The sequence below is a fragment of the Carcharhinus amblyrhynchos genome, chromosome 1, assembly GCF_965287045.1.
Source record: "Carcharhinus amblyrhynchos chromosome 1, sCarAmb.v2.hapA, whole genome shotgun sequence".
In the NCBI taxonomy this organism is placed as follows: domain Eukaryota; kingdom Metazoa; phylum Chordata; class Chondrichthyes; order Carcharhiniformes; family Carcharhinidae; genus Carcharhinus; species Carcharhinus amblyrhynchos.
The window spans coordinates 70,832,243-70,976,421 of NC_137324.1; positions in this window are offsets into that span (position 1 = coordinate 70,832,243).

Sequence of the window (144,179 nt, forward strand, 5' to 3'; positions counted from 1 at the left end):
GTTAAAGGGAAGTCGTGTCTGACAAATTTACTGGAGTTCTATGAGGATGTGTCTAGGGTGGTGGATAGAGGAGAGCCGGTGGATGTGGTCTTTCTGGATTTTCAGAAGGCGTTTGACAAGGTACCTCACAGGAGGTTATTGCAGAAGGTCAGGGGACATGGAGTTGGGGGTAGGGTGTTAGCGTGGTTAGAGGATTGGTTGTCAAATAGGAGGCAGAGAGTGGGGGTCAATGGGTGCTATTCGGATTGGCGGATGGTGACTAGTGGAGTGCCTTGGGGGTCGGTGCTGGGGCCTCAGCTATTTACCATTTATATAGATGATCTGGAGGAGGGAACCGAGTGTAGGGTGTCGAAATTTGCTGATGACACCAAGATTGGAGGAAAGGCAAATTGTGCAGAGGGTGTGGAGAGTCTACAGAAGGATCTAGATAGGCTGGGCGAATGGGCCAGGAAATGGCAAATGGAATTTAATGTTGGCAAGTGCGAGGTGGTCCACTTTGGTAGGAATAATGGTAGGAAGGATTATCACTTACGTGGCGAAAAACTGCAGCAGGCGACGGTGCAGAGGGACCTCAGGGTCCTTGTGCATGAGTCGCAAAAACCCAGCTTGCAGGTGCAGCAGGTGATCAGGAAGGTGAATGGGATGCTGGCCTTCATAGCGAGGGGGATTGAATATAAAAGTAGGGAGGTCTTGCTGCGGCTGTATAGGGCATTGGTGAGGCCGCAGCTGGAGTACTGTGTGCAGTTTTGGCCGCCGTACTTACGCAAGGATATTTTGGCCTTGGAGGGAGTGCAGAGGAGGTTTACTAGGCTGATGCCGGAGTTGAGGGGGTTGAGCTATGAGGAGAGGCTGAATAAACTAGGCTTGTACTCGTTAGAGTTTAGAAGAATGAGGGGAGATCTCATTGAGACGTATAAGATGATGAATGGGATGGATAGGATAGAGGTGGAGAGACTCTTCCCGCTCAGAAAGGACAGTAGGACTAGGGGGCACAGCCTCAAGATAAAGGGGGGGCGGTTTAGAATGGAGTTGAGGAGGAACTTCTTCACTCAAAGGTTGGTGAATCTCTGGAATTCTCTGCCCGTTGAAGTGGTGGAGGCTGCCTCGCTAAATATTTTTAAGACGCGGGTTGATGGGTTTTTGATAAGAGAAGGGATTAAGGGTTATGGGGAGAGGGCGGGAATGTGGAACTGAGCCACGACAGATCAGCCATGATCTTATTGAATGGCGGGGCAGGCTCGAAGGGCTGGATGGCCTACTCCTGCTCCTATTTCTTATGTTCTTATGTTCTAAGTCATTGGAGGAAACATAATGTTCGCTGTTATTGCTTGGTTTGTCCTGATATGTATTACTCATCATTCAATCCTGCTCACTCTATCACTTTTACCATGCATCCCGGAACAATTTCAGTTATTGTGGGTCTATTAAGCCTGCTCCTGTATTACTTTTTCCCCATTTAACTTCTTGCAGTAAAATTGAGTTTAAAGACTGTTTGATTCCCAAAGCTGTTTAAGTCCATTCCCATTGCGCTGAGGTAACACATCGCCTTACCACCTCGTGTCATACTGAATATTCCATCATTTTACTCTAGCTTCTTTGCATGAGGGTGATTAGTTCCCCAAATGTGGAACTTGTGCAAATGACCCCACAACTAATGGAAACTGCAATGGCTTCATTAATACCAGTGTTCAGGAAGTCCTATTGAAAAATAAACTTTCTAGGGGTTAATTTTATTGAGCAAAGAGCTTTTTACAATTGGTTTTGCAGGCTGATAGGCAGGACATGTATTTGAGGAACTGGCAGCATTATTTAACCTTATAGCTTTAATCCCGTTCCAAATCAGATATTTATTGAGGTTCTTTAAATTGGAGTTAATTAACATTGTATCAACTGCTTTTTCACAGTTCACACTTCCATTAATATGATAAAAGGAATAAAATCTTCTTATCATCACATCCAATTGAGATGCTAATTTGAAATCTGTGTCTTTCAGTTCTGGTTTCATGCACCAAGAAAATTGTTTACATCTGTATTCCTGACACTTCTCAGCATTTCAAAAACCAAAGTAATATTTTCTCTGTGTTTTTGTCCAAGGCAAACAAACTTAGCTCCTTAAATTCCCGGCCAAGTTTTAAACCTAGTAAGAAGTCTCACAACACCAGGTTAAAGTTCAACAGATTGATTTGGTAGCAAATGTGTAATGCAAATATAATGTTGACAACTCACTCCCTCGCAACATAATTGGAATTTCAGGCAGAGTGTGAACAGAGCAATTTCTGAGTCAAACCTGAGTTATAAACCCATAGCTATGATCGGCCAAATTACATGTGATATTAAAGACATTAACCAGCAGCCTAAATAAAAAGAAACGTACACAAAATTTTGCTAATATATTGAAGGGCCAGAATTTGAGTTTACTAATATCCCAGGGACGCAAAGAATCTGAGAAGGAAATATACCTTCAAAGGAAGTTCCAATTAAAGGAGATTGGAGACATCAATTATTTTCTAGGTTGGAAATTAAGATTGCAGCATTATATTGAGGAGGCATTAAATTAAGAAAGACACAGAGTTACTGCCTTGTTCAATTACTTATATTCTAAAAACAAACCAGCTTCTGGAATTCACGTTGACCTTGTCCCACTAGATCATCAGTTCCATCTACTGAACAAATTTGGGATATATGGACACAAGTGGGCAGCGATTTTCAGGCGTGTCAAACCTTCTGCAGAGTACATTAGAGCGGAATGGTTCCGAAGAATCATGGGTGAGTGGTTTCGCATGTTCTGCGCTGGCACCAAACCTCGTCAAAATTTTCCCGCCCACCTTAGTATTTGAATGTACCAGGCATGATTTTACTGCCTTTTACACACCCGGCAAACAACACAGACAACTGCTTTTGTCAGATCTTTTCTCTGAGCTTTTCTGTGAGGTGTCGATGGGTGTTGCAGTCAGGAGCTCCGACTCCTGATGGCATAGCCACATTGGGTTCATCTCCTGCAAAATAAAACCATCGTCCCGGTATGAAAGCAGCATGCCTTAATGACTATTGTCTGGTGGTTCCATCATTATGAAGTGCTTTGAAAGGTTAGTCAATGCAGAAATCAATTCCGGCCTCCCAGATTGCTTGGATCCATGACAGTTTGCCCTCCGCCGCAGCAAGTCCACTGCAGATGCCATTTTTCTGGCCCTGCACTCAACCCTGGAACACCTAGATAATAAAGACGCTACATCAGACTCCTATTTACTGGTTATTGCTCAGCCTTCAATTATTCGTATCAAACTCATCTCCAAACTCCATGTCCTGGGCTCGGCTCCTCCCTCTGTTACTGGATCCTGAACTTCCTAACTCACAGACCACAATCAGTAAGGATAGGCAACAACATTTCCTCCATGATCATCCTCAACATCGGTGCTCCACAAGACTGTATCCTCAGCTGCTTACTATATTCCTTAAACACCGATGACTCTATGGCAAAATTCCTCTCCGACTCAATTTTCAAGTTTGCTGATGGCACCAGCATAGTGGGTCAGTTCGCAAACAATGAAGAGATCGAGTACAGGAAAAAGATAGACAATCTGGGGAACTGGTGCAATGACAATAATCTCTCTTTCCGTGTCAACAAAATGAAAGAGATTGGCATCGGCTTTGTTTGTCGAAACAGAATGAAGAAAATAATATGGAAGGGAGACCTGATAGAAATCTATAAAACTATGAGAGGCATAGATAGGATTGACAGTGAAAATCTTCTTTCCCAGAGCTGAAATGTCTAATACGAGGGGACATGCAGTTAAGGTGAGAGGAGAAAAGTTCAAAGGAGATGTGAGGGGTAAGTATTTTACCCAGAGTGGTGGTGCGGACAGATCCAATAGGGGCATTTCAGGGGCTTTTAAATAAGAACATGAATATGTAAGGAATGGAGGGGTATGGACCAAGGGCAGGCAGAAGGGATTAGATTAATTTGGTATCATTTTTGGCACAAATTTTCATTAGAGAGAAGGTTAAGAGGTGACTTAATAGAGGCATATAAAATGGTCAGAGGATTAGATAGCATGGACAGTGAGAGCCTTTTTCCTCAGATGGAGATGGCTAGCACAAGGGAACATAGCTTTAAATTGAGGAGTGATAGATATAGGACAGATGTCAGAGGTAGGTTCTTTACTCAGAGAGTAACAAGGGCATGGAATGCCCTGCCTGCAACAGTAGTGGACACGCCAACATTAAGGGCATTTAAATGGTCATTGGATAAACACGTAGGTGATATTGGAATAGTATAGGTTACTTGGGCTTTAGATTGTTTTCACAGGTTGGTGCAACTTTGAGGGCTGAAAGGCCTATACTGCGCTGTAATGTTCTACGTTCTATGTTCACCCTGTGTTGTACTGTTCTATGCTCGATGTAAATATCTACCGAATAAAATGGTTATTGGGAGAATGCAGAATTAGGTAAGTATCACCAGTGGACAGAAACAAGGTATGGTCTTTTTTGTGTTGTAATAATTTTAGAATTAAATGTACAACGTTAAAACAAGAGAATAAAAATAGATTTGAACAATCTTTCAACAATGTTCTACATTTCTTCAACAGAGTGAAAAGTTACACTTCCATTGGTTTTGCTATTCCATATTTTCTTTCAGAGCACATACACATTCCTTATAGTGCATAATCAGAAATGAATTACAACTGAAATGATCAAAGTATAACCCAGAGACATACTGTGCAGCTCTCGCCAAATGGGCCGTTACTTGGTATGAACTCCAGCAAAGTATGCTTAAGGCATTCCAACCTGCCTAATGTAATGTTGCATCTATACATAAACTTTAATATAAAAGCACAGTTAGTTCACACAATACTTGTTAAGTATTCTTCTTTTGGATCATACATTAAAAGAATGCACTCCACACATTAAAAGATCTTCTCAAAATTATTTAGATTTTTGTTTCCGTATTCTATTAAAAGGATAAAACTAGTTTGCAGTGGAATTAATGCAAGGTTCCTGTTGCCCTATATTGAAAATTCATCAAACAGAAACTTTAAATTTACTGGAAGAGAGTCAAACACCTGTGCAGCTTTTTACTCATGAAGTTATTTGACATTTTGGTGCCAAATAGTTACCTGCCACAAGAGGGGGATACAAAACCTGAAAATATACATATTTATAATACTTCTACATTGCACATCATGTTTCCTTCATGTCTGAAGGTATTAACTCTTAGCTGGATAAAAGTACCACTGGGTCCTTCTTGCTCTGGTGTGCTTCACTTAGTGGCGATTATTCAAGCACATTGTTAAAAGTGATTCTGTTACTTGGTTTTGGGGTGGCATGGTGGCACAATGGTTAGCACTGCTGCCTCATAGCACTGAGACCCCGGTTCGATTCCCGGCTTGAGTCACTGTTCGTGTGGATTTTGCGCATTCTTCCCTGTGTCTGCGTGGGTTTCCTCCCACAGTCCAAAGATGTGCGGTTTAGGTAGATTGGCCTGCTAAATTGCCCCTGAGTTCAGGGGACCAGCTAGGGTAAATGCATGGGCTTATGGAGATAGGGCCTGAGTGAGATTGTGGTTGGTGCAGACTCGATGAGCCGAATGGCCTCCTTCTACACAGTAGGATTCTATGACTATGACCCATTTACTGTGATACAGCGAAAGTGTAAAAAAAATCACAATCTGCTACATGTGTTATAACGTTACATGAGTATACAGCAGAATGTTCCAAACTCTGCTCAATAACTGGACTAATCTCCATGGCTACCTCCAAACACTCACCAAGATCCAACAGCTTTCCAGTTGTGAGTCAATATTCTTCCACCAGAGGCAGAAGAGTGTAGAATTTCAATCCCTGGACAATGGCAGTGCTAGCCAGGTTTCCACACCCAGAATTCTTTGTGTAAATGGCCTAGTGGTGTTAGCCAGGGTAGCAGTCTTGATTCGGATTCATGGGTTCTCATGGCACTAATTTGGAGAGAAGCAGGAGGGTTATCACTGGTGTTCTCAGTAATGTTTATCCCTCAGCAACACCCAACATCACAAAAACAGATTATTATCACATTGCTGTTTGTGGGAGTTTGCTGTGTGCATCCCTGCTGTCAAGTTTTCTAGCTTACAATACTGACTACACTTCAAAAGTATCCTGCAATTGTGAAAGGTGATATATAAATGCAACACTTTATTTGAATTGAATTGAGGAGGTGGGTTGGCCCTGACAAATCTTGAAGAAGTTATAGTCCTTGTTACCACCCACACCATGGACTGATTGTTTTGCATTATCTGGTGTAAGGTTTATTTTTCTAAAGCATGTGTAATCCAGGGCAGATAAATATCTCCTTGTGATGTGAACAAGATAGTATGTTTTCTTCTTTCATCCAGTCCAATCTTTTTAAAGTGTCTTACTTCAGATATTTTAGAGAGATGAGGTCAAGTGGAAATCTTAAAGCTAATTTACTCTCCAGACAGTATAGAGCAACAGTTACAATGAAAACAGGAAATGTTGGGAAAACTCAGCATCTATAGAGAGACAGAGTCAACATTTTGAGTCCGTAATTCTCTTCTTCTCGGTTCACATTCTCCTTGTGAATAAGAATAATAAACTGCACAACGTTGTCCTGAGTTAATACCCTCTAATACTCATCTAGAATTAAAACTGACCAAGGATAACATAGGTCTTATTTTTATTCTTGATGTCTGGACCAGCAGGCTAGGATTTATTGCCCATCCCTAATTGTCCTTGAACATGAACACTGCACTAACAGTCAACCACATTGCTGAGGGTCTGAAGTCAAATGTAGACCAGACCAGACAAGGATGGCAGATTTCCTTCCCTAATGGGCATTAGTGAACCAAATGGGTTTTATGACAATCGACAATGGTTTCATTCTTCGATTTTTATTGAATTCAAATTTCACCACCTGCCCTGGTAGGATTTGAACCCGGGCCCCTAGAGCATTACCCTGGGTCTCTGGATTACTATAATAAAAGCAAATTACTGCTGGAATCTGAAACCAAAGAGAAAATACTAGAAAATCTCAGCATCGAGTTCTGATGACACTTTGTCAAAGCTGGTCAAAATTGAACAAAGTGTCATCTGGACTTGAAACGTCAGCTCTTTTCCCTCCTTACAGGTGCTGCTAGACTTGCTGAGATTTTCCAGCATTTTCTCTTTTGTCTCTGGATTACTAGTCTAGTGATAGCGCCACACTATTACGTTGTTTTAAACTAAACACCTCCCTTATTTTTCTTATTCTGACTGACCTTGTGGATATTTTGCACCTGCTTGTTACTTCTGACCACAGGAAATGGGAGGGGAAGTTGATGTCTGTCCAATCTCCCCCTTTTCGAGAAATTGAAGAGGAAACATCTATGTTAAGGAGGAAAAGACTGTTACCAGTGGTGAGGGGTTATCAATTGAAAATGTTGACCAAGAGGGTGAGGGGAGAGGTGAATGTGAGATCGGCTGAGCATGGAACGGGAGATTATTTTTAAGACGCGGGTTGATGGGTTTTTGATAAGAGAGGGGATTAAGGGTTATGGGGAGAGGGCGGGAAAGTGGAACTGAGCAGCGACAGATCAGCCATGATCTTATTGAATGGCGGGGCAGGCTCGAAGGGCTAGATGGCCTACTCCTGCTCCTATTTCTTATGTTCTTATGTTCTTATGTAGTTATGAGCTACTCCAGTAAAGAGCAGGACGAGGAGTAAAAATGACACATCAGGCTTCCAGCTAATTTCTCAGTGAGACACTGGAAGCTTTCGTGCAGGAGGTGAACAGGAAGAGAAGTGTCTTTTAGCCCAAGGGGGCCAGAAGATTCTCCTGTCAGACATTACAAAGCTCATGGAGACAGATGGTCAGTGTCCAAGGTTTAACTCCGAGGACCCGGATGTAGTGTTGCACAAAGCTTAGTGACCTCACAGGAATGGCCCAGATTAGTGGTTGCATCATCAAATTCCTTAAAGATGAACTACAACGCTCACACACTGCCCCCTTCCCCAGCACCTCTTCACTCACCAGCCAACATTCGAGCATGACTCATCCCTAGAATAAAGGCAGAAAATACTGGAATTACTGAATCAGTCAGACAGCATGTGGGGAGATAAAGGAGTTATCATGTCATGTCAATGACCTTACACCTGCTGCTGTCTGACTTCCTGCATATTTCCAGTATTTTCTATGTATATTTTATATTTCTAACATTTGCAGTATTTTGCTTTTGTATGACTCAAACCTTGCAATGCTTTACCCTCACATGTTTAGCCTTGCAGGAAGTGTCAGATTAAACCTCGTTGTTAGCAAACTTGCCAGCTATTCAACTGTTCATGGCAAATAGCATCACGCTCACTGACACTTTTCCCTCACTCTTGCAGAACAAGATTGGACGCAGCAAGCCCTCATCCCTTTGGGAGGGAGTGTGCTGGAAATCAATGTTGTGGGCATGATTGATGATGTAACTACTGGCAGGGTGGAAACCTCAGGGCGGGCAGTATATTCCAACCTAATTCACCTTCTCACATCTCACTTCACTCATCCAGCATTCTTTCATGATTTACAAGCTCCAGACATGATAAACTTTCCTTCCTTCCTTCACCATAATCCAATCATTGTGCTTTTACTATTTCGGATTTTCAAGAACTGCCGCTTCTGAGCAAAATATGATGCCCTTTCTTGTGTTGTGTTTGGAGGTGGGGAGGGCATTTAATCAGGTGGAAGGGTAGTGTAGGAGCATCCTGCTGCCTTCATGCCTCTGCTAAAATGAAACACAGGGCAGGAAGGCCTGTGGTCGGATCTGCCATTAAGTGAGGCTCTTAAGTCCCTACTTAAACCCCCATTTCACCACCGCTAGTATTAGCCCAGTGGTGGGTGGGCCAGCTGCCCATCACGGTGCACAGCAAGTGAACTTGTACGGGCTGTTTGGAGGAAGGAAGGGAGCCTTGCTCAAAGGCACTCAGTCATCATTGAGAAGGATGGGACCTGTTGAGGGTCACACCCCTGCTGATCTTACTTCATCCTTCCTTGTGAACCTTACACTATAAAACCCCTCCCATCATTACATTTCCAAGCTTGGTTTGTTTCATAAGCTTAGGTCTGTGGTGAGTGTTGTTCGAGAATTTGTCACAGCCTCCCTAGTAATGCTACTGAGCAGAAGGGTTGCCAGTCTCTCGATTGGCTGGCAGCTCTCAGTGAGTGGGATTTCCACACCTGTCATCCTTGATCCTGAGAGGCAACATGGGTCTCCAGCCAGCAAGACTCCTGATATCTCCTTAACATCTGCCTTTGATCAAGATCTGGGGCAAAAGTCTATAGTACAAGAGGAACAAAACACAAGCAGGCAGGAGATAGTAGCAGCAGTATACTATTCATAGAAGATATCAGTTCTGATATTCATGTAGGTTGTAAATAGCTAAGAGCCTAGCACTGATTCTTGCAGCACTCCACTAGTAACATGCCATTGCCATTTCTTCATTCCCCATAATCATTTCTCTTTTCTCTGCGTTGAAGGGACCAGCATTTACTTTAGTGATTCTCTTCCTTTTTAGAAACTTGTCCTGATGTGGGGGATCCTCCATATCAAATTGTTTAATTCATGACTAGATGTGGTCAGCTGCAATTTGTGCCCTTTCAACCCTCAGTGTTTCCTCCAAGTGCTATTCAACATCATGGAGTGCTGAATCATTAGCCAAGGGAGGCCAATGGATGATAACAAGCAGGAGGCTCTTTATCCATATTTGATCTGATGCCAAAAGACTTCATGAGGTCTGGGGTCAATGTTGAGAGCTCTCAGGCCTACTCCCTCCCAACTCTATATGGCTGTCCTGCCATATCTGATCGCTCTATCCTGTCAATTTGACGGACATACCCAAGGATGGTGATGGAAAGTGTCTGGAACATTCAATGTAAGGATTCAATGAAAATGACAATGTCAAGTTGTTGCAGCTCTCCCTTTTGGCACAACCCCCAGATATTAGTAAGGAGGGCTTTGCAGGATTGACAGGGCAAGGTTTACCATTGTCGTTTCCAGCGTCTAGGTTGGTGCGAGATGATCCATCTGGTTTCAATCCTTTAAAAACTGTGTTATTGTCTTTTGGCAGCTTGCCATATGCAAATTTGCTTCTGTGTTTTATTTATTATAGTGGTGTCTGCCATTGAATGATACTAAAGGGGGACGGGGTGGTGTCGTGGAATACTGAATAGTCAATATAACTGAAACAATAATCCAGAGATGAAGGCTAATGATCTGGAGTATGGGTTCAAACCCCATTATGATAGCTGGTGGAATTTAAATCCTATTAATCAATCATCTCCGTAATGGTGACCATGAAACTATCAACTGTTGTAAAAATCATCAGGTTCAATGATATGCTTTATGGAAAGAAATATGCCTTAACTGGGTTGTCTTGTCATGTGACTCCAGATCCACAGCAATGTCATTGACTCTTAACTAAACCTTTGAAATGACCTAGCAAGCCACTCAATTCAAAGGCAATCAGGGATAAGCAATGAATGCTGACCTTGCCAGCGCTACTCCCATCCCATGAAAGAATGTAGAGCAAAAATGGTTGTACAGTGCTTTCGGACATCCGGTGACTATGAAAGATGCTGTATAACTACAAGATTTTTCTTTTGCTTTTCGTCCTCCTGCCCCTCAGCTGCTCGCTGTATTCCTGGTAGCAAAAGATGATGACCATGCTACACAGTAGTCAGCACAAATCAGATTACCCACCTCCGCAAGCATTGGAGACCTACTCCAGAGCTGTTGAATCAGCAGAACCAATATTTCAACATCCTGGCACTCTGCTCAATGTGATTCTGTGTGGTAGCTCAGCTCTTATAGGACGCATACTAACCATGTGCGGTTGGGTTTTGAAAGGGAGTCATGTAGAAATATATAGAGGAGATAGCCCTCGTCTCCTGGTTGAAACTTTGATGGTATAACAGAATGACTGCTACCAGGAGAGCAAGCATTCACCAGTATAACATGCTGGCCATAGTTACACACTAACTGTACATTCAGCAAATTTTTGTGCTTTTGGTTTTCAGCATAAATATGCAATATCTGCAAAGCTCTGTTTCCAGTCAATAGAACCCTGCGCCATGGTGAAAGCTATTATTCTAACCAAACTATACACACAGTCTGCCTGCTCCACTCTGCTTTGAGAGAATGCAATAAAGTTCCCCTCTAGGTTTAAAGAGTACTATCTTTGACTGCTCTGATGCTGCCATGGAGAGAAAACTGGGAAATGTTACATAGCCACAAGGTGGTGGAGGAGTGGTATTGTCACAGGACTAGTGACCCAGCTGGGGTCAATGTTGAGAGCTCTCAGGCCTACTTCCTTCCAACTCTATATTACTCACCAGTAGGTCTCCAGTGCTCGCTGGGGTGGGTAATCTGAGTAATGTGTGGTGTGTGTCACACCCAGGTTGGTGTGTGACTATGGCCATTCAAAATTTGAATTAAAAGTCCAATGATCTGGTATCGGCTGTTGTGAGAACTCACTTGGTTCAGTAATGCCCATTAAGGAAGGAAATCTGATGTTTTCTAGCTGACATATAACTCCAGACCTACAGCAATATGATTGGCTCTGCAAAGGCCACTCAGTTGTATCAAAGCACCTGGAACACCCTCCCTTACAGAACTGCGGTGTCCCTCCACCACAGAAACCGCAGCAGTTCAAGAGGGCAGCTCAGCTTCCACAGGGCAATTAGGGATGGGCAATAAACGTAGACCTGGCCAGTGATGCCAACACCTTGCAAATGAATAAAAAAGATACTGCCTGCTCCAGTCTGGAAGGATTCTGACATGAAGAAATTGAGAGGCACAGTCATATTCAGAGCAATTTTTGCCCTGGTCTGCAGCTTCAGATCTGATTGCCAGAGAAGGCAGAGTGCTGTGAGCACATCCTTTATAAAACAGAGACACCTTGCTCCTGGCTTAGTTGGAAGTAAGAGAAATATTCCCAGGAGACCTTAGCCTCCCACTGAGAGCTTTACTCCCTCCCTTGTGAACAGCTTGTTCCCTTCTTCTCTGCCTTGGCTCCATCTCCCTAGGACGAATTGCATCTCCAATAATGACTGCAATTCTGTGCTGTGTCCAGAGCACTTGCAGTCCCCACCAAGGCCTTTTGATTAAGAAGTAACATTCATGGTTAACTTCACCAACTTTAACCAACTCTTCAAACTGCCCAGCACTGCGACAAACACAGTCAGAAGCGTAGCGATTAATCACCAACTCACTCACACATTGATGATGATTCCTTTAAATAATACTGGAGGGTTTGGATGGTGTGTTTTCATTCCTCTAGTGACTCACGTTCAGCTGTGTGCATTTAAGAGAGGTCATTAACTGAAACAGTGACATTAGAAATGGCAGCACTGGTGTCAAATTAGCACCACACTCTGTCTGCTGCCACAATGTGCCTACTTCACAGGCTTCTGGTGCACCTTTTAATGCCCTCACCAAGATGGTGTTGACCACACCAAAACCACAAGTGTTACGGAGTCAACTTTTGCTGTCTGGTTAATTTAGTGCTTATTTTCTGTGGTTCTGCAATCACCATTTAAATCATGTGAATGCTCAGATCTGTATTATGCATGGTTGTCAGATTGTATGTATTTCTGAGATTATAGGGTAGCTCACAGAATCAGTGAATCGTTATAGTGCAAAAGGAGGCCATTTGGGCCATCATTCCTGTGCCTGATCTCCAAATCAAGAATTCACCTAGTACCCTTCCTCCGCCTTCTCCGTGTCACCTTGCACATTCTTTCTTTTCAATATTTGGTTCAGTATTAATAAAGACTAGTATCAGTAGATAATTGTTCAATTCCCTTTTGATTAATTTGCCTCCACCATGATCTCATGCAGCTCATTTTAGGCCTTAATTATGTGTCTATGAGAGCAAGTGAGAGGCTGAATATTGCTCTGTGAGTAATTCACCACCACAAACAAGAAATAGGGTATGTAATGGAACACTTTTCACTCCCAGATATAACAGCATTGAAGAAGCTTGACACAATCCTGGACATATCAGTCTTCTTGACCAGTTCAAATATCCAATCTCTCCACCAATGGCAGTGGGTGAACTGGAGCAAATCCCAAAGATCTATTTGGCAGCACCTCCTAAACCCACAAATGACCATCATCAAAGGATAAAGGAACAGACGAAAGTGGACAGCATCATTTCCAAGTTCTCCTTCAAGTCATACATCAGTCTCATATGGATATAATTTGCAGATCCATTATTATGACTGGGTCAACATCTTGGAATCTCCCAACCCGACACCCTTGTGAGACCACCTTTGCCACACAGATTGCCAAGATTCAAGAAGGCTCACAAACGCTTCCTCCATGGCAAATAAGAATGCGCAAGCAATGTTGGTCTTGCCAACAATGTTCACACCTCATACACGAACATAAAAAAAAGTCCCAAGACTCCCACTTGAGCTTTTAAAATCAGAATCAAAACTGAGTATCAACCAAACAGAAATGGATCAAGGCCAAGAATGCCTAAAATTTCACTGTGCCCTCAGTACATCTCTAACAAAGGACCAGACAAATTTCCGAGTCATTGTGAGTTGAACATCAAATTGTTATATTGCATCTATTACGAAGCTGAAAGGAAAGTTTTCTTCCTTCTCATAATTTCTGTTGTTTTCCCTATTGTGTGGAGTTGGGGGTAGGGTGTTAGCGTGGATAGGGGATTGGCTGTCAAATAGGAGGCAGAGAGTGGGGGTCAATGGGTGCTATTCGGATTGGTGGTTGGTGACTAGTGGAGCACCCCAGGGGTCGGTGCTGGGGCCTCAGCTATTTACCATTTATATAGATGATCTGGAGGAGGGAACCGAGTGTAGGGTGTCGAAATTTGCTGATGACACCAAGATTGGTGGAACGGCAAATTGCGCGGAGGGTGTGGAGAGTCTGCAGAAGGATCTAGATAGGCTGGACGAATGGGCCAGGAACTGGCAAATGGAATTTAATGTTGGCAAATGTGAAGTTGTCCACTTTGGTAGGAATAATGGTAGGAAGGACTATTACTTACATGGTGAAAAACTGCAGCATGTGACGGTGCAGAGGGACCTCGGGGTCCTTGAGCATGAGTCGCAAAAACCCAGCCTGCAGGTGCAGCAGGTGATCAGGAAGGCGAATGGGATGCTGGCCTTCATAGCGAGGGGGATTGAATATAAAAGTAGGGAGGTCTTGCTGCAGCTGTATAGGGCACTGGTGAGGCCGCAGCTGGAGTACTGTGTGCAGTTTTGGTCGCCGTACTTACGCAAGGATATTTTGGCCTTGGAGGGAGTGCAGAGGAGGCTTACTAGGCTGATACCGGAGTTGAGGGGGTTGAACTATGAGGAGAGGCTGAATAAACTAGGCTTGTACTCGTTAGAGTTTAGAAGAATGAGGGGAGATCTCATTGAGACATATAAGATGATTAAAGGGATGGATAGGATAGAGGTGGAGAGGCTCTTCCCGCTCAGAAAGGACAGTAGGACTAGAGGGCACAGCCTCAAGATAAAGGGGGGGCGGTTTAGAATGGAGTTGAGGAGGAACTTCTTCACTCAAAGGGTGGTGAATCTCTGGAATTCTCTGCCCGTTGAAGTGGTGGAGGCTGCCTCGCTAAATATATTTAAGACGCAGGTTGATAGGTTTTTGATAGGCAAGGGGATTAACGGTTATGGGGAGAGGGCGGGAATGTGGAACTGAGACACGACAGATCAGCCATGATCTTATTAAATGGCGGGGCAGGCTCGAGGGGCTAGATGGCCTACTCCTTCTCCTATTTCTTATGTTCTTATGTAGTTAACTCTAAAACTATTATTATTGAGGTGAGAGTTGAAGATAATTTGGACAAGTCAGATGAAGGGGTGCTAATAAAATTAGAGAGGAAAAGAACTCTGCTGACCAGGATCTGGAAGAGACAGTTGGAATTTCCTGGGTGCATATTACGATTGAGAAAGTTTGATCCTGATGGGAAAGATCAATGGTATAAGAGATGGAAAGTGGACAAAGAACGATCTTTCTAAAGAGCTTTACAGACTAGTTGAATGTGCACCAACATTCCTCTGGAGTAAGGTTAACATGGAAGTCTGTAGTCACCAATGCCCTTATAGGACATGGTACCTAAAGAGTGACTGAGAGAGAATTAACTATCCTTGACAAGATCTGCCTAAAGTTTTGTGTTGCTGTTAACATGTAGCATAGTGGAATAACTTTCTGATTTCAAGAATGACTGAGCATCTCAAATTCCAAGCAATGAACTGTAAAGGACAATTGCACAATTGCTGTAAAGTTGAAGTTGCCCAAAGTATGTAATTCCCATGCTTGGCAGCTACAATAATCAAATGTTTCTGCATCAGGCTTGCACATCACTTGTTTCTAGCTGTGTGGCATCAGTATGAAAGTAAAGATTTTTGGCTGCTGAATAGTTGTTACAAATTATTTGTATCATAAAAGGAGCATAGTTTTAATTTTCTGTTGAATCATTTCATTGCTCGCTTCAACTCAGTGGCAGATAGTCTACACTTGACTGATTCTATTCAGTTTAACTTCTCTATTTTCCTTTTATAATGCTGGGACCCAAGCATTCTTGGGTTTGAGGGAGGATTTAAGTTGGCAATAAAGCCTTTGAGGAGCCAGAAATTTCTGATGGGATCAATACATATTGGAGTTCTCCAGAAAAAAATGTTCCAGCACTAATTTCATTCATTACCATGGAATGCTGAAGTAATAGCCAACCTCTGCAACTGCAGAATTTGGACAAGGTGGCGTAATTTAATTTACCTTTTCATCTTTCCCTTGAAAATGTATGGCATTGCTTAGAAAAGGCGGTTGATGATTGTAGTTGCCTCTGCCCAGCATTAGATGAGGGCAGTAATCTTTCACCCTATTTAGGTGGACTCTCAGCACTGCCAATGTGCATAAGGTTCTGAGAAGGATGGCCAAAGTGCCTTTCTCTTTATTATGCAAGATACAACGTAAGGTCTTTATAACTAATAAATCACTTTCTGGACCTGAGTTTGTGACTGGACACAGATCCAATTTAGGTGCCGGTGTTTGTTCAGTTATCATGTAAACTTATTAAGCATTAAACACACAGGCACCACAATACTTCTACTTAACAGAGGTAATAATATACTTAATGTAGGATGGCACGTTGACACAGTTGTTAGCACTACTGCCTCACAGTGCCAGGGACCTGGAGTTCTATTACCAGCTTGGGTCACTGTGCGGAGTTTGCACATTCTCCCTGTGTCCATGTTGGTTTCCTTCCACAGTCTGAAAGAAGTGTTGGTTAGGTGCGTTGGCCATGCTAAAGTCTCCCTCCGTGTGCTCAAACAGGTGCTGGAGTGAGGCGACTGGGGGATTTTTCTGAGTAACTTCATTGCAGCATTTCTGTAAGCCTACTTGTGACACTAAATAAATAATAAACTTAATAGGAAGCGATTGTTTTGATCTTGAATCAGACTACAGAAGCCCAGTTGCCTTAGCCTGTTTTTTGATCCAACTCTAGTTTTTTCAAAATGCATCTCGACGGATTTTATTCCTTGTTTGGGTCTAGCCTTATACCATATTAGGGAACATTTAGTTTAATTCACTTAATTGATTGCCCATTCAAGGCAGTAAAACTTTGGTTTGGTCAACCTGATTGGATTTCCATTAAGCAGGAGATCAAAAGTTTACCTCTTGAGCTCACGTGGTTAACAAAGTGAGTTCCAAAGAAGTCATACGGATATGAAACACTAACTCTGTTTCTTTTTTCCACAGATGCTGCTGACTTGCTGAGTTTACCCAACTTTTTCTGTTCTTATTTCAGATTCCAGCATCTGCAGGATTTTGCCTTTATTAGCACAGCGTATCCCTTTATATTGTCTCTACTTGTACAGGTCAGCAAATAAAAATACTTTTCCAGGCTCCCAACAGGCAACATTTTCCTTGACACACGTTCTTCCAACAGCTTGACAATTTCTAGCCATTATCCTCAAAAATCGGAATCTGATATTAATTAAAGATTGTGACTTGCTTCTTGGTATTCCCTTAAATCCATAATTCTAAATTAACCTACAACAAAGTACTAAGCAGCAGTACCTACACTCTGTAAAAGAATTAAAAAATAGTGCCCTTTCCCCACCTCCTTCCTGCACATTCTATTAGTCAGGCCCACCTGCCCTACATCCAGAATATCTGGCAGATATCTGGTCAGATCCTACCCTTGACTCACTGCTATTATTTAAATAAATTAACTCTCAAAATTTCCTGCATCAGCCCTCTGCACTTAGGTTGCCATATCAGGAACCCGTGATTTTCCAGGCACTTCCCTTTCCCCTGCTAGTTGTGATTCCATAGAGGCAGTAACCTGTCAAATTGATTGTCTGAATAGCCATTCTTCATGTATATGCCTAGAATTTAAGAAACTATGAATTAATTATTTTGATCTCTTAAAGATTACGTGAATATTTGCAGAGGATACAAAATGCTCAGTTTAGACAGTGCATTTGGTTTGTGTAGTAAGAACTTGCCATGGAACCGCAATCCTGCGATGTTATAGGTCACAAAGTATGGCATTTCTGCCATCATTTATCAGCATTGAAAGCCAAAGAAGAAAAGAAATTTAACATATGAAAGTATCCCCAAAGGTTCACAAAAAAACTAAAATTCACTTTTAAAAATCTGCAAAAGCTTGCATTTATTTAGAAAGTGCTACGAATGCAAAATATGGTCCCAAGGCATTTCATAGAATGATAGAATGCTGAGCTAAGGAGGAATTATCAGGCAATTTGAAAGCTTGGCCAGTGAATCAACTGAACAGCATGGAGCAAGGATGATAGGGGAAGATATGGGAACAAGTTAGAACAAAGGCACTATCACTTGAGTTGATTTGAGCGAGGAGTGGGCCTGGGGTGGGAAATGCTTTTCTTCAGCACTTTAACATTTGAGACAAGTGTTAGAGGCTCAGCTCATCATATGTATTAATAACTTCAATAAAGAAATAGAGAGGAAAAGATTTGGTCGTGTAGCACCTGTTGTGCTGCCTGGCCCCAGGGAATTGACCATTAGGTTTTCTCAGGGCTTAGATGTTTGCGTAGCATCAAAGCATGAATGAATATATGCCTCAGTGAATTGTATTTGTACGTACATAAGAGCATAAGAACATAAGAAATAGGAGCAGGAGTAGGCCATCTAGCCCTTCGAGCCTGCCCCGCCATTCAATAAGATCAAGGCTGATCTGAAGTGGATCAGTTCCACTTTCCCGCTCTCTCCCCATAACCCTTAATTCCCCTGTCTATCAGAAACCTATCTACCCATGACTTAAATATATTTAGTGAGGTAGCCTCCAACACTTCAACGGGCAGAGAATTCCAGAGATTCACCACCCTTTGAGCGATGAAGTTCCTCCTCAACTCTGTTCTAAACTGCAGCCCCCCACCCCCCCGCTTTATTATCTACTTATGTAGATGTTCTGTTAACTGGATGGTGAAATTGAATTTCTATTGTGAAAGGATCAGTTTAATTTTTCTACACTCTATATGGACTTACCAGTTTTATAAGTTTGTGTTTCGTATTCATAATAATAGTAAAACAAAATAACTCGATTAGGTAGTTTTTATGTATTCATGCCCATATGGATTCATCTGGAAGGTACATGTCCTACTGATTAGAAGATACGTCCCTCAGTATATAATCTAGAAATCCTTTGGTTAGTACTGTTACCCTCTGGGATTATTTGAGAAATGATCAGAGTAGAACCCCTACTGTGCAGGGGAGGCCATTCAGCCCCGTTGAATCAATACTGACTCTCTGACAGTATATTTTACCCACACCCTCTCCTCTACCCCATCTTTGTAACCACACACATTTACCATCTAATGCACCTAACATATTATAGATAGTCATTGACTTCAGGAAGCGTGATGGAAGAAATGCCCCTGTCTACATCAATGGGGACGAAGTGGAAATGGTTGAGAGCTTCAAGTTTGTAGGTATCCAGATCACCAACAACCTGTCCTGGTCCCTGCACGCTGACATTATAATTAAGAAAGCCCTCTACTTTCTCAGGAGGCTAAGGAAATTTGGCATGTCCACTACAACTCTCACCAACTTTTACAGATGCACCATAGAAAGCATTTTACCTGGTTGTACAGCAGCTTGGTATGGCTCCTGCTTTGTCGAAGACCTAAAGAAACTACAAATATTTGTGAATGAAGGCCAGTCCATTGCTCAAACTAGCCTCCTATCCTTTGACTCCATCTACATTTCCCACTACCTTGGCAAAGCAGCCAACACAATCAATGAACCCATGCACCCCGGACATTCTCTCTTCTACCTTTTTCCATCAAGATAAAAATAAAAAGTCTGAGGCCATTTACCAGCTGACTCATGAACAACTTCTTTCTGCTGCCATCTGACTTTTGAATGGACCTGCCTTGTTTTAAGTTGATCTTTCTCAACATCCTAGCTATGACTGTAACATTACATTCTGCACCCTTTCCTTTCCTTCTCTATGTCCAGGGTATGATTTGTCTGCATAGCGCACAATAAACAATATTTTTTACTATATATTAATACATGTGATAATAATAAATCATATTAAATCAAATCTACACATCTTTGGACACTAAGGGGCAATTTAGCATGGTCAATTCACCTAATCTGTACATCTTCCGACTGTGGGAGGAAACTGGAGCACCTAGAAGAAACCTCTGTAGAAATGGGGAAAATGTGCAAATTCCACACAGTCACCCAAAGCTGGAAGGGTTCCTGTGCTGTGAAACAGCAGTGGCAACCTGAAAGATTGAACAGGACAAAGATAAATAACTAATGTGTTATCTGTTTGCCTTCTTTGCTTCCACTCTCTCGTCAGCTTCTTTGGATCCTTGACACAGCACAGTCCTGTAATGTGGTTTTTGTGAGCTGTATTTCTGAGTTTGTATACCAATTTAAAACCTTATTTGAACCTTTGAACTTTAGGCCTAGGTCAGCCCAGAGGCTTTTCTGCATAAGAGATCTTCTGGACTGTGTTCATCTTCATCCAGCATGATTACCAATTAGTCTGATGATCAGATTGTCAACTTGGTTCCTGAGTTCACCAGTACACATTCATAGTAATGAAAGACAGAGCAGAATGTCACCATTAGTGAGCATCCTTAGAAAGAGGCTTTTACAGATTTGAAATGCAGTGGTGAACAAGAAAGAGAGGAATGTGAATGAGAAATGGGAAAAAAAGGCTGTAAAATGAAAATAAAAATTATAATTAATGAAAGGAATAAACAGAGACATTACTAAAATTTGAGGGAATGTACCAACAACATCTTGTATTTATATAGCGAAAGAAATATAGAATAGGATGCATAAGAGTGCTTGGACTGACCTGAAATGAATAATGCCTGCCTGCTTTGTGCACGATTTGAGACTAAATAATTCTTATTACTGATGATGCAGTGGGCTGTCGGGGCCATTTGTCTTTTTTCAGTCAGATTGCTGCCACTCTAATGGTTCTTCATTACAAAATATTAGAATTAGACTGGTCTTCTTAGAGGAGCAGGAGGGCAGTTTGAAGGATTGCTTGCTGTACTGTGACCCACTTTAATGATGATATCATGGTTGGTCTAGATTTTTCAAGGTTGAACAATTTATAATGCCAGTCACAATGATGATAAGGAGTTTGTGAATAATCTTGCCCAGGGGCATCTTAAAGCAGAATCAATTGGAATTGGAATTGCTGCTCACAAAGTGGAAAGGATATTAAATTATATAAGCAGTGCAAGTGTGTACATAACAGTGACAGCCTCCCACTCAAAGTGAACGTTCTGATGTGTATGTTCACCAAAATGTCTTTTTTCTCCACTGATAGATTTATGAGTGCTAAAATTCTCACTTCATATTTGATTGGTAGAATGTGATATGAAGTTGGAAAGCCAGATTTACGTCAATCGTGATTAACGATTTTCTTAAAGGGGAAACATATTTAGCCTTAAGCATCACTCCACCCCCATCCCACGCTGAAATGTTATTCTGTATTTTCCAAATAGATTCTGCTTGAAAGGCATGAAGGAATTACAGGTAGAAAATGAAACTGCTTCCAGGCAATTTATTGTATTTCATTCATGTGCAACTTTAACTTTGCCCACTTGCCTGTAATCAGTCAGGTAGCCAATTGAAACCACCTGAGACACTTATTTGTCAATGTTGAAAACCATTCCTGCAGTCTGGAATTTTAACCTGCTCTCTTGAGCATCCTGAAATCAGCTGGGTCTTTATTTAAATATGTTAATCAAGTTCCGGCGACAGCACCAGGAACTTGTGTTTTAATTAAGGTCCTGAGTGAGCAAGCCAGGTAGCATTCTGCCAGGCAATGATAGTAGAATACATGTGTGGCACCATCACTGTGCTAAAGGGGATAGACTTTGACCAGTTATGGCAATTAAAGGCTGGGTCATCATGGGGCACCATGGGCAATCAACAGCAGCAGAATTGTACCCAACCACAATCTGTAGCCTCATGGCCCAGTATATCCCCCACTCAACCATTACCACCAAGCCAGGGGATCAACCTGAGGAAGCAGGGGGGCTGCAAAAGGGCTTGGACAGGTTAGGAGAGTGGGCAAAGAAGTAGCAGATAGAATACAATGTGGAAAAGTGTGAGGTTATGCACTTTGGAAGGAGGAATGGAGGCATAGACTATTTTCTAAATGAGGGAATGCTTAAGAAATCAGAAACACAAAGGACTTGGGAGTCATCGTTAAAGATTCTCTTAAGGTTAACATGCAGGTTCAGTTGGCAGTTAAGAAGGCAAGTGCAAAGTTAGCATTCATGTTGAGAGGGCTAGAATACAAGAGAACCGATATACTCCTGAGGCTGTATAAGGCTCTGGTCAGATCCCATTTGTAGTGTTGTGAGCAGCTTTGAGCCCCAGGAAGGATGTGCTGGCCTTGGAAAGGGTCCAGAGGAGGTTGACAAGAATGATTCCTGGAATGAAGAGCTTGTCTGATGAGGAATGCTTGAGGACTCTGGGTGTGTACTTGTTCGAGTTTAGAAGGATGAGAGGGTATCTTATTGAAAGTTACAGGATACTGTGAGGCCTGGATAAAGTGGATGTGGAGAGAATGTCTCCATTAGTAGGAAAAACTAGAACCAGAGGGCACAACCGCAGGCTAAAACAGAGCTGAGGAGGAATTTCTTCAGCCGGAGAGTGGTGAATCCATGGAACTCTTTGTTGCAGAAGGCTGTGGAGGCCAGGTCATTGAGTGTCTTTAAGATAGAGATGGATAGGTTCTTGATTAATAAGGGGATCGGGGTTATGGGGAAAAGGCAGGAGAATTGGGCTGAGAAAAAAATCAGCCATGATTGAATGGCAGAACAGGCTCGATGAGCCTAATTCTGCTCCTATGTCTTCTGGTCTTATGGTCTAGCGCTTGTTCAATGAAGAGTGCAAGAACAACATCAGGCATAACTAAAAATGAGGGGTCAAACTGGTGAAGCTACATTACAGGACTATCAAACTGCAGAGATTGGACCCCCAAAATGGACTCAACTTCAAATTTTGACAGGGAAGGGGCAGCCCTGATCAAGAAGCAACAAAGTATCTGACAAATTTAATCTAAACTCACAAGAGAGGTCATCTTCTGAGCCCAATATACTCAATAGAAGCAGTCAATTCTTGAGAGTAGGAAGATGGGATATATAATCAGGGAAAAGTTTGACAATTGCATACAGTTAATTGGTAGACTTGTATTCACTTATGAGGACTTGCAAATGTAAGATGGTTAGAATCAAGACAGATGGACATGAAAGATCATGTGTTTTGCTTCTCAGGATTTGATGAGCAGTGGAATGGAGTAGGAATCCCAGTGAACAAAAGATACAAGATGTACTGACATCTTTGTGTTGTCTATATTAACATGAATGAGGGATATTATTGGAGGGATTGAATGAACAGTCTCTGAGGTTGTATAGGGCTTCAACAAAAACGGTTTAATTAACGTGCATGAGATAGAACAATCGAAGCTGTAATTCCAGCTTGTTGCTGAATTACTCTGCTAATTATAGGTTTTTACAAATTCTTATTCTTTTTTGCGTTACAATGTGTGACATGTGAGATTTCGATTAGGCCATCATCTTGTTACTTTAAACTTGTTAAAGTTCTGTTTTTATCACATTGTGTTGCTCGATTATCCTGTGTGCTTTTATCCTTAATTATTGTTTGTGCATATATCCTGCCAACCTTGTTATAATATCAAAGCACTGCAGGTACATTCTAGCATGCAAATTTCAACGGTGTAATTCAATGGTCACCATCTCCCCAATGTATGATTAGCTTTCCAGAAGCATAACGGGTCCTATGCATCCTCTCTAGATGTTGTGGGGTCATGATAAAGGGTATTAGTTCTTTATTGTTGCTGTAATATCCAAAGGATATCAAAGAACAAAGAACAAAGAAAATTACAGGCCTTTCAGTCCTCCAAGCCTGCACTGACAAAACTGCTTGGCTGAACTAAAACTCCCTTCCCTTCCCCAGAACTATATCCCTCCATTCCCATCCTATTCATGTATTTGTCAAGACACCCCTTAAAAGTCACAATCATATCTGCTTCTACTACCTTCCCTGGCAGCGAGTTCCAGGCACCCACCAACTTCTATGTAAAAAACTTTGCCTTGCACATCTCTTTAAATCTTTCCCCTTGCACCTTAAACTTATGGTCCCAAGTAATTGACTCTTCCATCCTGGGAAAAAGCTTCTGACTATTGACTCTGTCCATGCCACTCATAATCTTGTAAACTTCTATCGGGCCGCCCCTCAACCCTCCGTTGTTCTAGTGAGAACAAACCAAGTTTCTCCAACCTCTCCTCATAGTTAATGCTCTCCATGCCAAACAACATCCTGGTAAATCTTTTCTGTACCCTCTCCAAAGCCTCCACATCTTTCTGGTGGTGTGGCTATCAGAATTGAACACTATATTCCAAGAGTGGAAAAACTAAGGTTCTATGAAGCTGCAACATGACTTGCCAATTCTTAAACTCAGTGCCCCGGCCGATGAATGCAAGCATGCCGTATGCCTTCTTGGCTACATTCGCCAACAGCGTTGCCATTTTCAGTGATCTGTGTACCTGTACACCCAGATCCCTCTGCCTATCAATACTCTTAAGGATTCTGCCATTTGCTGCATATTTCCCATTTGTATTCGACCTTCCAAAATGCATTACCTCACATTTGTCTGGATTAAACTCCATCTGCTATCCCTCCGCCCAAGTTTTCAACAGATCTATATCTTGCTGTATCCTCTGATGGTCCTCATTGTTCGGTATCCGCAATTCCATCCACAAACTTACTTACCAAACCAGTTACATTTTCCTCCAAATCATTTACATGTATTACAAACAGCAAATGTCCTATCCCTGATCCCTGAGAAATGCCACTTGTTACAGCCCTCTATTCAATAATGCACCCTTCCACTGCTACCCTCTGTCTTCCATGACTGAGTCATTTCAGTATCCATCTTGCCAGCTCACCTCTGATCCCATGCGACTTCACCTTCTGAATCAATCTGGCATGAGGGACCTTGTCAAAGGCCTACTAAAGTCCATGTAGACAATATCAACTGCCCTACCTTCATCAATCATTTTCATCTCTTCCTCGAAAAATTTGATCAAGTTGCTGAGACACAATCTCTCCTTCACAAAACCATGTTGCCGCTCGCTAATACATCCACTTATTTCCAAGTGGGAGTAAATACTCTCTAATCCTCTCTAATAATTTCCCTACCACTGACGTAAAGCTCACTGGCCTGTAATTACCTGGATTATCCTTGCTACCCTTCTTAAACAAAGGAACAACATTGGCTATTCTCCAATCCTCTGGGATCTCCTGGTGTTGTCAGACTTTTTACTGTGCATCTCCTCCATAACCAGCGAGGATACAAAGATTTCTCTCAAGGCCCAAGCAATTTCCTCCCTTGTCTTTCTCAGTATTCTGAGGTATATCTCATCAGACCCTGGGGACTTGTCTTAATGTTTCTCAAGAATCGCAGTACCTCCTCCTTTTTAATCTCAACGTGACTCAAACTATTTACGCACCCTTTCCCAGGCTCATCGTCCCCCAAGTCCTTCTCTTTGGTGAATACTGACACAAAATACTCATTTAATACCTTGCCCACTCCCTTTGGCTGCAGCATAGGTTCCCTCCCCTGTCCTTGAGTGGGCCAACCCTCTCCCCGGCTACTTGCTTTCCCTTTATATAGGTATATATGTATAAAAAGCTTTGGGGTGTGACTGTCTAGTGCTGTGTTGGAGCTAATTATTTGTAATTTGTCATGTGTCTACCTGCAGTGAGTTTGGATACAACAACCAGGCTGCCTGTTAACCCTTTCCATTCTTTACTACCGTGCTGCAGCCCAAGCTACCTGGGAGCCTACTACAGAGGTGGATTCCCATTGCTTGGAGGTTTCCGTTAAAGTTAGGTGCTTGACCCGAACAGGCACCAGACCGCAGCGATTAGGGGATTTTCACAGTAACTTAATTGCAGTGTTAATGTAAGTTTTACTTGTGACTAATAAATAAACTGTAAGTTTAACTTGAAGGTCTCTGCTGGGATTACTTACAGCTAAATCAATACATGCAGTAGGACAATTTTACACACATCCCTGTTGTCGAGGGTAATACAGCACAGAGAAATAGACCATGGCTCCTGATCACAAGAAAACATCCAGGTACCTGGTTCATCTGCATGTATGGTTCTTAAAGGGACATCACTCTGACAGCATTATTACAACTTAAGGGATACGTTCAAGGTCACTGGTCAATCTCAGGGAGAATGAACGTAACTAAGCTCAGAGGAAAGTCTTTTGATCTGGTTGTTATATTTGGTTAATCCTGACACATGTTAAATCAACGTTATAGTAATTGTAATGGACAACATAAATGCTAAAGTCAGTACTGGAACAGCAGGCAGACATGTCAATCAATATGGCCTTGGATTGAGAAATAAAAGAGGAGAAAGGCTGATATAATTTTGTCAAGAAAATGATCTGATAATGGAAAAACGCCATTTCAGCAACCCAAATAAAATGCAGACTTGTAGAGGCCCAAACGAAGTACATAGAAATCAAATAGATTATCTGATGGTAAAACAATGTTGCAGAAACAGTATAATAAATTCTCATACATATTCCAGCACAGGTATATATTTAGATAATTTTCTCCTTATGGCAAAAGTTAAGATGAAACTGAAGATACCAAAAAAGAAAAATATATTCTGTTGTTATTTCATCTATGCCTGGAGCTCTTCCCGTACTAATCAATTTCAAAGCATTCCTTTCAACCTGATGTAGGTTAGACATTGACATGGTGATGGATGAGTACATGAGAAAACAAGTATGAATGCCTCAGGATTGAAGAAACAACAAACAGAAGTCTTAGAATAAGAAATAGAAAGCAAATGGAAAAATATGAAAGAGAGTATATAACATGTTGCAAAGGAAATATTACTAAAATAGAAAAGAAAAAAAGTCACAGCATGGGTGATAGATGACACACTGGCAATAATGATCAAAAACGAAAAGAACAGAAAGATACCTGAGTATGATACAACTGAAAAGAAAATCAGAAATGTATTGGCAAATTAAAGAGAAATGGTAAAACAAAATGTGGGTTGTAGTACTGGAATTGGGAAGAAATCAGGAAATAAGAATTATGCAGCAGATGGTGAAATCATTACATGTCTGCACAAAATATATATACTGAAGTCAAAGATGGTAAAATATTACTTGAAAAGACTGAAATGCTGGGCAGATTGTGTAAGTGAATTGTATAATGATTCAAATCGAAGTGAATTCTCAAGATATAGAGGAAAGCAATGGATCAAATATTTGAAATCAGAGGTAAAAGAATGCTTTGAAATTAATAAGTACAGGAAAAGCTCCAGACATAGATAAAATAACAACAGAACATCTAAAAATCCATGGAGAAAACAAGAGTTAGAAGTGATAATAGAAATTTGTGATCAGATATATACCAAAGGGTACATTCTGACAGACTTGAAACATTCACTATTCATTAAGATTCCTAAGAATCCTAAAGAAATGGAATGCAATAATTTCAACATCATTCTAGATTAAGGACAATCAGATATGTTTCAAGTGAATAGCTGCAGAAATCTCTTGTAGAGGCCAAAATGGAGATAGTAGAAAAAGGGGTCAACCTAAGCACATTATCTTTGCTTGTCCGTGATGATTATCACGGGCAAGCAAAGATGTATGAGGGAGGTGCCAGATAGACAAGTCTGATGTACCTTGAGTGTAGTTCTCCAAGTAAGGAGTAGCTACAAGCTGGAAGTGGAACTGAGGCTAAAAGGGGATCAAATAGTCTATTTTCTTTTACACAACAAAAATAGAAAGCGCTGGTAAATCTCAGCAACTCTGACAGCACCTATAGGGAGAGAATAGAGCCAACATTTCAAGTCAGGATGACCTTTCAAGAGATTTTCCAGCATTTTCTCTTTTTGTGTCAGATTCCAGCATCCACAGTATTTTCCTTTTTTTTTATTTTCCTTGTGGGGCCTGGAGGAACAGGGCTGCTCCTCCATGTTCCACAAGAATAAGCCTTCCCTGCTCTAGACTTGTCCACTTTCCCAATCAATGTCCAACAGCAACTGCCTGCTGGTTTTGGACAAGCAATTGATGACAGGTCCAGGGAGTAAAATCATGCAGGTCTCACATAACCGAGCTCAGACGCATTCATCCCCACATTGCCTGCTTCCCACTTCAGATTAGAACTTGTTCCTGCATCTGTGGGTCAATTCTATAAAGATAACTGCAGGATGGGTCTGAGAAAAGTTCCTGAGGTGAAGGGATTGGATTGGGTCACCCTCATGTCTGTGTGCTTTGGAGTGGGGGATCCCATTATTTGAGTGGTGGGGCAGGGGAAATGCCCCTCTTTGTTGAGAAGTTGGTCATTTTCCCCCTGGTCAGCAGGAGGGATGGGGGAGGGAGTGAGTGTGAGGGAGTGGGGGTGCTTAGGAACGCAGGGGACGGGGCAGTCACCATTTTGAGTTTTGTGGCGAGGGATCCTGTTTCCGACCAGAGATCAGAGAGCCTTTTAAAATGACACTCCAATTTCGGAAAAGCCAGGTTGGCTGGCAGGTTTCTCAAGATGTTTTCATTTGCACTTTTCTATGTATCTATCACCTTGCCCTTCTTGGTGGTCATGAGTTTGGAAGGTTTTGCCAGATGTCTGAGTGAAGCAGTGAAAGTTCAGACTGAAGTCACAAATAGTCACCTTGCTGCCATGCAAGCTCATATTGCAGCTCTGCTATCATGGTTATGTAGAGAGACTTACAAGGCAACTAGAATTGCTGATGCACAGTCCCATGGGAGTGGCAGTGACCCAAGGAGCACAAATCTGCATTTGTTCTCAGGATGGCAGTATTTGTAACCTTTTGCCAGTGCCAGTGTCTTCCTGTTGCCTGTCAGCCAGCCAGCACAGCCTGTGCTACTGCCCATACTGAGTTGCTGTAGTCTGCCGCCAGGTATTATAGACCAGAGATGCTTGGGAATGTTCACCACAACCATCTGCTGTCTTTCCTCAGGCATGCTGCAAGCACTGGTGTGTGGAAATGCATACAAAAACAGGCAGAGGCACAAAGCGAATGTCCAAAGGTGATTAGTGAATTTTGTATGCAATTTGGAATGATTTCATTTGTGAATTTCATCTGTAATGTTTGTTTGGCATGGGCTTCTTGACTTGCATTTTGGCTAAGCAGATAGTCTGATGGCCAATAACAGAGGAAAGGTGAAGTGTGGAACTATTGGCAAATGGGGACTGAGTGTTTTGGATACTGGTATCATATGTGGATGAGTTTCCAGGTTATCTTCTTTCCTCCTCTTCTGGCTCTCTGGCTCACTGCACAGCTGGTGGCAAGGGCTATACCCTCATGATGTGCAGCATGAAGCAGACCATCACAAATCAACGCATCCATTCTGAGTGCTGAAACTTGGCCATTTATTTTCATAGTTTTTAACTGATGCTTCTTCATGAATGAAACATTGAAACCTGTCTAACTCCTTAAGTTCCTATGGACACCTCCCATAGCTACTGGCATTCCCATTATTTGCGAATGATTTTTTCTTCTGAACATGTACCAGACTGCATCTGGTACATGTTCAGAAGAAAATATTTTCCGAATCTAATCTAATAGCCATTTATTTTTAATGTTGACTCTTTTATTTTTCAAAAGTTTGCACTTATATAGTGTCTTTCATCATCTCAGGGATCTGTAGAGCACCAAACAGGTCTTTTTGAACTGTAGTCACTGTTGTAATGTAAGAAAGGCAGCAGCCAACTTGCTCAAAGCCAACTCCCATAAACTGAGCTCAGTTGGCTGGATGGTTGGGTAGTGATGTAGAGCAATGCCAACATTGTGGATTCAGTTCCTATACAGGCTGAGTTTTTCATGAAGACTTGCATTCTCTACCTTGCCCCTTGCCTGAGGTGTGATGGTCCACAGATTAAATCACCATCAGTCAGCTCTCCTCCTTAGAGGGGAGAGCAGCCTATGGTCACCTGAGACTATGGAAACTTTACTTTCTCTGTCAATTATTAAATGCTGGACATCAGACCTAAAAGGCAGCCCTTATATTCTGTTCTCAGAACCAATATTGTGAAACATTATGTCCTTCATTTTAGTTTCATTAGCAAGCACCCACCAACTTATGACCTAACCTCAAAAACAGGAGGCCCTGAGGTGATGGAATATGTTAGCAAACACAATCGAATTCTTGTTCAATCTAGATCTATTGGAAACCACTGGGACAATGGTAGAAATCCCAGGCCATTGTCTCGAATCAAAAACAATTATAACAAGCAAAAATAACCTAGCCTGAAGGAACAACATCATAATCAGTCATTTAAGTTGCCAACAGGGGCCTCTTGGAACTCCATTCTCCGTGATGCTTCTTAGCCGTCGGTCTGTTCAATCAAACTTTTACCTACATCTTGGAAGTACTTTCCTCATGAAGACCATTTTTTTCCTTCTTCTTTGTCATTCCCCGAGTATGGCTGTCATCATTGGTCCTTTAAATCCAAGTGTTCAGACCTGGCCATAGCCATTGTACAGCTGGATTAGCCATGCATTGTCAGTACTTCACCAACACCCTCAAACCTCTTCTCTTCTGCCCTATTCACCATCACTCTAACAGCCAATACAAGGAGCTCATGGCTCTCTTTGTCACTGAGACCCAAGCCATCTCTTCAGCTGTTGCTGCTGCACTCCTTTCTTCACCAAATTGTCTGCCTGGCTTCCCCATTCTAAACTCTGAATCAATGGACGGAATTTTTTCAACTAGATCCCTGCTGAATCAGCAGGACAGTTGTGGAACCATTATAATCTCCAGCAAACTTTGTCAAAGTTGGTTAACTGAGACATGACAATCGCGTCAGGCCCGCTGGTTCCCAGAACAATCAGAGAGTTTGAATGGCATCAAGCGTCCATTCTGCCAAAGGAAGGATTTGTAATGAAAGTGACTCAGCATGAGTTACAATGGCCAGAATTTTCACCTTATCTCTGTAATTGAGCCCTGATTTTTATCGGATGTACATCTTTGTTCCAAATCATATTGTCACTGAACTCTGCTGAGGCTTTATAAAAATGCACTGCTCGAAGACATAGGTTAGTTCTGGAACTCCCTCAGAAATGTCATGTAGATATTGCAGCGATGATGGGAGGTTAATTTTCTTCCATCAACGCCCCCAGTGGAAAATGGTAAACCTGAGAAAAATGGGATGGAATTTTGGTGGAAGTGAATTCCACTCCTTTTCCTGGCTTCCATTCTGCAGATTTGCCAGGATTTTACTTTGGTTCAGATTGGAATCTGGGACTCCTGTGTAAAAACAGTATAGAAAGATATAAGGATTTTTTTTCTTTTAGGTTTTGTCCTGAGGAAGATTTAGAATTGGGATTGTGTGAATGATCAGAGAGTAGAATAGTTTATGCTCTATTTAATTATCAGCTTAATTTCCATTTGATATCCACAGCCCCAGTCATTCCAATTACAAGACACATTAGGACATGTGACTGCAAGATTCATCACCAGGAGGTGTGCATGAGGGCAAAGTCAGGAAGAAAATAAATGGAGCAATACAAAGTGTGAAATGCTGTCATAACACTGCACAGCCCCACATATTTTCTATAAAATGAAACAGATTGACAGAAGAAGCTGAGTTTGGATACCTCCCTTTGGAAGTTAGGAATACTTGCTTGGAGCACAGCATTACTTGATGCCAAACAGCAAAAGCAGCATGTGATAGACAGAGCTAAGCAATTCCACAACCAACAAATCAGATCTAAGCTCTGGAGTTCTGCCATATCCAGCTGTGAATGGTGGTGGGCAATCAAGGGGACCTGGGTTCAAATCCTGCCACGGCAGATGGTGGAATTTGAGTTCAGAAAAAATGACTGGAATTAAAAGTCTACTGATGACCATGAAACCATTGTTGTCGGAAAAATCCATCTGATTCATTAATGTCCTTTCGAGAAAGAAATCTTCTGTCCTTACCCGGTCTGGCCTATGTGTGACTCCGGAGCCACATCAATGTGGTTGACTCTCAACTGCCATTGGGCAACAAGGGATGGGCAATAAATTTTGGCCAGCCAGAATATACAAATATCTCTATTCTCAATGATGGGGAGCACAGCACATCAATGCAAAAGATAAGGCTGAACCATTTGCAATAATTGCCAGCTAAAAGTGCTGACTGAATGTTCTATCTTGGCTCATCCAGAAATCCAAAGTGCTATAGAGGTCAGTCTTCAGTTAATTCGCTTCACTCCACATGATATCTAGAAATGCCAGAAGGTATTGGGTACTGCAAAGGGTATAGGCTCTGACAGTATTCCAGCAATACTGGGAAGTTGTTCTCCAGAATTTGCTGCACTCCTAGCCAAGCTGTTCCAGGACAGCTAGAATACAATAGAATACCTTCCATTTGCTTGGATGAGTGCAGCTCCAACAATATTCAAAAAGCATGACACCACCTCAGACAAAGCAGCCTGCACGATTGTCACCCCTTTCACAAATATTCATTCCCTCCGTCACTGATGCACAGTGGTAGCAGTGTGTACTATCTACAAGGCGCACTGCTGGAATTCACCAAGGCTCCTTAGACAGCACCTTCCAAATCTGCAACTTCTCCCACCTAGAAGGACAAGGTCAGTAAATGCTTGTGAACACCACCATCTCCAAATTTTCCTCCAAGCCACCCACCATCCTGACTTGGAAACACATTGCTGTTCCTTCACTGTCACTGTCAAAATCCTGTAACTCCCTCCCTATTGGTCTTTTGGTTAAGATCAAGCGTGTCGGATCAAGTTCCAGATGGGGTGCAATCCTTTTTCTTGTCAGCTTGGATCTTGTTGGTCTCCCTTGTGGGGACCATGAATAGGATTTGATTTGAATTTGAATTTGGTTTTTGGAGCAAACAAGGAGATGAATTTCATTCTGCTCAGTCCACTTTAAGAATGAAGTAAAAAAGAACAGCAATGGTTCAAGAAAGCAGCTCACCATCACCCTCCTGAGGACAATTAGGGATGGACAATAAATGCTGGACTAGACAGTGATGCCCCATATTCCATGAAATTTTTTTTTAAACAGTTGAACCGTTTTGAAACATAATCTTGTTTTGGTTACACCAAGTCCACAATAATCAAAGGAAACAAATGGCAGAGCAAATAAAAACATGATAGATTAATGTGTGGTCCTGTCAACTAGTACATAAACTTGTATTTATCTTGCAGCTTCAGCAAGGGAAAGTGCCCAGGGCACTTCACAAGGGCATTTCAGACAAGATGTATCAACCACCCACATAGGGAATTATTAGAACCAACGACCAAAGGTTTGATCAAAGTTATAGATTTTTAGGGATGCCTTAAAGGAGGAAAGATCGAGAGATGGTGATATCTAGAGGGAAATTTGAGGGCTGAGGACCCACACAACTCAAGGAACAGCCTTCAATGGTGGAGCAATTAAAATGGGAGATGCTCAAGATGCCTGAATTGGATGACCATATATACCTCAGGGGGTTGGGGGAGGGTATGGGCACAGGTTGGACCAAGGTCAGGGAGAGATTTACAAACAAAGACAGTGAACCAATTTAGTACAGTGTACACAGGGGTGATGGGTGAATTGGATTTGATGCACGCTTGAACATGTTGAATGACCTCAGGCTCATGGAGGGTAGAATGTGGGAGGCCAGCAAGGATCATGTTGGAATAACTAAGTTTAGAGGTAACAAAGACAATTATGACAAGTTTTGCAGCAGTTGCGTTGAGGACAGGGGCAATATTGCAGAGGGATAAATAAGTGGGCTTAGTCCTGCCGCAGATATGTGGCTGGAAGTTCATCTCGGATCAAATATGACCCAAAGATGGTGAACAACTTGGTTTAGCCAATTGACAAGAAAAAGGATGGAGTCCGTGACTGAGGAACAGAGTTTGTGGTGGGGACCGTAGACAATTGGCTCTGGACTCACACTATTTAGCTGGTTTAGCTCAGTTGACAGGATGGCTGGTTCATGATACAGAGTTGATAATCATGCAGCAAAGGTTCAATTCCCTTCTCAACCTTGCCTCTCTCCTGAGGTGTGATGATTGTCAGGTTACAGTAAGAAGTCTCACAGCATCAGGTTAAAGTCCAACAGGCTAATTTAGAACCACGAGATTTTGGAGCACTACTCCTTCATCAGGCAACTCACCTGATGATGGAGTAGTGCTCACCTGAGCTCTGAAAGGTAATGATTCCAAATAAGCCTGTTGGACTTTAACCTGGTACTGTGAGACTTCTTACTGTGCCTACCCCAGTCCAACGCCGGCATCTCCACATCATCCTCAGGTTAAGTCATCACTAGTCACAGCTTATGGTCATTTGGGACTGTGGCGACTTTACTTTTATTTAGTTGGAGAGAATTTCTGCCTATTCAACACTGGGTGTTGTCCAGAAGCAGTCTGATAATTAGAGAAAGTCAAGGCGTTAAGTGAGGTAGTGCTGAGGTAGAGCTGGGTGTCATCGGCACGCATGTTAAAACTGATGCTGTGTTTTCACATGATGTCACTGAGTGGCTGTGTGTAGATGAGAAATAGGACAGGTTGGAGGATACAACCTTGGGGGAACCCAGAGATTATTGTGCAGGAGCCTGTAGAGAAACAATTGCAAATAATTCTCTGGCTATGACTGGATCGATCAAAATGGAACCAGTACAGCCTCACCAGCTGAAGACAGTGGAGATGAATCAAGGGTGGTGAATCATGTAAAAGGCTGCAGAAATATCTAGAAGAATAAAGAGTGATAGCTATCCCTGTCACAGGATATACTTGGAGAAGCCAGGGAGAAGTGTACACGATAGTGGGTAGGATTGGAGGGTAGAGGGGCATGTGGTGGGGATGGGGATGGGGGTGTGTGCAGGGTGGGGGCAGGCACGGGGTAAGCAATTGGTTCACTGTGGGTACAAGCCAGGAGAATTTGTTGATCAGAGGGGTGATGAGAGTCAGGTGGGCGGGAGATGATAGTTGGCTGGTCAGTGAGAGATGTTAGGAGATGGACTTTCAGTGAGGGTTGGATGTTGGCTGGTCAGTGGGAGATGAATGTAGGAATAGGGTCATCTGGTGGTCAGGGAGGTTGAATGATCAATGGAGGGGGTAGGTTTCAGTTGTTTAGGGTGGTCGGGTTATTGGGGTAGTGTCTCTAGGGGATGGCAGGTGGTCAGTGGTGGTTTTGGGTTGGGTAGTCAATGGTGGGGTGGTCAGTGGCATTTCAGGTGATCAGTGTGGGATGGTGAGAGTCTGCTGTGTTTAAAGGGGTAGTCGGGAGTTTGGGGGTTAGTGTTGGGGCTACGAGGTAGTCAGGGGTCCCTTGGGATGGTTTGGAGGAATGGGGTTAGTCCTGTGGGGTGGGGAGTGTCGAAGGTTACTTGGAGGTGTTGGAACGAATCATGTGGGGAATCAAGTATGAGGGGAGTCCTGTGATCGGGTTGGGTGGGTCAGAACTTTTCCAGGGTAACTATTATTATAAGACAGTTGGAGCCATCTGAATTTAATTCATAGTTTGAGATTGTTCCTAGTGACGGACAATTTACCAATGGAAGTTTGGAACCTGGGAACATTCCGTGAGGGGAGGGGGGATGGGGTCCTCTGTACATCTTTTGGGTACACCCCCAGATCCATTGTCTCAGAGCTCAGAAATTATTGTTTTACAATGCAGGTGATTGTGGCTGTTTAAACTGGGATTAGAAATCATTCTTTTTTTTATTGCATAGGTATGTGTTGTCGTTATTTTTGTGAAATAGAGTAAAGTGAAACAAGTTGTAATTTCATCACTTGGTGCTTCTTGCCCTGCAGCGCTGTTAGATTGTCATTCCAGTATAGTCTGAATTATGAACAAGATCCTGCAGTTGCTGCAACTATTTTTTCTGCTTGACACTAACAATAATTTAATCGGACAGTTTCTTAAATCTATGTTGTGATCTTCAGAATGATTGATCAGAAGAATATTTATTTTGTTGCAGAGTACTGAACATGAATGTGCGAGGCAGATTCCAGGACATGAATGTTTGGCTTTGTCTGACTGCTTTTGCAGAGTAAAGGTGGGCGCTACCTGTGCAAGTACATCACAAGTGTCACTGAATGTTTCTGCATGGTTATTACCCAATAGTACGTCTGAATGAAAGAAACGTTGCCTCTTCATTTGTTCTCTATCTAATGTGACAGCTCAAAGCATAGCCTAAAGCTGACCCTGTAAGGCTATGGGTTCTCCTGAGGCAGCTGCACATGATTTTGATAGGCCAGTGGAAACCTTCAACCTTGTTAAACTGGCAGGAGCCTAAAGCAAAGGCCTGTGAGTCTTCTGTGAACACGATGCTTAAAAACTGTGGTAACATTTTGAACTGTGAATATTAAAAGAAAGTACCATGTGATAGAAGTGATAACATAGTGAGCGCCAAGCCATTTCCACCAAATTCAACTGAAGCAAACTGAACCTCTCCATCCCCACTCCAATAACATTAGCTAGGAATATAACTACAGGGCAAGGCCATTCAGCCCCTCAAGTCTGTTTGGCCATAAAATCGGATCATGACAAAATCAATGACAATGCACACATGTGATACAAGCCTATCTTGTTCACTTGACTTCAGCAGTGAATGAACTACAATCATCTTCATAATGACAAAGTTGTAAAATTCTTACCTTGTCAGTATTAATTCATACCTTTATCTCCAGCAGTGCCTTCAAGCATACAGCAGGAGATAATAAGTCTCACAGGTAGTGATTTCTTAGGGAGTTGATTTATTCTGGGTGTACACTGTCAGAGGGTACTGTGGGTTCAGTTAGAAATATAGGCTGTGATTCTCCCATCCCACTGGACTAATTTTTTAATCTGTGGAGAATCTGTATCAGAGGGGTCCACCCTCTCCAAACTCTGCCCAGCTGGACAAGTTGTACACCAGGAGCCATCAGTGAAAAGGATAGACATTGTGAGAATGTGCAATATAATACTGGCTATCCAAGTACACTGACCAGGGTGCAGAGAAAATTTTACCTCAAGCATGAATGAGATGATACCTGAGGGATATCTTGCTACATGGTAGATTGGCCAGCCCCATGAACATTAAATACAGCAATCACATAAGTCCATGTAGGTCTTGCCCATGCCCACATACTGTCTGAATACTGACATAAATAGGATGACAGACATGCTAGCTTGGATCTTACTGATTTGCGCCAAAGTGTCATCCACGAGAGTGATACCCATGAAATCCCTATGTTCCTATGTCCTTAAACGTGGCTAGCCAATGGGACATATGATAGCAACATGGGAATGGAATGTAAGGCAAGGATAACATTTTTATTCATTATAAGATGTAGTATAGTATTTATTGCCCATCCCTAATTGCCTTTGAGAAGGTAGTGGTGAACCACCTTCTTGAAATGCTGCAGACTGTATGATGAAGATACTAGGGAAGTAGAAAAGGCTTTAACTGAAATAGAGAGGGGATTGGTAGTCAAAAGGGGATATGTAGGCTTACAAAGCAAAAGGATATGACAGCATTACAAGGAAACTATTGAGGTAATGATACCCTGAGTGTGACGGGAAGGAACAGTGTGTACAAACATTTAAAAAAAACAAATAGGGTCAAAAGGGGAAAAAACAAGAAAAATAGTGTGGAAATTTTATGGCACGTCGGCCCAAGGTTCATACGATCCTGCCCGGGGCCTACGGAGAATGCCGTTCTCCAAGCCTCGCCTGCCCCCAGTATTAGGCCGTGTGTGCTGGTAAAATTCCAGCCGCTGTCTCTTTACTTAAAGATGGATTCTTCTACAAGTTCATCTAAATTGTAGGCTTTAATGGACTATGATGAAGTGGTAAGTCATTGGACTAATAACCTCAGAAGGCCCAGGCTAATGTTCTAGATCATGGGTTCAAATCCATTCAAATCCACAGTAGCTGGTGGGATTTAAATTCAATTATTAAATCTGGAATTAAAAGCTAATTTCAGTAATGAAATTTTCATGAAACTATCACTGATTGCCATAAAAACTGATCTCATTCACTAATGTCTTTTAGGGAAGGAAATTTGCTATCCTTACCTGCTCAGGTCTGGATCTGACCAGGCCCACCAAATAGCATCGCAAGCCACTCAGTTCAAACATAATTAGAGATGAATAATAAATGCTGGTCTTTTCAGCAACACACATATTACATGAAAGAATAACAAAAAAAAACTCTACCATATCTAGCAACTCACCACAAAAACACTCCTACATGTTCCACAGTCTTCACAATCACCTTACAATGGGTGGCAGTCTGGGGATCTCTCTTATAGCTACACACATGCTCAGCTATAACTGTATAGCATGGGTTCAGTTTATCTGTACAGTATACGTTTCAAAAACATCCATCAAAGCAGCCAGACAGCTCCCTGAAATACAAACTTACCTATCTGGATACTTTTAGTGCCACACAAACACTCTTCCCAGAATTGGGTATCACACATGCCACTCTGCAAGTACTGAGTGCTATTCTGAAGGGCTTCAAATTGCTAGGCTAGAATATTCTTGAGTAGAGCCTATTCATACAAAGCAACATGCCAGTATGCTTTGCCTTCCCTGAAGACCACTTTGCAGTATTTCTCAGCATCATATTAAGATGAGGGAGCTTCTGTGGTGCAGTGGATGGTGCCTGTGCCTCTGAACCAAAAGCTCTGCGTTTGAGTTCCATTCCAGGACTTGATGACTACCTGAAGGTTTGTACATCATCTGGCCAAGCTGGTAAATCCTTCCAATTTGCCTTTAGCAGACTGTAGGAGCGTGGGGGACTCTTGGTCAGCCATGCTTGATGTGGAGTGGTGCACCTCAAGCTATAGCCTGTGGTAACAGCCTAGAGACTTGTCCCAGGGAAAGAAACAGCAAGGGAAATGGATATAAGCAAGTTTTTTGTTTGCCTCATGTGTTCATGGCTCTAAGTTTTAATCATATTATTCTTTCCTCACCAGTGAACCACTTATTCCCAAACTCTACTCTGCTTCCTGGCTACAGTGCCCTAATCCTCCTTTACTCAGTGAACTGCACAATCATCCTAGCTTTCCAAGTATGTTGCTTAAAACTCCACAACTTGCTGCAGTACTGCATATGTTTTTACTCCAAACGTCAATTGCATGTAATACCATTTCTAAATTATGTTCTTCTAATTATTCCTAGCCATTTAGAAAATATTGATTAAATTTGTTCAGTGGCATAGGTGCATTCACTATTTTTTTATTGATACAGTATCATCACCACTGGAAATTAGGCCATAAAATTGGCCTCTGTAGTGCTTCTGGTGCCAACACAATTGAAGCCCCAAGTGAAATGACACCTCCCAGACTGTTGTGAGACTACTTACTGTGCCTCTCCCAGACCAACGCTGGCATCTCCACATCATGGTAGCATCATGAGGAAAGTACTGTCAGTGGCTGCTAAGGTTACAGTCACCCCAGATTTCTACACCAGTGAATGCTTCTAGGTGGAAGTAGACACCATCAGAAACATCTCACAAATTTTCATCCATCCTTGTATCAGAGAAGTCACAGAGGTCCTGTTTTGAAGTAGAGGGAATTTCATTGTCTTTTCATTGATGAAGGGGAGGAATGGCTTCATCAGGTTGGTGGGATTTGCAATGATGCAAGGTACAATTAATGGAATGCATGTGATTCTATGAGTCCCATATTAATGGGGGATGTACTGTAACTGCAAGGACTAACACTCTAACAACATTCAATTGGTGCCTGACAGAAGCTCCTTTTGGTCAATGCTAGCTATTCTGTCAGCAGTAACGATGCCTTCATCCTGCAGCTCTCAGTCTTAATAGTCATGCAAATACATGCTCTGACCTTAGCTAACCATGTGAGGTCATCGAATTTTTTGTGGCATTGCTGCCAGATCCTTGGGCTAGACTTCTATATTGACCTTTACTGGTCAAAAGCTCCCATTTCCTTTTGAGAATGTGTCTCCAGCACTGCATCAGAAAAACTCTCTCTTGCTTGTTGCACAACAAGGATCAAGAGCCGAACTCAGGAGGGAATGGGAATTCATCTTAGGACGGAGTGAGAATAGTGAGACTTCAATTCTTCCAGTCAGAAACAGCTTTCTAAAAGAAGAAAATCAAGGTGTAAGATCACAGGGAAGCAGGCTGAGAAGAATTTGGCGGGGTGGGGGTGATCTTCTTGAAACATGAGATCCTGAGGGGACAACAGAGTGGATGCTGTGAGGATGTTTCTCTTTAAGGGACAGAACAGGTCTAATGGATACAGGTTAAAAACAAGGGGGTCTCCTTTTAAGGTGGAAATGAACAGAATTTTTTTTCTCAGCGGGTTGAATCTTTGAAACTCTCTTCCCCAAAGAGTGGGGGAGATAGGGTCAATGAGCACTTGTAAGGCAGAGGTAAATCGATTTTCGGCTAACAAGGAAGTCAAATGTTATAGGGGGTATAAAGGAAGGTAGATTTGAGGATCAAAATGGCCATAGAACCATAGAAAAGTTATGGTGCAGAAAGAGGCCATTCAGCCCAGCGCATCTGTGCCAACCAAAAAAGGGAAAAGAAACTAGCTGCTCATTTTACTCCTGTTTTCCAGCACCTGGTCCATAGCCTCGCAGGTTACACGATCTTGTTGAATGGTGGAACAGATTCAGGGGTCTAAATGGCCACTCTTGCTCCTAATTCATATGTATATTCATATGCTCCATTTTCAGATCATTGCTTCTCTCCAAGTGTTCCACAAGCATTCTGCAGCAACTTCCTGTTTTAAGAGGGGCAGGCTCGGTAAGCATATACTAACCATTCACACCACTGGACCCGCCTTTTAAACATGCAGCCAGTTAGCTGCATGAATCTTGGTTAGTTGCACTCTTGGTATCATCAAAATGAGGAAGTATCACAAAGCTTGCACGCTGCTACTTTGATGGGACTGGACACTGAATGATTGCACATTGTAATCCCATGCCTAAAAATGGACTTAACAGATATTTTCCCTCTACTTTCAGAGTCAAACCTGCTTAGAGTCTCAGCATTTGTGTTCAAAGTGCTAGATTTTGGCATTTCCTTAGCTGATAGCTGACAAAGCAGATGAGATTGAATTTGAAAGGATTGCAGATGAAATTGTGAGATAATGGCTCATTAATTTTCTAATTCAGAACTGCTATTTATTTTTTGTTCAGTGACATATTGAGATACTTGGTTATTTCATTTGCATTTCTTGGCATGTTTATTTACTTCAGCGTGATAGATCCAATGTCAAATTTAATTTTATTAATTAGTGAAATTTTCCAATACAGCTTAACGCCATCGACATGAAAGTCTACTCAGCCTCTTTCAGTACACACACCATTATTGAAATTATAGTGGTAATGATGGTTATACAGTTTCAAACATTTTTCTGACTGATATTTGTGATCACTCAAATCACAGACTTGTGAAAGGAAAAATATAAAACTATTTGCCTAAAAACACAATTAAATTTAATTTAACATATTGAAGGGTTGAATAAAGATGGTGTAAACTTGCTGCAGTTGACTCAGATAAATAAACAAATTAAATGTGTTAATGTAGATTTCAGTTGGCTTAATGTTTCTCTGTGCACAAGTAAACATGGCAGCATGAGGGTGAGATTTTAGACTTGCAGTTCGACTGCTGTAAGTGAAGGCAAGCCTTATTTTTGGTTCCTTTATTACAGGCAGGAAATGAAAATTGCAAATCTGTTTGGGGATTACATATTGCGTTTGGATTTTGGCCCATGTTGAGATTTCTTTGATGCTAACATGCTAGAGATTTAACAAATCTCTCTCCTTTCAGCATGTGGAGTAGAATTTTATATACCCTGCCAGCTGGCCTGTAGGTGAGGGGTAGCTGTAAAAGTCTTGGGATGGCATTCCCACTGGGTTTTTGCCCTTCCTGCCCTCTTCCCAATTTTATGTTGGGATAGGTGAGTCTTGGGCCGACGCTTCTTGCCCTTGCGTCAGTTGAGGCTCTTGAGTGGTCAATTATTGAGCACTTAAGAGCTGTTTCGAAAACATAGAATCATAGAAGGTGTAGATGGAGGCCATTTGGCCCATCGGGTCTGCATGGACAACAATCCCACCCAGGCCCTATCCCCGAAACCCCACATATTTACCCTGCTAATCCCTCTAATATACATATCCTGGCACACTTAGGGGCAATTTACCATGAACAATCAACCTGATCTGCACATCTTTGGACTGTGGGAGGAAACCGGAGCACCCAGTGGAAACTCATACAGACATGAGGAGAAGCTTGTCAGACATCTGCCCATTTATGCCAACCAGAATCTCGGATGTCCACTTACCGTTTGTGACATGGTGGTGCTACCCGAGCTCAACTCCTTAACCGCAGAATGGGTATTATGAAAACCTGGGGATTGATTTGCAACTATTTTCTGCACTAAGAATTTTAAAATTTGACTTGGATCTCACCAGTAGTGCCTAATGGAGGGCTGAGTATATTTCACAGAAAACAGAAGCAGGAATAGGCCATTTAGCCCTTTGAGCCTGCCCCGCCATTCATCTTGATCATGGTTGATTATCGAATTCTATATCCTGATCCCCCTTAGCCCCATATACCTTGATCCCTTTAGCCCCAAAAGTTTCTTCTTGAAATCTAGGCATTTTGGCCTCAACTACATTCTGTGGTAATGAATTCCACACATTCACCAACCACTTGGTGAAGAAATTTTTCCTTATCTCATTTCTGAAAGATTTACCCCTTATCCTCAAACTATGACCTCTAGTTCTGGACTCCCTCACCATTGGGAACATTCTTTCCGAATCTACCCTGCCTAACTCTGTTAGACTTTTATACAATTCTATGAGATCTCCTCTCACTCTTCTAAACTCCAGTGAATATAATTCTAACAACTTAGTCTCTCCTCATATGACAGATCTGTCATCCCAGGAATCAGCCTGGTAAACCTTTGCTGTACTCTATCTATATCCTTTCTCAGATAAGGACATCAAAACTGCACACAATACTCCAGGTGTGGCCTCACCAATGCCCTATACAACTGCAGCAAAACATCCCTATTCCTATACTCAAATCTCGCTATGAAGGCCAACATACTGTTTGTCTTCTTTACTGCCTGATGTACCTCTGTGCTTACTTTCAGTGACTGATGCATGAGGACACTAAGATCTTGCTGAATATCCACATCTCTCAAATTACACCCATTCAAGTAATAATCTGCCTTCCTACTATTGCTACCAAAGTGGATAACCTCGCATTTATCCACATTATACTCCATTTGCCATGCTTATACCCACACACTCAGCTTGTCCAAATCATGCTGAAGTATTCCTTCATCCTCCTTACCACTCACCCTCCCACCCAACTTTGTATCATCCGCAAATTTGGAGATAATACATTCAGTTCCCTCTTCTAAGTCTTGATCCCTGCAGAACTGACTAGTTACTGACTGCCAATCAGAAAAAGACCCATTTTTGCCAATTCTTTGCTTCCTATCTGCTAACCAGCTTTCTATCCATCTCAAGACATTACCTATTTCAACTCACATGGTACACTATCTATCTTTAAGAACCTCTTTCAGTTCCAGAGGCAGGAACTTCTGGATTTGGCACTTTCTGCCTCTGCCTGTTATTTCCTTTGATATGGAGATGCCGGCGTTTGACTGGAGTAGGCACAGTAAGAAGTCTGACCTCACCTGATGAAGGAGCAGCACTCTGAAAACTCGTGATTCCAAACAAACCTGTTGGATTTCACTGGTATTGTGAGACTTCTTACTGTGTCACTTCCTTTGTAAAGGAGATGGACATTTTGTCCCTTTGGAGGTAAGGAGATATGCACTGGACTTGCAAGCTGACATTTAATGTCCATCCCCCCCTGTCCTTGTAAAGGTGGTACTGAGTCACCTTCTTAATTACTTTATGCTATGTGGTGTATGTACACCCACATGATGGCAGGTGGTAAATTCCAGAATTTTGACCTGGTAATGATGAAGGAATGATGATATTTTTCTGATTTGATTTGAATTGATTTGTTATTGTCACGTATTAGTATACAATGAAAAGTACTGTTTCTTGCGCGCTATACAGACAAAGCATACTATCAATAGAGAAGGAGACAAGAGAGAGCAGAATGTAGTGTTACAGTCATCGCTAGGATGTAGAGAAAGATCAACTTGATGCAAGGTAGGTCCATTCAAAAATCTGATGGCAGTAGGGACGAAGCTGTTCTTGAGTCGGTTGGTACGTGACCTTGGACTTTTGTATCTTTTTCCCTTTCTGTGTCAGACTGGTGTGCTACCTGCAGGGGAACTTGCAAATATTCATATCCCCCTGCACTTATTACTCTTGTTGTAGATTGTAGGTTTGAAAAATACAGTTGAACAAATTTTGAAGAGTTGTTACAGAGCATCTTGTAGATGTCACATACTGTAGTCAATGTGTGTCGATGGGTTGAGGGAGTGAATACTTAAGATGGTGGATGGGATGTTTGTCATGTTGAATTATTTGACCTGAATGTTGGTGAACTTCTTGAATGTTACTGGATCATCCAGGCAATGGGCTGCGTTCCATCACATTAGCACTTCTGCTTCAAACCACCAGGGATCCAGGTTCAATTCCAACCTTGGGTGACTGTGTGGAGTACGCACGTTCTCCCTGTGTCTGCATGGATTTCCGCCAGGTGTTCCGGTTTCCTTCTACAGACTAAAGATTAATAGGTTATGAGGATGAGAGGAGTAAATATATGGGTTTATGGGGATAAGCTTGGGTAAGATTCCCTGTTGGGGAACCCATGCAGGCTTGATGGGCTGAATGGTCTCCTTCTGCACCACAGGGATTCTATGGAGTGTTTTGACTGTGTCTTGTAGGTGGTGGTCAGGCCCTGGGGAGTCAGGGAGTGATTTACTTGTTGCAATGGGTGTTAAAGATAACGTTAATTGTAAATTAATTGGATTAAATTTGTATGTAGATGGGCATTAATGGAGCATTTGCTTGTGTCCTTACGAAAGGAAACAGACTGACTGAAATTCTTCAGTCTCACCCACCACCAGTGGGTGGGACAGGAAATTCGGTGGACCATTTAAAGGTCTGCTGAGTTCGGTGAGGGTTTCCAGTCTTGCGGAGTACGTGGCCGGATAATCCCACCTACCAAAACTGTGGCTGTTGGGTGAGGAAGTTCATTCATCCAGTGGAGCAGGCAGAGAGGGGAGTGATTCTTGTGAGGAAAGCTGGAAGGTAAGAGTGTTTGATTTTTAACTTACTTTTTTCTGAGTTCTTTCCAGAGCAGCAGGAAACCGGAAGAAGGCTGTGGAAAGACCTGGGAAGGTTTTTGTTTTGCTCAATAAATTTGAATAGTGAGGAAACGCAAGACACTACACAAGCAGTGTTTCCCCCCCTCCCTCCTCTTCTAACCTTGAAAAAAAAGACTCGGTGTGAGAGCAGGTAAGCTTTTTTCTTTCTTTTCTTCTTTTCTCTTTTGTTTCTTAGTAAGGGAAGTTAGAAGGGATGGCAGTACAATGTTCCTCCTGTGGGATGTTTGAGGTGAGGGTCACCATTAGTGTCCCAGCTGAGTACACCAGCAGGAAGAGCACCCAATTCCAGCTCCTTGAAGTCCATGTTAGGGACCTAGAGCTGGAACTGGATGAGCTCAGGGTCATTTAGGAGGCACAGACAGTTGTAGAGAAAAGCTACAGGGAGGTAGTTACTCCTAGAAATGAGGATACTTGGGTGACAGTTAGAAGGGGTAAGAAGCAGATGGTGCAGCGATCCCCTGTGGCCATTTCTCTGTATAACAAGCATACTGTTTTGGATACTATTGGGGTGGGGGGTGACTCACATGGGTAAGCCATGGGGTACGGGTCTCTAGCATAGAGTCTGCCCCGGTTGCTCAGAAGGGAAGGGGAGAGAGGAGTAGAGCATTAGTCAATGAGGACTCCATAGTTAGGGGGGCTGATATAAGATGATGAATGGGATGGATAGGATAGAGGTGGAGAGACTCTTCCCACTCACAAAGGACAGTAGGACTAGGGGGCACAGCCTCAAGATGAAGGGGGGGCGGTTTAGAACGGAGTTGAGGAGGAACTTCTTCACTCAAAGGGTGGTGAATCTCTGGAATTCTCTGCCCGTTGAAGTGGTGAAGGCTGCCTCGCTAAATATTTTTAGGACGCAGGTTGATGGGTTTTTGATAAGTGAGGGGATTAAGGGTTATGGGGAGAGGGCGGGAATGTGGAACTGAGACACGACAGATCAGCCATGATCTTATTGAATGGCGGGGCAGGCTCGAAGGGCTAGATGGCCTACTCCTGCTCCTATTTCTTATGTTTTTATGTTATGTTCTTAAGATTGTGTGGGAATGAGAGAGACTCGTGGTTAGTGTGTTGCCTCCCTGGTGCCAGGGTCCGTGATGTCTTGGATCATGTTTTCGGGATCCTTAACGGAAAGGGGGACCAGCCCCAAGTTGTGGTCCACATAGGCACCAAAGACATAGGTAGGAAAAGGGATGGAGATGTAAGGCAGAAATTCAGAGAATTAGAGTGGGAGGTTAGAGCTAGAACAAACAGAGTTGTTATCTCTGGTTTGTTACCCGTGTCACGTGCTAGTGAGGAGAGGAATAGGGAGAGACAGCAGTTGAACACGTGGCTATAGAGATGGTGCAGGAGGGAGGGATTCAGATATCTGGATAATTGGGGCTCACTCTGGGTTAGGTGGGACCTCTACAAACGGGATGGTCTACACCTGAACCAGAGGGGTACCAATATTCGGGGAGGGGAAGGGGGTGTGCGGGGTGGCGACATTTGCTAATGCTCTTCGGGAGGGTTAAACTAATTCAGCAGGGGAATGGGAAACTGAATTGTAGCTCCAGTGTACAGGAGGTTGAGAGTAGAGAGATCATGAATAAATTTTCAAGGTGGCAGGAGTGTACCGGCAGACAGGAAGGTGGTTTGAAATGTGTCTACTTCAACGCTAGGAGCATCTGGAATAAGGTGGGTGAACTTGCAGCATGGGTTTGTACCTGGGACTTTGATGTTGTGGCCATTTTGGAAACATGGATAAATCAGGGACAGGAATGGTTGTTGCAGGTTCCAGAGTTCAAACGTTTCAGTAAGGTCAGGGAAGGTGCTAAAAGAGGGGGAGGTGTGGCATTGTTAATCAGGGACAGTATTATGGTGGCAGAAAGGATGTTTGATGAGGACTCGTCTACTGAGGTACTTTGGGCTGAGGTTAGAAACAAGAAAGGAAAGGTCGCCCTGTTGGGAGTTTTCTATAGGCCTCCGCAAAGTTCCAGAGATATAGAGGAAAGGATTGCAAAGATGATTCTGGATAGGAGCGAAAGTAACAGGGTAGTTGTTATGGGGGAATTTAGCTTTACAAATATTGATTGGAAATGCTGTAGTTTGAGTACTTTAGATGGGCCAGTTTTTGTCTGATATGTGCAGGAGGGTTTCCTGACACAGTATGTAGATAGGCCAAGAATGGGCAAGGCCACATTGGATTTGGTACTGGGTAATGAACCAGGCCAGGTGTTAGATTTGGAGGTAGGTGACCACTTTTGTGATAGTGACCACAACTCGGTTAAGTTTACTTTTGTGATGGGAAGGGATAGGTATATACCGCAGGGCAAGAGTTATAGCTGGGGGAAAGGAAATTATGGTGTGATTAGGCGAGATTTAGGATGCATAGGATGTAGAAGGAAACTGCAGGGGATGGACACAATTGAAATGTGGAGCTTGTTCAAGGAACAGCTACTGCGTGTCCTTGACAAGTATGTACCTGTCAGGCAGGGAGGAAGTGGTCGAGCAAGGGAACTGTGGTTTACTAAAGAAGTTGAGTCTCTTGTGAAGGGGAAGAAAGAAACTTATGTAAAGATGAGATGTGAAGGCTCAGTTAGGGTGCTTGAGAGTTACAAGTTAGCCAAAAAGGACCTAAAGAGAGAGCTAAGAAGAGCCAGGAGGGGACATGAGAAGTCTTTGGATCAAGGAAAACCCTAAATCTTTCTATAGAATAAAAGAATGACTAGGGTAAGATTATGGCCAGTCAAGGACAGTAGGGGTGTTGTGTGTGGAGTCTGAAGAGATAGGAGAGGTGCTAAATGAATATTTTTCATCAGTATTCACACAGGAAAAAGACAATGTTGTCAAGGAGAATACTGAGATACAGGCTATTAGAGTAGACAGGATTGAGGCTCATAAGGAGGAGCTGTGAGCAATTCTGGAAAGTGTGAAAATAGATAAGTTACCTGGATGGGATTTATCCTAGGATTTTCTAGGAAGCTAGGGAGGAGATTGCAAAGCCATTGGCTTTGATCTTTATGTCGTCATTGTCTACAGGAATAGTGCCAGAAGACTGGAGGATAGCAAATGTTGTCCCCTTGCTCAAGAAAGGGAGTAGAGACAACCCTGGTAATTATAGACCAGTGATCCTTACTTCTGTTGTGGGCAAAGTTTTGGAAAGGATTATAAGAGATAGGATTTATAATCGCCTAGAAAGGAATAATTTGATTAGGGATCGTCAACACGGTCAACTCAAGGGTAGATCGTGTCTCACAAACCTTATTGAGTCCTTTGAAAAGGTGACTAAAGAGGTGGATGAGGGTAAAACAGTTGATGTGGTATATGTAGAATCATAGAATCATAGAAAAACTACAGCACAAACAGGCCCTTAGGCCCACAAGTTGTGCCGATCTTATCTCTACCTACTCGGCTTACCTATAACACTCAATCCTATTAAGTTCCATGTACTCATCCAGAAGTCTCTTAAAAGACCCGAATGAATTTGCCTCCACCACCACCGATGGCAGCCAATTCCACTCACCCACCACCCTCTGAGTGAAAAATTTACCCCTGACATCTCTGTACCTGCTCCCCAGCACCTTAAATCTGTGTCCTCTTGTGGCAGCCATTTCAGCCCTGGGAAAAAACCTCTGAGAATCCACCCGATCAATACCTCTCAACATCTTATACACCTCTATCAGGTCACCCCTCATCCTTCGTCTCTCTAAGGAGAAAAGATCGAGCTCTCTCAACCTATCCTCATAAGGCATGCCACCCAATCCAGGCCACATCCTTGTAAATCTCCTCTGCACTCTTTCAATGGCTTCCATATCCTTCCTGTAATGAGGCGACCAGGACTGAGCACAGTACTCCAAGTGGGATCTGACCAGAGTCTTACACAGCTGCAGCATTATCTCCCGACTCCTAAACTGAATTCCTCGATTGATGAAGGCCAGTACACCATTTGCCTTCTCGACCACATCCTCTATCTGCGAAGCCAATTTGGGACTCCTGTGAACCTGGACCTCAAGATCCTTCTGATCTTCCACACTGCTAAGGTGGATTTCAGTAAAGTATTTGATAAGGTTCCCCGTGGTAGGCTATTGCAGAAAATGACTAGTGGACTTTGACTTTGGTGGACAAATGTATTTGGTGACTAGTGGGGTGCCACAGGGATCGGTGCTGGGGCCTCAACTGTTTACCATTTACATAGACGATCTGGAGGAGGGGGCTGAGTGTAGGGTAACAAAATTTGCTGATGACACGAAGATGAGTGGAAAAGCAAATTGCGTGGAGGGTGTGGAAAGTCTGCAGAGAGATCTGGATAGGCTGAGTGAGTAGGCGAGGACCTGGTAGATGGAGTATAACATTAGCAAATGTGAGGTTATCCACTTCGGTAGAAATAATAGTAGGAGGGATTATTAATTAAAGGGTGAAAAGCTGCAGCATGCTAAAGTGCAGAGGGACCTGGGGGTCCTTGTGCACGAATCGCAAAAACCCAGTCTGCAGGTGCAGCAGGCGATCAAGAAGGCGAATGGAATGCTGGCCTTTATAGCGAGGGGGGTAGAATATAAAAGCAGGGAGGTCTTGCTGCAACTGTACAGGGTACTGGTGAGGCCGCAACTGGAGTACTGTATGCAGTTTTGGTCACCGCATTTGCGAAAGGATATATTGGCCTTGGAGGGAGTACAGAGAAGGTTCACCAGGCTGATACCAGAGATGAGGGGGTTAGCTTATGAGGAGAGATTGAATAGACTGGGTCTGTACTCATTAGAGTTTAGAAGGCTGAGGGGGGATCTTATAGAGACTTACAAGATAATGAAGGGGCTAGATAGGATAGAGGTAGAGAGATTCTTCCTGCTTAGAAAGAATAACAGAACTAGATAGCACAGCCTCAAAATAAGGGAAGGGCAGTTTAGATGAGAGTTGAGGAGGAACTTCTTCACTCAAAGGGTGGTGAGTCTCTGGAGTTCTCTGCCCATTGAAGTGGTGGAGGCTACCTCGCTGAATATATTTAAGTCATGGGTAGATAGATTTCTGATAGACAAGGGAATTAAGGGTTACGGGGAGAAAGTGGGAAAGTGGAACTGATCCACTTCAGATCAACCATAATCTTGTTGAATGGCAGGGCAGGCTCGAAGGGCTACATGGCCTAACCCTGTTCCTATTTCTTATGTTCTCATGTAAAATACGGAGGAATGGAATTGAGGGTGATTTAGTGGTTTGAATCAGAAATTGGCTAGTGGTAAGAAGACAGAGGGTAATGGTTGATGGGAAATGTTCATCCTAGAGTTCAGTTACTAGTGGTGTATCACAAGGATCTGTTTTGGGGCCACTGCTGTTTTTTATTTTTATAAATGACCTGGATGAGGGCATAGAAGGATGGGTTAGTAAATTTGAGGATGACACTGAAGTTGTTGGAGTTGTGGACAGTGCGGAAGGATGTTGCAGGTTACAGAGGGACATAGATAAGCTGCAGAGCTGGGCTGAGAAGTGGCAAATGGAGATTAATGCAAAAAAGTGTGAGGTGATTCACTTTGGAAGGAATAACAAGAATACAGAGTACTGGGCTAATGGTAAGATACTTGGTAGTGTGGATAAGCAGAGAGATCTCGGTGTCCACGTGCATAGATCCCTTAAAGTTGGCACCCAGGTTGATAGGGTTGTTAAGAAGGCATATGGTGTGTTAGCTTTTATTGGTAGAGGGATTGAGTTTCAGAGCCGTGAGGTCATGTTGCAACTGTACAAAATTCTGGTGGGGCCGCACTTGGAGTATTGCATACAGTTCTGGTCGCCGCATTATAGGAAAGATGTGGAAGCATTGGAAAGGGTGCAGAGGTGATTTACCAGGAATTTGCCTGGTATGGTGGGAAGGTCTTATGAGGAAAGGCTGAGGGGCTTGAGGCTGTTTTCATTAGAGAGAAGGTTAAGAGATGACTTAATAGAGACATACAAGATGATCAAAGGATTAGATAGGGTGGACAGTGAGAGCCTTTTTCCTTGGATGGTAATGGCGAGCATGAGGGGACATAGCTTTAAATTGAGGGGTGATAGATATAGGACAGATGTCAGAGGTAGGTTCTTTACTCAGCCAGTAGTAGGGGTGTGGAATGCCCTGCCTGCAACAGTAGTGGACTTGCCAACATTAAGGGTATATAAATGATCATTGGATAAACATATAGATGATATTAGAATAGTATAGGTTAGATGGACTTTCGATTGGTTTCACAGGTCAGTGTAACATTGAGGACCGGAGGGCCTGTACTGCGCTGTACTGTTCTATATTCTGTGTTCTAAGTGTATATTTGTAATGCATTGAGGGGAAGTCAAATGAGAGGGAAAACTGAGAACAACTGGGCTAGTAACCTGTTCTTGTGCTCTAACTTATAAAAAAATGAGTTTAAAACAATCAAGATATTGAAGAGAATATATTAACTGACCCATGTTTCGGATAAATCTACAACAAAGGTATACAAAGGCAGCATGTGCATTGTTTAGATTAAAGCACTTTAAGTGCAGGGTGATGAATGTGTAGGTTGGATTGACCAAAGATCATGGTGCAGAAAAATATATAGGAGAATAGGATAGAAATTTAAATGTATGATTGAATGGTTAATTTGGCATTCTTACCTTGGAAGATGTGTTTTTTTTTAGAATTGCCCAGAAAGCTTGCAGGATCATCCTGTACTTTCTTGATCTTTATTAATTCATTTTCATATACATACTTCTGATTTTAATTCTGTTAAATCTCCCATTATTTAAGTCAACTTAACAAGTCTGTATTCGGAGCAAAGTTCTATTGTTTTCTTCGTACTTGGGAATTATCATAGAACCATAGAACTATACAGCACCTTTTGCCTATCGAGTTCACACTGACACATTAGAAACACCTGAACTCCCACCTAATCCCACCTGCCAGCACTTGGGCCACAGCTGTGAATGTTATGATGCACCAAGTGCTCATCTAGATACTTTTTAAAGGGTGTGAGGCAACCTGCCTCCACCAGCCTCCCAGGCAGTGCATTCCAGACCATCACCACCCGTAAAAATGTTTTTCCTCACAAACCCCTAAACCATCTGCCCCTCAGCTTGATCTTATGTCCCTGGTGTGACTGACCCTTCAACTAAAGGCAACAGCTGCTCCTTATCCATTCTGTCTCTCATAATCTTGTACACCTCGATCAGGTCGCCCCTCTGTCTTCTCTGCTCCAACAAAAACCACACAATCCTACACAGCCTCTCTTCATAACTTAAATTTTCCATCCCAGGCAGCATCCTGGTGAATCTCCTCTGCATCCCCTCCAGTGCAATCACATCCTTCCAATAACTGGACACAAAAACTGCACACAGAACTCTAGCTGTGGCCTCACCAAAGTTCCATACAACTCCAGTATGTCTTCCCTGCTTTTGTAACCTATGCCTCAATTGACAAAGGCAATTGTCCCATATGCCTTTTTCACCACCATACTAAAATGCCCTTCTGCCTTCAGAAATCTATGAATCACATACCAATGTTCCTTTGTTCCACAGAAGCTGGTGTCCTACCATTCATTGGATACTTTCTCTCAGGTTTTGTTACCGCAGATTATTTATTTCAGTGCAAAGTCATGCCATTTGGTTTCAAATATCACCCCATCCACCTTTTAAATATTAATGTAACAAATAGTTGTTGTCTTGACATTATTTGTTGTTTTTTGTTTGACTAATTCATGGATGATCAGTTTGGAAAATGATTGTCCTTGTAGCTCTGTTCATGACATGGCACAGACTAATAACCACCTCCTGAGAGTTTTGGTGCAGCAATTCCATTAGTCACGCTTTTTTGACTGCGTACAAGGCCCTAGAGTAGTTTAAGTAGGTGGCCGCAAGCTTTCTATGAAGGATGTGATCCTGATCCACTCTGTGTACAGTTCCATAGGACAAGTGTCACTGCAGATGGAGGACACTGCATCAAGACATTTACCCATGCTGCACAGAAAAGGTTTTGTGTTCTCACACACAACTCTAGCAGAAATATTGTGATTTTCTTTTTGCAAGGAGTTGTTCTGATTTCAAAAATGAGTAAAAAATTATCTTACAAGATCATAATAATTTCTAAATGACAGTTCAACAAAATACATTTTTGTTCCTTTTAAAAATCTTGCTATTTATTTCAGTGGTTTTCTTGAAGTTATCAAATTTAGGTGAACTGCTATCTCCAGATTTGAGCAGCCCAGGTGTAATTTAATACTCTTTCTTTGATTCCCCTTTGAATTGATCGCCATATTTAAAATGTCATGCTTTGAATTTTTAAAAAATAAAAATTTATCAGAGTTGATCCCACATTAACATTAGTTGCCTATCTTCAAAAGCAATAAACTTAATCGTGCAGCATGCGAGCCAGAATTAGTACAATTGGTTGAAACTGAAATTGCAATTTCTGTTTTTCTCTAATCCTTGCCTTTTCTAAACAATCAGAAAACAATTTAAAAAAAAGGTTAAAAACAAAGGACCGTTTGAGGACAAACTACAGGAAGTATTTATTTACATAGAGAGTGATTAAGTGCTGGATCAGATGGCCCAGAAAAAATGTTGAGACCAGAAACAACTAGATGCTATGATGTGCAGACAGTATCCACCCCCTCTAGACTGTCTAAATCTAAGGGTCAGGAACAAAAGGGGGCTGCTGGGAGGAGGAAGGGGGGTGAGGAGCGGAGGCCTCAGCCTCTTAATCTGCATAACAGGTTTGAGGTTCTTGCTTCCACTCTGGAAGAGGACGAGACAGGTGAGGTTGGTGAGCAAACTGCACACGGTACAGTGATGCAGCAGGACATAGGCAAAGAGAAGGGGAAAAGGAACGTAGTAGTGATTGGGGATAGTGGGGTGAAGGGTATTGACACTGTCCTTTGTCACAATGACAAAGTGCACAGAAGGGTGTGTTGTCTGCCTGGTGCTCGGGTACAGGATGTCGCAGCTGGGCTGCAGAGGAATCTGGAGTGGGAGGGTGAGAACCCAGTTGTGGTGGTACATGTGGGTGCCAGCGACGTAGGCAAAGTGCGGACTGAGGATCTGGGGAGGGAGTATGAGAAGCTGGGAATGGAATTAAAAAGTAGAACCGACAAGGTGGTCTTCTCTGGGCTACTGCCTGAACCGAGTGCAGACGGGCGTAGGGTTGACAGGATAAAGGAAGTGAATGGGTGGCTCAGGGATTGGTGTGGGAGGAATGGGTTCGAATTTATGGGGCATTGGCACCAGTATTGGGGTAGGTGGGACTTGTTCGGGCGGGATGGGGTTGGTCTGAATCGTGCTGGGACCAGAGTGCTGGCGAATCGAGTAAAGAGGACTGTAGACAGGGCTTTAAACTAATTAGGGGGGGGGAGGGTGCGAGGGTAGGTGATGTTAGGAGGTCTACAGTTAAGGATAGGGTACAGGTAAGGGAAGAGGCTGAGGATGTCCCAAGTGGTGGCGTTACGGCAAATAGGGTCCAGAAGAAGGCTGGGATGAAAGCGCTTTATCTGAATGCACGAAGCATTCGGAATAAAGTGGATGAGCTGGTGGCGCAGATCGACACAAATGGATACGATCTGGTGGCCATTACAGAGACGTGGCTGCAAGGTGACAGGGACTGGGAGATGAATGTACAGGGCTATCAAGTGTTTAGGAAGGATAGGCAGGAGGAAAGAGGGGGTGGCGTAGCTCTGCTGATTAAGGACAGCATCAAGGTGGTAGCAAGGGATGATATCGGAGCCAAAGAGCAGAAAGTGGAATCGTTGTGGGTGGAGATTAGGAACAGCAAAGGGAGGAAGACGCTGGTGGGTGTCGTCTATAGGCCCCCGAATAATGATCTGGAGGTGGGGCGGGCTGTTAACGCGCAAATAAGTGCGGCGTGCAGGAATGGGACGGCAGTAGTTATGGGGGATTTCAATCTGCATATTGATTGGTCGACCCATGTTGGACGAGGTGGGCTCGAGGAGGAGTTCTTGGAATGCTGCCGGGATAGTTTCCTGGAACAGTGTGTGTTGGAGCCGACGAGGGAGCGAGCTATCTTGGATCTGGTGCTATGTAATGAGGCGGGTAGAATTAGGGACCTTGAGGTGAAGGATCCTCTTGGAGAGAGTGATCATTGTATGGTGGAGTTTCTGTTGCAGATGGAGGAGGAGAAAGTGGGTTCCCGGACACGTGTCCTTTGTTTGAATAGAGGGGAGTATGGTAGGATGAGAGAAGAATTGGCGAATGTGGACTGGGGGAGCGCGTTGGAAGGTAGGTCTGCTGAGGAGCAGTGGAGGATCTTTAAGGAGATCTTTCTTGGTGCTCAGCAGAAATTTATTCCGATGGTTAAAAAGGACAGTAGGAAGAGAGGTAATAAGCCGTGGATAACGAAGGAGGTGAAGGAAAGTGTTAAATTAAAAGCGGAGGAATTTAGAGTAGCTAAGAGCAGTGGGCGAGAAGAGGATTGGGAGAGGTTTAAATGTCAACAAAGATTGACAAAAAAGTTGATAAAGGAGGGTAGAAGAAGCTATGAAGCTGGGCTAGCGCTTAATATAAAAAAGGATAGCAAGAGTTTTTATAAATATATAAAAAGGAAGAGGCTGGCTAGGGTGAACGTTGGTCCCTTAGCGGATGAGAAAGGGGACCTAGTGGTAGGGGATGGGGATATGGCTAAGGTATTGAATAACTTTTTTGTTTCTGTCTTCACGGAGGAGGACGTGAATAATTTGCCGGGTGTTAGCGATGGAAAGGTGGTAGGACTGGAGGGTCTTAATGACATTACTGTTACTAGAGAGGTGGTGCGCAACAGACTGGAGGGGCTGATTGTGGACAAGTCCCCAGGACCGGATGGAATGCATCCGAGGGTTCTGAAAGAAATGGCGGAGGTTATAGTGGATGCCTTGGTGGTTATTTTCCAGACGTCGCTGGATTCCGGGGAAGTGCCGGAGGATTGGAAAACGGCTAATGTTACGCCGTTGTTTAAGAAGGGTGCCAGGCAAAAGGCGGGGAATTACAGGCCGGTTAGTTTAACGTCTGTGGTAGGTAAAATGTTAGAATCCGTCATTAAGGAGGAAATTGCGAGGCATCTTGAAGGGAATTGCTTGATAGGGCAGACGCAACACGGTTTCATTAAAGGGAAGTCGTGTCTGACAAATTTACTGGAGTTCTATGAGGATGTGTCTAGGGCGGTGGATAGAGGAGAGCCGGTGGATGTGGTCTTTCTGGATTTTCAGAAGGCGTTTGATAAGGTACCTCACAAGAGGTTACTGCAGAAGGTCAGAGGACATGGAGTTGGGGGTAGGGTGTTAGCATGGATAGAGGATTGGTTGTCAAATAGGAGGCAGAGAGTGGGGGTCAATGGGTGCTATTCGGATTGGCGGTTGGTGACTAGTGGGGTGCCCCAGGGGTCGGTGCTGGGGCCTCAGCTATTTACCATTTATATAGATGATCTGGAGGAGGGAACCGAGTGTAGGGTGTCGAAATTTGCTGATGACACCAAGATTGGGGGAAAGGCAAATTGTGCGGAGGGTGTGGAGAGTCTTCAGAAGGATCTAGATAGGCTGGGCGAATGGGCCAGGAAATGGCAAATGGAATTTAATGTTGGCAAGTGTGAGGTGGTCCACTTTGGTAGGAAGAATGGTAGGAAGGACTATTACTTACGTGGCGAAAAACTGCAGCAGGCGACGGTGCAGAGGGACCTCGGGGTCCTTGTGCATGAGTCGCAAAAACCCAGCCTGCAGGTGCAGCAGGTGGTCAGGAAGGCGAATGGGATGCTGGCCTTCATAGCGAGGGGGATTGAATATAAAAGTAGGGAGGTCTTGCTGCAGCTGTATAGGGCATTGGTGAGGCCGCAGCTGGAGTACTGTGTGCAGTTTTGGGTGCCGCACCTGCGCAAGGATATTTTGGCCTTGGAGGGAGTGCAGAGGAGGTTTACTAGGCTGATACCGGAGTTGAGGGGGTTGAGCTATGAGGAGAGGCTGAATAAACTAGGCTTGTACTCGTTAGAGTTTAGAAGAATGAGGGGAAATCTCATTGAGACGTATAAGATGATGAATGGAATGGATAGGATAGAGGTGGAAAGACTCTTCCCGCTCAAAAAAGACAGTAGGACTAGGGGGCACAGCCTCAAGATAAAGGGGGGGCGGTTCAGAACGGAGTTGAGGAGGAACTTCTTCACTCAAAGGGTGGTGAATCTCTGGAATTCTCTGCCCGTTGAAGTGGTGGAGGCTGCCTCGCTAAATATTTTTAAGAAGCGGGTTGATGGGTTTTTGATAAGAGAGGGGATTAAGGGTTATGGGGAGAGGGCGGGAAAGTGGAACTGAGCCACGACAGATCAGCCATGATCTTATTGAATGGCGGGGCAGGCTCGAAGGGCCAGATGGCCTACTCCTGCTCCTATTTCTTATGTTCTTATGTTCTTATGTTCTTATTCTGTGCCAAAGGACCACTTTCATCCAAAACTGTTTTGTGATTTTGTAATCAGCAGTCGAGGAACTCATTAGTACTGATTTAGGTTCAGTGTCATTTACCAGCAGCAAAAAAAAGGTCTGTTTAGCACTCCAGCTTTGATAAAATTGCATGAATTTAACAGTAATTGGTCAGTCTATATCTACCCTGTGGGCAACCATCACTCCTCAGCATAGGAACCTCTCCATGTGAGTACTTTCAGTCTTAATTAAGTTCAGTCTTTCTAAATCATTCTGTCATCAATTTAAATTCCACAATCACAATCAGCAAAACCAAGCAAGTAGAAGCACTTGTATTCTTAGCCAAGGCAAAATAAGGCCTGTGATTGATTTAGACTGAAAATTCAGAAGGGCTTCTGCATTGAAAATAAGTATAAAGCTGCTCTGAGATTGTCCAGATTATTCAACGCCTCTTGATTCCAGTTTGATTATCTATGGACACAATTTTATAATTTCCCTGTGTTCTATTTTGGGATGAAGTCAATGAATGATGGCAGGTTTAAGCCTCTGACATTCTTGGTGAGCAGCACTAACTATATCCCCAGGATATTCCAGCTTGTGCAACAAAAACGTGATCAAGAACCGGAGGCCCTGATCGTATATGAAAGCTTTGAAAGACTAAAATTGCTCTCTTGCTTTCACCTGTGGATCACATGAAGATAGTTCATTTTACTGTTTCTGTTTGTTCACTTGTGGGATATGGAGGTCACTGGCAAGGTACTGCAGTGCATCTTGTAGGTGGTCCATACAGGCTGGAGCCTCTGAGTGCTGGCAGTGAGGAATGAATGTTTTAGGATGGTTGATTGGGTTCCAAGAAAGAGGCTGCTTTGTCTTGCATGGTTCTGAGCTTCTTGATTGTTGTTGAAGAGTATTCACCCCGCCGAGTGCAACATATTCCATTGTAGATTCTGAACAAATTTTGGGGAGTCAGGCCATTAGTTATTCACTGCAAAATTCCCAGCCTCTGATCTGCTTTTGTAGCCAAGGTATTTATATATTAAGTTTCTGGTGAATGGTAATATTAATAATGCCAAGGATAGGGTGGGTGTCATTCAAGTAGCACTAATTTTTACTCTCACCATTCATCCATAAATAGAAAGGTGTTTTGATTTGTTTCCTTTAGAATAAATGATGGTGTATTTCCCCACCCTTAGGTTTTTGTGTGATCCAATTTCTACTAATGACCCAACTGCAAATTCGAGATAGGATAAACTCAAAAGGCTAGCGTTCAAAAGCTGTGAAAAAGAGGATTTGCAATGTCTGCCTCCATGTACATGCAGTATAGACAGGGGTAGAGAAAAGAAAGTTTTACAATACAGAGATCAAGGGGAAAGTAATATTAGTTCACATGGTGTCCGGAGTCCAGAATCAAAGTCCCATGAGGAATTCCTTTACAAAGATTGGCAGGTTGAAAATCAATAGTGTAAGATTCATTTTTTAACTTTGCAAGATGAAATAAACAGACTGATATGAGTCAATTCCTAGGCAATGGCACAGAACTTCCAGCAGAGGCAACATGAATGGGACCAGTTGTCCAGTCTGGTCGACCTCCTTCAGTGTAGCCTGTTGCTCAGATGTTAAAGCAACAGACTGGCTTGCAGCTCATGACATCAATATTAACTTGTTTGGTCTTAGGTGATGTGACCTTACCTCTCCATAATATTCTCAACAAAGGACATTTATTCAGTGCCTAGAAATTGGCTTTGTGTTCCAGGCTGATAACATCTCAGCCATTATGGGTTAAAAGAGGAATTTTTGAGACATCATTGTTTTGGTAGATCCTCTGACTCCATTCCAACCTGCTCTATCAAATGCAAATGGATTTTGAGTAGCTCCATTTGAAGTTGAGCTGGGCAGTCCCCAAGTGTTCAGTTAGTAGCACTTCAAAAGTAACGAGGTGTGACATTTCTGAACCGTGACCTGGTATCTTCTGTTCCGGTGAGTCATGAATAACTCAGACAGAGGGTCGGTCCTGGTTCAGCCAGAAGGTCCAGATTAAAATTAAAAAATGCAATGAGGATATATTTTTTATAAAAAAATGCAGTGTAGGTGCTGTTTTATTCACAGGATGTTATGTTGATGTTAATGTTGGTGATTGAATGATAATACTGTTTAACATCAGGGGGAGATTGTTGGATTCTATCTTGTTGGAGATTGTCATTGCCTAGCATTTGTATGTGTGAATGTTACCTGCCACTTATCATCCAAGCCTAAATGCTGCCTAGCCCTTGCTGCACTTTTTAACGATAAACACAATACTGCTCTACCAAAACAGAGAAAACCTTCTCAAATCCTGGAGTGGGAATTTTGATGTCAGATGTCCTGAAATCGCTGCCAGCAAGAGTGGAGAATTTGATGTTCAACCAAATCTCCATTCACAACAGTGGGACTGGAGAATCCCAGCCACAGAGATCGGACAATCCCGACTTTTGATTTACAATTATTAAATCTATGTATGTAGTGTGTAATTAGACTTCAGGGCTGAATTCAAATGCAATTGTTTCTCATATTTTGTTAATGTTTTCTATTCACCTTGATAAAGTAAACTGAATGAGATAGAGAATCTGGTGAACTGGTGCGGCAACAGTAATCTCTCCCTCAATGTCAGTAAAACAAAGGAGATTGTCATTGACTTCAGGAAGCATAAAGGAGAACATGCCCTGTCTACATCAATGGGGACGAAGTAGAAAGAGTCGAGAGCTTCAATTTTTTAGGTGTCGAGATCACCAACAACCTGTCCTGGTCTTCCCATGCTGACATTATAGTTAAGAAAGCCCACCAATGCCTCTATTTTCTCAGAAGACTAAGGAAATTTGGCTTGTCAGCCAAGACTCACTTTTACAGATGCTCCATAGATAGCATTCTTTCTGGTTGTACCACAGTTTGCTATGGCTCCTGCTCTGCCCAAGACTGTAAGGAACTCCAAAAGGTCATGAATGTAGCCCAATCCATCACGCAAACCAGTCTCCCATCCATTGACCCTGTCTACACTTCCCACTGCCTCGGCAAAGCAGTCAGCACAACTAAAGACCCCACGCACCCCGGACATTCTCTCTTCCACCTTCTTCTGTTGGGAAAAGAATACAAAAGTCTGAGGTCATGTACTAACTGACTCAAGAATAGCTTCTTCCCTGCTGCTGTCAGAGTTTTGAATGGACTTACCTTACGTTGAATTGATCTTTCTCTACATCCTAGCTATGACTCTAACACTATATTCTGCACTCTCTCATTTCTTTTTCTATGAACAGTATGTTTTGTCTGTATAGCACACAAGAAACAACATTTTTCACTGTATGTTAACGCATGTGACAATAGTAAATCAGATCAAATAATTTAGTAAGCAAGAACTGTAAAAAGACATTAAAGTGGGAAGGATGTTTTGATTAACACTAGTCCAGCTTTAAAAGTCATGTGATCTAAACAGCTATTCAGGACTTAATATGGGGAGGGGAAGAGTTTTGCTAGTTAAAAAGAGTTTGCTATGGATGAGCTTGAACCTGCAGCTAATGGAGCAACTGTAAAGAAACTGAATTTGTTCAATTTAAGAAATCTATGGGAGTACATTTTCACAGCAGGCTAAAACAACCCTCTGCTCTCTCAAGACACTTGTAAAGAACTCATTATCTTGAAGACAAGAATATTGAGTTTAGTCCAGAGAGAAAGAACAGTTAACAAGACCACTCCAAATTGCTTTAAAATATATACTTTGTGGGGAGGTATGACTCAACATTTTAAATCATCATGGCAGACAAAGAGAAGGATTTGGATTCAGGAAAAGATAATTACACAAGCTGATTATAGGCAAAGGAAACAGCAAATTATGCATCACTTCTAGCCATATGTTTCTGCAGTGTATTAATTTTATAAGAACAGTGGGCGTATAAAGAGGAAATCACAGCCAGCAGAAATTAGATAACAGTCTTCACTTTTCTTTGTACTATCACTCTGAGTGACATTAATTCAACATCATTGCTTCTGCTTTACCAGTGTAAAACAGGTGCAGCAATAACCAATTAAGCAGGCAGAGGTTGGTGCTCGGCCTTCCTGGGTGTTTAAGCCACTGGCAAACAGATCATCCCCTTATTTAAGATGGCATTGGTGGTCATCTGAAGTAAGTGCAGTCCTCAGATTGGTAATTAATTAATCTGAAATCTTGGCTTAGAAATCTAGTGGCACCACTCACATTTTCTGGACATTATAGCAAGCCCCTCTGCCTCCTTTACTGGTATTAACTTGCTGTGGTGAGGTAAACTAAATTTACATGTGACCTAACAAGTCAGTAAGTTTGTAAAATAGTCTCGCTTTCATTGTGCCCCCCAACACCATGTTTAAACTTTGGTTGCTGCTGATCACCTCTTGCCCCTTCTGACATCCTACTTGACTCCAAATCTGGTGATCCAACTTCACTCCCCCTCCCCTGTTAAGATTGTTCTCCGTGCCATGCCATGCACAATGTTTATTTCCACTGTTATTTCATACCAACCTGCTAACCTGAGTGAAACTTTATATTTTGAGCAAATAGCCATATGTTTGCATTTGCTTGCTTTTTCAGTAATTGCCACTGTTTATTATATCATTCTATCTCATTTCTTTGAATAATGCCCATTTCAATAAGATTTCTTCAGTGATTTTAATTGCCTCTAGACATGAGAACATGTCTATTTTAATATTGTCATTCTGCTGTCCATTCAGCACTGATGGACATTTTGTACCAGGGTAGCATCATACAAATTAACCCGAAAGACGTTCTTGTGAAGCTAGTACCTGTTAAAGAATGAGACTTTGGCTTACATCATTCCAAGAGATTTGACAGATTATTATAAAATCCTGCTGGTGCCTAGAAGCTATAGATACAGACTAAACAATTCTGTTCCTGAGACCTTGTGCCCACCTTCAAATTCTGCAAGGCTGTTACAAAGAACAAAGAACAATAAATTACAGCACAGGAACAGGCCCTTTGGCCCTCCAAGCCTGCACCAACCATGCTGCCCAACTGAAGTAAAATCCCCTATTTTTCCGGGGACAATATCCCTCTATTTCCATCTATTCATGTATTTGTCAAGGCACCCTTAAAAGGCACACATTATCATTATATTTTGGTTCATCTATTGCCAGGTTAATTATATTCTGTGTACCTTCATTGCCTCTTTTTGTGTAGCAATTTCTTCTTGCATTCTCTGCCTGATGGTATGTCTGATCCATAATGCAGTGATCCTAGCCATGGGTACGAATCAGATCCTCAGTGCACCCTAGCCAGAATGGGATTAAACACCAACTGAGCTAATTGGCTTGCCAAGGAGCCCAAGTTGCTATGGTAACATACATTTTTACATGCATATTGTACTTGGAGCTGTGGATAGTGGCAGTAGAGGCTCCCAGTTCTTTCCATTATATGGCTGACCAGGAATCTCTCCTAGGAAGGAAGCAAATGTAGTGTAACCAAATTTGCAGACAATGCAAAAATAGGTGGAAAGGTAAGTTGCAAGAGGGATACAAGTGGTGTACAAAGAGACATCGATAGGTTAAGTAAGTGCGCAAAGAGTTGGAAAATGTAGTATAATAGAACATAGAACATAGAACACTACAGCACAAACAGGCCCTTTGGCCCACGAGTTGCGCCAATCACATCAACACCTACCAATCTATAGACCTATCTATAACCCCCAATCCCATAAAACCCCATATACTCATCCAGAAGTCTTTTAAAAGACCCCAGCGAGTTCGCCTCCACCACCACTGACGGCAGCCGATTCCATTCACTCACCACCCTCTGAGTGAAAAACTTACCCCTAACATCACTTCTGTACTTTCCTCCCCGCACCTTAAATCTGTGTCCTCTCGTAGAGACCATTTCAACCCGGGGAAATAGCCTCTGAGAATCCACCCTATCTATTCCTCTCAACATTTTATAAACTTCTATCAGGTCGCCTCTCAACCTTCGTCTCTCCAGGGAAAAGAGACCCAGCTCCCTCAACCTAACTTCATAAGGCATGCCTCCCAGTCCAGGCAACATCCTTGTAAATCTCCTCTGTACCCTTTCAATAGCTTCTACGTCTTTCCTATAGTGAGGCGACCAGAACTGCGCACAGTACTCCAAATGAGGCCTGACAAGGGTCTTATAAAGTTGCAGTATTACCTCCCAACTCCTAAACGCAATCCCTCGATTAATGAAGGCCAGTACACCATACGCCTTCTTGACCACCTCTTCCACCTGCGAGGCCGATTTAAGAGTCCTGTGGACCCGGACCCCAAGATCCTTCTGCTCTTCAACACTACTAAGACTCCTGCCCTTGATAGTGTACTCGTTCATCCCGTTGGTTCTGCCAAAATGGACGACTACGCATTTATCCGTATTGAAGTCCATCTGCCACTTCTCTGCCCAGTCCTGCATCCTATTTATGTCCTGCTGAAACTTTTGACATCCTTCCAGACCATCCACAACACCACCGACCTTCGTGTCATCAGCGAACTTACTTACCCATCCCTCCACTTCCTCATCCAGGTCATTTATGAAAATGACAAACAGCAAGGGTCCTAGAACAGATCCCTGGGGCACACCACTGGTGACTGACCTCCATTCAGAAAAATAATGTGTGAAAATGTGAAGTTGTTCATTTTGAAAGGAAAAACAAAAGATCAGATTATTATTTAAATGGAAAAAAACTGCAGAAAGCTGCAACACAAAGGGACTTGGGAGTATTTGTGCACGAAACACAGAAAGCTATCATACAGCAGGTAATCGGCAAGGCTAATGGAATGTTGACCCTTATTTCAAGGGGGTTGGAGTATAAGAATAAGGAAATCTTGCTGCGACTGTACAAGATACTGGTACATCTGGAGTACTATGAGCAATTTTGGTGCCCTCATTTAAGGAAAAAGGTTCACTGCAATGATCCCCGGTTTGGAGGGATTGTCTTATGAGGAAAGCTAAAAAAGGTTGGACTCTACTCAGTGGAATTTAGAAGAATGAGAGGCAATCTCATTGAAACATATATTTTTGAGGGGCTTTACAGGGCAAATGCCAAGAAGATGTCTTCTCTGATGGGAGAGTCTGGGACCAGAGGGCATAGTCTTAGAATAAAGAGACACAAGTTTAACACTAAGATGAGGACGAAATTCTCCTCTCAGAGGGTTGTGAGTCTTTGGAACTCCTTTCCACAGAGAGCTCGGGGGGGAGGGGCGGAGAGTTGGGTGCAGAGTCTTTGTGTATATTTAAGGCTGAGATAGATAGATTTTTGATCAGTTAGGGAATCAAGGATCACAGGGAAAGGGCCAAAACGTGGACTTGAGGAATATCAGATCAGCCATGATCTTATTGATCATGAGAGGAGACATCTTATTGAATGATAGAGCAGGCTCGAGGGACTGAATGGCCAACTTTTGTTGCTATTTCTGATAGTCTTATGGTCTTAGCACCTGCCATTGGTATGTGATGAAAGAATTTGCAGGTTGAGATTCAACCTGTTTGGCTGCATGATGAATGCACCTTCCTTGGCCATCAAATTCTGGAAGAACCTGGAGTTTCTAATTTAGAGGCAGGAACACCACCTACTGAACTTCAAGATTGTCTCCAACTGCCAGTTTAATTGATTAGTTTTAGCCCATCTTTTGATCCTTAGCTTTCATTCTGGAGGATGATTGCTTTAGTCACTATGAGTGGGATTTTCCATGCGGCCTGCCTCACGTTTTACAGTGGTGGAGGCAGCCTATCATTCGCCAGCTGCAGGATCGCCTGGTCTCGCCATTGTCAACAGGGTTTCCCATTGAATATACCTTCCATTGCCAGGAAACACACCTTGGGGGTGCACTGTCAGTGCGACTGGAAGATCCCACTGGTGTGAATAACTGAAAAATTGCAGCCTATGTATTGTTATTTCAAATCCACCCTGAAAGATTTGCTCTGATTGAGATGCCAGCAAAATCATAATTATATTCCATTCGAACATGTTGTCATTTTGCTGGAAATAACAAGCAACAGAACAAATTCAAATGGAACATTCTTATGATTTTTGCATAGGAAATCTTGAGGAATGCATTTATAATGTTGGTATGTTTAACAATCAGAATAATCTTCTGTCCTTTGCCAAGCAGGTTGACAATGTCATTAATTGAGCACATGGAGTCCTAAGCTTTATAATTAAATGTTGGGGAGGTGGTGGCATGGTGGTATTGTCAATGGATTAATAAGAACATAAAAACATAAGAAATAGGAGCAGGAGTAGGCCATCTAGCCCTTTGAGCCTGCCCCGCCATTCAATAAGGTCATGGCTGATCTGAAGTGGATCAGTTCCACTTTCCCGCTTTCTCCCCATAACCCTTAATTCCCTTGTCTATCAGAAACCCATCTACCAATGACTTAAATATATTCAGCGAGGTAGCTTCCACAACTTCAACGGGCAGAGAATTCCAGAGATTCACCACCCTTTCAGTGAAGAAGTTCCTCCTCAACTCTGATCTAAATTGCCCCTCCCCTTATTTTGAGGCTGTGCCCTCTAGTCCTGCTATCCATTCTAAGCGGGAAGAATCTCTCTACCTCTACCCTATCTATCCCCTTCATTATCATATTTGTCTCTATAAGAACCCCCTTCAGCCTTCTTAACTCCAACGAGTACTGACCCAGTCTATTCAGTCTCTCTTCATAGGCTAACCCCCTCTTCTCCGGTATCAGCCTAGTGAACCTTCTCTGCACTCTCTCCAAGGCCTATATATCCTTCCGCAAGTGCAGTGACCAAAACTGCATACAGTACTCCAGCTGTGGCCTCACTAGTACCCTGTACAGTTGCAGCAAGACCTCCTTGCTTTTATATTCTATCCCCCTCTCTATAAAGGCCAACATTCCATTCGCCTTCTTGATCACCTGCTGCCCCTGCAGACAGGGTTTTTGTGATTCGTGCACAAGGACCCCCAGGTCCCTCTGCACCGTAGCATGCTGCAGCTTTTTGCCTTTTAAATAATAATCCCTCTTACTATTATTTCTACCAAAGTGGATAACCTCAACTTGCTAACATTATACTTCATCTGCCAGGCCCTCGCCCACTCACTCAGCCTATCCAGATCTCTCTGCAGACTTTCCACACCCTCCACGCAATTTGCTTTTCCACTCATCTTTGTGTCATCAGCAAATTTCATTACCCTACACTCAGCCCCCTCCTCCAGATCATCTATGTAAATGGTAAACAGCCAGATCATCTATGATCCAGCTTCCCATGATATAGCTCTGAGGACCACGGTTTCATTAAAGGGAAGTCGTGTCTGACAAATTTACTGGAGTTCTATGAGGATGTGTCTAAGGGCAGTGGATAGAGGAGAGCCGGTGGATGTGGTCTTTCTAGATTTTCAGAAGGCGTTTGACAAAGTACCTCACAAGAGGTTCTTGCAGAAGGTCGAGGGACATGGAGTTGGGGGTAGGGTGTTAGCGTGGATAGAGGATTGGTTGTCAAATAGGAGGCAGAGAGTGGGGGTCAACGGGTGCTATTCGGATTGGCGGATGGTGACTAGTGGAGTGCCCCAGGGGTCGGTGCTGGGGCCTCAGCTTTTTACCATTTATATAGATGATCTGGAGGAGGGAACCGTGTGTAGGGTGTCGAAATTTGCTGATGACACCAAGATTGGGGGAACGGCAAATTGTGCGGAGGGTGTGGAGAGTCTGCAGAAGGATTTAGATAGGCTGGGCGAATGGGCCAGGAAATGGCAAATGGAATTTAATGTTGGCAAGTGTGAGGTGGTCCACTTTGGTAGGAATAATGGTAGGAAGGACTATTACTTACGGGGCGAAAAACTGCAGCAGGCGATGGTGCAGAGGGACCTCGGGGTCCTTGTGCATGAGTCGCAAAAACCCAGCTTGCAGGTGCAGCAGGTGGTCAGGAAGGCGAATGGGATGCTGGCCTTCATAGTGAGGGGGATTGAATATAAAAGTAGGGAGGTCTTGCTGCAGCTGTATAGGACATTGGTGAGGCCGCAGCTGGAGTACTGTGTGCAGTTTTGGGCGCCGCACCTGCGCAAAGATATTTTGGCCTTGGAGGGAGTGCAGAGGAGGTTTACTAGGCTGATACCGGAGTTGAGGGGGTTGAGCTATGAGGAGAGGCTGAATAAACTAGGCTTGTACTCGTTAGAGTTTAGAAGAATGAGGGGAGATCTCATTGAGACGTATAAGATGATGAATGGGATGGATAGGATAGAGGTGGAGAGACTCTTCCCGCTCAAAAAAGACAGTAGGACTAGGGGGCACAGCCTCAAGATAAAGGCGGGGTGGTTTAGAACGGAGTTGAGGAGAAATTTCTTCACTCAAAGGGTGGTGAATCTCTGGAATTCTCTGCCCGTTGAAGTGGTGGAGGCTGCCTCGCTAAATATTTTTAAGACGCGGGTTGATGGGTTTTTGATAAGAGAGGGGATTAAGGGTTATGGGGAGAGGGCGGGAAGGTGGAACTGAGCCGCGACAGATCAGCCATGATCTTATTGAATGGCGGGGCAGGCTCGAAGGGCTAGATGGCCTACTCCTGCTCCTATTTCTTATGTTCTTATGACCCAAGTTCAAATCCCACCATGGTGGATGGTGAAATTTGAATTCAATAGAAGTCTGGAATTAAAGGCCTAATTGTCATAAAATGTCACTGATATCTTCTCAGGGAATGATAAAGAAATCTGCTATCCTTACCTGGAACCACTTAGCCAAGTATTGCAGGTGCAAGTCACAGCATCCCGCCACTATCACTAACCTCATTGCAGCCAACAATTCCTCCAAGGTTTGAATCATGAATGGAATGAGTGAGCCGCAGTCTCTCAAAACATTCTAAAGTGAGAATGTCAACTCTATCATGGGGAAAGTTGCCATGTTAAACATTGCTTACAGAAATGCAAAACTTAAAATCAGAATCGACACCGAATGCAATATTTTGCTGAAACAAAAACAGAAAATGCTGAAAAATCTCAGCAGGTCTGACAGCATCCGTGGAGCAAGAGTAGAGCCATCACTCTGAGTCTGGGTGACCCTTTGTCAGAGCTGTTTTTCTGATACTGCTGCTGTGGAAAATCGATCCCTATGGTTCCACCATCATGGAAATTCTCGTTGGCGAATACACCATCTGTACGCAAGGCATGGCCACCCTGCTCTGCATGGAAGGCAAGTTCTAAGACATAAAACTGCTGTTAGGTCCCCAGGACAGCATTGCACTCGGGCTAATCCGCCTTGTGTCAGATGTACACACTCTGCAGCACTAACCCCCAGAAATACTAGAGGACAAAGATCTGTTTGGCTGTGACATCAGTGGAAAGCGGTGTATCATACATCACATGAGGCTGGGTGATCCAATAATACTCACTGTCTGTGTTCCAAGGAGAGTACTCCATGATATAAAACTAAATGTAATTAACAAATTGGATAGAATGGCAGGACTGGGTGTCATAGCCCCCATAGATGAGGCCACAGACTGGGTTTCTGTGATTATAGTTGCAGTAAAGAACGATGACACAGTCAGGATTTGCATTGTCCCAGTTCACCTCAAGAAGACACTACTGAAACACTATTGTCCCATGAAGACAATTCAACAAATTATAGCTGACATGACCAATGCTAAGGTCTTCAGTACTCCAGATGCAAACTGATTTTGGCATATCCACTGGATGAAGAGTCCTTGAAGCTCACTATGTTCATGTTTCCAGTAGGCAGGTACCAATTCCTCCGCATGCCCTGCGGCATCTCCACAGGCAGTGGCATCTTCAATTAGCCTATGGAACAACTCATTGCAGGACAACCCTGTGAGATCATCATCGATAACGTTCTGGTCTGGGGTCATACAATGAAAGAATCTGATGCACATTTGTTCTTGGTCCTTGATAGAATCAGAGCCATGCAGTTGAAGCTCAATCCTGCTAAATGCAGATTCACAGTCAATGAGATAGCAAAAATGGGGAGGCAGATTATTATCCGAATGGGCATAAATTAGGAGACGGGAATAAGCAATGAGACCTGATGTCCTCGTACACCAGTCACTGAAGGTAAGCCTGCAGATGCAGCAGGCAGTAAAAAAGGCAAATGGCTTGTTGGCTTTCATGGCAAGTGCAGGAGCAGGGATGTCTTGATGCAATTATGCAGGGCCTCGGTGAGGCCACATTTGGAATATTGTGTGCAGTTTTGGCCTCTTTATCTGAGGAAGGGTGTTCTTGCCCTAGAGACTGATTCCTGGGATGACAGGATTGACACATATGTGGAGAGATGTAGTCAGTTAGGATTCTATTCATTGGAGTTCAGAAGAATGAGGGTGGATCTCATAGAAACCTATGAAATTCCAACAGAACTGGACAGGGAAAATGCAAATTCTGGTGGAAATGTCCAGAACCTGGGGTCATAATCTGAGGATACAGAATAGATGGTTTAGGGCAGAGATGAGGAGAAATTTCTTCATCTAGAGAGTGGTCAGCCTATGAATTCCCTACCACAGAAAGTATTTGAGGCCAAATCATTGAACATTTTCAACAGGCAGTTAGATATAGCACTTGAGGTGGAAGGAATCAAGGGATACGGAGGGAAAGTGGGATCAAGTTATTGACTTGGATGATCAACCATGATTATATTAAATGGCAGAGCAGGCTCAAAGGGCCGAATGGACATGTCTACTCCTACTTTATGTGTTTCTATATTTCTATGTTTATGTGGGCCACCATACAGCTAATAGTGTGAAGCCAGATCCAGCGATAGGGCACATGCCCACTCCTGAGGACATGCTCTGCAGTGCTTCCTCGCTATGACAAATTACTTATCTAAGTTTATTCCCTGTTACAATGAAGTGACTGGACCCCTCCATCAGCGTCTTCACCAGAATGTTGAATAGTGTTGGCAAGAGCATCACACTGCTGCGTTCAACAAACTCAAGCATCTGTTCTCAGCCCTGCTGGTGCTATAATACTTCGATGTTCGAGCACATACATGCTTATCAGCAGATGCCAACTGCACAGACTTTGTTCAGTCTGTATCCAGAAAGGCAAACCAAAGCTTTCGCTGACATGGAAGCTCATTATGCTCAGATTGATAAGGATCTCCTTGCTTTAGTTTTCACCTGCCAGAACAAATCACCAGTCACTCGCAACTATACTTCAAAAGCCTCCTCATAATGCACCACCATGCCTGCAGTAGAATATGCTCAAGCTATAATGCTATATTCTCAGTGTGATCTGAAAATATGGTAACGAGTTATACCTTGCCTCTGCCCTCTTCATGGCTTACTTACCACTGGCCAGGCAGATCGTGAGGATAATTCAAATATTGTCACCCCATAGAATTGACAAACTCAAAAGATGCCCTACAAGAGGATCAGACATTCCCGCATTCTAAACCTAACCCTAATCCTAAACCTAACCCTAATATCATTTTAAATAAATTTATTCATTCACGGAATGTGGGTGTTGCTGGCTGGGCCAACATTTATTGTCCACAGTTGAGGGCAATTAAGGGTCAACTGCAAATTGCTGTGAATCTGGAGTCAAACCAATTTAGGTTGGCTGATTTCCTTCTCCACAGGACATTCATGAACCAGATAGGTTTTTATGACAATCAACAATAGTTTCATGATCATCATTAAACTTTTAACTCCAGATTTTAATTAAATCCAAATTTCACCATTTGCCATGATGGGCTTTGAAGCCAGGTCCCCAGAGTTCTGTACATTACAATTATTTGTTGAAGTGTTACTGCCATCCAACTACATTACCTGTAGCACTGGTTTTCCTAACTAAAATGAAGGAAGTGTAGACTGGGTGGTCACGTGTACATCATGTACACAGCAAGTGACATGTTGGTAGTGTGGAATGTTTCCCGCAGCATGAGTAGCCACACAGCACGTAATAGCTTTGAAGAGCTTTCAGTAAATGGTTTGACCTGTTAGTCATTTGTAATAATTTTCATGCAGCCCAGTAACTTTACACCCTTGTCCTAGATTCCTGCACAAGTGGAAACATCCTCTCAGTACCCACCCTGTCAAGTCCCTTCAGAATCTCGTAATTTTCAATCAGATTATCTCTTATTCTTCTAAGCACAATGGGGAGCCCACTTTATCAACTTTTCTTCATCAGACAAAACTTCTTTCAGCCTGGTTGAACCTTCCCTGAACTGTTTCCAATGTATGTATATACTTCCTTACAAAAGATGACAAAAATTATATACAATAGAAAGAACAATACAGCGAGTACTGTGTGCATTTTTGGGCGCCGCACCTGCGCAAAGATATTTTGGCCTTGGAGGGAGTGCAGAGGAGGTTTACTAGGCTGATACCGGAGTTGAGGGGGTTGAGCTATGAGGAGAGGCTGAATAAACTGGGCTTGTACTCGTTAGAGTTTAGAAGAATGAGAGGAGATCTCATTGAGACGTATAAGATGATGAATGGGATGGATAGGATAGAGGTGGAAAGACTCTTCCCGCTCAAAAAAGACAATAGGACTAGGGGGCACAGCCTCAAGATAAAAGGGGGGCGGTTTAGAATGGAGTTGAGGAGGAGCTTCTTCACTCAAAGGGTGGTGAATCTCTGGAATTCTCTGCCAGTTGAAGTGGTGGAGGCTGCCTCGCTAAATATTTTTAAGACGCGGGTTGATGGGTTTTTGATAGGAGAGGGGATTAAGGGTTATGGGGAGAGGGCGGGAAAGTGGAACTGAGCAGCGACAGATCAGCCATGATCTTATTGAATGGTGGGGCAGGCTCGAAGGGCTGGATGGCCTACTCCTGCTCCTATTTCTTATGTTCTTATGTTCTTATGAGATTAACTAAATTGCTGGTGAATGGGCCCTTTCTGTGCTGAATTACCCCATTATTCCATGATGCATGGAAATATCCACTTCCATTGCATTTTGAGCTTTTCCCAAAACTTACAATCGTATTTATCATTGAAGTGCAGTTCCCATCAACAGACCAAGTTCTTCAACCCAGAATATTTTCTAGTATACGCCTTTAACATTTTGTTTATTCACCACTGTGTATGAGTTAGGTCTATGCAACCATGGCACCTAACTACAAAACAACACTTACAGGGAAGGCAGTGGTGTAGTGGTATTGTTACTGGGCTCATAATCCAGACAGCCACGACAAGATTAGGGACCTGGGTTCAATTCCCACCATGGCAGATGGTGAAATTTGAATTCAAATAAAAATCTAATGATAATTATGAAACTACTGCCGATTGTTGCAAAAACCCATCTGGTTTACCAATGTCCTTTAGGGAAGGAAATCTGCCATCCTTAGCTGGAATTACCTACATGTGACACCAGATACACAGCAATGTGGTTGATTCTCAAGTGCCCTCTGGAATGGAAGGCAGTTAGGGACAAACAGTAAATGTTTTCCCAGCCAGTGATGCTCACATTTTCATAAAATGAATAAAGAAAAAAAGAACGATATGTTCAAGGTTTCGTCATAAGGCTGGAGTGTAGGCGAATACTCTGTACTCAAATCAATTTACAAGATAAATAAATGAAGAAAAAACAGGATACTTAAAGAAGAAAATACTTCAATACAATGCTGTTGAAATCCCATTAGATGTGAAAAGTATAATCCAGTTAATGTCTGGATTGCGATATTAAGTAGAGTGGATCTTGGTCCCACCAGGATTTTGCCTGTGTTTTACCTGCACCAGTCTCCCATGTCTGGGAAAAGTGGTTCTTACCCAGCCTAGAATTTCTGTTCTTGATGGTCTCGGAAAGCCTCAGTCTAATTTGCATCAATGGAATGTATGCAAAACAGGTCTAAGGCCTCAGCTAATGAAATGTAAAGAATCCAACAAAAGATCATTTATCTTCCTCAAGGTTTCCGTCAGGTGGGAAAGAACTGAGAAGGGGAGACAGTTTTCAGGGCATCCTGTCAATGATCACAGTGGCTCTCTCCAGCCACATAGATGATTTTGTTCCTGGGATTTGACATGCCATCTCTGATCTAGAACAAGGGTAAGCAGTAGTTGCAGGCCACTGAACCTGTACCAGTAGAAGGAATCCTCAGGACGTCCAGACCTAATTTAGATAGAATCAGCACAAAAAAACGTTAACATGTCCTTTTCAAGGCAGCATTTCTCAGTGGTTCTGACAAGCCACACAACTTTACAGAAACATAGAAAAATAGCAGGAATAGGTCATTCATATTTTTAATTTGATTTGATTTGATTTATTATTCTCACATGTATTCGCATACAGTGAAACGTATTGTTTCTTGCACAATATATAGACAAAGCATACCATTCATAGAGAAGGAAATGAGAGAATGCAGAATGTAGTGTTACAGTCGTAGCTAATGTGTAGAGAAAACTTAATGCAAGATAGGTCCATTCAAAAGTCTGACAGCAGCAGGAAAGAAGCTGTTCTTGAGTTGGTTGGTACATGACCTCAGAATTTTGTATCTTTTTCCCAGTGGAAAAAGATGGAAGAGAGAATGTCCGGGGTGCTTGGAGTCCTTAATTATGCTGGCTGTTTTGCTGAGGCAATGGGAAGTGTAGACAGAGTCAATGGATGGGAGATTGGTTTGCATGATGGATTGGGTTACATTCACGACCTTTTGTAGTTCCTTGCAGTCGTGGGCAGAGCAGGAGCCATACCAAACTGTGATACAACCAGAAAGAACGCTTTCTCTGGTGCTTCTGTAGAAGTTGGTGAGAGTCATAGCTGACATGCCAAATTTCTTTAGTCTTCTGAGAAAGTAGTGGCGTTGGTGGGCTTTCCTAACTATACTGTCAGCATGGGGGCACCAGGACAGGTTGCAGGTAATTTGAACACCTAAAAACTTGAAGCTCTTGACCTTTTCTACTTCATCCCCGTTGATGTAGACAGGGCATGTTCTCCTTTATGCTTCCTGACATTGATGACTACCTCCTTTGTTTTGTTGACATCCAGGGAAAGATTATAGTCGCTGCACCAGTTGACCAGATTCTCTATCTCATTCCTGTACTCTGTCTTGTCATTGTTTGAGATCTGTCCCACTCCGGTGGTGTCATCAGCAACCTTGAAAATTGAACGTTCAAGCCTGCTCCGCCATTGAATATGATATTGGCTGATCGTCCATCTCAATGCCACATTCCCACATTCTCCCTATACCCTTTGCCTTTAAAGCCTAGAAATTATCTATTTCTTTCTGAAATATACTCCATGACTTGACCTCCACAGACTTCTGTGCTAGAGAATTCTGTAGGTTTGGCATCCTCTGTGTGAAGAAGTCTCTCCTCATTTCAGTTCTAAAGTGGTGTACTTCGTCAGATCATTATGATGAAGAAATCAATTTGTCTCTTGGTAAAACTTCAAGATGTAAATCACTGTACATGGACAATGCAGGATGCAGTTTGTCCTAAGTCTACAAGAACTAAAACCAGCAGTGTGATCTGTGAAATTCCCTTTGAAGCAAATAACCTGAGTCTTTCCTAGATTGTTGGGGGGAGGGGAAAGAAAAAAGAAAAGTCCCTAGATTCTAGAATGGACCCAGTGCATTGGAAGTTAGAAAACACAGATCTAACTATTCAAGAAAGGAGGTAGGAGGAAACCAAAGAACTGCAGGCTAGTTAGTCTGGTGTCAGTCAAAGATCAAAGATCAAAGAAAATTACAGCACACAGGAACAGGCCCCTCGGCCCTCCAAGCCTGCACCGACCATGCTGCCTGACTTAACTAAATCCCCCTATTCTTCCAGGGACCACATTCCTCTTTTTCCAACTTATTTATGTATTTCTCAAGACGCCTCTTAAAAGCCGCTAAGTCATCAGGAAAATGCTGGAATCTATTATTGAGAAAGTTTTAATAATGCACTTCGAAATTCACACCATGGCTAGGCAGAATCAACATTGCTTTATGAAAGGGAAATTGTATTAAACACATTTAGCAGACATGTTTGAGAATGTAACTAGTAGGATAGGTACAGAAGAAGTACAGAGATGTAGTAGATTAGATTTCCAAATGCATTTGATAGGATGCCACATAAAGGTTAATACATAAGATTAGCATGGATTGAGGATGGAGTAATGAACAGGAAACAGAGAGCAGGGATAAATGGGTTATTTTCAAATTAGCAGACTGTAACTAGAGGCATATCACAAGTATCTCTGCTTGAGCCTCAGTTACTTAACTATAGTTATTCATGTCTAGCTATTTTCTAAATCTGGAAGCAGAATGGCATTAAGCTGAAAACTAAAGTCAAACTCTACCAGAGGCTGAGTGAATTGTATCTGTGCCTATACTCTCTGGAGTTTAGAAGAATAAGAGATTGTCAGATTGAAATATACAAATTCTGAAGGGACTTGAGAGGATAAACACTGGAATGTTGTCTCTCCTGGCTAGGGAATCTAGGACACAGTCACATCCTCAGGGTAAGGGGTTAGTCAGTTACAGTTGAGATAAGGAGATATTTCTTTACTCTGAAGGTTGCGAATCTTTAGAATTTTGTACCCAGAGGGTTGTGGAAGTTCCAATGTTGAGTATATTTAATGCTGAATTAACTGATATTTGATGTCTTCAGGAATCGAGGCTAAAAAGCAGATTTGAGACAGGAGATCAACCACGGTCATATTGAATGGCAATTAAGGCTTGAGGGGTTGAATGATCTACTCCTGCTTCTACTTCTTTGTTCTTAATCAAGATGTTGTTAAGTCATGCAGTGGCTGCTGATATCAAGTCAACATGAATGAATGCTGTATGTCATGATATCTAACTCTGTCTCCAGGTAGCTCAGAGGCCCCTATTTTCTCCATCTCCAGTGATTAGGCATACTGAGATTCAGCTAACCTGGTGAAGAGAGTTTCCCCTTGCGGGTGGAATCTTCCTGTCCCACATGCTACAGGAATCATAACAAGCTGGACAAGAACATACCAACGTCTGCTCATCTCGAGCAGGATTTTCCAGTCTTGGGATGAGTGCAGCTGGAAAATCCCATTTTCCCTCCCTGCTGTTCTGTGCATCTTCTCTTGCAAGAATTGCTCCTTAGTGTCAGGGGGACTAGAAGGGTAAATATGTGGGGTTATGGAGATAGGACCTGGGTGGGATTGTTGTCGGTGTAGGTTCGATGGGCCAAATGACCTCCTTCTGCGCTGTAAATTTTATGATTCTATGAAAGCCAACATGGATTCATTAAAGGAAAATTATGTTTAACTAACTTGAGATTTTTGAGGAGGTAACAGAGAAGGTTGATAAGGGCAATGTTGTTGATGTGGTGTATATGGATTTTCAAATGGCATTTGTTATAGTGCCACACAATGGCAAATGAACAAAATTCTAGCTCATGGAATAAAAAGGAAAGCAGGTACTTGGACAAGAAATTGGTTGAGTGACAGGAAATGGAGAGTGGTGATAAATGGCCGTTTAGAGTAAGGCTTTTAGTGCAATTTGCCAGATGTCAGTGTTGGGATCCTTGCTTTTCCTGATATATATTAATGACTCAGACTGTAGTGTTTAGAGCATGATTTCAAAATTTTTAGATGATACTAAGGTTGGAAAAGTTGTCAACTGTGATGATGGTGTTCTTGAACTTCAAAAGCACATAGATATGATGGTGGATTAGGCAGACAAATGGCAGATAAAGTTCAATGGGATCATTCATTTTGGAAAGGAAGATATGAAGAGACAGTATAAAATAAAGGGAAAATTCTAAAGGTGGTGCAAGAACAGAGGGTCCTCACTGTATATGTGCATAAGTCATTGAAAATAGCAAGGCATGTTGAGAGAACAGTTAATAAAGCATTCGGTATCTTAGATTTTATTAATAGTGGCATTGAGTACAACAGTGAAGAGGTCATGTTGAACTTGTATAAGACACTAGTTTGGCCTCATCTGGAGTGCTGCGTCCAGTTTTTCAAGCCATACTGAAGGAAGGACGTGAATTCACTGAAGAGATTACAGAGGAGATTCACAAGAATGATCCCAGGGATAAGCAACTGTATTTGAGGACAGATTGGCATGGTTGGGACTGTTTTCCTGCAGAAAAGAAGGCTAAGCTGAGACTTGATAGATGTTCAAGATCTGGAGGGGTGTGGACAGGGTAAATAGTGACAAACTCTTCCCTCTTAAGACTACATTAAGAGCTAGAGGGCACAAATTCAAAATAATGGGCAAAAGGAGTAGAAGTCATGAAAGGATATTTTTTCCCCTACAGGGTGGTTGGGATCTGGAACAAACCCCTGAGACGGTTATGGAGGCAGGGTTGATAGAGGCACTTAGAAGTGAAAAGAAAGTATATGCAATGCTATGGGGAAAAGGCAGTGGGGTACGACGAGGTAAAACACTCTTTCAGAGATCCATTGACAACTTGATGGGCCAAATAGCCTCCTTTTGCACTGTGAGAATACTGTGATTCCATGATAGCTAACTTGTTCAACATTTAGAGAGTATAGCGCCATCCATATGCCAGCTTTGTCAACTCATTGTATAAACATTTAAAATCAATTATTGCAGAGGAGAATTGTGTTATAACTTTGACTCTTGCATTTACATAGCTGGAAACACAATCAGCAAGGTGCACACCTGAATAATGAATGGATTAATATTTGTAAATTATCTATACACAAGTGTCAGCCTGTTAAATAAATTCATATTGGCATATCGGGGTTTTGGGCTGAGATATAACATGAGGAAGTTCAGTGTCCGGTGTGAACTTCATCATTTATTATCCATTCCCAGGCGCTCTGGAGAAGGTATTGGTGGACCATTTTCTCTTCAACTACTGTAGCATTTTGATACAGCTAGCTGTTTATTTAGGCCACACTAAAGGACAGTTCAGCATTAACCACACTGATTTGGAACAAGAGTCACCTGCAGACTAGATTAGGGCAGAACAGCAAGTTTCCTTTCTTAAAGAACATTTTTGGAGTTTGTAAGTCAAATTAGCAGCCTTATACCTAAAGTAAAGTTTATTTTTTAGTTACAAGTAGGCTTACATTCACACTGTAATGAAGTTATTGTGAAAATCCCCTAGTTGCCACACTCTGGCACCAGTTCAAGTACACTGAGGGAGAATTTAACATGGCCAATTCACATAACCTGCACATCTTTGGACTGTGGGAGGAAACCAGAGCACCTGGGGGAAACCCATGCAGACATGGGAAAATGTGCAAACTTCACACAGATATTAATCCAAGCTGGGAATCAAACCTAGGTCCTTGGTGCTGTGAGGTAGCAGTGCTAACCACTGTGCCACTGTGCTGCCCCTGTGCCACCCCTAATGACATATGCCTCTTTTTTTCTCATTTCCAATATTGAATCATTGAATCAGATAATGATTACAGTACAGAAGGAGGCCATTCAGCTCCTTGTATCTGTGTATTCTGAGACATTTTTATGATATGCCTTTTCACTGATTTTGGGCCTAGATATTTTGTGACCTATGGAGGAGTGTAGCATACTGCTAATGGTATTGAACTAGTAAGGCAGAGGTCCAAATTGTCTCTCAAGGGGCATAAGTCCAAATTTTTAAAACATTCATTTGAGGGATGTGGGCACTGCTGGCTAGGCCAGCATTTATTGCCCATCTTTAGTTGCCCTACAGAACGTGGTGGTGAGTTGCTTTCTTGAACCGCTGCAGTCCTGAGGTGTAGGTGCATCCACAGTGCTGTGAGGGAGGCAGTTCCAGGATTGTGACTCAACCACAATGAAGGAACGGGGACATATTTCCAAATGAAATACAAAAGTCTGAGGTCACGTACCAACCGACTTAAGAACATCTTCTTCCCTGCTACCATCAGACTTTTGAATGAATCTACCTTGCATTAAATTGATCTTTCTCTACATCCTAGCTATGACTGTAACACTACATTCTACACTCTCTCCTTTCCTTCCCTATGTACAGTATGCTTTGTCTGTTTAACACACAAGAACAACACTTTATATATATGCACCAATACATATGACAATAATATTGTCATATATATTATATTGACAATAATATTGTCACATGTATCCTCGCATTAATGCCAAAATAAGTTTTTGGGGTCCAGTCTGACTTCATAAAATACCTTGGAGTTACTGATCTGGTTTCACTCCAGGCTTGATTTTACTGACACATAGGCAGCTTTTATCAAAACAAATTTTATTTTACAGCACAGTTTAACTATAACAAATGAATTAGCTTTGTTTTAATAATTGAATAATACTTAAACATGACAAAATACAATTCTTAATTACTAACATATCACTATGAGTTCCAATTCAAACAATACTCCTCTTTTAGACTTAAACCTCTCTTTATAATTAGTTAGCAAAACACAGGTATACTTGCTTATCTCAGGTTAGCAATCCTAGAGTTTTCAAAACATGTCGAGAGAGGGAGAAACAAAGACACCTGTTTCGTCTTGCAGTCAAAGCAGCAACTGCTTGTATTTTAAAAATGAAACTAAAACAGGATTCCTTCCCTGCAAGCTTATCTCCTCCCATTAAGCACATGACTCTGTCCCTGTCAATCAACCTAATCAAAATTCTACACTAAACACCCCTGGGGGTGCTTAAACTAAACTCTCCAGGTCTAAAATTAATACTTAATTTTTGCTCCCAGCTATCAGTTTAAAGGTTTTGCTAGACAAATTGACACCCTGAAAACAGAACAGAATTCTAAACATGCCCCTTACAAGAAAGATGATATACATATATTCCTTAAAGGCAGAGTATCATCACACTAGGTTCAGCTCAAACCACAAAGGTTAGGTTAGTTATGGCACAAGTTGAAAGCTGAGAAAGATTTGGCCTGAGAATTGAACATGTCAGTACCCCATCATTGGCTTGACAGGGAAGCAAATTAGATTTTAGGGATTTGAGGTCAACCGTGAAATTTTCTTTTCTCTGCTACACAAGGAGAAACAAACTATTTGCCAAGGTTGAAGATGAAATTATGTTATATTTAAGGTTTTTAAAATAACTGTTCAGCTTTTTGTTGAATCAATATTTCATAGCAAAATATATTAAAGTTTAACAAATGTATTATTTATGGTCGGCAAACTGAAAAATGTATGTCAGTTGATGATAGGCATTATAACTGAGCACCAGCTCGACCAGACTAAGTCCTTAATGCTCAAAGCTATGACTGGACTTAACTGACCTTGATATAAGGCAATGCAAATTTTAGTTCATGCTAGGGCATTTTTATACATTGTTTCCAGAGCTGTGACCTCTACATTAATGTCATTTGCCCGCAAAGAAATAATTATATCAGTCGTGACTCCATTGATACATGGCCACATTTTGAACATCCAAACCTATAACATGTTACCTTATTCATCAATATTAACTGATGAGACAACCACATGGAACAATAAAGCCACATAAACTCACTAAGTTTGCTGTACAAATGAGCCAACGTGAAAGCATTGATCTATCACTAACCAAAATGCTGTAGGGCACATTCCTGGATCTATGGATCACTTGGGCACAGTAAATATCAGAAAATCAGCCAGATATTCTCCATTAGCCTGAATAGGAGAAAATTGGGACAGACTCATTTACAGCAAATAGTCTGATCCTCCTGGCCATCCGGTATGCATGGGTACAGACCCTTGGCACAAATTCAACAAGGGTTTTATTTTTGCAATCTGCATGGTATGCACATGATGAATGGAATTTGCCTAATTAGGTCTAATTAATTGCACTATCTGATTTTACCCCTGAACTAAAATTAATGATGCAACATAATTTCATTGCCTCTCCAGCATGAATTAACACATCAACAATCCGCAGATTAGCTGGTCCAACTGCGAGAAGCTTACTGTGTTCTTTTATCGTTTTGCCAAAACATTACTGTGGCTTTGATGCACAAAACTTGCACGTGGACTTGTAAAGCAGCAGAAAGCACTCCAGTCTCACAGTCCTGTGTAGTCACAATAGTTTTCTACAACTTCCTAATGCCTGTTACTTTAATGAAGAAAAAGGCTTTCAGGAAGATTTCAAAACAGTTGTAACTGCATGAAAACTTCTGCAAGCTCTCATGGATGCCTCTCTCTCCTGACCCATGAAAGGATCGACTGGTTAGGACACAACCAATGTTCTTCTCTCGATCTTGAGTCCAAAGAATGTAGGGTGTTCCTGACCATCACTTGCACCTAGCCCCCTCTTCCACTTTCCTAGTTTCTAACGATCACTGCTGCCATTTCAATCCTTCCAAAATTGTCTAGATTTTTATTACATGCATTGTGCACATACAGCAACCAAACAAATGTTGAAATGATTCAGTTTACAAATGGATATTGCAGTCAAGGCCACTTCCTCTTCTGAATAATGAATCAGTGAGGAGATGGTGTTCACTAGAATACAAGTCATCAAGTTCAGCATTTCATTTCCTCATACAAAAAAATGTAAAGTGATCATCTAAATGGATTGTATTTGTAAGGCAATTTTTTTGCCAATAACAAGTTTTCATACTGAGCTTCAAAATAGCATTTATTTGTGATGGATTACACTCTTATTCAATGTGTTTGTATAAAAGAATAAGCAGAAGAACATTGGACCTAAGAAGTAAAGTTAAAATTGTGAAACTATTCTCATTCATGTTCAACTTTACTTTCAGTGATGTAGATCACGTTGGAATGAAAACAGAAAATGTTGGATAAACTCAGCAGATCAGGCAGTATCTGTGGAAAGGGAAACAGGGATAATGGCTGGAATTCTCCAGACGTTCATGCAGGATTCTCTGGTCCTGCTGCAGTGAACGGAGAATCGGTTGAGTGCCAAATTTTCCATTCTCACTTGTAGCGCATCTTGTAGCGCAGGGCGTGAATAGCTGGAAAATTCCAGCCATTGTTTCGCCTTTTCCGCAGAACTTTAGAGATAAATTTGGAGTTTAATTTACTTTGTTTAACAAGCTCTTAAAAATTGTTTTCGTACTATGTCATTTCAGACATAATCCATTTAAGATAAACATTGTGATGCCTGTATTCATTTACAATAGATAGTAACATTGCTGAAATTATTAATCAGAGCACCACCAGAGGGTGTTGAATCTCAATAATTATATCTGATACATTTTAAAAAAAATCCTGTTTCAATTTAGCCTAAGGCTGGAGAGGTGGGTAAAGTAAGTGAACCCAGACAATAGCGTCCTGGATTTGTTAATAGCATGTCATTAATTTTCAAATCAGTTTCAAGCCCTTTCTGGGTGCAAAGCTGATTTCATTGGCAAAACAGTGTCGGTACAATCGGGAAGGAGAGAAACCGAGCACGAACCTGATCTTACCACCTCGCCTTGTCGAAAATCAGTTGGGATGAGGTAATAAGATCATGCCTCGAGACAGATAAAGCAGTCCGTAATGTCTGACACAATGCTGGAAGCATGATTGGGGTTGTAGGAGAGCTACCTTGGTCCTACAGGAGAGTACAAGACAGTCAAGAGGCATTCTCAAAAGGGATTGGGAGTAGGAGGGTCAATTTACAGAGCCTTTAGAACTATGTATGCTGTAAGTGTAACAAGAAGGGTCACTTAAAGGGATGGTGCAGAGCAAAGCAATCCACAGTCAGTGTGAAAAAAGGCAAGCAACTATTAGCCTCACTCCCTTAAACAATTTGGATGAGAAATCCAGCAAGGGATTTGAGTTATTTACCCAAAATTAGGTCCAGCTAAGCAAAGTGTCTCCAGTAGAGATAACTTGGCTGAGAAATGGCAAAGCACTAAAGATAGAAGTTGATACAGTGATGGCCACAGTCACAGGGGGCAGGCATTTTGTTATCTTCATGAAGGACTCCAACTATTGAGACTAAGTGAATCAGATTTCCTTTTTGTCCACATATACTGGAGGGACACTAAAAGACTTTAGGTGCAGCAACAGTAACAGAGGCATATCAGAACCGAAAGGCAAAGCTGCCAGTCTTGGTAATTAATGGTTACAGACCTTGTTTAATGGGGCATGATATGGCTAATCTGGCTGGAAATTTTAAATCTGAAGAATGGAGTTTTTAGAGGCTACTGTAAAAATATTCTGAGGTCCTCCAAGACAAATTAGGAAGTATACAGGGAGCTAAAGCTAAAATTTTGTTGGTCAAGAAATGGCACCTAAATTTTTTTTGGATCGCCCAGTGCCTTATGCCCTTTATCAAAAGCTGGAAATTGAGCTGAGGCAGCTAGAAGATTTTGATATCATAAAGCCCCTATAACTCTCTGAATGGGCTACACCTATAGTGCCCATTTTAAAACCAGATTAGGCAGTAAGAATTTGCAAGGACTAATTAACAGTCAGTACATGAGCATAGATAGACAGGTACCCATTCCCAGAATTGAAGATCACTACGCTAACCTAACTTAAAGTATACTAAGGGCAGCATGGTGGCATAGTGGTTAGCACTGCTGCCTCACAGCGCCAAAGACCTGGGTTCAATTCCAGCCTTGGGGAATTTGCACATTCTCCCCATGTCTGTGTGGGTTTCCTCCCAGAGTCCAAAGATGTGTGGGTTAGGTTGATTGGACATACTAAATTAACCCTAGTGTCAGGAGGATTAGCAGAATAAATGTGAGCGGTTGCAGGAATAGATTGGTGCAAACTCGATGGGCCAAATGGCCTCATTCTGCACTGTAGGGATTCTATGATTCTATATTAAAGTGGACCTCAGTCATGCCTATTAGCAGCAAGAGTTGGATGAGGACTCGAATGCTGGTAACAATTAACATATACAAGTGATTGTACCTGTATGCAAGGTTACTTTCTGGAGTCTCGTTGACCTGTGCCATTTTCCATCGTACGATGGAAAGTCCCTTGTATGACATTCTCAATATAATGGTTTACCTAGACAGCGTACTGATCACTGATACCTCGCCTGAAGGACACAGGCTAATGGCAGGAGCCCCGTACTTTGGCCAATTGACTGCAAATTTCATTATAGCTTTGGTTCAACTATGGAAAAAATTAATTGAAATCCAGGGGTGAGGTGAGAGTGACTGCCCTTGACATCAAGGAAGCATTTGACCGAGAATGACATCAAGAAATTCTAGCAAACCTGGAGTCAAAAGGAATCTGGGAAAAAATCTCTCCACTGGTTGAAATTATATCTGGCACAAAGGAAGATGTCTGTCATTGATGGAGGTCAATCATTTTAAATTCAGGACATTGCTGTAGGAGTTCCTCAGGGTAGAATCCTAGATTCAACCATATCCAATTACTTCATCAGTGACCTTCCCTCCATCGGATAATAACAGAATAATAGAATGGTTACATCACTGAAGGAGACCATTTGATCCATCTGTGCTGGCTATCTGAAGGAACAATTTACCTAGTGTCTCTCCCTGCCTTCTCCCCGTAGTCCTTCATATTCTTCCTTTCTGGATAATAATCCACTTCCCTCTTGAATGATTCATTTGAACTTGGCTCCACGGCATTCTTAGGCCGTATATTCCAGACACTAACCACTTGCTGTATGAGAAAATAATTTTATTTAGGATGCATTTGTCTCTTTTGTCAATTGCCTCCAGATCTCTATCCTAAGGTCACATATAGGGGTGTTCACCAATAATGACACAGTGTTCTGTGCCAGCTGAAGCAGTCTATGTCAATGTGCAGCAATATCTAGACAAAATGAGGTTTGGGCTGGTCTTCTCAATTTCCATTTATTTTGTGTGGGCATTATTCTTGTAGTTGTCTAATATCTGCAGCACTTTTAGGATTCTCTGTGGGAAGTACTGGTGGATGTTGGATACACCTGCTTAAATTTAACATCTCCACATGGAGTTAAAATCTGGTCATTTAAAATTGGAGTGGTAATATCACTAAAAGGATTTAATTGCCTATGCATATTATTTATAGCACACTTGTTAACTTTCTTTTGCTGCTTTTTGAACACGTTAGATAACCTAGAAATTATTACATTACAGAATGATGTAGTGGTACCAGAGAGTGTGCCAAAAGGTGATACCAGAAGTGCAAAGTTATACCTATCAGAAAAGAATGAACAGTTCATACAACATTCTGGATTGATGTCATTGAAGAATTGACCATGCAAGTAACAACCAATTGTGCCGTCTTCCCCAGGGAAGGAACATTATTTGTGCAGCGCCACTAGAAGAGGTGGTGCAACATAAACACATTTTTGAATCTTTTTTATGGGATGTGGGTGTTGCTAGTTGGGCCAGCATTTATTGCCCGCCCCAACCTAATTGCCCTTGAAGGACCAGTTGAGAGTCAACCACATTGCTGTGGTCAATATAGGTCAGACCAGGTAAGGATGGCAAATTTCCTTCCTTGAATGACATTAGTGAACCAGATGATTTATTATGACAAGCGACACTGCTTTCATTCCAGATTTTTTTTTATTGAGTTCAAATTTCCCATCTGCTGCAGTGGGATTTGAACTCAGGTCCCCAGAGTGTTACCCTGGGTCTCTGAATTACTAGTCCAGTGACAATACCACTACACCACCACCACCCTCTTCTCACTTGTGGGAGGAGCAGAATTAGAGGCCATCATTACCAGAAGATCACCAAGAAATCAGACAGGAAATTCCAAGAACAAACTTCTTTTACCAGGGCATGGTGAAAATATGGAACTTGCCTCTTCAGGGGGCCGTTGAGGTGAAGAATATAGATGAATTTAGGGGGAAGCTACATAGCCATATGAGAAAAAAGGAAATAAAGGGTTATGTTGATCAAGTTATATGAAGAAGGCTGAGATAGGGAGCTGATTAGTCTGCCCAACATCAGCTGCTGGGTTTCTAAGTCACCATAGGCGCCATATTTAAACAGCAGCGCAACACACCCAAATCATTGTCTCCAACCCACTTATCTTATGAGACCATGCAGGATAGCAACCCAGGGGGAAAAGGCTGGCCACCTGAAGAAGTCTGCACCCCTTTCCACCACCAAGACCTCGAGGCTTTGATTGAAAGAGTCCAGAAGCTGAGGTATGCCCACTACCCCAGCGATGGCTCAATCACAGCAACCTCACCTCCTGGGCTGGGAGGTGGTTGCTCAGGAGGTCAGCACACCTGGCAGCCATGTCAGAAGCACCATCCAGTGCAGGAAGCGGATGAATGATCTCATCTGCTCTGCCAGGGTAAGTCCTACCTCAGCTCCCTCCACCTTCAACCTCCCAGCATGGCTTCATGTACGCTACAGATATTCTCTTCACGATCTTGCACATTCATTAGCAGGACACACATATCGACACCTATATCCAGAGGTAGTTTTACAATGAAACACATCTGAATAAGCACAGAGCCCCAAACCAATAGTGGGCAGCATTGGTTGGTCTGTGGGTACCAATCAGAGCCTGATAGCTTTGCATTTGCTGGTGTGCTGGACAAATACTAATAAGCCTATCAGTAAGCAAAGCAAGCTCTGATTGGTTGAATCCCATTACAGTGGGAAAATATTGGTTGGAATGTTGTTTGTGATGACTTGGAGAGCGAGAAGCAGAGGAGAGATCCTAGCTGGAATTCTCAGGCCGTTCACACCCTGCTGCTATCACTGCAAGTGAGAGTGGAGAATCTGGCGCTCAGCCAAATCTCCACTCACTGCAGTGGGACCACAGGATCTTGCTAGCATGAATGACCCTCTGGAAAATTCCAGCCCCTGTGTTTTACTTCACTTAGTTTTGTGAAAAATGCCATGTTTTGCCATCTTGGCCTGCAGGGCTGAAGTGGGTAAGCCTGCCAGGCAGCTAGCAATAACGAGGTGAGGTGAGGCGTGAGGTGGCACCAGGGCTGGGCAAAAAAAGCCATGAGGTGGTCAGACAGCTGGCTGGGCCTCAGCTGTCAAGCAGTGAGGAGAGCAGCGTCAAGATGCACATCGCTATGTTACCCATCGTTTCCGTCATTCTGACAAGAGGGAAGCTTGGATCCATCAGCAATTTTGCTTTTATTATCAAAAGAAATTGGTTGAAGGGTGCAGAAAGGAAAGCTGTGGTTGAGCTATATGGCTGTACAGGTGAGCAACACTTCATTCCAGAGCTGTGACATCTGAAACCCTCTGGGGATGATAAGTTGTGAATGAAATGACTAAATCAAAGGGGTTCTGTACTTCATTCTTTGAATTGGCAGAACTATGACCTTTCAGTTGCTCATCATTAAAGAGTGGGATGCTTTTGACTACCCATGAATGGCATTAATTGTTAACCTGTGACTTCCCTTCACTTAAGGCATACAGAGGGCAGGAGTGCAGGAATGCCAGCCTCTGCAATTGTCCAACAACTTTGAGGCTCTCAGCCCATTTGGATGAGAGTGAGGGCTGCAGGGTAGATGGGATGACTGACCACGGCACTGGAACAGGATGCCATTCGATTGAGACACATGCAAAAATTTATTGGTAATGGGCACAATTCCGTGAGGTGAGTTGATGCTGTTCTCTGGAGCAAAGAACCCAGTTACACCACAAAATGCTTGATCAGAGCCACTGCAGCCAATCGAAAGCTATGATTTTGCCAAAAACTGGCTTGATCATAATGATGAGAAAACCCGAGTGATTCATGCCAGTCTGTCCAGCGTGGACCAGACTGCAATCATCCCACATTCAGGGGATGAATTTACCATTTTGATTTGAAGTGGTGAATCTGGGCATGATTCAGAATTGACTTGTAAACCTGTTCTCAGGCCCCCCCATATGCACTCGTCCTGAAAAAAAAGTCATGAATCTGCATCGTGCTGTGGGTGGGGCTTATTGCACCCAGAATGCTGCTATTCTGATCGGACCCTTCAACTGTACATGTGCACTATACTCTTAACACATACCTACCAATTATTCACTACTGGCAGTCTTCCCTTTCTCAAGTGCGCCCATTTCTGTGTAGGCAATATATCCAGGCTGCATATTGATGCTACAGATCAAGTCATTCAAGCAATCTCATTTCTCCTGTACTGAGCAGACAGATTTTACATTTGACCTGCAAATTTAATTTGTTGATTGATTAACTGCAGTCATATCTCTAATCTGAGGACACTTTAAAGACACATTATATGCTCTGTAGATTGTTTTTACGTTAATGTTTGTTTGTTCTGTGTGTTGTGCCATATTAGTAAAGCCTGAGCCCCAGAAACTTTGCTAACTCTTTATCAGCGGAGAGAATTAATTTGCAGATTTTTGGAGTATGAAACCACATGGCTGGCAATCTTCATCTCTGGATGAATATACTTGCCCTTTGGTGATTTGCAGCATATTATGAAGTTCATGTATGAGTGGATGTTGCTCCAAGCTCCAATTGACGCCAGCTTGAACTAGCTCAAACTGGTTGGGCTTAAATGGTTTGAATTTAAGCTTTGAGCAGACAAGGTTTAATTATGTTGATGCATCCTCAGTTTCTTTTGAATGAGTAATCAATAACCAATCACATCTTGTCCAACTGAATGTGAAGTAACAAATAAATCTCTAGTATTTTGTGAGAGTTGGGTTTGTTTGTTGCAATGAAATAACCGATATTTTGTACGACAGGACTACTAATACTTTGCAGTACGTTAAATGTCTTTAAGAAAAAATATTTCTGGGTTTCTTGCAAACTTACTGAACCATGGCTTGAAGCTTTAGACATTCAATCATGCAGACACTTTGAACAGATTTCTTACTTCCTGCTGAGAAATGGCCAAAAGCGTCACACAGAGACAGTGAAATTGCCTGACATGTTCAAAAAGGCAATATTCCAGGAACTCAATTATAGGCAGTCATGGATTTAATTAGCCAAAAAGAGAATTTTAACCATCCTGCGCACTTCTGCCAGTGAATATAATTTTAAATTCATTAAGCCTTGGCAGTATTAGTCACTTTGGGCAGAGCAGAAAATTCAGATTTGTGGATCAACTTCTCACTATGCATCCTGATTTCAGGGAGGAGAGAAGTTACCTGGATACTTTGGGCCTGATTTTACTATTGCATCATGCCTGTTTTCGGGTGCGAAAACATGGTAAAGTCGGGCGTGAGGCCATTAACTCGATCCGCGCCTGTGTCCGCGCAGAGCCCACTTTACCAAGGCCCCAAAAATGGCCACAATTCAATTTGCGCCCGAAACAGGAGCAAAAGCGATTTAAATGTATTTGCATGTATTTAAATTGAATTAATGGGCTGCATGCCCAATTTTGCCACATTTCCCCCTTTACCATCGCGTTCGCACATCCAGATTCAGTGCAAAACAGACATGCTTGGCAAAGGTCTGTTTCAGGAGCTCCATCTTCTGAAGGGGTAAATTCAGAGCTTCTGGCGACTCTCTGACTCAGATCGGTGTCGGTGGTGCAGGGGAGGGAGGCGGTCCACATCATTTCCTTATGGGGAGGGGAGAGAAGAGGAAGATCCAACCATTGTCTAGTGGGGAGGTTTGTGGGGGAGCCAGGCCAGATCACTCTCTGGTGGGGAGGGGGAGGTGGAGGGAGGCCAGATCATTGTCTGGTTGGGAGGGAGAGGAGAAGGGAAGCCAGATGGATCTCTGGTTGGGGAGGGGCAGGGGGGACAGCTACCATTCTGCAGGTGATCGGTGAGGGCGAAGGGTGTAGGGGGTCGCAATCGGTCTGGGTAGTGGGGGGGGGTGCTGGGTGGATAAGAGGGGACAGTTATGCTGTGGAGGTGGGGCGATGTCTGTGGTAGCCATCGCTCCCGCTTTTCCATCCTGAGCCACTTTATCCACTTTTTGCAGCCTGGGAGTGATGTGACAGCAGCACATTTTTCAAATTTTTTTCTCACTGCCCATGCACAGTTCAGAGCTCTGATCGCCCAAGCGAATTCAGATTTGTGGTTTTTTTTCAGGCTAAGTGCATATGGGGGCGCCTGAGAACAGATTTCCAAGTTGGATCTGAATTGCGCCCAGATTCAGTACTTAGAATGAAAATAACAAAATCAGGCCCTTTGGGAGGGATCTCATGGCCTGGCTTGCCCTGAAAGTGTAAAATTCCACCCGAGGTCAACGGACCTTCTCATGCTCTGCCCCTTGCCGTCTCCGATTTCTGTGATGGGCAGGATGGTGAAATTCTGGCCTTTGGCTATGTACTTCAGATTTAATCTGTGGTCAGGCTCAGGGCATTGTGACTGTAACTGAGGCAGGCACAGGGACCCAGAAGGTGGAAGTGGAGGAGGTTCAGTCCCTACAGTTGGCCAAATATATATAAGAGCAGGTCAGAGGCTAGGAATACTGTAGCGAGTAACCCACCTCCTGACACCCCAAAGTCTGTCCACCATCTACAAGGTTCAAGTCATGGAATACTCCCTACTTGCCTGGATGGGTGCAGCTCCAAGAACACTCAAGAAGCTTGACACCATCCAGGACAAAGTAGCCCACTTGATTGACACAACATCTACAAACATTCATTCCTCCCACCATCAATGCTTAGTATCAGCAGTGTGTACTATCTACAAGATGAACTGCAGCAATTCACCAAACATCCTTAGACAGCACCTTCCAAACCCACAACTACTTCCTTCTAAAAGGACCAGGACAGCAGATAAATGGGAACACCACCACCTGCAAGTTCCCCTCCAAGCCACTCACCATTCTGACTTGGAAATATATCGCCATTCCTTTGCAGTCGCTGAGTTAAAATCCTGGAATTCCCTCCCTAACGACATTGTGGGTCAACCCACAGCACATGCACTGCAGCGATTCAAGAAGGCAGCTCACCACCACCTTCTCAAGGGCAACTAGGGATGGGCAATAAATTCTGGACTAACCAGTGACACCCATGTCCCACGAATGAATAAAAAAGGTACAGTGTCCTTATAGCTTATGTAGGCAAGAGCAGTGAATGCAGGGTGGATCATAGAACCATAGAAACCTTACAGTGCCGAAGGAGGCTATTTGGCCCATCGAGTCTGCACCACAACAATCCCACCTAGGCCCTATCCCCATAACCCACGTATTTACCACACTAATCCCTCTAACCCACACATCTGGGGGGACTAAGGGGCAATTTAGCATGGCCAATACACTTAACCCTCACATCTTTGTACTGTGAGAGGAAACCCACGTAAGCACAAGGAGAACATGCAAACTCCATACGGACAGTGACCTAAGGCTGCAATCGAACTCAAGTCTCCAGAGCTCTGAGGCAGCAGTGCTAACCGGGCCACAGCTATGTGCTACAGAAAGCCATTCAAATTTGAGGAGTAAAAGGAATACAGTTGTGGTAGGGAACAGTATACTTCGTGGGATAGATTCTGTTCTTTGCAGCTGAGGACATGAGTCTGAAGCACTGTGTTGCGTGCCCAGTGTCAGGGTTAAGCACACCTCTTCAGGGCTGGAGTTGAGCTTGCATTGGATGGAACAGGATCCCGTTGTTGTGGTCCATGTGGGTGCCGATGATATAGGCAGGACCACGAAGGAGTTTCTGCTGAACTGGTGCAAGCATCTTGGGCCTAAATCTAAAAGCAGAACCACAAAATAATAATAACTTGTGGATTACTACCTGAGCTATGAGCAAATTGGAACAGGGCCAATGAGATTAGAGAGTTGAAAGAAGGCTCAAAAAATTGGAATGTGAGAAATGGGTTTCGACTCATAGTCACTGTCACTGGGGAAAAAGGGAGGGTTATCAGAAGAAAAGATGGGCAGAATGGAAAAGAAGGTGGATAGTGCTGATAATAAAGGATGGCTTAAGGACATTCCAGAGAAAAGATCAGAAAATCGGAAGTAAGATCAGTACGGTAGACACTAGGAATAGTAGGGATCAGAAAACATTGTTGTTTTTGTCACCCTAATGAAGCCAATTAAATTCCACCCTATTTCTTTCTTGTTTTTTGGATCCACATTTCTCCATTAATTTGCATGGCAATCCATTTGTTAATGCCGCAAACCTGTTCATGACCTATGGAAGCCTACTTTAGAAACTGTTTTATTTTTGTCCAAACATCTTACTTTAGAAATTGTGACCCCTATAACCCCTATAACCATGTTTAAAGAGTCCCACTGAGAACAAATGTAGGCCAGCACTGACAGCTACAGTATGTGGGCCAGGGTATACAATTGCTGGTGTGGTGTGGACACTATTTGAAAATTGTGCTCCCTGAAGCCATTGTTGCAACATGCTGTCTCTGGAACACAACACAATTTTCAAAGGAAGGATGAAAGGGTGGGGACCAGGGAACCCCCCTCAAGCTCCTTGTTGTGCTTGTTAATGGGCCAGGGAGGGGTAAAAGAGAATTTTCGAAGCTGATTTGTTGTATTGTTCAATGGGCTGTGTCCATCCCTAAATGCCATTGAGAAGGTGGCACTGAACCTCCTTCTTGAACTGCTGCAGTCCATGCAGTGCAGCTATACCCACCATGCAGTTAAGAAGGAAGCTGAAGGATTTTGCCCCAGCAGCAGTGAAGCAACAGTAATATAGGTCCAAGTCAGGCTAGTATGTGGTTTGGATTGGAAGATGCAAGTGGTAATGTTCCCATATATCTGTTGCCCTTGTAATTGTAATTAGTGGAGATAATAGGCTTTGACAGTGATATCAAAAGAGTTATGTTGAGTTGCTGCAGTACATCCTGTATTATGTACATATTGCTGCTGCTGTGCGTCAGTAGTGGGGTGAGCGAATGTTTAAGGTGATGGACGGAATGCTAATTAAGCGGTTGCTTTGTGCTGGATAGTGTTGAGATTCCTGAGTGTTGTTCGAGCTCTACACATCCAGGCAAGTGGAGAGTAATCCATTGCACTGCTGATCTGTGACTCATAGATGGTGGACATGCAGGGAGCCAGGAGATGAGTTACTTTTCACAGGATTTCCAGCCTCTGACTTGCTCTTCTAGCCCAATTCAGTTTCTGGCCAACAGTAACCCCTAGCATGTTGATAGCGGGGTATTCAGTGATGGTGATGCCATTGAGTGCCAGTGGCAATGGTTAGATTCTCTCTTGTTGGAGATGGTCAATGCCCAATATTTGTGTTAGCCCAAGCCTGAATGTTGTCCAGGTCTTGAACTGCCTGATCACCAAATGCACAGCTATCAGGTTCAAAGTGGGCAGAAGTTTTTTTGGGAAAAGATTTGCGAGGTGAAGGACCTTGCACTGGATAGTATGCCTTATCTTCCACATGGCCACTTAATCACTTTTACACATGTTGAGGCTGGTGGCCCTCAGAGTTGATGATTGGTCTCTTCTGCAAGGCATCAGCAGCTCCCTTTGTGAGTGACATGGTGGCACAGTGGTTAGCACTGCTGCCTCACATCACCAGGGACCCGAGTTTGATTCCTGGCTTGGGTCACTGTCTTTGTAGAGTCTGCACATTTTCCCCATGTCTGCATGGGTTTCCTCCGGGTGCCCCAGTTTCCTTCCACAGTCCAAAAGACATGCTGGTTAGGTGCACTGGCCATGCTAAATTCTCCCTCAATGTACCTGAACAGGTGCTGGTACTAGGGGATTTTCACAGTAACTTCATTGCAGTGTTAACATCAGCTTACCGTGACACTAATAAAAAAAACTTTAAACTTAAACTTCGTGGCTGCTCTGTGCTCCAGCATCCTGATAATCAGCATTACTTAAGGGGCACCAAGTTCTCTTGGTTTAATTAGACATTTATATTTTGGAATGGCATCACATCAGCAATGCAGTTTCAGCATGTGGATCGGACCCAGAAATTACCCAGGTATTGGACTTCTAATCCTGAAATGAAGATCAAGTCCAGGTCCAATCCTTCTTGCCACCAAGTATCACGCAATGACCCCATCTCTTCAACTTTCTGTTCTTCTATATTCTTTAGTATCATATGCATGCATCTTTCCATAAAGCGTTTCTGAACCTTACCTTGTCTTCTTCATATAAATATACATCTTCTACATTGCCTTTACTGCTATAATGTCACTTCTTCAAATAAATGCTGTAATTTTATCAAACCATTAGCAAATCCATAGCTGCTTTCTTTGATTATCCACTGTGTTTCTAAATGCACACTAATTTGATATTGAGTTGTGGTTTTCAAAACTTTGGCCAGAATATGTGTTGAATTAATTTGTAAATAATTATGTGTTCTGTGATCTGGAATGCTCAGAAATATATTAAGTACCTGGATAAACTATAGTAAGATCTGGGACCAGATCTGTACTCCACCTACTGGGTGATATACAAGTTGTCACCTTTTTGTCTCTTAGAAACTTCCATTCTCTGCCAGTAGTCCACCAAGGCGATCAAACTTTTACACTTTTTCAACTGCAAATCTTTATGTGCTGGTATTTCTACTTTCCTCGAGCACCTTATCAGTTCCTGCAAATCTGTTCTGAATGTTCTTGAAAGGTCAATGTCATCAGCAACGCTGGGATTGTTTAAAATCTTGCAGCATGAAGACGTTCCTCCAATCTCACCTTTTACTGACAGATTCATTTCTGCTTCCAGTATTAAATTAAGTTGACCAGGCGCTGGCATGCATCCTCATCTCACTTTGATTGTTGACCTGAATGACTCAGTTATTTCTTATCCCTCTTATACACTCAGGACATATTAAAGAAGCTTTCTAACAGTCCAACAATTTTCTCAGGAATATTATGCTTTCTCAGTGTTTGCTTCTCCCTCTTCCTGTCATTCAATCTCAAAGACCTGGACAAATCTATAAAGTTGTTGCAACAACAGAGGTTGCAGAATCATAGACTCATATACCATGGAGAGAGGTCATTTGGCCCATCATGTCTGTACTGTCCCAACATATTATATAAATTTCACTGCTGACATAAATACAGGGTTTTCCTGCTGGTGAAAAGCAGATGTCCACAGAAAAATGGATTCTCTGATAAAATGTTTTCTCCAAAATACAAAAATCTAAATTCTCTCTGAAGTGTACTGGAACTAAGACCTCCATTTCTCTGATCAATATTAAAAGTATAATTAATTGCTTACTTTAATTTTGAATTGTTTTCCAAAGCAATGTCCTCTTAACTAAAAAAGAACAAAGAAAATTACAGCACAGGAGCAGGCCTTTCAGTTCTCCAAACCTGCACTAACTATGCTAACCGTCTGAACTAAAACCCCTCCGAGGACCATATCCCAAACATCTGGGGGTTAGTGCCATAATTGGGACAGCTTCCTCACAGATACTGTTTACCATTTACAAGATGTACTGTTACAGCTTGCCAAGCCTCCTTCAAAAGTGCCTTCCAAATCGCAACCTCCACTGCTCAAAAGGTAAAGGGCAGCGAATGCACGGGAATGCCACTGTCAGCAAGCTCCCATCCAAGCCACATTCTGCCCTGACTTGGAACGATATTGTTGCTCCTTCACTATCACTGGATCAAAAATCTGTAACACACTTTCTGATAGCACTGTGGGTGAGCTATTTAACAGTCATTAAGCAGTAGTTCAAGAAGAGGGCTCACTAACTTTTCAAGGGCAATTAGGGATGGACAACAAATGTCCTTGCCAGTGATAGCTATATTCCATGAAAGATTTTTTTTGAAACCCCATGCCAGAATTATGATGGAGTCAAGGGAGACCACCATGAATTCTAATGACTTTATCAATTAGTCATAATTTCTACATGATTTATTTGCCCAATTAGATTAATTTAAAGATGTTAGCGTCCTTTTGAACACCAATGTCAATCAACATAATTACAATTAGTCCTGTATTTTCTTCCGTTCACGTTTAGGATTAGTGTTGCTGTCCTCTGCAGCACCCAGTGCTCAGGGCCATATTAATCAGCTGACAAAAAATGTTCATCTGTGATGCAGGGCCGGCCTTTTCTTTTCTGTCAGTACATCGGGAGAATTGTACTCATTGTACAGTACTGAAAAATGCATTGTGTATTTTGTCTACTTAAAGTTAACAAATACATTTATTAGCAGAGTGAGTTAAAAGGAGAAGGAATCATTCCATGTTTTAGCAGCACTCACAGTTCTCATTCAGAATGCACTGCACTGTTCCTTCCCCAAAACCTCACAATGGCGATGAAAATAGTGAGGAATAGGGTCTATTGCTTTCAGATGCAAAACTTTGGGAAAGTCTTTGTCTACTGTGACATCTTCTGTGAAGACATAGGAGGGAACTCATTGAGGTTGTGGCCTCCATTGGACACACAGGGTAGAATTCCCTGGCTGCACTTGCCCCGGGGCCAGAAATTCCTGCTTGCGGTCAATGGACCTTTGCATGGTCTGCCTCCGCCCACTATGATTCCTGTGATGGGCAGGATGGAACATTTCCACCCATAGTCTCAGAATTAGTGAACACACTGATGTCACAAAAAAGCCACCTAAAATAAATAATAATTTTGGGTCATTGTAAAGGGACTTTTCTTTGACAAGAATGCAATCCCAGATCTTTGGCCACACTGCTCAACCTACTATCTTTGATATGCATTCAGAATCATCATCTGTATTCCCATGTTGCAAACAATAATTTCAAAGGCGCTATGTTAGGTTTTGGAATCACAGATGACAAATGAATCAGGGCTTACTTCGCCATTAAGAAGGTGAAGAATTGGAAGATATTTTTGAGACACTTATATCTGAGTAAAATGATTAAGATTCAGCAAAAAGTGCCCTGACAATCTATTCAAACCCGAGAAAAGTGCCTTTACAAAATAATTGTCTTCTGACACACAAAGAAAGAGGAAAATAAGATAATTGACCAATATTGGGCATTATTGCAGCAACAAATAAACAAATGTGATTTCACAGCTGTTGCAGATGTTGAGCTGGAGGTCAAAGCACAAATAATCAAAGGTTGTTTCTCTAGTTAATTATGCAAAGGTCAATCGAGTGGGACAGAAAGCTATTAGATCTGCTGCAGTTAATAAAATTGCTGTGTGTTTCAAAGTCCAGAGCTACTGAACGGTTGCCAACAGTAACTACCATCCTGCTCAACTCCTGTGAACACTGGTCATCACTATGTAAGAAGACTTCTGACTGTGTTTACCCCAGGCCAATGCCGGCATCTTCACATCATCACTCGTGTGCCAGGAAACAATCTGCAAAGCACAAGAACACAAGAATTAGCAGCAGGATTGGGCCATGCAGCTCCAGGACCCTAGTCCACCATTCACTCAGATTATAATTAGTCTAACTGTAGCCTGGACTCCGCTTTCCTGTCTGCCTCCCATAGCCATTGACTCCTTTGTCGATCACTAATCTATCTAACCCAGCCCTGAATACATTCAACAACCCAACCTCCATCGCTAAATGGGGAAGAGAATTCCACCGATGACCAACCCTCTAAGAGAATAAATTATTCCTTGTCTCATTATTAAATGGGAAATGTCGAATTTTTAAATGGTGTAATCTAGTTCCGGACTGGAATTTTACCACCCCTTCCAACACAGAAATCAGAGTGGGTGAGGGGCAGACAATGGGAAAGTTTGTTGACCTCGGGCAGGATTTTACAGTTTTGGGAGAAGAAAGGCTATAAAATCCAGCCCTGGATTCCGTTACAAGGGAAAATATCCACTCAGAATCCACCCTATCAAGTCCCTGTTGGGATTTTACATTTTTCAATGAAATTACCTCTCAGCCTTCTAAACTCCAATGGCTACAGGCCCATCCCACCAACCTTCCTCACAGGATAACCCCTTCAACCCAAGAATCAATAGAATGAATTGTATCTGAACGTTTCTGTGGAAAGTGATTCTAAGTTAGCTAGAATATATGACACAAAGATGGCTGGACTTGCGGATAGTGATGAACATTGTCAGAGAATACAGCAGGATATAAATAGGCTGGAAAATTGGGCGGAGAAATGGCAGATGGAATTTAATCCAGATAAATGCGAAGTGATGCATTTTGGTAGAAAAATGTAGGGGGAACTATACAATAAATGGCAGAACCATCAAAAGTATAAACACACAGAGGGACCTGGGTGTGTAAGTCCACAGATCCTTGAAGGTGGCAGCACAGGTGGAGAAGGTGGTGAAGAAGGCATATGGCATGCTTGCCTGTATAGGACGGGGTATAGATTATAAAAATTGGCGTCTGATGTTACAGCTGTATAGAACATTGGTTAGGCCAGTTCTGGTTGCCGCACTACCAGAAGGATGTGGAGGCTTTGGAGAGAGTACAGAGATGTTGCCTGGTATGGAGGGCCTTAGCTATGAGGAGAGATTGGGAAAACTGGGGTTGTTCTCCCTGGAAAGAAGGAGAATGAGGGGAGGAGAGACCTAATAGAGGTGTATAAAATTATGAAGGGTATAGATAGGGTGAGCAGTGGGAAGCTTTTTCTGAGGTCGGAGGTGACAAACATGAGGGGTCACAGGTTCAAAGTGAGGGGGGTGAAGTTTAACTCAGATATCAGAGGGATGTATTTTATACAGAGGGTGGTGGGGGCCTGGAATGCACTGCCAAGCAGGGTGGCGGAGGCCGACATGCTGGGATCGTTTAAGACTTACCTGGATAGTCACATGAGCAGACTGGGAATGAAGGGATACAAAAGAATGGTCTAGTTGGACCAATGAGCGGCGCAGGCTTGGAGGGCCGAAGGGCCTGTTTCCTGTGCTGTACTGTTCTTTGTTCTTTAATAGTAGCAGCTAGAAAGGAAAGAGTTAAGATGATTTTCACTCAACATGAATGTATTAACAATTTGATCATGTGTAGATTAAATTAACTGAAATGAAATTAAATATAATGATTTTGAGTGTGGAATATTTTATGCTTAAATTGAAAAGTATTTCATAATGTATTTTAATATTTTTAAATGAATTTGTACATTTCAATCAAAATGCGAACAGTGCAGAAAATAGTGATATGGATTCAGAAGTTCATAACTTAGTCAACAGAAGTACAAATGTTTCAAATTGAGAACAGCTGGTGAAACATATTATATGAAAAACAATAGAGCTTATGTTATCCAGGCATAAAATGGTATCAAACTTTGGACCCAAGATTGGTGCTATCAATGCTTTGGCAATTTGCTGATGATAAGGTAGACAAGGAATGGCACCCTTAGAAACACAGTGACAAACAGGTGAAGATCTGACATTGGAATAGGCCAATAGAATATCACTATATCAGGCGGCATATTGCAATTAGCTGAGGTAATGTCATAATAAGAATTGACATAATTATATTAAACTAATTAGAAGGAAAGAGTTCAATAAGAAAAAGGTATAATTGTATTGAATTTTGGCACAAAGCTTGAGATTGCGAAAAGGCTTTGTGGCCCTCTGTACCGCTTGGCAATCTGAAGGCCTCCCTTCGGTCATGGGTTAATGTTTTTGTCTTTTTGTGTGTTCTATATGCTTAAATACATTTTTGTACACTTTAAGCTGAGAATTTGCCTTTGCAAGATTTAATTTCAAACAAACACTTAAGTTTTTCTAAGAGATTATACCACCATCGAAAATTCCCCACTACAGTTTCTAATGCATTTTTATTCTTTCTTAAATAAGGACATCAAAACTGTTCATAGTACTCCAAGTGCCATCTCAAAACTCTGTAGAGCTGCAGTAATATGTGTCTACTTTTATATTTCTTGCAATGGACACCAACATTTCATTGCTTTTCTAATCATTTACTGCACCTGCACATTAACTATTAGTTATTCATGTACCAGGACATCTAGATACCTCTGTACCACAAATTTCTGTAGTCTCTCGCCATTCTCAAAATGTGTTATATATAACATGTACAATATACATTTTTCATTTTTCCTGCCAAAGTGGACATTCTCATATTTGCCTAATTATTCTCCAAACGTCAAATTTTCTCTACCCTCTAAACCTATCTAAATCCCACTGTAGACTCTTTATGTCCTCTGGTGAATTATTTACCTACATGCCTTTATGTCTGCAAAGTTAGCATTTGGTCTGATTATCCAAGTCATTGATATAGGGAGTGATTCTCCCATCCGCTGTGCTGCTCTAGCAGAGCTACAGGCAGGGAGACATCAGTGGAGGCCATTTAGCAAACTCCTCACTGGGTGCCACAGCCTCCATCTTCTTCGATCCCAGGATTCCTGGCATCATCAGCTCCACACCAGAAATTGGAGGTTGGCCCGCTAACCTCCAAATCCACCCATCCACCACTGGTGGCTCATTCCAGCGGGGTTTACAACAGCTTCCCAGTAATGGGGAGCTGGTGGCCCAACCCCACTGGAGTGAACGGGGTGCCATGTAGGGCTCCCAAGAGATTGGGGCAAGGGAGTGCCAGCCTGACCTTCTGGTACTGGCCAAGGTGCAAATTGGCAATGCCCAAGAAGCACTGTCCATTGAGCAGTGCCAAGGGGGTGGGGCCAGAGGGGGTGGGCTTTTTGGGGGCATATTGATGGGAATGGAAGTTGATCGGGGTTTGCTATTGGAGTGGGGAGGGCAATTGCCAGTGGGAGGGGTGCTATGGATAGGGACTGCTGGGGTGGGCAGGATCGGGGTGATCGGGACTGCCATGGTGTGGGGCGGGGGGGAGGAATGGGTTGGGAAATCAGCACTGATAAGAGTGGATGAGAGTGGGGGGCACATCGGGAGACGCCTGGGAGGCCATTGATGGGGGGGGGGGGGGTGATCACATGGCTAGCAATGTGGGGTCGCAGGGCTGTCCAGCAATCAGGATGGCCAGTGATTGGGAGACTGGCAGTGAGGGCCACTGCGCATTTGCCAATCAGGTATTGATTGGCCTCTCTAGTGAGAATAGGACCCGCCTCCTAATTTTCACTGTGAATCACCATGTGGCATTCTGTGATGCACAGAGCGTGGGAGATTCATTTTGAAAATCCCACTGAAAAACCAATGGGGCTTACTCCTGTTTTCCTGTTTGGCACTTCAAATTGTTTTGGGAGAATTGCCCCTATCGATTGTCAATTGTTGAGGCCCAGACTGATCCCTGTGGCATTCCATTGGTTACAGCTTATCCCTACTTTCTATTTTCTATTAGCCAACTAATCCTCCTTCCCCCCTTTGCAAGATTTTCTAGCTGTGCTTCCTCTGAAACTGGAAAATCTCATCCGAGGTCAACGGATCTTTCCATGGTCCCCTTCCCGAATTCCTGTGGCAGGCAGAATGGGAAAATTCACCCCTATGAGTTCTTGTTTGTGCAGTAACCTTGATGCTGTACCTTGTCGAATGCCTTTTGGAAATCCAGATACATCACATCTGCAGGTTTCTCTTTATCCACCTTGCTTGTTACATCCTCAAAGAACTCTAATAAATTAGTCAAACATGATTTGCACAGTTTGACCAGGAGGTCAGTCTATGTACAGTTCTGGTCACTTGCCGTGTACAGTTCTGGTCACCCTATTATAGAAAGGATATTATTAAACTAGAAAGAGTGCGGAAGTGATTTACTAGGATGCTATCAGGACTTGATGGTTTGAGTTATAAGGAGAGGCTGGATAGACTGGAACTTTTTTCTCTGGAGCATAGGACACTGAGGGGTGATCTTATAGAGGTCTATAAAATAATGAAGGGAATAGATCAGCTAGAAAATAAATAAATAACTTTTCCCAAAGGTAGCGGAGTCTAAAATGGAGGGGCATAGGTTTAAGGTGAGGGGAGAGATACCAAAGTGTCCAGAAGGGGAATTTTTTCACACAGAGGGTGGTTGGTGTCTGGAACAAGCTGCCAGAGGTAGTCGTAGAGGTGGGTACAATTTTGTCTTTTAAAAAGCATTTAGACAGTTACATGGGTATGATGCGTATAGAGGGATATGGACCAAATGCGGGCAATTGGGACTAGCTTAGGGTTTAAAAAAAGGGCGGCATGGACAAGTTGGGCTGAAGGGCCTATTTCCATGCTATAAACCTCTATCACGCTATGATTCTATTTCATAAAATCATGTTGAGTCTGCCTGACAGTATTTTGATTTATTAAGTGCCCTTCTTAATAATGGATTCTAGCATTTTCCCTATGGCAGATGTTACACTAACTGACTCATAGTTTCATGCTTTCTGTTTCCCTCATCTCATGAATCGAGATGTTACATTAGCGATTTTCCTATTGGCTGTGAGCTTTCCAGATTCTAAGTAATTTTGAAAGATCACAACCAATGCATCCACTGCACTTTCAGCTACTTCTTTTAATGAAATGAAAACCATTAAATCCAGGGAACTTTCAACCTTTAGTTGTAATAGTTTTCCCAGTGCCGTTTTCCTGATGATTGCAATTGCTTCAAATTCTTCCTCTTGATTTTTGAGTATTGGTGTATGGCTTTTTTGCCTTCTACCATGGAGACGGACACTATGTTCCATTCCTCTGCCGTTCCCATGTTTCCCACAATTGGCAATGAAAGCAATGTGAATTGTCTGCAGAATGTTTGCAATAAGATGCTCCTTATCCACACAGAATGTCCAGCCGCTACAGCTGCAAGCACTGAGAAACTTGTAGAAAATTTTGCTTGTGTTTCTCACTCTTTGGCAAAATCAGCTACTAAGAACATCATCGCCCAGAGGATGCCCATGTACCACAGCAAAAGAATGAGAGATTATAACCAATGTACAGGTGGATGACCCTGAATATTGAGCTCTCTTTCAGATACAGCAACCAATCATGTGACTACTGGCCATTTGGACATAGATTCTGGAGCTCCTGTCAATGCTTTGGGATGCAGAATGTTCAACAAAATTCAGAGCTGCCCCATTCTCTGCAAACCAGGGAACATGAAAATTTTCCCTTCCGACACTGACAAACGACCGGAAGTTGTAGGGATTTTTGAAATGCAAATCTCATTCAAAGATACTAATACCATTTTCAATGTCATATCCAAATGTGACATACTAATCAGTTTTCACACAGCACCAGATCTGCATAGGGTTGCAGTCACATATGTAATTTCGACAAATAACAATAACAATCTTGAGTTATATACTTTCTGCCACCTTGGTAGTGGTAAACTGTAAAATGTTACGTGCAAGCTGCCTGTAGACTTTAATAATCCCCTACAGCAATGTGGATGAGCACTATTCCATGTCTGAAAGCAGACAGAGAAGTAAATTCAGCTTCATTCAGATCATAATAAGTGAATGGTGTTAAATGTCGAAATCATTGCAAATGCTGCAGAACCTACAGTGTGCAGAAACATGGAAGTTTGTTCATACTCATTCCTGACCTTGCTATGTTATCTCCCCCACTACACAATCTGACAAAAAATGGTGGGATGGGATTAAATCACACTAGTAAGTTTGTTCAACAATCCATATCGCAAAGCACCCACTTGAATAGAGAACAGGATGCCCAACTACATGAATATGAGTTCCATGTTGAGGATAAGCCAGGTAAACTCAGCCCAACACACTGTCTTTTGCAACATCTGTTACTGACAGTCAGTCCTATTCATTGTAAAGAAAAGAAGGCCAAACTACACAATCCAAAGCTGCTAAATGTAGCTGACACCAAAATAACAACACAAAAGATCAGGCTTTGCATCTAATTATGACAGCTATAGAAAGAACCTCAAAACTGGAAAGACATGATTGTGAGAACATCTAAAAACAAAATCACTCACACACAAGATTCTGGCAATCAGAAAATGTTGGAAGATAGCAGGACGAACAGCATCTGTGGAGAGAGAATAAAGCCAATGTTTCAGGATGATCCTTCGTCCACAAATGCTGTCAGACCTGCTGAGATTTTCCAGCATTTTCTGTTTTTGTTTCAGATTCCAACATCCACAGCATTTTACTTTTATACTAAGATCTTCAATGTTTGAAGCAAACCACAAGTGAAGTTACAATCACATTTGATCTGTGTTCCATGAAAACTGTATTGTCGTTCAGTAAGCATTGATGGAATGCATTATCGATATAACCAGGGAATTGTCAAAACCAAACAACTCCTCAGGTAAAAGATACAATTTCCAGGAACTGACCACATGGTGGAGCACAGAATCAATCAGAGTTTGCCACAACAAGCACACACAAAGTCAAACCTTTCCAAGAATTCTGAACTACCTCCAAGAGCATGGATTGAAGTTAACGTTGATATTGAAGACTTCTACATTGGTGAACAGCTGCTCCAAGTCGCTGATGACTTTGTCTGATATCCAGTTGTAGAAATAGTTACATTTACTTCAATGAAAGCAGTCGTCCAAATGCCTGACCAGATTTACACTGTGCTGGGAATCCATAAATGATGACAAATGGCAACGACTCCCATTCAATAGTAATGAGTTCATTAAATTCACAAGCTATCTTAGCTTCACTGACTGAAAAATCATGCCCTGCTTGCCAAGGGCTATGGAGAAGTTATTTGTATTTTGAAAAAAGTGACCTGTGTAACTACAGCTGAAAGCAAGATGTGGAAGTGAGAGTTGTAACACTTTTTTTTGCAATTACAGAGCAACTCCTCAGTTGACTGCTGAGAAGCCTCCAGCTACATTCATCTTTGCACATTTTGGAGGCAATTCTACCAGCCATGTGAAGGCTGTTTTGTGGGCTTCCCGATGGGCGCCACGGCCTCCGCAAGTCTCCGGCAGCTGGATTCCCAGCGCAAGAATGGGCACAGAACTAAATAAAATATTTAAATATTCATTTTAATTTGTTTAACAAATGACTAGAGTTTCTGCCCCCATCAGGAGTGTTTCACTCCAGCGGAGTTTGCAGTAGCTCCCCACTTGTGGGGAGCTGGGAACCTGACCCGGCTGCAGTGAGGGGGAAGGCTTCGAAGCCCCCCAGATGGTCAGAAGTGAGATAGGTGTTCTCTGGGCATTGCCAGCTTGGCAGTGGCAACTTGGTCCCTTGGCACTATCCAAGGGGCAAAGTGGCATTGTCCTGGGGGCACCTTGGTACTGCCCACAAGGCATTGGGCAGTGCCAAGAGAACAGGGTCTGTTGGGGGCAGGGCCTAATGGAGGTGGGGCCTCTGGGGCAATCAATGGGGATGGGTGGTGCTAATGCCACTCTGCACTTGAGCTGGGTGACAGAGGGAGGGATGCCAGCGAAGTGATCAGGGTTGGCCTTCGGGGTGGGGTGCGAGGAAGTCGGCCTTATGGGAGGGTCGGAGCTGAGAGGTGTGTCAGGACTACAGGTGGGAGGTCTTGCTGTTGGTAGGGGGAATGGGAGATTGAGGTGGGAGGGGGTCAGGACTGTGGGGTGGGTGTGTCATTGCTGCCAGTGGGAATGTGAGGAATGGCAAGATATCGAGGCAGATGGGGGAAATGGGGGTGTGAGGCTGGCCCAAAATCATCCAAGGGGTCAGTGATCAGTCTGTGGGGGAATTGGAGGGGCAGCAATGTTGGGTCCCTGTGCTAGCTAGTGATTGAGTTGGCCAGCAATTGGGAGGCCAGCGATTGGGAGGCCTGCAGTGCCAATCTCCGATCTGACAGGTTGGCACGTGCGCGGTGGCCCACTTGGCACTGTGCTGCCAGCTTCTCCAGTGGATCTGGGCCCCACCCACAGATTTTCAGCATGATTCATGCTGAGGCACCCAGCAGTGCACAGAATGCGGGGGATTCATTTTGAAACTCACACGGGAAAAGAAGTGTGATTTATCTCAGCTTTCATGTGAATTCGGCTCTTCACATTTTTTTGGGAGAATCCCACCCTCTATATGCACAAGTCTTTCTGAAGCTAATGATCAACTCATGCACAAATGTGATCATGAACAGAATGATCAAATGAAAGTAAACAGAGGGCAACAATGTAATTCAGAGCTACACCATTAAAGCCAGACTATCAAGTTCTTGTGAATGGCGACAGGCATTTTGGAAATCAAACAACCCCTGATGACATCCAGCCATTTGTTGGGACCAACATAAATGGGTCAATGATCACTGCTAAACATGGTTCACAAATCATCACGCAAATCACATCATTCTTCAAAGCACTAAAAATACCATTCATAAGCATTGAATCTGATTGAGACATCAACATCACAGATGCAGAGTATGAGTTAAATAAGAACACACTTGATTGCTATCCTATTATGAGAGCAAGCATTCACCATAAATCAGTGATTATATTAATCATTTTCACTCGGTGAATATTCATTCACTTCATGTACATGATTGAGTGAATTGCTAAATAAATACAAAATTAGAATATGCCATGGTTTTGTTGCAAAGAAGAATGTTGAAGTTACGATTACATTTATTGTTTACATATTTGGAAGCAAACACATTCTGCCTCTTCTTTTCTATGAAAGGGAGGGATGGATCATATTGAAAATTGTATTGTGAATTCTGTCCAATCAAAAACATCATGCACAGATACCAGCGGAAGGATCCAATCAGTGGAGTATGCATTCAACAAATAGTCCTAAATATTATGTCCAGATCCCGTAAAGCCTCATTGTTTCAAGACAAACGAGATCAAAGTAATTTCCATCTGATCACCAGCATCCACCTCCATATGCTCCCCCACTCCCCTGCCCCTTCCTCAATGCAAATTGAGTCATGAATCAGGACTCCTATTGGAGAAATAGCTGAAGGAAACAAGGGGACAGATTACACTGTAGGTAGATGTTCCACTCCCAGCATCAAGTGGTTGAGGTTTGGATGAAGTGCTAGACTGGGTCTGTAGTAGGTTCCCTTATGGGCCAAGAGGCATAGGAATGTAATGTTGGTCTTCGCAAAGAAGCCTTGGGCTTCCCTTGAACTCAGCTTCCCTTTCTCCATTGATTGCAGAAGACTATATTGTAATGAGACCCAGAATAAAATGACAGAAATTATTTAAGGAAGTTGATATAATTTTCACTATATTGAAGTGTCAGTCATTACTCAATGAGAAGGTCATGAGCACAAGTCCCATTCCAGAGATTTAAGCAGTCTGGCTTGCATTGAGCTGCTCTCGAACTCCCCCCTACCTATTACTACTGCACATTTTTTCTGGGATCTTCCAATCCCAGCTGTCAAAGAAATGTGCAACACAACATTCATGGGGGAACTTCAATGGAGCAGAGCAGAGTCAGGGAAAGAAGACACGCCCCTTTTAAAAGCATCACCAGCCATATCCCAGTAAGTTTAAATGTTCGCTCATTTCATGAATGTTAGCAGATGGTTAAGTAAATAGGTAAGTGGATGAATGGGTGAGTGAGGGAACAAATGGGTGGGATGTGGGTCGAAGGGTAGGGTGGTTATAGTGGGTGAGCTAAGTATGTGAGTGACTAGATTGGTGAAGTGGGTACTGCGGATTGGTTGCTGTGTGAGTACATGGATTGGAAAGGTAAGTGTGGTGAGGTGGATAGGATTGGTAGGAGGCTGTGTGCATGGGCAGGCAGGTGGTGAGGAAGACAGGTAGGTGAGCAGATAGTTACAGTGGGGATAGTGCAGTAGTCCAATGGATGGTGTGGTTGGTGGGGTAGTCAGGTTGGACAGTCAAGGAATATTCAGGTCTAGTAATGTATCAGTCGGAGGGTAGTCAGGTGATAGGTGAGTTGTTGAGTTAATGGGTAGTCAGGTTGGAGCTTAGTGAGGTTAGGATCAATCGCGAGTTGAATTGGGGAACCAGGTCAGGATAGTTGGGTTTAATTTTGTGTTAGTTAGATGGCCAGGGTTTGGTCTGGTTAGTGGGTTGGTTTACCTGGGTGGTAGGGAGTAGTTGGGTGGCAGGGTTTGATCAGGTCAGGGTTAGTAAGCTGACTGATTAAAGAGTAGTTATGTGGTATTGGGGAGGATGATTGGGCCTGGCTGTAGTCGGGGTTTTGGAGTGCAGTCAGGTATTAATGGGGGTGTTTGGGGGATCAGTTTTGGAGTTACTCATTATCAGTTTGGTGTTGGAACTGGTTTTAAACTGTTTAAGGTTTCCTGGGCAACTAACCAGAGTTGGAGACATTCACACGGGATCCTGTGGGTAAGCAGAATTGCCCATTGGAAGTTTAAACTTCCCAGACAATTCCCTCACTTACTCGTGTGTCAGAATTCTGTCAGGGCCATGATGCACATTTTCTATCATATAATCTTGATGATCCAGAGATCAGAAGATCTGGACCATTATCTAGGTATCACTCCAGTGCAGTACTGAGGGAATACTGCACTATCTGAATTGCTACCTTTCAGATGTGATGTTAAACAAAGATTCTCTCTGTCTTCTCAGGACCCAGGGCATTAGTTCAAAGAAGAACTGAAGATTCTTACTCTGTTAAAGATATTACACAAATTCAGAGACCAAACGTAGACTGGGTGAGCACTTTGCTGAGCACCTTAGGTCTGTGCACAATCAGGACCCTGACCTTTGTTTGCCATTTAAACGCACAATCCTGCTCCAATACCCACATGTCTGCCCTTGGCCTGCTGCAATGTTCCAGTGAAGCTCAACGCAAACTGGGGGAACAGCATCTCATCTTCTGGCTAGGCATGCTGCAGCCTTTCAGCCTCAACATCGAATTCAACAACTTCAGATGATTAGTTCAATCCCACCTCATCCCCTTTGTTTTCGTTTCATTTAATTTTTAATTTTTCTCTACCTTTTATTTCTTTATTGTCTTTCTTCATTTTTCTTCCCCCCCCTTCACTCTATCCCCTATTTTATCCACTTTTCTTTACCTTTTCTCTCCCTTTGTTTCCCTTTTCTCCTTTCTCTCAATTTTACCTCCCTCCCACCCATCTGCCTCTTCCCCCCCACATCTTCATCATAGTTTACTCTCTGATTTAACTTCTCTGCTATTTGGCCATTCACACCTTTCATTCTCTCTATGGACTGCCATTAGAAGCCTTTTCCCCTGGTTTCTGTGACTCATCTTTCATTCCCTCTCCCTGCAGTCTTAACATCTCCCACTTTCTATGCCTTTTAGCTTTGACAAAGGGTCATCTGGGCTTGAAAGTCAGCTCTTTTCTCTCGTTACAGATGCTGCCAGACTTGCTGAGATCTTCCAGCATTTTCTCTTTTGGACACAAATTCAAGTTGTTGTTGAACAGCAAATCTGCCATTTCATTCAGGATGACTAGGGGGCACAGCCTCAAGATAAAGGGGAGGCGGTTTAGAACGGAGTTGAGGAGGAACTTCTTCACTCAAAGGGTGGTGAATCTCTGGAATTCTCTGCCCGTTGAAGTGGTGGAGGCTGCCTCGCTAAATATTTTTAAGAAGCGGGTTGATGGGTTCTTGATAAGAGAGGGGATTAAGGGTTATGGGGAGAAGGCGGGAAAGTGGAACTGAGCCACGACAGATCAGCCATAATCTTATTGAATGGCGGGGCAGGCTCGAAGGGCTAGATGGCCTACTCCTGCTCCTATTTCTTATGTTCCTATTTCTTATGTTCTTATGACTTAAAACTATATTTGAAAGGAATATTTACTGAATCAACAGTAAATATGCAGAACAGCAAGAATGCAACTTTATTTTCCTGTCGCTGACTATGAGAGATGGCTGAAAATCCAAGATGTTTGATGCTAATGGTTATGTCAAAAGTTGTTTTGAACAGTGCCGATAACCAGTACATTCATGCACACAAGGTAACAATATTTTAATATGAAAGACTTATAGGAATTAAAAATTGTTCAAGAGGATTTCAAATCTGCGGGAACTTCCAATTTCAATTTGCTCTAGAGCAACGAGCTTTAACGTAAGTTATCTTGAGAAAGTGGATTGAACGTCCCTGCATGGTATATTTATTTAGCTGTTCTTCAGTCTGTTAATGTTGAATACCCTTTTGCAATTCACTTTTTAACAGAGCAAAACACATCCTCACAGTGAAGATTAATTCAGAAGATTGCATACGGCATATGGCTCAATACACAAGCTACTTTCCCTGAATAGAAATAGTGAAAGCCATGTCAAAAATCCCATAGAGAATTGTGGGTTGTGTTATCCACCCAGATTGCATTACGAGTACTGCACCATAGTTATCAAGAGTAGCTGCCGTTGAAACTGGCCATGTCCAATGCTGCAAATGAATGATTGCGAACCGTATCTCAGTTTATACAAGGTTCAATTACTTTCTCCATTTAGTGTAAAATAAACTGCCAGATCACGAGTCTCTGTCTTTTGCTATTACTGAAGACTAAGGTCACTCTGTAATTCCCAGAACAACTACCTACAATGAATAAAATAAGACACCATCCAAAGGAGCCATTGCATCATAAATAATGGCAAAAGATTTTGTTTCTAAAATAGATTAAGATTTGCTTTCAGCTGCTGAATTTGGACAATAATTGCGACTCAGCTGGCTAACATGTATTTATTGCTATTTTAAACATGGGGTTTTGGAAGTTAAACGGGGTGATCCCAGGCTTGAACTTGCTTCTGTATTATTTACTGCAGTGACTGAAAAGTTTTCAGGAGAAGTAGTTTGATGCAATGCAGAGAAAATATTGTCACTCCAGGTGTGGCTTTTGTGTGTGCTGGAGATTGTCATCACTTTCAAATGTTTTTGGCAGATTTATGTTAAAACAAAGGATCACATTCCTCCCAAAGCTCAGTGAATTTACTCATTGATGTTGCAGAGCAATGGAAGGTAGAAATGTTCTGAAATGTTGGATCCGCAGCCTTTAATAAGTGAGCAATTATTTGCAGCTGGCAGTTAGAGGTGTTAAAATTGACTCCAGTGCCCTTAGTCGCAGCAGGAAAGAATAGTCTGCATCAGCCTCCAATAACTCCTGTTAGAAATTTATAAGTGTGAATGGCAGGTAAAAATAATGGACTTAATGATAATTAACTTCCCGGCATTCCATGTCAAGACAAGACAAACAAATTTAACACAGGCAGCAGCTTTGTTCTTTGTTCTTTAGGAGAATGTCTTCCTATCGGCCTGAGTGTCGCCCAAGAAGGATCTTCTACACATCACATTCCTCACGCCTGCTGGCAGGGGTTCAGCACTGCGCTGGCAATCAAGCCAAATTTAAGAGGTGGAAGTCCTGTTCACTAAACTGCTCCTTTCTCTACTCTTTCGCCGACAAAAACACTATTGCCAAATGACTTGTATGGCAGACTGCTCTATGAATGTCACCCTTGTAACTGGGTAATCAGATGATCTGCACAACCCATAGCCAAGAGCCATATAATTACTGTGGCATTTAAAGTAATGGCTACATTTTTATATTCAGAACTCCATATCTTGAGTGTTTTTTCACATCAAAAATCCATACGTAGGTACTTTACAAACCTATATCAACGTCCAAAGACAGAAGTGATTGTATGGACTCCACAGTAATCATGAAAGTTGAACTCATCAGTGAAGAGCGCCGAGGGCATGCCAGGAGCAACACCAGGTTCACTTGAAAATGAACAACATCACAGAATTACTTGCATGTCAAACAGTGGAAGCAGCATGCAATAGATGGAGCTAAATTATCCCACAACGGATCAGATCTAAGCTCTGCAGCCCTGCCACATCCAATCGCAAATAATGATGGAAAACTAAGAGGCTCTGCGAATATCTACAACCTCAATGATCCTGGCAAATCAGTGCAAAAGACAAGGCTGAATCATCGAACCAGAAGTGCAGAGTGGATGATCCAACTTGGTCTCCTCTTGAGGTCCCCAGCTTCATAGATCAGTCTTCAACCAAAGCATTGGAAACTTCAAAATATATGGATGTTGACAATATTCCAGCAACAGTACTGAAAATCTGTGCCCCATAATTTGTTCCAGGACAGCTACAACACTGGCATCTACCTGGTAATGTGGGAAACTGCCCAGGTACGTTCTGTAGGTAAAGATTTGAACAAATCCAATCCAGCCAATTCCAATCCCATCAGTCTACCCTCAGTCATCAGCAAGTGATGGAAAGTGTTGTCGACAGTGTTATCAAGCAAGACTTGCTCAACAATGACCTGTTCACTGATCCTCATCATGGATTCTGCCAGGGTCACTTGGATCCTGACCTCAAAACAGTTTTGGTCCAAACATGGACAAAAGAGCTGAACTCAAGTGGTGAGGTGAGAATGACTCCCCTTAACGTCAAGACTACAGTTGACTGAGTCCACCTGAATCATAAGTTTTGCATCTTGAATTTGGCTAGGATAAGCATGAGATATTTCACTTCAGGTATGATTCAAATGACCCACTAGGGAGCTTTTATCAAACAAAGTTTATTTAAGAATATAATCAATATGTATTGTAAAAGAATTAGTACAAAAACAAAAAGGGTGGGGAGTTGCATTGCTGATTAGGGAACACATCACATCTGTGTTGAGGGAGGACATATTGGAGGGATCTTGTAGTGAGGCATTATGGGTGGAGTTCAGGAATAGGAAGGGTGAAATCACAATGTTGGGAATGTACCGTAGACCTCTCATTAGCCTACAGGAGACAGAGGAGCAGTTGTGTATTCAGATACTGAGAATGTGTTTAAAAAAAAGCAGGGTAGCTGTGGTGGGTGACTTTAACTTCCCCCACATTGACTGGGAATCCCTTACAGCAAGGGACTTAAATGGAGAGCAATTTGCTAGATGTGTCCATGAAAGCATTTTGATACAATATGTTGACTATCAAACCAGGGAGGGGGCCATATTAGACTTGGTATTGGGGAATGAACTGGGCCAGGTGATTGAAGTTTCAATGGGGGAGCATTTTGGACTTAGTGACCATAATTCCATAAGGTTTTGGGTTGTCATGGATAAAGACAAGAGTGGCCCTTGGGTGAGTGTCTTAATTGGGTGACGGCCAATTACAACTAAATTAAACAGGAATTGGGGGATGTGGATTGGGAGCAGCTATTTGAGGGCAAATCCACGTCTGGTATGTGGGAAGCTTTTAAAGGCCAGTTGATTGAAGTGCAGGGCTGGCATATCTCCACAAAACATGAGGGATAGAAATGGCAGGATTTGGGAACCATGGATGACAAGGGAAAGCTTAGTCTTTGTTCTCTGTTCTAAATATCATTATTCTACATTTCTTAAACTTTCCAGAAATATTATGCATTTCCTTTTACAAGATATTGGAAACAGAATCATACTAATATAAATCAACATCTATTTTAGGATTTCATGCATAATAAATCTTCTTATGGAGGAAGGCATCATATCTTATATGAATATTGTGCATAATTCTGTTCTTTGTCAAATCAGCACTTGTACTGAAAATTCAGCTACGTTTGCCTTTGCCTACTGGGTTCACTTACTTTAAATATTTCATTTTAAATAACATAAAAGCAGAAAAAAATCTCCACAATTAAGACAGCCCAAATAACTTGCTGGCAACAATGGGTTTGATTTTAACTCTTGGAGGGAGTGCAGAGGAGGTTCACGAGGCTGATACCGGAGATGAGGGGGTTGGACTATGAAGAGAGGCTGAATAGACTGTGTCTGTACTCGTTGGAGTTTAGAAGGATGAGGGGGGATCTTATAGAGACATATAAGATAATGTAGGGAATGGATAGGGTAGAGGTGGGGAGGTTCTTCCCGCTCAGTAAGGACAGCAGGACTAGAGGGCACAGCCTCAAGATAAGGCGGGGGGGAGCAGTTTAGAACAGAGTTGAGGAGGAACTTCTTCACTCAAAGGGTGGTGAATCTCTGGAATTCTCTGAAGTGGTTGAGGCCTCCTCGCTAAATATATTTAAGACGCGGGTAGATAAGTTTTTGGTAGGCAAGGGGATTAAGGGTTATGGGGAGAAGGCGGGAAAGTGGAACTGAGCCACTTCAGATCAGCCATGATCTTATTGAATGGCGGGGCAGGCTCGAAGGGCTAGATGGCCTACTCCTGCTCCCATTTCTTATGTTCTTATGTAACCAATGAAGTGAGCATCTCTAACCAAGCCAGCAACAAGCTAGTCATACAGATTCGAAATGTTAACTCTGTTTCCGATGCTGCCAGACCTGTTGAGTATTTACTACGTAGAGTCATAGAATCATAGGGGTTTACAGCATGGAAACAGGCCCTTCGGCCCAACTTGTCCATGCTGCCCTTCTTTTTAAAACCCCTAAACAAATCCCAATTGTCTGCATTTGGTCCACATCCCTCTAATACCTGTCATACCCATGTAATATCTAAATGTTTTTTAAAAGATAAAATTGCACCCACCTCTACTACTATCTCTGGCAGATTGTTCCAGACACTCACCATCCTCTGTGTGAAAAAATTGCCCCTCTGGATACTTTTGTATCTCTCCACTCTCACCTTAAACCTACGCCCTCTGGTTTTAGGCTACCCTACCTTTGAGAAAAGATATTGACTATCTACCTTGTCTATGCCCCTCATTATTTTATAGACTTCTATAAGGTCATCCCTCAGCCTCCTACGCTCCAGAGAAAAAAGTCCCAATCTATCCAGCCTCTCCTTATAACTCAATCCATCAAGTCCCAGTAGCATCCTAGTAAATCTTTTGCACTGTTTCTAATTTAATGATATCCTTTCTATAATCGGGTGACCAGAATTGCACATGGTATTCCAGTATTGAACAAGAACAAAGAACAAAGAAAAGTACAGCACAGAAATAGGCCTTTTGATCCTCCAAGCCTATGCCGATCATGATGCCCTAACTAAACTAAAAAAACCTTCTGCCCTTATTCAATCTGTGTCCCTCTGTTTCCTCTCTATTTATGTATCCATCCAAATGCCTCTTAAATGTTGCGAATGTGCCTGCTTCCACCACCTTCTCTGGTAGCGCATTCCAGGCACCCACTACTCTCAGCGTGAAAAACTTCCCTTGCACATCTCTTTTAAACTTTCCTCCTGTCAGCTGGAACCTGAGCCCCTTTGTAATTGACACTTGTACCCTGGGAAAAAGCCTCTGAGTTTTATCAGAATAAAATCAAGAAATGCCACCAAAAATATATTTATTGCCCAACTTTTCAGAAGGGTGGTTGGCATTCGTCTAAATGTAAGCAGCAAATCATTGAAAGGAGTTACTGTAGAACCCAGAGATAGTAAATGGAGATTCTGACACTCACTTGTGCAATATTTACATCAATGTCCGCACTGTGGAAACAGACTCTGTTCTGTTTCCAAGTGATATGTTTGTAGTGTTGGAATATTCAAATGATTTGGAGTGATTGCTTCCTTTCACAAACCCAACCTCTCTTGTAGCTGCAGTGTCACATTGTATAACATTGGACAGCAGACGAGTCAGCAAGAGTCAGTTCCATTGTTGATTTTAAAAAATATTTGCACCAATTATTAATATTAAATTTCTATCTTGTACCGGAAACCTCTGACCTCATCTGCGGCTGGGATTCTCCGGTGCCACTGCAGTGAATGGAGATTTGGCTGAAAACCAAATTCTCCATTCTTTCTGGCAACAGGGATGGATGAATGAAAATGGAGAATCCTGCCTCTTGATCTTTTCATTTTACCTAAAGTAACAGTTTCAGCATCCATTCATCAGTGACAATTTTGTTTTCATTTATTTTTTTTGACAGTTTTTACGGACATGAAAGGAAAATGATAATATTGAATGTGTACTGTTGCGACTGCAACTGCTTTTGCTTCCATTTGCTGATGCATGCACTGAAAATATCATGTCAGATAAGATAAGAAATATCAACTTAGTTGAAACTCGTGTCTATCACATATTGTTGCATTGAGGACATTGACAAAATGATTTATGTTGCAATTTGTATGGAGTTAATATTCATTTCTATTAATATTAATATTAATATTCATACTCTCTAAGTCAGTATTGCGTTAGTGTTTTAAATCCATGATTATATATGTTTTTGTTAGCCTAATTTGGCCCCCTGCTACACTAAGTAATCTAGTTCACTGATGTTGGTTGAGGGATAATTATTGGTCTGAGGACATCAAGGAGAAGTTGGCTCATATGTTTTGCAAAAAGACCAAGGGATATTTTACAACTATTGAGAGACCTGACAGTGATTCTGATCAGTGGCTCTCTTTGTATCCATTGACCATTATTCTCTGCTTCTGATTGTGCAGTCAGTTTTGTATCCAGGTGTTAGAATCTCAGCTGATGTTACTGCTGGACAGTCACACCCCAGAATGGAACCTAGTTCAATAGACTGGAACGCTCTTTTGTGTTTAAAGACATAGGTGAACAAAGTCACAGTGTTACCAATTAACCTTTTTAAATATATTTTTACAAATAAAGCAGTAAACTCTCAAAACTGATACTGTACAGCATGGATACAGAAAAATACAGGAGGGCAGCAATGTAGTTGGTGCAGCTTGTTCATCATACCCAACGTTACAAATTGTGTAAAAAAATTGAAAGGATGAGTGGGAGGTGAGAGAAAAGAGAATAAAGCTACAAAACCATGGCACCAATTAACTCTGAACAAAAGAATAAAGCATTTATCAAACATGAAAATATTGACTAAAGCACAATAATCCTTCATCCCCTTCACATGTTTAAGGATAATACAAGTAACAGAATATATTTTGTACTATAATGTTCTCAGTAAGTACACAGTCCCTGTGAACTAACAAATCAATTGTGGTTCTGCACGTAACAGTCTGAAACCAAGTGGCTGATGCAATCCAGCACAACTTTGGATTTCTCATCAAACTCCTCAGTTGCTTGTCACACTGGAACTATTTCACATGAGTGTTTCGAAACTTAATTCTCAAAAAACACAGCTGGAATCTTCTCCTAAATAATGCTTTCTTTAGATTGCTTTCACAAGGATCCACTTCCAGGATTACAATCTCTCCTTTCAGTATTCTCTGTTTTAAGAAGCAGGTTGATGGGTTTTTGATAAGAGAGGGGATTAAGGGTTATGGGGAGAGGGCGGGAAAGTGGAACTGAGCCACGACAGATCAGCCATGATCTTATTGAATGGCGGGGCAGGCTCGAAGGGCCAGATGGCCTACTCCTGCTCCTATTTCTTATGTTCTTATGTTCTATTACAAAATAGTAAAAAATTTGTAGAAATAGTCACAAAGTTTTCCAGCAATTTATAGGTCCTTGTAAAATAGATTATCAATGAGGATTTTTGTCCCATTAGTCATTACACAATTAACTCTATCAACTGTTCAGAGCCAATAGATTGAGAACAGCACATTAGTCCTTGTTTCTTAAGGAAAATGAACATTTTCAGATGATAGATCTTCTTATCCTTTCACAACACCACAAGCTGCAAATAGAGAATGGGTAATAGGAATTGACATTTTGAAACCATGCGATGCTGGCATTGTCCAAAGATATGCGGGTTAGGTGGATTGGCCATGCTAAATTGTCAGGGGGTCTAGCTAGGGTAAATGCATGGGGTTATGAGAATAGGGCCTGTGGTTGGTGCAGACTCAATGGGCCGAATGACCTCCTTCCGCATTGGAGGATTCTATGATTCTATGTAGAATATTCATTTACCAGTAAAGTTTGATCAATTATTTGTACAAACAATAAATTACCAAAACAAGGATAGTGGATGAGTTGATAGAACCTGTCATTAGTATTTTAGGGAATAGGACTCAAACTCCTTGCAATGTCCTAACTATGTTAGGCATTGTGGGTTTTAAAAAACAAAAAGATATGGTTTGCATATTTAGAATCAAAGTAACAACAAAGGTTTGCTGCAGGGCTGTTGCCTGCACAGAGTAAGACATTAAACTAAGACAGGAGTCTGCGAAACAAGACAATGACATCATCATCAAATCATGTGACCAGCTCTTAAAGCAATCAGGCAACAACTTGAATGTATGACACTGCTTCAGACACCTGAGGTCCAGGTCATTTTAATTCCCAAACCTAGCAAGTCATACAGTTCAATGAGCAATTAGGGATGAGGAATAAATGCTGGCCCAGCCAGTGACACCCTCATCCACATGAATAAAAAGAAAAGCATCAGCAACAGTAAAGGTGGATAGTGAATTTGAATGATAATTGTCACTTTACGGGCTGACTGGGGATACTGGTTTCTACCTGGCACTGAAAGGATGTTCCCTGCTGAGACCAAAATCTAGCTTGCTGGTGGAAAGCCAGGATGGCCTGTGAGGTCTTCTGATCTCACCTCCTGCACCAGAGCACCATGGAACAACCAATCACAACTGCAACCCCGAATAATCCACAGAGATGGTGTAGAATTTGTGGATAGGGTTTATTTTAAAACATTTCACATCATTTTAGAGTGACCCTCAAGATGGTGACCCACTGGTGTTACCCAACCTGTAGCTGCAGCACCCACTGTCAGTGGGACTGTCGTCCTTCTAAGGCTGTAAGCCCTCTGATTGGGCCAGCAAACTCAGGAACCTGTCCTCTATCCATGATTAGACGATGATGCCAGAGGCAGCCTCTCCCAGGCAGGCACGTTGATGATAAGTATGGGGTCAGATTCCCTTGATTATTTTTAAGTGCTAAAGTTCCACCCAATTACAGCAGATTGGATCCTCAGTGCATCTTGAGCGTAAGTCTAAGAATTTAAAGTTTAAAGTTTATTTATTATTGTCACAAATAGGCTTATATTGCAATGAAGTTACTATGAAAACTTGATTGGGAATACTGTTGAAATGGGCTGAATACTGACTCCATTGCGTTGCAGCCTGATATCAGGGATACGACATGGTAAAGTATGTCGATAGTCACGGGTGAGGTGCCTGAAGATTGGAGAGTGGCACATGTTGTGCCTTTGTTTAAAAAGAGCTGCAGGGAAAAGCCTGGGAACTACAGGCCAGTAAGCCTCACATCTGTAGTGGATAAATTGTTGGAAGGTAAATTGAGAGACAGGATCTGCAGGCATTTAGAGATGCAAGGACTGGTTAGAGACAATCAGCAAGGCTTTCTGAGTGGAAAATCATGTCTCACAAATTTAATTGAGTTTTTTGAAGGGGTAACCAAAAGGTAGTTGAGGGTAGTGCAGTTGATATTGTCTACATGGACTTCAGCAAGGCCTTTGACAAAGTATCACATGGTAGTTTGTTACATAAGGTTAAATCTCATGGGATCCAGGGTGAAGTAGCTAAATGGATACAAAATTGGCTTCTTGACAGAAGCCAGAGGGTGATTGTAGAGAGTTGTTTTTCAAACTGGAAGCCTGTGGCCAGTTGTATGCCTCAGGGATCAGTGCTGGGCCCATTGTTATTTGTCATTTATATGAATGGTTTGCATGAGAATATAGGAGGCATGGTTAGGAAGTTTGCAGATGAAACCAAGGTTGGTGGCATAGTGGACAGTGAAGAAAGCTATCTCCAGTTGCAACGGGATCTTGATCAATTGGGCCATTGGGCTGATGAATGGCAGATGGAGTTTAATTTAGACAAATGCGAGGTGATGCATTTTTGTAGATTGAACGAGAGCAGGACTTACTCAGTTAATGGTAGGGCGTTGGGGAGACTTACAGAACAAAGAGATCTAGGGGTACATGTTCATAGCTCCTTGAAAGTGCAGCCACAGGTGGACAGAGTGGTGAAGAAGGCATTCAGCATGCTTGATTTTATTGGTCAGAACATTGAATACAGGAGTTGGGATGTCTTGTTGAAGTTGTACAATACATTGGTAAGGCCACACTTGGAATACTATGTGCAATTCTGGTCAGCTATTATAGAAAGGATATTATTAAACTAGAAAGAGTGCAGAAAAGATTTACTAGGATGCTACCGGGACTTGATGGATTGAGTTATAAGGAGGCTGAATAGACTGGGACTTCTTCCTCTGGAGCGTAGAAGGCTGAGGGGTGACATCATAGGGGTCTATAAAATAATGAGGAGCATAGACAAGATAATAGTCAATATTTTTTCCCAAAGGTAGGGGAGTCTAAAACTAGAGGGCATAGGTTTAAGGTGAGAGGGGAAAGATACAAAAGTGTCCAGAGGGGGAATTTTTTCACACAGAGAGTGGTGAGTATCTGGAACACACTGCTAGAGGTAGTAGTAGAAGTGGGTACAATTTTATCTTTTAAAAAGCATTTAGATAGTTAGATGGGTACAATGGGTATGGAGGGATATGGGCCAAATGTGGGCAATTAGGCCTAGCTTAGGGGTTTAAAAAAAAAGGGTGGCGAGGACAAGTTGGGCCGAAAGGCCTGTTTCCATGCAGTAAACCTCTATGACGCTATGACTCTAAGGAAAAGTTTATTTATTAGTCACAAGTATGCTTACATTAACACTGAAATAAAGTTACTATGAAAATCCCCTAGTCACCACACGCTTGTTTAGTACACTGAGGGACACTTTAGCATGGCCAATGCACATAACCTGCACATCTTTGGACTGGGAGGAAACTGGAGCACCCAGAGGAAATCTACGCAGACACAGGCAGAGTGTGGGCAAACTCCACATGCACAGTGACCCAAGCTGGGAATTGAACTTGGGTCCCTGACGCTGTGAGGCAGCAGTGCTAACCACTGTGCCACCATGCCACTCCATCATGGTCTTGTATGAGGTGGAGCCTCTGACTATTCCTTAGGCTGTCCAAATCGATGAAGGCAGCGATGATTACTCCCAACTCCAGGAATTGCCATATCCTACACGGGAAGCCAAAGATTTATGTCAGTTCCACTTAAGAAATGGTTGAAACAACTTTTTATTCGTGTAGCCTCTCTTTGAAAAGAACAGATTGAAACATTCCCATTATTCTTTCATGGGACATTGGTGTAACTGACTGGCCAGTATTTATTGTTCATTCCTAGTTGCCCTTGGTGGTGATGAGCTGCCTTTTTGAATCACTACAATCCATGTGCTGTGGGTTGACTTATAATACCATTAGGGAGGGAATTCCAGGATTTTGACCCAGCGACTGATAAGGAATGATGATGTATTTCCAAGTTAGGATGGTGAGTGACTTGTAGGGGAACTTGCAGGTGGTGGTATTCCCATTTACCTGCTGCGCTTGCCCTTCGTGTTTTTTTCTGGAAATGGGGGCCAAAATATGAGGGCTGTCAGGCAACCAAGATGTGCCCTAATTATCTGAGCTCTCTCAAGGTCTATGTAAGTGGAATGGTCTTCTTTGATATTAATATCAGTGGGGTTCAGTGTCAGAGGTAAGAAACAGAGGCATCCTGGTATTTACATCCAATGCACCCCACAATATGGATTTTCAGCCCCATTATAAAACAGCTCAAGGCAAACATGCAAAACACCTTGAAATGACGCTGAACAGTTTTATGATGAATATGTAAAACATTGATTTTTTTAACTGCTTTACAGAAGCATTAAAGCTCGATGCTAAAACATTTCAAGGTTAAAGAGAACAGGAGTAGTGCACTTAGCAGATGCCATTTCATTGTCATCTCCATGCTTACATTCGTATCAGTTGGAAGAAGTAGAATTGATCTTACTAAACTGAATTCATTGAGCAAAATGGATTTGAACTGATTTGTTCACACTTCATTTTTGTCAATATTCCAAAATGATTGAGTCGATTCTCATGAATGACAATGATTTTTTAATGAAATGCCCTTCTCTTGAATGAAAAATGACATTTTAATGAGAAAGGCAGATGGGTTCAGAACGGCAAAGATTATCTCCTATTATCCAGCTGACCTCTTTAACAATCTAAAATTGTCGCAGAGTTTGAGATTATGACAGAGAGATTACTTTTAAAATAGAGGGTACACTTTAGATTAAAGGAAACTAATGCTCGATGAACAAAGGTTTATTAAAACATTGTTTCTGCTCACATTATCCCCAACCTTTGCTTCATTCAACCTTCTCTCTCAATTTCACACTCTCACATTTTTATTATTTGAACTTCAATTTTACAATCTTTCCAACTATATTAAAACTATATTCAAACTATACAGGTGGCACTGCTGCCTCACAATGCCAGGAACCCGTGTTCAATTCCGGTTTCCTCCCACGATACAAAGATGCGCATGTTAGGTTGACCATGCAAAATTGTCCCTTATTGTCAGGTAAATATGTGGGGTTACAGGGATAGGGGGTGGGTGGATTTGTAATAGGTGCAGACTCGATGGACCAAAGGCACTGCAGGGATTCTGCGATTCTATGATATTGTTTGATTTCCACTGGAAAGGCCGTTTTCTACTCCTCTACTAGAGGCTGGAAGCAGCTTTTCTTAAAAAATTCTTAATTGATTTTAATTGGCTCATAAGGCCTAAGTTTCAACGTGTCCAAAGCTTTAAGATTGGCACTGTTGGGCCAGATTAGTGTCTAGCCTATAAAACTATTTCAAAATGAGAGAGATTCCTTCCACGTTGATTCACCTATTTGGCAATACTGAATTTAATCACATCGTGGTGAGGGTTAGCGAGAAACAATCTCTACTGAGGTGCAAAATCTACACTGGTTGCAAATTATAAAACCCAGGGCCGTTAATGGTGCTGAAATATAGTGTCTGCTTGGTCGCTAAATTTCCATAAGGAGCTCATAGTTTAACAGATGGGTAGATGTGTCTGCTGAAATGGATTGTTTAGAGTGGCAAATACATGGGATAATGCCTAATGTTCTGTGATGAGAATTGTTATCCATGCAGCCTGGGAAACATTCAGGCAAGATTAAAATTAAATGCCAGCTAGAAACTGCTTTGGCGCTCAGAAGCTAAAAGAGGTCAGAGGAGCTCGAGTATGAACTTTAAAATGTTTCTTTATTTCACTGCCTTTTGGATATGATAGTCTAAACCATGGCACCAGGCTCCATATTGATTTCCTAACAATGGCTATTGAATTTTCTGTTTATTTAGTGGAAAACACCACATTCCAAAGTCACTTAATGATGTACTTTCCATGCCAACAAATCAGAATCACGTTCAGTGTAGGGATAAATGACTCTCCATTCTGCATCATTCCAGCACGTCCTGGCATGATTCCACTAAGAATGCAACAAGACGCATGGAAATTTGGAGAGGTGGGGAAGTGAACTCTGATGTTTTAACAAAATTGCTGATCCATTTAAAATAAACCAGCTTCTGCTAAAATAACAGAGACCAATTTGACACAAGCATGTTATCTTTTATATGATAACATTACCAACAGTAACCTCCAGTCTATATTGATTTGCCAATCGTCACTTTGGCGAATCAGTTTGATATTAGTGCAGCAGTGGCGCAGTAAAATGTATGCTTTCTGACGTCAAGAGAGAGATAAAGAATTATAGCTAAGAAGCAAAAGATTTACTTCAACAACAGATTTGGGAAAAACACTAAGATTTACTGGAGCAGGTTTTGTGTGCAGAGGTACAAGAGCAGCAGTTTTGGGAGACTGTTTTAACTTCACAGCACACACCGTTTATCTTTTCCAGCCCATTCCCCTGCCCTGAGGTCAGTCTGATTAGCTGGCTTGGCTCCCTGTTGAGCAGGAATACTCTGAGCACATCATGGGCTAGGAACAAGTAGGGAACTTCAGAGAGTCTCAGAATTGTGACAGTGCAGAAGGAGGCTACTTGGCTCATCATGTCTGCACTGGCTCTCCAAACAAGCATCACAACTTAGTGCTGTTCCTCTGATTTTTGCCCGCCTCTTCACATTATTTTGTATCAAGTAATCATCTAATGCTCTCTTGAATACCTCGATTGAACCTGCCTCTACCACACTTCCAGGCAGTACATTCCACTCATTGTGTTGAAATAAGTTTTTCTGCATTGCACTTGCAGATGGAGTTGCACGAACATTGGGGGATGTGGGGGACTGCTTACCAGACCTTGGATTGGGGGGAGATAGTTTCCAATCTTGTATCCCAGTGAGATGTTTATTTGATGCTGATAGGAAAGCTGTAAGCTTATTATGCTGGACTGGGAGGAAGTGTTTCTATTTGTTCTGCCCTACAAACTGCGATATTCTTTGCCATTTCCTCAAACCAGCCTTCACCTTGCTTTAGCTGCTGGATTTCAATCTGTAATCTGTTCCAGGAAACCCAGCCGGCCAGGATTACAGATTGGAAATTAGTTAAATCAAAAGCCTGCGGCCTGCTAGTAATATGAAATGTTCAATCTGCATGAGAATGTGTTGCATGCCTACCTCCCAACTTGCCTCCATTAAAAAGTGGAAATGGATGGGGTGCTGGAACAGTTTAGGGATTTTTTGAATGTTCACATCTCAACCCAAACCTAAATTCACTGATTTTTGTGGTTAAGATTCCCTCAATGTCTGCTGAGATTCATAACCCAACTCAATTACAGACCTAAAGAGAAAGAGGAGATGTCTGCAGTCCAAACACTTTAAACAATTCAAAAGCTCAGCTAGACCTGGTGGAATGTATTCCGAGATGCTGGGATAATGGGAGCAAAGAGAAGAGCTATCTAATGGGGATTCATGTGGTTACAAAAGAACGAGAAGTAAGTTAAACATTAACAGAAATATAGTACGTAAAATCGTTGACTGAGTTAGAATTAAAGGATAGAGGAAGATTGGACAGAGATTATAGATCATGGCCAAATTGTCCAATGTTGTACATCCTCTCCTCCCACTACCAGCAAGAATGGAGAATTTGGTACCCAGCCGAAACTCTATTCACTGCAGCGGGATCAGTAAATCCCAGCCATAGGTGAGGTCGATGAATTTCGGCACACAGCATCATAAATCACAGTATCATTGAGCCATGAGCTCCTATTAATCTCCATGACATTTCTGTCAAAACTAATGTAATGCTACATGTTCTTGGCCATTCTGGCCAATGGGCCAGGAAATGGCAAATGGAATTTAATGTTGGCAAGTGTGAGGTGGTCCACTTTGGTAGGAAGAATGGTAGGAAGGACTATTACTTACGTGGCGAAAAACTGCAGCAGGCAACGGTGCAGAGGGACCTCGGGGTCCTTGTGCATGAGTCGCAAAAACCCAGCTTGCAGGTGCAGCAGGTGGTCAGGAAGGCAAATGGGATGCTGGCCTTCATAGCGAGGGGGATTGAATATAAAAGTAGGGAGGTCTTGCTGCAGCTGTATAGGGCATTGGTGAGGCCGCAGCTGGAGTACTGTGTGCAGTTTTGGGCACCGCACCTGCGCAAGGATATTTTGGCCCTGGAGGGAGTGCAGAGGAGGTTTACTAGGCTGATACCGGAGTTGAGGGGATTGAGCTATGAGGAGAGGCTGAATAAACTAGGCTTGTACTCGTTAGAGTTTAGAAGAATGAGGGGAGATCTCATTGAGACGTATAAGATGATGAATGGGATGGATAGGATAGAGGTGGAGAGACTCTTCCCGCTCAAAAAAGACAGTAGGACTAGGGGGCACAGCCTCAAGATAAAGGGGAGGCGGTTTAGAACGGAGTTGAGGAGGAACTTCTTCACTCAAAGGGTGGTGAATCTCTGGAATTCTCTGCCCGTTGAAGTGGTGGAGGCTGCCTCGCTAAATATTTTTAAGAAGCGGGTTGATGGGTTTTTGATAAGAGAGGGGATTAAGGGTTATGGGGAGAGGGCGGGAAAGTGGAACTGAGCCACAACAGATCAGCCATGATCTTATTGAATGGCGGGGCAGGCTCGAAGGGCTAGATGGCCTACTCCTGCTCCTATTTCTTATGTTTTTCTTATGTTCTTATTCAACTCTTTGAAAAAGTTTCTTGACAATGCAACTTTGCCAGTGGCTATGGAAAGTAATACCTACATTAATACCTACATTAACATCTTAGAAAGGCATGGAGAAATCAAGAACAGCCAGAATGGATTTATGGGTGGATCATGTCTGACTAATTTGATTGAATATTTGAGAAGGTAACAAGGAGGATTGATGAGGGTGATTCAGTTTTTGTGCTCCACGTGGATTTTAGCAAAAGGTTTTTACAAGATCCCACATGACAGATTGAGTAATAGAATAACAGCCCAAGGAATTCAGGGGAATATAACAAGTTTCAAATGTTGCCCCAGTCTGAAAGTAAAGATTCAGGACCTCTACACACTCATGGACATTGGGATCCCCCACAAACAAGGGAAAGATCCCCAAACTTCCAGCACATGGGGTCAGGCTCCTCCCCACAACTAAAGATTTGGGTCAGACCCCCCAAACCACACAGGCATCAGAGTGACCACCCCTCTCCATCCTCGATGGCATTGGATCTTTGGGGGATTAGGCCCCTTCCCCCACCCACCCCTCTAACATCAGTCATCATCCCTCTCCCCCTCTTAATTGCCAGCCTCCAACAATTGCAATCTTCTTCCTTTGTGCTTGGTATGAGTCCAACCAGTGGAGAGTTTTCCCTCTGATTCCCATTGATTTCAATTTTGCCCGGGCTCTTTGATGCCAAACTTGTTTAAATTGTGCCTTGATGTTAAAGGTAGCCATTCTCACTTCACCAAGGCTGTAATGAGATCAAGAGCTAATTGGCACTGGTGAAGCCCAAATTATACATCAGTGAATAGGTTATTACTCTGCGAACGTTGCATGATAAATCTGTTGACAACAGCTTCCAACACTTCCTGTCAATCAAAAGTAGACTGCTGTAAGGGTAATTGGTTAGATTTGATTTGTCCTGCTTGTTGTGGACAGTAAAAAGTCTGACAACACCAGGTTTTAGTCCAACCGATTTATTTGATAGTAAACGCACAAGCTTTCAGGTTAGTCCCTTCGTCAGGTGAATGGAGAGTTCTGGCCTCAGACAGAGCATATAAAGCACAGACAGTTTACAGATTACTGATTAGAATGCAAATCTTTACACCTAACCTGCTGTTCAAGTCTTGAAGTGGCCGACAATGTGTGTGGAAGGAGCACTGATCACAGGTTAAAGAGATGTGTATTGTCTCCAGACAGCGCAGTGAGTGAGGTTTTGCAAACCCAGGCAAGTGTTGGGGGTTACAGATAGTGCGACATGAACCCAAGATCCCTGTTGAGACCGTCCTCATGTGTGTGGAGCTTGGCTATCAGTCTCTGCTCAGCTACTCTGCGCTGTCGTGTGCCGTGAAGGCCACCTTGGAGAATGCTTACCCGAAGGTCAGAGGCTGAATGCCCGTGACCACTGAAGTGTTCGCCAACAGGAAGGGAACAGTCTTGCCTGGTGATTGTCGAGCGATGTTCATTCATCCGTTGTCGTAGCGTCTGCATGTTCTCCCCAATGTACCATGCTTCGGGACATCCTTTCTTGCAACGCATCAGGTAGACAATGTTGGCCGAGTTGCAAGAGTATTTACCGTGTACCTGGTGGATGGTATTCTCACGTGTGATGATGGTATCCATGTCGATGCTCCGGCATGTCTTGCAGAGGTTGCTGTGACAGGGTTGTGTGGTATTGTGGTCACTGTTCTCCTGAAGACTGGGTAGTTTGCTGCGAACAATGGTCTGTTTGAGGTTGTGTGGTTGTCTGAAGGCAAGAAGTGGGGGTGTGGGGATGGCCCTGACGAGATGTTCGTCTTCATCAATGATATGTTGAAGACTCCGGAGAAGATGTCGTAGCTTCTCCGCTCTGGGGAAGTACTGGACGACGAAGGGTACTCTGTCCACTGTGTCCCGTGTTTGTCTTCTGAGGAGATCGGTGCGGTTTTTCGCTGTGGCACATCGGAACTGTCGATCTATGAGTCGAGCGCCATATCCTGTTCTTATGAGGGCATCTTTCAGCGTCTGGAGGTGTCTGTCACGATCCTCCTCATCTGAGCAAATCCTGTGTATACGGAGGGCTTGTCCATAGGGGTGGCTTCTTTAACATGTTTAGGGTGGAAGCTGGAGAAGTGGAGCATTGTGAGAATGTCTGTGGGCTTGCGGTACAGTGAGGCGCTGAGGTGACCGTCCCAGTTACCCACAGATCCAACCAAAGAACACACTCATCAACTCAACAATCTGATCAAGACCTTTGATCCGGACCTTCAGAGCACCCTCCGTGCTCTCATTCCACGTACTCCCCGCATTGGAGATCCCTACTGCCTCCCAAAGATACACAAGGCAAACACACCTGGCCGTCCCATCGTATCGGGCAATGGGACTCTGTGTGAGAACTTCTCCGGCTACGTCGAGGGCATCCTGAAACGCATTGCACAAAGAACCCCCAGCTTTTGTCGCGATACTACGGACTTCCTACAGAAACTCAGCACACATGGAGCAGTTGAACCAGGGACACCCCTCGTCACAATGGATGTCTCGGCGCTCTACACCAACATCCCCCACAACGATGGCATTGCTGCGACTGCCTCAGTACTCAATGCTGACAACTGTCAGTTTCCAGATGCAATTTTACAACTCATCCGCTTTATCCTGGATCACAATGTCTTCACCTTCAACAACCAGTTTTTCATCCAGACACACGGAACAGCCATGGGGACCAAATTTGCACCCCAATATGTCAACATCTTCATGCACAGGTTCGAACAAGACTTCTTCACTGCACAGAATCTTCAACCGATGCTGTACACTAGATACATCGATGACATTTTCTTCCTTTGGCCTCATGGTGAACAATCACTGAAACAACTATATGATGATATCAACAAATTCCACCTCACCATCAGACTCACCATGGACTATTCCCCAGAATCAGTTGCATTCTTGGACACACGCATCTCCATTAAGGACGGTCACCTCAGCACCTCACTGTATCGTAAGCTCACAGACATTCTCACAATGCTCCACTTCTCCAGCTTCCACCCTAAACATGTTAAAGAAGCCATCCCCTATGGACAAGCCCTCCGTATACACAGGATTTGCTCAGATGAGGAGGATCGTGACAGACATCTCCAGACGCTGAAAGATGCCCTCATAAGAACAGGATATGGCGCTCGACTCATAGATCGACAGTTCCGATGTGCCACAGCGAAAAACCGCACCGATCTCCTCAGAAGACAAACACGGGACACAGTGGACAGAGTACCCTTCGTCGTCCAGTACTTCCCCAGAGCGGAGAAGCTACGACATCTTCTCCGGAGTCTTCAACATGTCATTGATGAAGACGAACATCTCGCCAGGGCCATCCCCACACCCCCACTTCTTGTCTTCAGACAACCACACAACCTCAAACAGACCATTGTTCGCAGCAAACTACCCAGTCTTCAGGAGAACAGTGACCACAACACCACACAACCTTGCCACAGCAACCTTTGCAAGACATGCCGGAGCATCGACACGGATACCATCATCACACGTGAGAATACCATCCACCAGGTACACGGTAAATACTCTTGCAACTCGGCCAACATTGTCTACCTGATACGTTGCAAGAAAGGATGTCCCGAAGCATGGTACATTGGGGAGACCATGCAGACGCTACGACAACGGATGAATGAACATCGCTCGACAATCACCAGGCAAGACTGTTCCCTTCCTGTTGGCGAACACTTCAGTGGTCACGGGCATTCAGCCTCTGACCTTCGGGTAAGCATTCTCCAAGGCGGCCTTCACGACACACGACAGCGCAGAGTCGCTGAGCAGAGACTGATAGCCAAGTTCCACACACATGAGGACGGTCTCAACAAGGATCTTGGGTTCATGTCGCACTATCTGTAACCCCCAACACTTGCCTGGGTTTGCAAAACCTCACTCACTGTACTGTCTGGAGACAATACACATCTCTTTAACCTGTGATCAGTGCTCCTTCCACACACATTGTCGGCCACTTCAAGACTTGAACAGCAGGTTAGGTGTAAAGATTCGCATTCTAATCAGTAATCTGTAAACTGTCTGTGCTTTATATGCTCTGTCTGAGGCCAGAACTCTCCATTCACCTGTTGAAGGGACTAACCTGAAAGCTTGTGCGTTTACTATCAAATAAATCGGTTGGACTAAAACCTGGTGTTGTCAGACTTTTTACTGTGTTTACCCCAGTCCAACGCCGGCACATCCACATCATGTTGTGGACAGGACATACTTGGATAATTTTTCAAGTTCTCAGTTGGATGCCAGCCTTGTGGCTGTATTGGACCAGCTTGACTAGTTCTAGAGCAGAAGACTTCAGTATTGTTGCTGTGATATTGTCATCCTGCATTTGGCTTTATCCAGTGCCTTCCGATGTTTCTTAGTATCATGTGACGTGAACTGAATTGGCTGAAGACTGACATCTGTGAAACTGAGAACTTCAGGAAGGGGCTGAACTGGATCATCCATTTTGCAATTCTGGGTGATTGCATTGATGTGCTGGGCTTTCCACCATTGAGGATGGGGATATTCGTGGGATTTCCTCTTCCAGTTATTTGTATAGTAGTCCACCAGCATTCATGACTGGATGTTGCAGGATTGCAGCGTTTTGACCTGATCCATTGGTTGTAGGATCACTTTTTCAATCACCTGCTGGTTCTGGTGTTTGGCATGCATGTAGTTCTGTTTTGCATCTTCACCAGGTTGGCACCATTTTTAGGAATGCCTGGTGCTATTCCTGGCATGCTCTCCTGCACTCTTCATTGAACCAGGGTTGATGGTAATGGTAGAGCAATAAACATGCCAGCCAAGGTTGTGTACAGATTATGTTGAGATACAATTTTACTGCTAATGATGGTCCATATATGGTCAAGAAAACCAGGTTTTGAGCGGCTAAATCTGCCCTGAAGCTATCCAATTTACAACATGATGGAGGGTAACCTAAAGATGGGACTTATTCTTCACAAGGGCTATGCAATGTCATTCTTACCAATACTGACATGGACAGATAGATCTGTGGCAGGTAGATTAGTAAGGACAAAGCCCTGGCCAATATTTATCTCTCAAACAACATCGTAAAAAAAAACGATATGGTTATTATCTGATTGCTGTTTGTGGGGGGGCTACTGAGCTCAAATGAACTGCTGCATTTTGTGCGTTACAACAAGGACTGCACATCATTGGCTGTAAAGCATTTTGGGATGTTGAGTGGTCAGAAATATTGCTACATAAATGAAATTATTTCTTTCCCCTTTAATCAAATGGTAGTACAGTCTTGAAAGGCAAAACAGTGTACTCCTGATCCTAATTCTTTTGTTTCCCTGTTCCAATTCTGTCACTAATGTTGGGGTTGAAGTTAAAACCATATCAGCAGGTTCAACAATAATCTGATCTCATCGTTGGCACATGGAGACAAGGCATACTTGTGGAAGTATTGTAAGAGTCACCTCCAAAGTGGTTTTCAAAATATAGAAAGTAAGTAATGAAAGTAAACTCTCAGAACAAGTACTGTGAACAAATGGCTTTCACATGGATAGGTAAGGAAGCAGGTTTGAGGTTTCAGCACTGAAGGAAATTTTTGCCTCTCATTTCTCCAGTCCTCTCTTTATTGTGTTGCTTTCCTTCTAGTGTTGAATTCTAGGAAGCCACGGAAACTCCAGCAGCATTAAAAAATTTATTTCATCCACAGCAAATTGTTTCAATTGTTACTGAATTCTAGCTAACTCAATTCGCCTGTTATTGGGATTACTTTTCACTTCCTCAAGGTTCAAGCATTATGCCAATACTTCAATAATCTCTGCCATTTTAGTGTCCACTTTTAAATCTATTTCTAAATTCTCTGCCTCTGCCTTCAGATTAACATTTGGTCATTGTTACAAGGCATTCACAGATAGGTCCTCTCCTCCTTTCAAAGCATGATATGAAATAGCCATGCCAACTGTCCAATGTATTTGGCAAAAGTAAACATGAAATCTTGTTTATTTAATCCCTGGCAAATTCCAGTGTAGTCATTCCTAACCTCTGTATTTGTATCCTGCAAGATACCCCAATTTGTAATGATCTCTATTGAGACTGATAATAGGACTTGAATTCCCAGTGACCAACTTAAAGGAATCATACGACATTTCAAGTTTTGAAGTTTTACTGTAATAAAAAAATTAAATCAACATGAATTAAACATTATTTATGAGGCAACTAATTCTTTAAATACACAAATGTTTATTAGTGTCTTAGTACAACCAATGAACGCACACCACACAAACATAACTTCAGTATTGCAGTCTTTACAGGAAACAGTCCAAAATCACTCCCAGCTTCCAATGGGTTAATTGGTCCCTATTTTACTGAGTTATAATGTCCAGTGATCACTGAATGTCCTGCCCCTTAGTCTTCTGGGAATCCAGAACCCATTTCCAGCAGTACAGCTCACTCCAATGATTCTTTTCCCCGACCACACCAGGACAAATCTTTCAGAGTTTTTAAATTTCCACAAGTTCCACTTCTGTGATTAGAGAATGCCTTTGCATTCATATTCTGACTGGTTACCAATGGCAAAAAGCTTTTTCCCTCTGGTGACCACAGCAACTGGTTTGTGTGTGTCTCCCTTTGGGCTTTCTGTCTGCCCAGGGTATTTTAATCAAGCTGCCTGGGAGTCTCTAAGTTTAGACAAAGCAAGGACAGCTACCCGTCTCTTTGGACTCTGGTGTGAAATCTGCTGCTTATGGTCCCTATGAATTGCCATACAAATATCATCTGATATGATTGGCAACTCATCTACATGAAAAAAGTACATCTTCCTTGTTGCGCTGTACCTCTGAGATGGATGGCAGTTTAGACACTTCAGCAGCAATACAATGGTTGTCTGATTGCCTGTACTTAATGCTATAATTATAGTTATAAGCAGTCAAAATTAAAGCCCATCTCTGTGTTCGGATTGGCAGCCAAAGTAGGTAGTGGAGCCTTTGGATTGAAAATAGCTGTCAGTGGCTTATGATGAGTTTTGACTGTGAAATCTTCTTATTCAAAAAGTATTAGACAATGCTTCATGTTCTATCTGAGTGTCACTCACATTGAGGATGCAAGAGGCCTTTTGTGCATTAAGATGACCATTTAGAGTCATAGAGGTTTACAACATGGAAACAGGCCCTTCAGCCCAACTTGTCCATGCCACCCTTTTTTTTAAAGCCCCTAAGCTAGTCCCAACTGCCAGCATTTGGCCCAAATCCCTCTATACCCATCTTACTGTCTAAACGCTTTTTAAAAGACAAAATTATACTCACTTCCACTACTACCTCTGGCAGACTGTTCCAGACACTCACCGCCCTCTGTGTGAAAAAATTGCCCCTCTGGACACTTTTGTATCTCTCCCTCTCACCTTAAACCTATGCCCTCTAGTTTTAGACTCCCCTACCTTTAGGAAAATATATTGACTTTCTAGGTGGTCTATGCCCTTCATTATTTTATAGACCTCTATAAGATCACCCCTCAGCCTCCTATGCTCCAGAGAAAAATGTCCCAGTCGATCCAGCCTCTCCTTATAATTCAAACCATCAAGTCCTGGTAGCATCCGAGTAAATCTCTTCTGTACTTTTTCTAGTTTAATAATATGCTTTCTACAATAAGGTGACCAGAACTGTACACGGTATTCCAAGTGTGGCCTTACTAATGTCTTGTACAATTTCAACAAGATGTCCCAATTCCTGTATTCAATGTTCTGACCAATGAAACCAAGCATGCTGAATGCCTTTTTCACCTTTCTGTCCACCTGTGACTCCATTTTCAAGGAGCTATGAACATGTACCCCTAGATCCCTTCATTCTGTAACTCTCCCCAACGCCCTACCATTAACTAAGAAGTCCTGCCCTTGTTCAATCTACCAAAATGCATCACCTCACATTTATCTAAATTAAACTCCATCTGTTATTCGTCAGCCCACTGGCCCAAATGATCAAGATCCTGTTGCATCCAATAATCTTCTTCATTGTCCACTGTGCCACCAATCTTGGTGTCAATTACAAACAGCACTGATCCCTGAGGTATACTGCTGGTCACAGGTCTCCAGTTTGAAAAACAACCCTCTACAACCACCCTCTGGCTTCTATCATCAAACCAGTCTTTTAATCATTTAGATACCTCATCCTAGATCCCGTGAGGCTCAAACTTATGCAACCATGTGGTATCTTGTCAAAGGACTTGCTAAAGTCCATGTAGACAACATCAACTGTAACGCCCTCATCTACCTTCTTGGTTACCCCTTCAAAAAACCCAATCAGATTGATGAGACATGATTTTCCACTCACAAAGCCATGCTGACTGTCTCTAATCAGTCCTTGCATCTCTAAATGACTGTAGATCCTGTCTCTCAAAATACCTTCCAATGACTTACCGACCACAGATGTGAGACTGACTGGTTTGTAGTTCCCAGTCTTTTCCCTGCAGCCCTTTTTAAACAAAGGCAAAACATTTGTCACCCTCCAATCTTCAGGCACCTCAACCGTGACTATCGATGATTCAAATATCTCAGCGAGGGGACTCGCAATTTCCTCCCTAGCTTCCCACAAAGTCCTGGGATACACTTCATCAAATCCTGGGGATTTATCTATCTTGTTGTGCTTTAAGACTACCAGCATCTCCTTCCCTGTAATATGCACACTCCTCAAGACATCACTATTTATTTCCCCAACTTCCCTAACATCCATACTCTTCTCAACAGTAAATGCTGATGAGAAATATTTATTTAGGATCTCACCCATCTCTTGTGGATCTGCACATAGATGACCTTGTTGATCCTTAAGAAGCCCTACTCTCTCCCTAGTTACTCTCTCGGCCTTTATGTATTTGTAGAAGCTCTTTGGATTCTCCTTTGTCTTATCCGCCAAAAGAATATCGTGTCCTCTTTTTGCCCTCCTGATTTCTCTCTTAACTCTACTCCTATACCCCTTATACTTGTCAAGGGGTTCACTTGATCCCAACTGCCTATGCATGTCATATACCTCCTTCTTCTTGTTGACCAGGACCTCAATATCCCGAGTCATCCAGGGTTCCCTACTTCTGCCAGCTTTGCTCTTCACTCTAAGAGGAATGTGTTTACCCTGAACCGTCGTTAACACAATTTTGAAAGCCTCCCACTTACCAGACCTCTCTTTGCCTTCCCAAAGACTCCCCCAACTAACTTTTGAAAGTTCCTGCCTGATACCATCAAAATTGGCCTTGCTCCAATTTAGAATTTTTACTTTTGGGCAGACCTATATTCTCCATAGCTATCTTAAAACTAATAGAATTATGGTCACTGGCTGCAAAGTGACCCTTCAATAACACTTCTGTCACCTGCCCTTCCTTATTTCCCAAGAAGAGGTCAAGTTTTGTTCCCTCTCTAGTTGGGCCATCCACATACTGAATGAGAAATTCTTCCTGAATACACTCAACAAATTTCTCTCCATTTAACCCTCTAATATTACAGCTGTCCCAGTTGATGTTGGGAAAGTTAAAAGACCGTTTAAGCTGATGATTTTCTATTCTTCGTTTTGTTTATGAATGGTGAAGGAAGATTATTGCAGTGAAATAGCACTATATATTTAGATGTTCCATGTTGGTGCTTACAGCACTGGGTACAAAGCCAGAAGATAACTCTGAAGAAAGGGAATCTACATCTTCAAATCACAGGATCCCTCATTGTAGCAAAAAATTGAAACCCTGACTTTGAGCTTGATCCCTGCTTAAATGGTAATCTGTTGTTTTGTCGATAGAATCAGTGGGATAATATGCACTAAGTAATGTTTCATCAGGATTAGATAAACATTACACACTTAATGTTCCACTTTGTCTGCACTAATGTCTGAAATCCTGAGGAGAATCCTAAAAAATTCAGTGGAAAGAACTTCAGCTTCAACTGTAAATAATGAAGAATGACTTGCATCAACTCTTAAAAAATAACAGTTCTTTAACTGAGGAGCACCAGAGCTGCCTTAGTAAGATATGGCAAGAGCTAGGAACAGCTGAATAATGCAATGCAGAAGCCATTCAATCCATAGCTCTCTACTCTCTGAAAGAGATGTGCAATTATTGCCACTCTCCTACCCTTTCCCCATATAGTCCTGTAATTTTTTCCGCTTCAAGTATTCATTATTATGTTTTGAAATTTATTATTGAATAGGCTTCTGTTGCCATTTTCTGCATGCATAACAGATCATAAGAACAACCTGCATAAAAAAACAAATCTCCTCGTCTCAGCTCTGGTCCTATCAGCCCTGTCTTTTGTGCAGTGGATTTGTTTTATTTTGCTTCTTAACAGGTGGATGTACACCCACTCCTCAGGATCCTGCAATGGCCCAATTTCTTCTCAGTTCTGTCCCTTTTTCAGCTGCCAAAGACCCACATTCTATTCCAAAACTTATAAACATGCTCAGTTCCCCTTGCACTCCACATTCAGGCAGTATTTGAAACAGTTTTGTTTCACATTCTGTTGTCGGTACAAACGTTGTTGCTCCAGTGCTCCCCCTTCACTCTGTTTCTATGAATGAAATAGTGATCGCTTCAGGATAAAGAGGGACAAACAGGGATGATTGACTTTTCAAAAGAAAAATAAGGAAGAACCATTTGTAAAGGGAACAGTGAAAGTAATCAGGTTGGGCTCCTATTTGTGAAGCATTGAAAACAGGAGCAGGAGTGGATCATTCGGTCCTTCGAGCCTGCTCCTCTATTCAATGTGATCATGGCTGACCAAATTCTTGGGACGAAACAAAGGTTCAGTAATGCGTTCAGGATCAGAACGGTGCATGCTGTTAAAACATGGATTCTCTATCTAGGTTTCTTCTGCAGGTATAGGTGTACAGTAGCATTAAGTGGACCAAGTACACAATGCAATTTCCAACACACTTCACTATTCAGTATCATAACAATCAAAGCAAATGAAATATGTAACAATTTTAATCAGGCAATTGAGGTTGTTCTCCTTGAATATGAACTCCCTGATTAAGGGCCATATTGATGGCCCAATCAGGGAGCCCCATGCTCTCTATGCAAACAGGAGTGTCAGTTCCTCTGGCACTCTGGACACCCTGTATAGTGTTGTTGGATCTTGTAAATAAAGGAATTTTGGTGAAGAGACTTCTGCCTCCGAGGACTTATTACAAGATCCCTATTACACTGGGTTAAATTTTCTGATCCTGCTCGCCATGGGAATCCTCATGGACAATTTAATGGACCACTGAAAGATCAGTTGACCTTGAGCAGGAATTTTTGGACTCGAGGTGGATGGTACTGGAAAATCCCACCCATTTTAAAGCATAGTACCAGGAAAGTATTGTTTGTGCAGACTCAATGTGCTGAAGGGCCTTTTCTGCACTCATGGCTCTATGACTCTAGGACTCCAATAACTGACTCATTGAGACCCAGAAAAATATAGAATCTCAAAATCCAAATCCAATGTTTGTAAACTAAGTATAATAGAGAGGTAAACTGTGTTTATAGCTTGATTCCCTCTTTCCATTACAATTCAAGTAGTAATTATTGCCAACAAGGAATTTTTATATTTATTTATTTATCCCTTTCAGAGAGGACAAGTTTTCATTTTTAGAACAGAAAATGAGCTGTAACTTTTAAAGAAATTAGCAAATGAAAAGAAAAGGTGTTCGAAGTGTAACTGAGAAAGGAGATGAGACAGATGAAATGTAATGCAGAGAAGTGAAAAGTGATACATTTCAGTGGGAAGAATGAGAAGATACCAATAAATTTACAATTTACAGTCGTAACAAACAATTATAGGGAATCTAGGATCAGAGAGACCTGGGGTTGTATAAGGACATAAGCAGGTTGAGAGGGTGTTAAAAATATATACATGTTCCAGGGCTTTATAAATAGAGCCATAGAGGACAAGAGCAGGAACGTTTTGATTAATCTTTCATGAAATAGTAATTCAACATCAACCTGAGTACTTTGCTTCATTCCAGGTACCAGATTTTAGGAAGGATGTCAAGGCTTTGAGATGGTGCAGAAAATATCTATGAGAATGATTAATAGACAGGAGAAGCTGGGGTTTTCCTTAAAGAAGAAAAGACTGAGGGAAAATTTGATCGAGGTGTTCAAAACTGTGAACAGTCTAGATAGAAACTGTTCCCACTGGTAAAAATATCAAGGACCAAAGGATAATGTTTTAAAGTATTTGGCAAAAGAACCAAAGGTGAGATAGAATCAGAGAATAGTTAGAGAAGGCCATTTAGTCTATCGTGTCTTTACAAGAGCAACTCACTTAGCCCCGTTCCCCTGCCTTTCTCATGTAGCCCTGCAGTTTACTTCTCTCCAGATATTTATGCAATTCTCTTTTAAAAGCAAAACTTGAATCTGCCTCCCCCACACACTGAGGCAGGTAATTACAAATCCTGGCCCCTCACTACATAAAAATGTTTTCCTCATGCCATCCTTACTTCATTTGCCAATCGTCTTAACTGAGTGTCCTCTAAGAAAAACCTTCTTATGCAGTGAGTGCTTACAGGCAGGGATGTACTGCCTGAGAGGTGATGGAGACAGATACAATTGTGGCTTTCAAAAGAGAATTAGATAAGCAGCTTAAGAAAACGAAATTGCAGGGTTGCAGTAGCAGGCGCGGAATTGGACTAGCTAAATTGCTCTTGCAGATAACTGTCACAGTCTTGTCAAGCTGAATGGCCTTCTTCAGTGCTGTAACCATCCACAATTCTGTGTAGCAAGATAACATCCCAAACAGATATTCCGTGGCATGGTAACAGTCATGAAATTGATACTATAGTTCCTAAAATATTTTTGCAGAACTGTTGATTTTATAGTCACAGAACTTTGCACCATTCTCCTTTGAAGACTTCAGTAGGTTAACTTCCAAAGTGTTGGAAGTATTTTCAGTAGATTTTTTCCAGATTAATGTTTAATTGTGATGGCTACTAGCATATTTTCAGCAGTCCACCTTCAATCACATTCTTATAAGGTCACTTCATACTTTCTCACACACTCAGCAAAATCTTACTGAATTTTGGCAAAGTTTTGTTTCCAGTGAAAAACCAGGGTGAATCCCACTAACGCCAGCAGCAAGAAATCTCATGGAATACTGAGTCTCTCATAACAGTTTTTTTTAACCACATAAATCATGCCATGCTTGTGGCAGCCTCCCATTAAATTGTTCATCCTGGGGCAACTTAATCTCTGCAATCAGTGGGGAGCTCCATGTAAACACCACCCGGCATTCGTTCCAGATCTGATCGGGGGATGGCACCAGGAAACCAGCATAACATTCTCTGAGGGAGCTATGACCAAACTCCTGGATGGTGTGCAGCAGAGATGGGATGTCCTGTATCGGCAGTTTGTAGACATCCATCCACTAAGGTCACCATCCCTACCTGGGAGACAGTGGCCACCATAGTGAATGTCATCTTGCTGCATAAAACGATAGAGCAGCAATGCCATGAGAAGATGAATGATCTTCTTTGCTCAGCCAGGGTAAGTCTGCCTCTCCAGTCTCCTGCTGCACCCTGTCACACACCCTTCACACCTACACAGTGACCTCTCACCCAGTCACCTCATGGGTCCCCAATATCAATCATGAATCCCTCTCCCATCCTCGACTCCCAATGTTTCCCAGTAGTTAATTTGCTTCTCACAGCTTCACTTTCTCTCAAGTCCCATGCATGCCAAATTTCATCACCATTTGAATTGGCAGGACTCCCACCTGCACTCTCCCTACCTGTCTCTGTGCAGAATAAACTGGAGCTTGACCACCATGAGTGGGCACAGCCAGCTGGAGTCATGCCTGAGTAGAGATGCCCTTTGAGCAAAGAGCCCTTGAGCTGGCCGGTAAGGAGCAGGATCGCATCTGTGCAGAGGGTGAAGTGGGTGCAGCAGACAAAAGTCAGAATCCTCAAGACATGCACTCATGGTTCAAGACTCAGATGAGTAAACTTTCTCTCATCAATTATTCCCTGCGGTGCACTAATGCCATCTCCCTTCCCTTGCAGGTCAGCCAGTCGATCAATTTGGACTATCTTCGTACCCTCTGGAGACCGCAGACATGAGCAACTCTGAGGAAAACCTCTCAGAGACCAGTATAGAGAAGGTGTCTGTCACCTGCATCCCTCCACCAGTGCAGATACTCACACCTCAGTGGGATTAACTAGCAGGCAGGCTTCTGGGTCACTTATTGGTGAGCATCTCACACTTGATGATCCACGGCAAGAATGTCCCAGGGAACTGGCATTCAGATGGCTGCCGGAGCCCAGGTCTCTGTTGAGTGCCAAACTAATGACGTGCACTTAGGACCAGTCATACCACAGCTGCTGGAGTTATAAAGGCAGAGTCACGATCATCAGGAAGGGATTCCAGTATCCTTCCTCAGACTTCAAAGTTGACTGGAGTGGCTTCATTGCCTTCTTCCAAGGAGTCAGCGCTGTCACTCCAACCCAGTGAGGCTAACACTGTGAGGGTGGTGACCGTAGCGGAGACCCTGGTGCAGGAGGAACACTGCATGGCAGGAGATGTCTACTTCATGGTTCAGCCCATGGTCTCTTTGGCTGTGGGCATGAGCTCCATGGTGCAAGGCTTCAACCGCATGTGTGGGAATTCACGAGTGTTAGTGCCAGAGGATGGCAACACCTAACTCGCCCCCATCATCAGCACTCAGGCCTCTCGTGTCTCCCACTCTTCTCCAGTGATGAGAAAAGCAAGGACACCTGTGACCTCCATTATGCACTTGTCTGCACAAACTGCGAAATGCCACACAGGTCACCCATGCTGCCTTGAAATGAGCCGCTGGCATTGAGGTTCAGAGTTTAAGGGCCACAGGCAATGGGTGACATCACAGTCCACAAGGTACCAACTCTTGCATAATCTGACAAGGGTATTTTCCCTGAGACAGATGCAGTCTTTTCTGGCACTGCAGCTCTGACATCTGGACGAATGATGTTTGATATCGGAAGGCCTTTTGCTGGTAATGTCTCCTATGAGGCTCCTCCATCTGTGTTTCTGTTCCCAGAAGATTAATGAGCACAGCCTCTTCCTCCTCTGCAGGGCACCGGTCCTGACCAAGTGCAGTGGAACTTCGATGTTGCTGCTTGATAGGAATCAATAGAATAGCCAACTTGACTGGCTCCACGATTCACCAGAATCATAAACTGAAGGGAAGAGAACATTGGAATAAGTGATGAGGATTCCTGAATAACGGCCCTCTACCCTTCTGGGACATTCACCCATTCGCTTCCCTCTAAGTGAGTGCCTTTCCACCAAGCCTCATTCCCACCTCTCTCACATAATTGCCACTTGCCCACAGCTCTTCTTTCAACCCCACCAGAATGAAGTGACCCTAAAGAGTCTCAGTGGTAGCTAACCCCCGACCATTCCACATTCCCTCTCCTTCAACCAAGCATTTGATGAAAGGACAGTTCAGTGCATCATTGAGATTTTGGATGACAAAGCCCGAGTATGAATGAAGCCTATTAGTGTCGCAAATTTCTGCCTCAGAGAGTAATTGTGCCCTCTTGACATTCCTGAGACTCAAGCTCGTCAAACTAATCGTTAGTGTGTGCTTAAACTGGACCAGATGCTGGGCAAGACGACAGCTCAGTGACTATCACTGTTTGCTATGCAGACACATGGATTTGGGCCAGTGTCTGTGGGAGTTTGCGCGTTCTCCCCGTGCTTGCATGGGTTTTCTCCGGGTGCTCCGGTTTCCTCCCCACCCCAAAGATGTGCTATTAGGCTGATTGGAAGTAATAAGTTGTCCCTAAATTAGTTTCCCTCAATGTGGATTGCCATAAAACAATAGATAAGGGCCATGGATGGAGGGGGGACTGATAATGTTAAAATGGCGGCACGGGCTCGTTGGGCCAAAGGGCCTGTTTCCCGGGCTGTTTTTGTTCTTTGTTCTTTAATTGGCCATCATGAGTTAACCCACAACAATGTTAGCTGTCCACAATCTCAAGTCAACGATATGAGTGAAAACTCATGTTTCAAGGATAAACTATTGGGTCAAGGGATTGAGATGAAAGCATTAAAGCCAGACCCCAGCAACTGCCATGGAGGACCCATAGTCCTCAAGAACTATATAGAACTGTTCAGTTGAACCTGGCTATGGTGGATAGACAACCATTGAAACAGCCTGTCAGAGCCCCCAATGATGTAAATATTAAGGGAGGTGACAGCTAGATGGGAGGCCAGAAGTGACTATGAAGTGGTTGAGGACAGGGGAAGGATAATGGGTAAGGGGAAGATAAGAAGGTAACTGGGTGATCAATGTGACTGTCTCTCTCTCTGTCTCTCTCTCTCTCTCGTGTTGTCTGTCATGCTTCACAAATTTCCAAGAGATCTCGGTATAGAGCCAGTAGAGATGGCCACTCCGTTCATCAAACGTAGAAGGAGTACAAACTCCAGCAGGGATGTGCGGCCGCACCCAGGGAGAACCTAGCAGCAGTAGGAGACCAGGGGCCGCAGGCCAGGCTCAAGGGCTGGAGGCAGCACAAGGGAACTGGAGACATGAAGGTGAAGAAGGAGACCAAGAGAATACAGGTCCTGGGTGTCCTTCACGGAGCCTCACGAGACTCCAGCTCAACAGGAAGACAGTGCAGTACCTCAGCAACATTCTTTCCAACTTAGTGTCACCTGGAAGAGGAGGACACCTCCTTCCTGTGGTTGTGAATGTGACAGCAACCCTCAACCTCTACACCATAGGATCATTCCAGGACTTAAGGAGTGACCTGTGTGGTATCTCACAGCCATCCACCCACCAATGTATCTGTGATGAATGCACCCTCTGCTAAGGCATCTAATTACATAAATTTTGACCTGGGCTAGGCCCATTAGGATGAGAGGGCTTTGGGGATTCAGGACCACTGGTGGAATGCCATAGTTGCAGCGTGCCATCGATGGCATTCATGTGGCTTTACCTGCCCCGTGGCATCAGGGTGTCCCCTTTATTAACATGAAGGAGTTCCACTCCTGTAATGTACAGCTGGTGTGTGACTACCAGATGAGGATAACGGATATGTGTGCACATTTGCCAGGGAATGTGCATAATAGTTACATGCAGTTACAAATCCCTGGGATATTCAAAGATCATCCCAGGCTGCAGAAATGACATGTAGGAGACAGGGGATGTTTGCTGAGGTCTTTACTGACCTCAGGAGATCACTTCCCATGTGGGAGATGGGTGAGGCACCTACTCTGTCTGCTAGATGCCCATTTGTAGTGGTGAGCAGGGAGATCCAGACATGCCTCACCATGGCAGACAAGCTGGCTGTCATCTCAGTGGCCTCCGCTTATGGCGCCTCGGTCGAGGGCAGCAGCACCTCTGCCCCTCTGTCAGTCACTGAGCCAGCCTTAGAGTCCGCAATGACTGAGGTGCCCAGCCATGTGGTTGAGCGCACCATCTCTGGTTGGCAGAGCGTGACTAGGCCCCACTTGAGGACCATCATCAAGATCAATCTACTCCAAGACACCGTAGTCGGCTATCTGCCATCGTCAACTAGGAGGAGGGCACCAAGATATAGCACCCACAAACATAAGCTTAAGACAGAGTGAGCACAGCAATGTGTTTGCCCAGGCGACTTGCACCTTTTTGCAAATATCACATATTTAAATCAATTCAGATTGGAAATTTTCTGGATATTTTGCTTAAATGTCCGAAAGAAAAATTAGTCCTTTGTTCACTAGCCTTGGGTGTCCTGTGTGTTCGATGGTTTTGGCTTCATCAGTATCTGGTGAAAGACATTTGGAGCAGCAAACCTTATTACAGAGGCAGTGATGTGACATTGGATTCATGGCATTATTCTGTGTCAAATGTTTGTGAAGGAGGCAGTGCCCTTGCCCTCAGCCGGAAGGCAAGCCTTTGCAGCTTAGCTGAAAAAATGCTGAATAAGGCCTCTCTGATGTTGCTGCCTCCCTGAAGATTCCTCATTTCAGCCTCTTTGTCCTCACCATGTGCCTGTCCAGGATCTGCATCTGAGTCTTCATCGGATTCCTCCTGTGAGGTGGGTGCAGCTGCTTCAGTGTCCTCTTGGTCCAGTGTCTCCCCCTCTAGAGCACAGCAGATAACAATGATGAGTGACACTTGCTCTGACAGATATCGCAGGATGCCCCTGGAGCAGTCCGGGCGTCAGAACAACATATTCAGCAGGCCTATTGCCTTCTCTACCTCCACCCTTGTAGATACGGGGTAGCGATTGTTTCTTTCCTCTGCCTCTGCCCTGCATGGAGTCACCAGCTCCCTTTTCAAGGCATAACTCATACTTCCCAAAAAAACAGCTATTGTGTTGAGCTAGAACCATGAATAGCTTTGGCACTTATGAGTGACTGAGTATGTAGGCATCGTGGGGGCTGAATTCCTCCTCTGAGAAGGTGTTCCCTACTGAATAGACAAGGCCCATTAGCAGAGATGCAAATAGGCTGACCCGGGCACCAAGGGTGCAAAAGGGGTGGAAATCTCAAAGACATTACAGGATCAAAATGTCCTGAAAACTCCAAACAAGGTGCACAAACCTCCAAAGAAAGTATTAGAAACGTTTACAAAACCCCAGTCTAAGCCCTCACCAAATTTTTTATGCTCCTACCAGGTCAACCTGTTTTTGCTCCTGCCCCCTTTTATCCCACCCTTGGTTGACAAAATGGCAAAAATCATTCAGTCGCCTGCCAGTGCTGCCAGGGTTCAACCTGAAAATCACACGGGCAGTGTAAAATCCAGGTCAATTGCAGTTTTAATCCTCTCAACGAATTTCCTAAATGCCGGCAGGTATGCGATGCTCACCCAGCAGTGATTTCACGGGCTTCCACTTCAGGGGTATGCCTGCCCTGGCAGCGTAAAATACTGCCCTGAAATCCGATAGAAATTTGCAACACTGAAAAGAGTTAAAAAACCAACATGTTCGACTCAGGATACCAATAGTCGGCATCAGACAGATTGTCAGTACTATTGAATACGGCTGTCAATCTGTTTTGAAGATGTAACTGATCCATTAGTGCCAGATACAACAAGTTGAAGTCCTCAGGGAGTCAAAGCGAAGTACAGTGTTCAGATGAAGTGATCATAAGATCACTAGAAATAGGAACAGGAGCTGACCATTTTGCCCC